This window comes from Rosa chinensis, chromosome 6, assembly GCF_002994745.2.
Source record: "Rosa chinensis cultivar Old Blush chromosome 6, RchiOBHm-V2, whole genome shotgun sequence".
In the NCBI taxonomy this organism is placed as follows: Eukaryota; Viridiplantae; Streptophyta; class Magnoliopsida; order Rosales; family Rosaceae; genus Rosa; species Rosa chinensis.
The window spans coordinates 26,285,241-26,426,194 of record NC_037093.1 but is presented as its reverse complement, the minus strand read 5'-3'; the positions used below and the strand labels follow the sequence as shown (position 1 = coordinate 26,426,194).

The following is a 140,954-nucleotide window of genomic DNA, read 5'->3' as shown; positions in this document are numbered from 1 at the left end:
GAATGATGCTAGGTTTAAGAGCATGAAATCGACTTTTCGTTTTGTGTAAACTTGAATCAAAGTAGTAAAGGTTTTGTACAAAGATCGAATTTAATTAAAGAGAATTGCAATTAGGTGGACTTTTCCATACTAAGTTGTACACTTGAGTTGATAGCCTTTCTCTATGTGTAATGCGTTAAACATGACATGATTGACTAGCTTTCTAGGGTTTGATTGCATGTTTGATAGGATTAATCTAGGTGCTTTCGCTTAGGTTAATTAGCATTGAAAAGTAAAAAATGGGAATTCATTTGCTTTCGAATGTTTCACATGATCAACTCCTTTCTCATGACTTAGATGAACAATATTAGGGTTTGAGTCAATTTTAATCATATGTTTCGATTTTGATCTTTGTTCTCTCATTCCATCTTTGTATTTACGTTTTTGCATTTTAATTGTTTTGTTTACTTAGGATAATTTTCGAAATCAAAATCCAAAACCCCCCTTTTTCGTAAATAATGTTTATACTTGTGAATATCTTTGTGAATATTATACTTTGTTTTAATTTTAATTGTTTAATTGTTTGCCAATGACAGGTGTACCCTCAATCCCCGGAATAGAACGATCCCTATTTATTACGTACTACTAATGACATTTCAGGGTTAAATTATGCGCTTGCTAAGGGTGTATCACAACCTGGTACACTATTCAAACGGTGTAGGGGTTAATCCTGCAGGTTAGGATAATCGGGGCTGAAGCTGAGGTAGCGCCTTTGCAGCTTTACGATAGGAAGCCATTTTTGTGACTTTACCGTTGATAAGGACTTCCGTTGTATAGTTAACTCTGAGCAGCATTTACGTTTTATTTTGTTGTTGACAATTTAATTCGTAAGCTTATGTAATATATGACTCTATGGAGCGAGTCAATATTGAGATAGTAGGTTCAGGGCATCAATATGTACTTGGGTAAAAAGAGAAAAAGTTTCTAGGTATTTTGTATTGATGGCTGAACGTTCACACATATGTAATTATGGGATTATATATCGATTTTCATGTGTAAAATCAGGGGCGTGACACAATGTCTCATTTTCCGTCCAAATTGGACGTTAAGTCTGATAATGGGGCCCACTTTGAGCGCTAAAATGGTCATTTCAAGACAAAAAAATATGATTAATTTTAGTCCATGCCCAATCTCTAATGCTCCGTCCAAATTAGTCGTTAAATCCAAACGTTGAGGGCTAAAATGGTCATTTATTCGTTTAAATCCGACGTTAAATCCCAAACCTGTACCATAGGGACGTCGGGGAGGACGGGACGAAACATTTGGCGCTGTGATAGAGAGATGGATTTAACGCAGAGAGAGAAGGGAGAAACCCCGAAAGTGAAAAAGAGAGGAAGCACAAAAGAGTTTTTTTTTTTTTTTTTCCTTTTTTTGTCATAAAATGACCATTTTAGCCCTCAAAGTGGGCCCCAGGGCTAAAATGGTCATTTCTTCGTCCAAATCCGACGTTAAATCCCAATGTCACCGGGCTTCAATTCTTTTTCCACAATCAGCCAAATCCGTACCATGGGGATGTCGGGGAGGACAGGACGAAACATTTGGCGCTGTGATAGAGAGATGGATTTAACACAGAGAGAGAAGGGAGAAACCCGAGTAAAAAAGTGAAATTGAGAGTCGGGGGGGGGGGGTGGTGAAATGATGACACCCCCAAACCTCAGGGGGGTAAACTGAAATTAATCATATTTTTTTTATCTTGAAATGACCATTTTAGCCCTCAAAGTGGGTGCCATTATCGGACTTAACATCTAATTTAGACAGAAATGAGACATTGGGCACGGAAGACAAAAATTGGAAAGTTCAGGGGGTAAAAAAGTGAAATTGAGAGTTAGGGGGGTGAAATGATGACACCCCCAAACCTCAGGGGGATAAACTGAAATTAATCCCAAATAATTTTTTAATGCGAGTTCATCACAAATGATTGCTATGTATGGAATAAAAAGTACCTTCCTGACTTCATTGGTCTTCCACTTGCATTGTTCAAAATTGTATAAACCATTGTTCGATTAAAAAAAAAAAGAAAAAAAAGGAAGGCTTGCATTTACACTATGAAATACTACTTCAGAACTCATATGCTCAGTTTCAGTTTCAAGAACATCAAAAGAACACAGATAAGAAATGAAGAATTTTGTAATTAACTCCAAGTAATAAATCACAATTCAATTCTGAAAGCCAAATCAATAAACCAAATTTCAAATTTTATATTCTGAAATCAAGATCATATTCTCAAATAAATAAATAAATAAATAAAACGATTATTATGGAACATTATTGGATGCATATTATTTAAAGATAAAGTGTCCACTCACAGTTACGGCTAACGTAGCTAACTATAAGGTTTCTCGTCAAGCGATGCGTCGGTATGTCGTCCTGTACACAATAATAATTCATAAACGACGATTCAAAAATTAAATACAATTCTAAAACAAAACCTGAAAACTCTTCGCACAAATAATTCGTCGCACATCCGAAATCACATCGAAACCAATCCAAACATCAATGGTTTTGCCAACTTAAATATTTTAACATCCTTATTATAAATGAAGACGATCGAACAGTCAGATCTCCTCGAATCACAACCTAAAATTCTGAAACTTCGGAAATTCCCACAACTCTACATACTAAACTAAACCCAACTAGCAAAAAATAGATAGCTGGAAACGGCCCCATGCGCCGCCGATTTTGACCCCGAATTGGGTCACAATACCTATGCCAAACTGTTCATCTCAACATCCCCAACAACATTTGTAACTACAACTAAGTCCTATTCAAAACATATAGGTCAGAATTTACCTCGAAAGAAAACGGGTCCGATTTTCTTCAAAAACTTCTTAAACTCGATTGTCCCTCCACACTTCGAATCGTCCCAAGCCGTTTTGAGAGTTTGATCAGCATCTCATGGGCTTTAAAACCCAACAAGGATCGTCCGAGGAGGTGGCCAGATTTGGGAGTTCAAGTCGGGTCACCAAAACAGGTCCACCGCCATGTTCTTCACCTTGCTACACATTCTACTGCTCAAATCGCACCATACCACCACCACATATCGAAAGAGGAAGGGAAGAGGGCTCGAACGGCACCTGTGTTGTCCGAATTGGTCGCCGGACAACAGAGTGCCGGCTGGAAATCTGATTCGGGTCGAGTTATAATAGTCGGCTGGAGAGAAAAAACGAATAGGGTTTTGGCCTAAAATGGAAGTTTTTCCTTTGGTCACGCTATTTATAGAAACTTTTAGAACTAGTAACTTTTAGTTTTATAGCCATAACTTTCTCATACGAACTCCGATTTAAGTATGCCACATGTTCATGAACTCGATTTAATGTGCTCTACAATTTCTGTGAAAAATATTTTTTGAAAAGGTGAACAAAATATAAAACCAACTTTTTGAAGCCCCTAAAGTACTGAAATGAAATTAAAAGGGAAAGAAATTGTCTTTTACCTTATGAATGATCAGTAAACTGGTAAAATTGAGGTAGGAACGTAATAGTTAACAATAACTTTGGATGTAATTTGTAAATAACATTGCACAAAAGTATTGGTCTAAGATGCGACATGTTCACAACTTCTTTAATAAGAACCACATAAGTAAAATTCAAATCCGGAGGCATTTCGTGGTTAGTTAACAAGGAAATAATAGCATTGCTAGCGTCTTAATGAACCAAGTCCTAATACTTTTGAAAGCAAAAAAGGTGATAGACCATCAGGGCCAAGTGCGGCCAAGTGCTTTTGACAGATGCATTTGAAAAAGTGCACCCCAAATCTCCTCCATATTATATGGCGCCCATAGGGTATCATTTATCTGAGCCATAACCCTAGGCTTAATGGTCTGCAACACCATGTCTTGAGCAACCAAATCTGGTGTTTGTGAACTAAAAAAAGACCAGAAGTAGTCCAAAACAACTCCCACTATTCATGCCGCCATACACCACTAACAACGAAATGCCCCTTGATTTTATTTTTTTGTCTTTTGTTAGAAGCTCTCTTACGAAAGAATTGAGAGTTTCTATCTACTTATTTGAGCCCATCAGACAAAATATGCGAGAAAGCTTGCATCTGGTTCTGGCTCTTTACTCTGCCGCCGGACTTTTTCCCCTAACTCCAAGATCTCATTAAAATCTCTGGCGACAACCTATTCTCCTCTGGATTCCACGCCAAAGAGCGTAGTAGATCCCACGAAAGATGGCACTGCTCGGTTTTCAAAGGCCATAAAATTCGGTGGATCTCCTTCCACATCATCCAGTCTCTTCACCTTCACATCAATATTCTAACGATCTACATCTTGAACACTAACTAAGATAAAGTCATCCCAAAGCAAGGCCAGGCCCCCAGAACAATTAACTTGATCGAAATGAGCGATATGAGAGAGGCCTTCATATCTTGGATTAGCATTTTGAGGGCATATCAAGTTCTCCCATTCACAATAGTACAATACTGTTGGTGACGAAAAATTCCGTAGAGGATTTTGACTCACCAATGAATGCGAACTGGAGCAAGAGCTGACCAGGAAAGATCGAGAAGCTTCCTTTGAGCGTTGACTCGAAGTTTGACCGCCTGCTCGAGGAGGAGGTGAATATCTACAGAAAACCCTCTAATACCTAAGTCAGCACGTTTCTTAGTAGTATAGTAAGAAGAGACGGAATCAGATGCTTTACCTTAATGGCAGGCGGCCTTTATATAGGCAGAGACTTACTTGGGGGACAAGATGCCATTATTCCCGCTTTTATGGTCGCATTAAATTTCTCATTTATGAAGATAATCATTGTTACATTAACAACGGTTAATCATGAGTCATTTATGACAGTCATTCACTGCGCATTCATAACCGTGATCATTGCGCGTAGTTATTATTGTGGTTAATACCATAATAATCACCGCATTCCTGACTGAAATTTATCGTCATACTAACTACGGAGTTAACCGCCTTAATCCCAACAAAAGTTGACCACTCCCACAAATACCTTGACAATTCCATATCAAAACATTCATGATGAGAGGACCAGAAGACATGATCACCTTCTGAAGCCGGACAGTGGCGCTGTAGAAAACTCGAAGCAACGAGGGCGGCAAAATCATAGTTTCAAAAGTTTTCCATGAGTTTCAGGTTTTAATATGTTATAAATTTAATTATGATAATACACTTCTTTGTGTAATTGGTTAGTTGTTTTTATTGCTATAACTTATTAGTCTATTGACATCTTGTTTTGTAGAATAATCTCTCAAACAGACAAGCACTCAACTAAAACAAACATGCTCTCTATGAATAGGCCTTATTTTGATATATCACCGTCTGGACAATCTGTGCAAAGCAGATGCGCACAATTTATGTTGGTATTTATGTTGGTCTTTTTTATAGTTCTACACTTGATTCTGTTGTTATTTGCAATGTAGTTATTATCTCATTGCTTGTTCAGGCAAAACTCTCCAGTAGTTATTAGCAATATTGTTGCATCTAGATATTTTGTTACTATGGCAAAGAAATGGATTATTTGTTTGGATATTTCACATGCTAGATATTTAGATTTCCACATGTTGCGTCTTTTCTTGCTATCACAACTGCATTCCATTGTTAGTGTGTGATTTTGTTTAGTTTGAGCAATGTAGGGGTGTGGAAGCTAGATTCATATTTTAATATGAGGTTTGTATATTTGTCTTTCTGTTATCATCACTTCAATATAATACTATTAAACTTTGGTACAGTGACAAGCTTGTGAATACTTGTCTATTTATTGTGGACATGAATACACTATGCCAACAAACCCATCAGACGACAGACTTTGACTGTCGTCTGATATGAAGAAAATCTGTCGTCTATTAAGCTGATATCTGATTGGTGTTCAGACGACAGTCAATGCCCGACGTCAGAAGATGACTCAGACGACAGTCACCAAAAATATATCTGTCGTCTGAATGTAGCTAAGATATACACAAAATGGTAGTATATGTGGTTAAATATGATATCAGACGACAGTCAAATGTTGTTGTTGTTTAACTTTAGCAACAGACTTTAATAATTTTTTATTGTCTTAAAAAATATGAGACAACAATAAAGTGTCTACTGAATGTGTAGAATTTAGAAGTTTATTTTCAAAATCTGTTGTGTGAACTTCATTGACACAACATTTTCTTTCATTTATCTATTGTGTCTCTTATTCTAAAAGGACTTTTAATTGTCCTTTGATTGTGTGGATGCTTGAAATCTCTTTGTTATTTCTGATGTGTGTACTCCTTTCAAACCACAGTTGTTGATAACATTCTATTGTTTGATATTGTTTAAAAAGACATTTATATGTCGTCTGAATATGGAGATAGTTGATGTTTCATTGTTACGTCTGTTGTGAGAAAGTATCATACATCACAATATTCTGTCGTGGGAATGAGACTAAGACTATAGAAATTTATTTTTGTCTGTTGAATCTTCTTGTTTCAGACAACAGCATTTTGCCTGAATTCTGTTGTTGGACGTTCAATTGTTCCACATTTTTATATTGTGTGATTTGGTTTAAAACCACAAAAGTTGGCTTCAATGTGCCATACCAGAACCTGGAAATAAACATAAACCACAGTATATACCAATACCATTCATTTAGAAAATGGTACCATATATTCATCAAATATCTGGAAATCACTAACATATCCACTGCAAATCATGTACTACCATTTCCATATTCCACCAATGTACATCAACTGTTGAAAATAATCAACAGATTAAAATCCATGGAGGCTAAAAGTGACTAATCAGCTGCTAAGGTTAAAATGATCGATAATAGCAAAAGTTGATCATTTGGTTAGGCAAAAACCCTCCAATATCTAGCTATATAGGCAAGCAGATGTCAATATGCACAAAAACAGACCCTAACTATTCATGTACGACAAACCTCCTAGCACGCACACTACATATCTGGAAACATGATAACATGCTTCGCCCATTCTGCCCGAACTTGATCAATGTCCTTTTCAGTGTAAACCAGATTTGTCCTTCTTTCCCACTGCAAAAAACAAAAACAAAAACCAAGACCCAAATCAAATCACTATCATATATCCCAATGATGAAAAAGTCATACTGAACACCATGAAATACAATCTGTTATGGTATCAAAAACACATACTTTAGCTGCAAACTCCAAATTCTTATCTTCCACTATCTCCTTCATGTAGCGCATGATCCAATACCCACAAGTCTTACTATCTTTCTGCTCCGGAATGCCCTAAAAAAAAAAACACCGTACCATATCAGAAGCACTTAAGAGTATAAAACCTTAGGTGATAAGACCCAAAAAACGCAATTAACTTACAGCAAGATTTTTCCATTGAATGGTTTTCTTCCCTTTCTTATTCTTCTGTGCATTGTAGATTTTAATGGAGCTTGCAAATCAATAGCAGACCATCAGCATATATAATGCACAAACAACTCCTAGTTATCGACTTATACAGTGAAAAATCAGTCAACTCACTTGTCCAGAATTGTTTTCCATTCACCAGCGATGAGTCGCCTCTTTAACGGATCCATGAAGTGAATGGTTTCTTCAGCTGGATTCACAGCAGACAATGTCCAATGACCACTATATGCAATAAACAAAACTCATTATAAGTTTAAACTAGTTTATATAAAGCATTCACCAAAACGTAATATAACACAACATACTGCATAGTAATTCAGTTTACACACCCTGAATTATATGGGACCAAATAAATTTGCCCAGACTTCCCATTTATGAACCGATTTGATACTAAGCGAGCTCGTTCGGTTGGATTTCCACAACCACTTGCACCCGTGTGAGCAGGGTCGACAAAAGCGACCATGTCATTCATCTTAGCCTTCTTCAACACACCTTGAAGGTAGCTACATCGACATTTCACAACATTTCAATTGATTTCAGAAATGAAAAATCACAAAACCTAACAAATTATAGGAAACTTTAACGTGTTGCATTACCTCATGTAAAAAACAATGCAGCTGCCTGAAATTTCCAATAAGTGTGTCATAGCATAGATGTCCTTTCTAAAGACAAAGGCTTTATGTGGATGACCAAAAAGTTCTGGTCCAAAAGTGGCGTGGATGGTTGCCCCATTCCGCAATCCAATGTTTGCCCAAATGCATAAGTCCTTTAAAGGTGCAGGGAGATTCGATGGCAGGATTTGCAAGTCTTCCTTATCATCAAACATATCTTTCTGTGGCCTATTAGGAATTTTACGCTTTGGTTTTTTCTAATGTTGTAAAAATGAAGTTAGATTATATTCCATAATCACATATGCAGAAGTAAACACAAAGAAATTGAGTTACCTTCCCACCAGGTGCAGGGGCAATAACAAGGTTCCTCGGCCAAGCGACACAAGTCCCAATGGCATCCTTGACCTTCACTATCTCATCTTTTATGGGAAATGGCAGCAAAGCTTCAGGAACAACAGTTTCTGTGATAGAGACACGCAAATTCTCCTCTCCAAGTGGAACACCATGGATTGTTTGCTGTTTGGTCTCAAGGTCGATACTGATGACAGTTCCAATAGCCACAATGTTTTCCACCGTGTCAATGGCCAGTTTATACTTGGTCTCACCTAATTGTTCCTATACATGAAACAAATTAAATCCATACAGTTCTATATCCAAAAATCCATATCAGCATACCTACAAAGTTCAAGTATTTAGGCAAGCACGATATTTACCTCTTCACCATGTACTGGTGCCTCTAGTACAATGACATCTTCTCTAACCTCCTCTTCTAATATCGGGTTTAACCGTACCCTCTCATCACTGGGCTGCACAATTTCCTCTTCAACCTCGATGCTCACTTCATCTCTTAAAACCAACTTCTTCTTCACACCCTTCACCTCAGCTTCAATATTATCATGTGCAGCCTTCTCCGCAGCCTTCTCCCCATGGCGAGAACAACTCCCTTGTCCTGAACCAAGCTCATTAACTGCTGTGACAGGTTTGGGGGACTCAACAGGCAGCTCCTTCCCATCGACCTTCGCTTCTAGCTTTGCAATCCTCTCAGTCCAATAAGCTCTCTCCTCAGCAAGTTTTGTATCCCTCTCCTCCTCCCATGCAGTTCTTTCCTTAGCTAACAAAACTTCCTTCTCCTCCTCTAGTATCTTCTTCAGCGATAACCTAGTCCTCTGTTCAAAAGTCATCTTTTGCCGTTTTGGCAAGTTGAAATATAAATCGGGCTTGACATTGCCACCAACACCTCTAACCCTACCTCTATGCTCCGGATTCCCCAATGCAAGAGTGAGCACATCATCAGACCCAGATGTGGCAATTTCCCCTTCAGCCTCCCTTTTCCTTAAATGTTCCTGATTCAAAATATCCGCGTTAAATGCTGCGATAGCATTACATCCATGCATATATAAATTAATATGAACTTGATGTCCATACTTACAATTTTTTCGGCTTTCTTCTCTACCTCAGGTTGTTTGAAGTTGCCATTCCTATCTTGCCGAGCCTTAATCCACATTGTTGCTCTATCAAGTTCTTGTAAAGGGACACTTTCAGACTTTGACAAATGAAAACACAATGAATTAGTTAATATTCTGTACATATCACCTCAGAATATGTTGACTCGTCTAAATATAAAACTAACCAGTTCTTCCATTAAATTTGCATAACCTTTGCGTGACATACGATGAGGATATTTATTCTCCTTTCGCTTTGCAATTTGGGCTTCACGTATTTCCTGCAAACCATAACATAAGTAAATTAGAAACTGCAATGAATATTCATAGAGAGAGCACCTTCTGAAACCAAAAAAGACAACAAATTTTATCAAATAAGTAACCTGGAAGGTAGCTGAAAGCCTATCAGCAACAAACTGGTGCCAAGTATCTTTCGTTATGCTTCGGTAATCATCTGGAGGATTTTCTAACAGTTCTGGTTCATCCATATAAGGGATGATGTACATGTTTGTTAACTTGCTCTTGAACTCTCTCCATTTAGTTGCAGCAGATGAAATCACCATTTTTTTAAGCTCTTTAGGCACCACAAATGCATCCTACATACATGTACAATAAACTAAGCTACTGTAATGCAAAGCTAATTAACATGTAGAATATATATAAACTAATCAAGCTGAAATATGGTCAGTAAGTACCTTTATAGATTCCCATATCTTTTCCTTTTCATCTAGATCCACTTCTCTCCAATCATTTATTGAGATAGGGATCTTCGTACGTGCCAACACCCCAATGTAAGACTGCATTTCTTTTGCAGCCTTACCAACAGGTTCTCCTTTTTCATTAAACTTCACAGTGAGCCTCTTTCCTCGGATAAGCCTGTTTGTAATGCGGCTCATCGTAACCATTCCTCGCTTCAGCAACTTCAATCCACCAGTTCTGTTTTCATCATCATCCTCCTCAGACTTCTTAGTCTTACTGGAAACAGACTTGTTCGTTGACTTGGTTGATGACACAACCCCGTTGGACTTAGCAGTTATAGTCATGCTAGTCCGAGACTTCTTGGGGGAGGTAGCCTTTTTGGTAGTCCGACCCTTCTGGGGAGAGGCAGCCTTTTTGGTAGTTCGACCCTTCTTGGGAGAGGCAGCTGTTGATGTAGTATTAGACTTCTTGGGAGAGGCAGCCTTTTTGGTAGTTCGACCCTTCTTAGGAGAGGCTGCTTTTTTGGTAGTTTTAGATATGGGATTGGCAGCCTTTTTGGTTGATGTCTCAGCCCCTTCAATTGCTAGAATTGGTGTTGCTGGTTTTGTCCTCGATCGTTTCATTGCCACAGCCTTAATCCTTAGAGCTATGGCTCTTGCAGAACTTGATGATCTAGTAGAAGGCGACATCATCTGAAACACATAACCCAAATGCATGTTGTTAGCTACATGTTAATACTATCATGATAAGATTCAGTTAATAGTTAAACAGAATATCAATAAAAATTAACTAAAGCAATAGTGTAACACGAAACAAATGGATGAAAGTGGTCTGTGTATATTATTCTTAAACTTGTAGCCTACTTAACAAAGCAAGAAATCAAAACAAAGAAAAGCAGCCTATACTAATATCAGCCTATATAATTAAACACGTCGACCATCCTCATTCTCAACCCATATTCCTTCATCGCCATCTCGAATATAGGAGCTAGGCAGATCACCAACTACATCATCAAAGGTCTCAATCGATGGCATTGTAGGAATGAATGGGTGTTGTTCCAGTTCAATATCTTCCATTTCTTCATCATTACACCCTCCTTGGTAGTCTCTTTCCGGGCACCGCACTACCACTGACCATTGATCATCAAGGGGGTCTTGTATGTAGAAAATCTGTTTCACATGGGTAGCTAAGACAAACGGATCATTTAAATGCCCTACCCTATCAAGTTTAACCAAAGTAAACCCAAGTTCGTCTACTTTAACCCCCCTAGCTGACTCCACCCAATCACACATGAAGACAGGTATCCTAAACTTGTAGTAGTCCACCTCCCAAATTTGTTGTATCCTGCCGTAAAAGTCCATATCATCAGTTTTAGGGTTTTTATCCCTTGCACTAGCAACTTGCATTGCATCAGCAACCAAAAAAACCCCGCTATTTTGAACTGATCGTACTTTGTCACGCTCCGAAGTGTTAAAATCAACCCCATTCACATGGTAACCACCAAATGTAGGGACCTCCATTTTTGGTCCACCAGCCAGCCACCTAATGGTTTCAGGAACATCATTATCGGCAAATCTCATTTCATTTGCAACCTACAAATAAATTGACATGTCAAAAGTATGGAACCACACAAGTTTATTGAACTCGAAACTCAAAATTAAATAGACATTATACTACTGCAATGAGGTCGAAGATAAGTTATGTACCCTCTCCTTGAACCAACCAGCAAAGGTAAGGTTCTGTTTGTCCTTCAACCACTTCTTATTTTTTTTGAACCTTGGAAAACTCAACTTTAGGAATTCCATATGCTCTCTGCAATGGAAGAAAACTAAGCAAATCAGCAACAAAACTGAACACGCATAAGGTGATATAGTACAAATGATCGAAAACAAAACATAAGTAAAATTATTACTTACTTGAAATAAGGGATTGCATCTTCAGTGTTCGTGCATACACATAGGTGGGCCATGTCAAGTTGCTTTCTGTCGACAATAATGATGGTGGCGCCTGATAAAGGCTTGCAGCCATTTAAGAGCCCAAGTTTGGTTCTCCAAGGGATCCCAATAGTGGTAGCCTCTCTAGGAAGCATACGTTCTGAGCAAAACTCAACTGCCTCTTCTACAATGTAACACTCTGCAATGCACCCTTCAGGAAATTGTCGATTTCTCACATATCCTTTGAACACTTTCATGTACCTCTCAAAAGGGTACATCCATCTAAAAAATACCGGACCACATAACTCGACTTCCCTAACAAGATGGACAGTTAGGTGAATCATTATGTCAAAAAATGATGGTGGAAAGAACTTCTCAAGCAAGCAAACTGTATCGACCAGGTCTGCTTGCATTTGTTGCAATTTTGAAACGTCGATCACTTTACTGCATATTGCTTTGAAGAATAGGCAAAACCGAATAATTGCGTACCTAACTGGTTTCTCCAAAACTGAACGTAATGCAACAGGGAGAAGAAGTTGCATTATAGTGTGGCAATCATGTGATTTAAGACCAGCAAGTCGTAAATCCTCCATTGACACCAGATTTCGTACATTGGATGAAAACCGAACTGGAACGGTCATATTGAAAAAGGAACTGCAAACAATCTTTCTCTCATCCAGGAACAAGTTCCAACTACCCAAAGGCAACTTGTCCCTTTTTGCAGCAGTTGTAGGCTTCAAATCAGTCCGTATACCCATTTCGACCATGTCCAAACGAGCAGCAGCCCCATCCTTAGTCTTCCCAGAAATGTTCAACAGCGTACCAAGAATAGCATCACAACAATTCTTCTCAATGTGCATCACATCAAGATTATGTCTTACCGGAAGATGTTCCCAGTAATCAAGTTCGAAGAAAACAGACTTTTTTTCCAGCAAGGTCTGTTTTCATCTTCAAGACCCTTATAAGGGGGAGGAGGGTTTTTCTTGCCAAATGGTCGATTTAGACCTTGAACTCTGGTCAACACCTCCTCTCCAGTTAATGGTGTAGGAGCTTCACCCTCCTCTATGGTGTTGTCGAAGGAAGCAGCTTGCTTTCTATAAGGATGATGTCGTGGCAGCCATCGTCGATGCCTCATGAATGCCATTTTTTTAGAGTGCTTCAACCTATAGGGTCTTGTCTGATCAACACATATTGGACAAGCATTGTATCCTTTCACAATGCTTCCCGATAAATTCCCATACGCGGGAAAATCGTTAATTGTCCATAATAGTATCGCCTTCAGTTTAAAATACTCTCCTCTTACAGCATCATATACTCTCTCAACCCCATCCCACAACACTTTCAAATCATCCACTAATGGCTGTAGATAGACGTCAATGTCATTTCCGGGTTGTTTGGGTCCAGAAATTAACATAGTCAACATCATGTACTTCCTCTTCATGCATAACCATGGAGGAAGGTTATAGGTGATAAGTATAACAGGCCAACATGAGTATTTGCTACTTAGAGAACTATGTGGATTAAACCCGTCTGATGAAAGCGCTAATCTAAGGTTCCTACTTTCTAGACCAAAGTCTGGCCATTTTGTGTCAATCATTTTCCAAGTTGGGGAATCGGCTGGATGCCTCATCATTCCATCTTTCTTTCGATCATTGGCATGCCAAGTTAGCTCCTTAGCTGACACTGTCGATTGGAACATCCGTTTGAACCTTGGGATCGGAGGGAAGTACCACAATACCTTCCCCGGAACCCCTTCTTTCTCAGATTTGTCCTTTCCAAGTTTCCACCTTGATTCACCACAAGTTGGACAACTGATCGCATCAGCATGGTGCAATCTGTACAAGATGCAGTCATTTGGACAAGCATGAATCTTTTCATACCCCATCCCCAATGCGGAAAGTGTTCTTTTAGCCTCATAAGTAGACCCTGGTAAGTCATTTCCTTCTGGAAGCAAGAGGCCAATCATAATTAACATATCTGAATAGCACGCATCAGTCATGCCGTGCTTTGCTTTCATATTGAATGTTTGTATCAAACCATTCAACTTGGTTGTCTTGGTACAACCAGGATATAGAGGCTTATCTCCATCTTCTACAAACTGCATAAACTCGTTCGAGTCTTCCGAAATCTCCTCATCCTCACTACCCTCTAACCCTACAGCTTCTACTTGTATGCCTAAATCAGGATTCATTTCGACTGTTTCAGAATCCCCTCTAAGAGCATGCAAGGCAGAAGCAGATGGTTCTCCATGCCACTTCCAATGCTTATAACTAACATCAATACCGTTAAAAAATATATGGTCCTTAATCAGCCCTATACCGCCGAAATCAGTGTTATGGCACTTCAAGCAAGGGCAACATATTTTATTTATGTCCCTTGCATTATCCGATGCAAATTTCAGAAATTCTTCAAGTCCTAACTGAAACTGTAGTGATCTTCTATCAGCCTTCATCCATGACTTATCCATCTTATATAGAGAAACAAATGTATCAATTACAATATTAACATTAGACCTAGCTAGGATCATGCTACATAAACTAGCTAGTGCACACAAACATGTACATTTATGCACATCTGAAATCAAGCAATACAATAAAGCAATTACCTACTTCATGTACATTTAGCACTTCATCAAGCGATACGATAACAGGGGCATTTCACATAGTATAAATCTTTCTAGTTTTACATCATCATATAATTCATACTTAATACTAGCCATGTAATAATTCGACATTGCTCATTTGTAGTCCAGCACAGGAAAAATGAAAAAAAAAAAAAAAACAAAACAAAAAAAAAACAAACTTGTAATGATCATGGAACTCACCAAAAATTGATTTAAGTCAAAGCCAATTCAAACACCACAACTTGTTTCCACCACTTCCAGACTTGTTTAATTCATAATGTCACTGATTTTTCAACTCTGCAAATCATAAGACAGTGTCAATTTGTTTGACGTGTTAAGAGTTTCATTATGTATCCAGCATCAGATCAATAGCAAAGGTGAAAAACCATAACCACAAGGTCCCTAATTTACACGTCCACATGGAAATGGCTACCATCAGATTTTGAGACAAAATACTTGCAGTTCACATGATTATGACAATCCAATACTTACAGTTCATACAAAATACACAAACCCATAGTTGACTTTTCAAAACTTCAATAGGGAATAGCCGAACATTAAGAATTGTTTTACTGTCCAACCATTGGATGGTGAGCAATCCACATAAGAGCCAATGTAAGAGCCAAGATGAAAAATAGAAATGTAAAGCATATTTCGAAAATGACATAACACAGTAAACAGCAAATGCCCACATGGAACCCAAACTATGATTGGGTCAATGCCCACATACAATCACAATTCTAGGTTTGGTTACAATTATGTCAAGAAAGAGACCAAATTCTATAACTTTAATTGGAGAAAGTGAAGGAGTAGTGAAGAAAAAGAGCAGAGCTTTACCTTCGGAATTCAATGACTGTCAATTCAGATTGGCAAATGCTTTCCAGTTAACCCAGGCCAGTACTGAAACAACAACATTATGCTATTTGTCATTCAACTTCAACAAATACCCTAACACTTATAACCTCGCATCCCCAATTCGATTAAAACCCAGAAAAAAAAATTCAAGATTCAAAGGAAATTTCATTTTCAAGCCTGTAAATCCCCAATCCAACAAAAACCCTAAATAGCTGAACAATGAATCTAAGGGCTTACCAGCATAGATAAAGAGCTACTGATTGAGACCCATGAAATTTGCAATGAGGTTTGGATGATTTCGCGATTTAGGTTTGAAACAAAGACTCAGATGTGGAATGAGGATTTCTTCATCTGTCGAAGAGAGATGGGGAATGGACGGAGTATGAGGTTCTTCGATCTGGGTTCTTAGTTATATGATTAGGGTGTTTCGATTTGGCAAGAAATTTGGATTTTCATCAGTTGGAAGGGGGTCTTGTCAGAGCGTTGCGAAGGAAAAGTTTGCTCTCTACCGCTTTAGGTTTTAGTTTTCATAAAGTCGGGGAGAGAATCTCATTAAGTGTTCCAAACTAAGCTACTGCTCGTTGTGCCAAAAAAAAAAAACAGGACAAAAAATCCAAAGCCAATTTACTCCTTTGACGACACAACATATATCTGTCGTCTGAATACAAACAAAAAAAAGAAGCTACGACCGAAAACGAAATCAATTTATCTCCTTTGACGAGACGACAGATAACTGTTGTTTGAAAACAAACTTAATTCTCAAGACCAACTTTGTATGGTATTGTTGATATTCAGACGACAGTTTTTACACTGTCTGTCGTTAAAATATATCAGACGACAGAAACCAACATGTCTGTCGTCTGAGCTCTGTCGTCTGATGAGGTTATTGACATAGTGATAGTTCTTGATTCTATACTTTGTAAATGATTTCTTCGATCGATCCATGAATTGACATCTGCTACTGGCTTGAATGAAGAAGATGATCTGTTGCATTATCATACGAGAGACCATTATTTGCTTAATTTAGTTTTTGTGGTAAGAAACTTTGTGCGCACACACATGCATCTACACAAATTATCTACAAGCTCTCAGCTTTGTTTTGCTTTAATTTTTTTTGCTCAAATGCTTCTACTTTGGGACCATTCACACCATGCACTTTGTTTCACAACTATTCCTTGCCTTAGAAACAGTCCTCTATTTTTAGGCTTCAGCCAAAGAATATAAAAGATGCAAATGAAGAAAATCGTTCATGTGACTGATTAAAGGATTACAAAAATGACATCCTTTTATGCATCAGGGTACTTATGGTATTGCTACTTCTCTCCTGTATTGCTACTTAAACTAGAAATACCAACATTCATCTAACTATGAATATGCCTTTTGCATCAAATTCATTTGCAAAGTATCGAGGGAACCTTTCTTTCCATTTAGCCCACAGACAAAACAAGTGCCCAATAAACATGAGGCATATGCCAGCAATGCTGCAACATTAAGAGTACACGGAACATTACTAGTAGAAATGAAAAAAAAAAATCCTAATTATGGTATCTGGTATAAAAAGATTTAAAAAAAAAACCCTAATTTAGTAGAATAAGAGAATCGATATTGGGGAATGCTTCAAAGTTTTATTCTTCTCTAATTGGAGGTATATATACTTATACAAGTCATTTTTAATAGGAAAAAATCTTCCTATAATTACAGGGTATAAATGACCATAACTATACAAAAGGTCAACTACGTATATAAGGAAACGATCTCTATATAAATAACCATAACTATACAATAGGTCAACTACATAAATAAGGAAAGGATCTCTACAGCAATTCAACACTCCCCCTCAAGCTGGAGCATAAGTTGGAGCATAGTCGATCATGCCCAACTTTGTCGATTGATTTGTCAAACACTGCCCTAGTAAGAACATCTACTAATTGTTCTTCTGAGTATACAAATGGAAAATGAATAATCCTCTTATCCAAATTCTCTTTAATGAAGTGGCGATCAACTTTTACATGCTCAGTCCTGTCATGCTGAACTGGATTATGAGCAATCTCAATAGTAGTTGTATTATCTAATGCAAGTCCATAGGCTTTTGGAGTTTAAAACCTAGTTTCTTTAGAACATTCCAGATCCATAAAATTTCACATACTCCATGCGCCATACCTCAAAATTCTGTTTGTGCACTTGACCTATATAGCAACAACCTTTTACTTCTTACTCCGCCAAGTAACAAGGTTCCCTCCAACAAAGATGAAATATCCAGATGTAGACCTCCGGTTAGTCTTATCACCCGCCCAATCTACATCAGTGTATCCTGAAACTCCTAGCTCATCCTTTTTGGCAAACAACAAGCCTTTACCTGGTGCCATCTTCAAATACCTTAGAATACAATACATTGCATCCATATGCTCTTCGCTAGGACAATGCATGAACTGACTGACCACACTAACAGCATAAGCAATATCAGGTCTAGTATGAGAGAGATAAATTAGTCTTCCTACTAAATGTCGGTACCTCCCTTTATCAGTAAAGACTTGATTAGGGTAAATCGCAAGCTTGTGGTTCATCTCAATTGGTGTCTTAATTGGTTTGCAGTCAAGCATCCCAGTCTCTGTTAATAAATCCAGAACATACTTCCTTTGTGACAACGAAATTTCCCTCTTTGATCTTGCTACTTCAATACCTAGAAAATACTTCAACTGTCCTAAATCCTTCATCTCAAATTCCTTTGAAAGATACCAATGTAGATCTTCCATCTCCTCATATCATCTCTTGTGACAAGTATATCATCAGCATATACTATCAAAGTTGTAAGCTTACCACTATTGCGCTTGATAAACAAGGTATTATCAGAGTTGCTTTGTTTGTATTCAATAAAGAATATTTTGCACCTACCAAATTTTCTTATTAATAAGATAAAGGAATCAGGGCCACACAATTATGATTGGTTGCTCAGCAAATCCACTTGTCAATCATAGTAAATAAAACTTAAATCTCCAGATGTTCATACCTCTATAACACAAATCTCCAGGTATAAATACCTCCCCTACCGACCACTAAAAACTCGACCCCAACCCAATCCACAAATCTCACTACCCATCTCTCCCTTCCATCAACGACGTTGCTTCTGCCGATGTCATCTTCGGCTCTCTGTTGCTTTCTGCTAATATTGCATCAAACAACTCCAAACAAATAAACTAGATCCGCGATATCAAATTAACTGAAAACCCACAAAAATTTTACAAAATCCATCTCAATTCATGCCAAAGGTTATCAACAAAACCAAGTCAAACATAGAAAGCATCAAAATTTAATCTTCTAGCAATCACAAACAATTGGTGTCGTCGACCATCGAGGATTGAGAGTCAAAGAAAGAAAGAGAGACGAAGTCGCAGATTGATTGAAACCTGTGTTGAGACAAGTCTTAGATCGACTTCTTATTTTGCGTTTTGACGCTGATTTAAGGAAAAGAAAAGAAAAAAAAAACAAGGGCAACAGCCCACCCCCGCTGCCCATCCGAGTATGCCTAAGCTGTCTAGCCTCTACCTAGGCTTGCGCCTAGGAGCCCAGCACCTAATAGCTTCGCCCAGGCTAAAATCGGAATGGTAAGCCAGCGCCTAGAGCCTAGGCACTGCCTGGATGGCCACCTAACCCTTTTTTTAGAACATTGTATACATCATATATTTCTTATTTACAATAATCAACTAATATATTAATAAATGAAAAATGTTCTAACCCAGAGACCTGACCTAACAAGTGAAAAGAATCATAATAAAACAGTGAACAGTGTTCTGACCCAGAGACCCATATACCCAATGTGTGAACTTGCTATAAGTGATATGCAACGAGTTTAAAACCATTCTATTCATGCAATCACATACAAGATACGCAAGTCAATCACATAGAAAGGATCTTTAAAAGCACTTAAAAGTATGATTATTAACTAAACTATTACAAGTATGGATACCCATCTGTCCTTAGCTTAGGTTTGTTTAACTCTCACTATTGTCCATAGTGGTTACTTTAAGAATAGAAAAATATTAGGTGAATTGATTCTTAAATCTAGCTCCAATTATATAACAGTATCCTATATATTTTGGCCACCATATAATGCAAACACATTAAAGATATCTATAAAACCATTAAACAAACCATTCATGCATCAAAGTAAAGAAATAAAGGAAGAATATCAATTTGAATTATACTAGACTAGCCTTCCTACAGGCGCGGAAGTGCAGTGCTCGCACACCTCTTCATTCTGATTTTTGAAAAATGGCTGAATGAACTTGCAGTTGTTCCATATATTTATGTAATGAAGCACAATATGCTTGTACTAATACAAATTTTTTTTAAATCAATAACGGCATACATGAACTTTATTTGAAAGAGCATTGATGTTCAACAATTTCTATAATCTAGCAGTTCTAGGAGCTTTGTATCGCAACTTCCTATTATGAACTTCTTGCAAAATACACAATTGACAATATGAAGCATTCAAAATGGAAAACACTGCCTTAACTAAACCCCATCAAATTTTACATATTATGTTCCAAAATAGTAACTACACTCTCATGATCACCATCCTCATTAATTAGTAATGCTTATCTACTCAAATTCAATAACTTAAAGAACCATGTTAGCAAACTCTAATGACCGTCTGTGTGTAGCATTGGATGCCTAGCTCAATGTTTTATGCTTTTCTGCTCAAATTATCCATTTTTACACACCATCCTATACCATTTGAAAATTCATAACTAATTCCAGAAAATTCCATTTTTGGTGATTCTAGTTCTACACGACTCTTTAAGATGTCTACTAAAACTCTTTAGAAGAAACCGACCTCAAAATCCCAGTAGATCAGTACAATTTTGCAAAAGTAAGTGACTGGGTCGAAATTCCAGAAAATCTGAAAATGGCTCAAATCCCTTTCCTTGGCCAAAACTTTTTCTCACCTAATGAAGTTGTGATAAAGTACTACATGAAAACAACAATCATCTTAGCAGCAGTTTCTTTTGTTCATAAAAAGACTCGATTCTTCAAAGCTGAAATAGTACTACATCATCTTAAATTCTCAAGGTCTTTGAAAGACCGATCACAAATAAACTTGTACCTCACACATCACATCACATCACATAAACATATCACGAAAACAACATTAGGGATTAGAAATCTAACCTGTTTTGGCTGAGATTCTACTACAAAACTCGTCTCTTCCACTGCCTGTAAAAACAAAATCATGAAAACCCTTTCAATGACCTACCCAAATCAACAAAATCTTAATCTCGATCAAAATCAAAATCAAAACCAAAACCAAAACCAAAAACAATTCCCTACTTCTTCATATCTCTATAATCCTAAACCAAAATTAATTCCAGAGCCTGCTTAAATCCAACTCTGAAACTCTAGAACAAAGAACCACGCAGGACCAAAATCAATTCCAGAGCCCACTCAAATCCAACTCCGAAATTCTAGAACAAAGAACCATGCAGGAATGAAAAGAAACAGAAATCAAAAGGAAGAAAATAAAACCTAGCCTTGATATCTTCGTCTCCTCTCGATTCCTCTTTCCTTTCTTCCCTCTTTTGTAGTATGTTCTCTTCAAACAGTACATGAACTAAGGTCACTGTGAATTAAGGTTTCTCACTTTACACTAATTACACTTCGGTACCTGGACTATAAAACTCGACACACTTTTGGTACACACTGTTAGTTGGCATGCCACATGGCATATTTTCAAGGGTAAAGTTGCCTCTTGACTATCCACCTTTGAAAAGTCTTTTTTTTTTTTAATAAAAAGAAGAAAAAAAAAGTGGGGGTGTGATCTTGACCATAGATCCACACTTGGGAAGTCTTTTTTTCTTTTAAATAAAAAAGAAAAGAAAACTTCTTGGGGTTGGTTTTCTATGTCGAGAAATCATGGATCGAAGATCTTTGGAATGACGGTCTCTGCCTTTTGGAGGAGGTCGGTGGGTGACTGAGCGGTGTTGCAGGGGTCGGCGACGTAGAAGCTAAGCCCCAACTTGGTCTGAAGGAAGAGAAATCTTTATCGATCGGGAGCACATTGAGGTCACGATCCATTGCATCAAAGATAAACCACTTTGTCGCATCTCCCTCATTGGTGAACACCCGAACGCATATGATCCCAAGATTAACCTTTATCTTATTTATCATCCTCAGTGATTTGAATGAATAATCCATGGCTTGGATCATGTAAAACTCACAAGCAATTTAGATTTGAAGTTACCGAGGATGGGGTAGTTAATGGTGTAAGTGAACAATATATATATATATATATATATATATATATAATTATATATATATATATATGGAAATACATGAAAGATGTCAGAGATTACAATATTACAAGGGGCCGGGAGCCTCAAATCTTAAGTACCCATAAGTCCACGACTATACATAACATCACCACAAACATAATTCTTTCAGTCTATTTTTATGCTATAAATTACTGTAATACCCAGGAAATTCGTTATTATTTTCTGAGGATTTTCTAGAATTAATTCAGTGGTTGTTGGTACGAGTGCGTGGTTCGGGAATGGAGTGGAATTAATTTCAGACGAATAATTATTCAGGAAACGTCAAAGTGCGCAAAGGTTGACTTTTTATACATTGGGTTTCTCCAAAAACTTCCTTCACAAAAGTCGTAGTGCGCGTCGATATGAGTTCGTGGATATGTGGAATGTGAAAATCGGAGTTCATATGAAGAAGTTATGGCCATTGGAAAAAGTTTCCTTTTTGGTTAAATAGGAAAAATTCCCAAAAAAAAATTAGAAAAACCCTAAAGCCGAGCTTTTCCGAGCAGCCGATTTCATCTGGTTATTTCTCTGTCGTCCGGCCACCGTTGGCCACGCCACAGATTGGGTTCGCTTCGTCTCTCCTCCCTCTACATGTCTGTGGTTGTATCATCGCTCGATTCGAGCTGTAGAAGGTGCAGCAAGGCGAGGAACATCTGTGGCGGCGCAGCATCTAAGGCTCATCGGAACTCACGTTTTCGGCCACCTCAAGCGACAATTCTTAGGGGTTTTTGGAGGCCAGAGGATGTAGAAGTTTTTCCCCAAGGTGGCTTGCAACGATTCAAAGTGTGGAGGTCGAATCTTGAAGATTGAGATTCTAGGGTTCATCGAGCTTAAGAGCTTTCGAGGTAAATTCCGGCCATATGGCTTCGATGCAGACTTTGTGCTAGTTATGAATGTTGATGTACATGTTGAGAGGAAGAGTTTTGCATAGGTCTTGCCGCCCAATTCAGAGTTAGGTGGCGGTGCTGCCACCACCTGTGGCGGCGTTTTCCAGGGCCAGTTTTTGTTCCTAATTTTGATATACTTGTCCATAAGAGTATTTCGATATACAACACTTAATTTTTGGAGATCGTATGAGCATGTTAGGGTTTTCGTGATTTCGAACGGTTCGGTTTTCGATCCGTGTGGATTCGATTGTTTGATCGACTTGTAGCTTTGGTATAGCAATCGTAGAAGTATTCCAAAGACTTTGGGTGGTCTCGGATGAGGTTTCCCTCAATTGGCGATACTTTTGAGAATTTTAGTTCAAAACGGGGGTTTCAGATTTTAATCACTTGTGATTTGTGTACTAAGTTGAGACCGTATGTGATTCGGTACTTGACAAAGTATTCTTGAATGGATATTTTGTGGTGTTGCTACTCTATTCTGCATAGATGATACGTTAAAAGTAAGCGCGCAATTTAACTCTGAAAATGTCATCGTTAGTATATGGTAAATAGGGATCGTTCTAACCGAGGATTGAGGGTACACCTGTAATTGCAAAAACAACTGAAGAATTAAAATAAGTATAAAGTATTATTTACAAAAATCAAACAAACACAAGGGGGTTTTAGGATTATTAAATTAAAAATTAAATAAAGAAAATAAAGAAAATGTAAAAACATATATACACGGGTGGAACGCAAGAAATAAAGATCAAAACCACAATCATATGCAAGAAATCCAATCACAATTCTTATAGTTGATTTTCTATGTCATGAGAAAGAAGTTGATCATGTGAAACGTTAGAAAGCAAACGATTTCCCATTTTTTACTTTCCTTGAATAATTGATCTAAGTGAAAGCACCTAAATCAATCCTATTGAACATGCAATCGTAGTCTAGAAAGCTAGCTACTCAAGAACACATTCAATGCATAAAGAACAAAGAAAGGATGTCAACCAAAGTGCACAACCTAGTTATGAATAAGTTCACCTATTTGCAATCCTCCTTAATTGATTTCGACTTTTGTTCAAAGCCTTTACTACTTAAATCTAGCTCCAATTACATGCATATATCCTAAGTTGGCCACCAAAGAACACATACATATAAAAGTTTTTTGTAATCCAAAATCAATCAAACAATCTCACATAAGCAACATATAAATCAACATAAAGAAATCACAACTTTATTTCAAAACATATAAACGGGCTTTAAACTTTGCCCTTAACGTCATGTTGACTAAAATTCATAACTCTACGAATCAAACAAAGGAAAACAAAAGAAAGTATGAAATACACTGTGAAAGATGGATGACATAGCCTTGAGACGAAGAACTCGAAGATCCTTGAAAGCAAGCAATCTTCTAGGGAAGACCCAAGGGTGGATGGCGGATAGGATCTTGATGTATTGCATGACTTCTTCTCCTCCTTGGTTGAGACGCAGAGCTTCTGAAGACTAGAGAATGGAGAGAATTTTTCTGATGTTTATTTTCTGAGTGAGAGAGGTGTGTTGTGGTGTGGTCTAAAATGTCTAGAGAGGAGGCTATATATAGGGGAAGGCAATACTTCATAAATTTAATTTCCAAAGAATTTTCTGGTTGCACCACACAGCTTTGACCAATCACGTAGCGCCACGTCAGCTCTGTTGTATCATCCAACCAATCAAAAAGCTCCAAAATCAATCCCTAATATTTTTTGGCTGATTTTCCCATGATTTAATCTGATTTTATTCATAATTTTCGGCCAAATATCTAGGCATGAACCTAGACAATGTATCCGGACACATTTTGGACATTTTCTCCCGTAAATCTTTCCATGGCTTTATCCTTAATATCCTCCCCTTGATTTTCTCTTCATTTTCACATTAAAATTGCAGATTTTATTCTCTAATTTCAGCCAACAAATCTTGAGGGAATTAAGGAACGAATCTGGACTTGTTTTGAGCCTTTTCCTGTTGCACAATCCCATGAAACTCTCCCAAGATTTTCTCAACGTAATCTCCTTGATTTTCACATTATCTCCATCATTTCCCATGCAAAAATCAGATTTAATCTCCCATAATATCTTCAAGCCATGTGGTCTCCTAATGCCTTTAGGTTTCCTAGCCTCATCAGGATTCCTGCGTTGACTGGGATTCCTAGTTAGACCAGGAAAACTCCATTTCTGCATTTCATCTCATTTCTTTGTCATTTATTCCAATGTACCTAGAAAATAAAAACTGAATTAAAATTTATTTATTTAAGGAAATAACTAAGTAAAGTATGAGGAAATAACTATTAAAACATCGCATTAAAATGCTCCTATCAATAGAAGACGCAACAGGATTCAGTAATCTCACAGTGTTCATTTACGAACGGAGCTACCTTTATCTTTTTGGGAGTTATTTAATTAACTGCAAACTATAGTTGGTATTAGTGGCATTCCTGAGTGAATGACTACATATATATATTTACGTGAAATATGTATATTCTTATGGGTTGATGGGTGATTTAAACAATATGTATGGAATGCCCTGGAAATTCGTATTTATTTTCTGAGGATTTTTTGGAATTAATTTTATGTTTATTGGACGGTTTCGTGGCTCGTGGACGGAGCAGAAGTGTTTCGGATGAATTTTTATTTGAAGTGCTCGTTTTAGGGGGGTTACGAAGTTTGACTTTTTATACGTTTAGATTCTGTGAGAATTTCCTTCACGAAAGTTGTAGAGCACGTCGATACGAGTTCGTGGACATGTGGAACGCGAAAATCGGAGTTCGTATGAAGAAGTTATGGCCGTTGGAAAAAGTTTTCATTTTGGTTAAATAGGAAAAAAAATCAGAAGTTTCCGAAAAGGGAAACTTTTTCTCTCTTCGGTCCCGAGCCCAGTTTCGCCCTCTCCCTTCGCCGGCCAATTTCTTCACCGTCCGGCCACCAATAGACGCGATTCCAAAGGGATTCCTGCTCGCCTCAGTCCCCTCTACACGTCTGTGGTGATGATTCGTCGTGGGAAGCACCGTGCACGACGCTACAAGGCCGAGAAGTCGCACGGTGGAGCTGCAGATCGGAGATCACGTTTCCGGCCACCATAGCCGGTGATCCTTGGGGGCTTTTGAAGCCCAAAGGACGTAGATACTCTCCATAAAACGGCTTGCAACGATTCAACCTGTGGAGCTCGAATTTGGAAGATTGGGAATCTAGGGTTCATCGGTTTTCAAAACTTGCGAGGTAAATTCATGCCAAATGGCTTTGATTCAAACTTTGTGCTAGTTATGAATGTTTCAATTGGAGTTGAGATGAAGAACTGTTATGTTGTGAGTTTTGCCAAATTCCGACTTTGGGCCGGTGGCGGTGCCGCCACTGTGGTGGTGTTTTCCGGCGGTTTCTAGCCACCTCAGGGACAGTTTCTATTCCTGATTGTGATCTACTCGTCGATACGAGCATTTCAATATATAGTTTGAAATTTTTGGAGATCGTATGAGCATGTTAGGGTTTTAGGGCTTTCGATTCGTTTCGGTTTTTGATTCATGAGGATTTGGCCGTTCGATCGACTTGTAGTTTTGATTTATTGATCGTAGAAGTGTTCCGAAGACGTTGGATGGTCTTGGATGAGGATCCGACTGTTGGATCGTCGTATAATTGTGTTTTGTGAATTGTGTGCTTTGTGTTGTATTGAGTGTGACCTTGATGTGATTAGGTGATTTACGGAATTGTGTGAGCGGAGTATGGATGATTTTTTGCTTGTCTTAGTTTTGTGTGAAGACGCAGCAGGATTTGGAGGTGAGTAAATCTCACGGTGTTTCGGTTGATAATTAGTTATGTTTTATTTTAGTAGATATAATTGTTAGCATGAGAAATCGTATCTATCAAATGAAATTATTTGTTTTAAAATATATGAACTTGATCGACAACGGTTCATGGGTAAGTTAAAACAATGTTTTGATATAAAATGATTTTTGAGAAGTATAATTTATGAACTATAGTTGGTAGTAGTGGTCATTCCTGCGTGAATGACTACGTGTGTGTATATATATATATATATATATATATATTTACGTGGAATATATATATTGGATGGTGTGGCATTGAGTGAAGAAATAATGGTGACTTTATTTGGATTATTATTTCGAGCATTGATTTATGTCGGAAATTGTTGTGATGCAAATAATATTTGTGAGTGAGTTCATATATTGTTTTGGGGTATGACTTTTCGGAAAACAATATGTTGTGGGAAATGGTATTTCTGTTGTTTTGAAAAGTGTTTGAAGATGTGGGAGTCACAGGTTGTGATTTCTCCTTTTGGTGATTTGAGTAACGTTTTGGGTCCAGTGTGACTCGTTTCAATGTTTTGATCTAAGGGTCAGGTTGACCTAAGGATCCGGGGTCGCAGGTTGTGACCTCACGCAAATCGTAAGATTGAACCTTGGCCAAGGTGACAGGTTACGATTCAGTTAGAGCTCTAGTCTGTCTGCCAACGTGTCCAGGTTGGACCGGATTTTCATATTGATTTGTTAGGTTAACATTTCTTATGATTTTGTCACGGGGTGACTTGTAATTGTCCTTTTGGTAAAAGGTGTTGAGTTTTGGAAGGATTCATTAGCGTGAGTTGTTGATTTCTTTAATTAATTTCATTTTTCATTTCTATGGTTTGGTTTCCTTATTTCTTTTTCTTTTTCATTTGAATTGTGTGATTTTAGGTGATCTCCTGAACTAAATTATATGCAGGGATTACCGCCTTTTGAATTGTTTGTTTGAGTGTAAATTCCTGAACTAAACTTTATGCAGGGATTTATATGATTTCTATTGTTTGTTTTTAATGTGATCTCCTGAACTAAGTTTCTATGCAGGAATTACTAATTTTACTTAATTCAATTGTCAGTGCGGTTGTGGTTTGAGATTTGTCGTTGAGATGGAAAATGATTTGAAACGTCACTAAGGTGACAATTACTTTTGTTGAGACAAATAAAGGTTGATTTTGTAGTTCGTTGTGTTTTAAAATGTTTAAAACATAATTGAGTTTACTTGTTTAGTTGAAATATTGTGAAATTGGATGCATGAGTCGAGAGTCAGAGCATGTTGATTTTGATATGAGTTAAATTATGTGAGCATGATATGATATGATATGAACTTGATGTTTGGTTGTGTTGTGGAGTTAAATGTTGTTGCTTTAATTTATCTCACGAGTTGAGAAATTATAAGCATGAATGACGTGAGTCATTTTAATTGAGTTTACTCATACGGGCTTAAAAAGCTTACCGAGATTGTTTTGTTCAACCCAGTGCACTATTCTATGGTGTAGGGTTTATTGTGCAGGTTAGAATATCGATTAATCGTCGTCGATGCTGAGGGGTACGTTCAGTAACGTGGACGTCGAAGGGTAATCTTAGTTTTAAGTCTTCCGCTGTGTAGTGAGTTGTGGTGGGTGTGTTTACTTATTGAATTGTCATTCAGTTTAATTTATAAACTATCTGTAATGTAATATGTGACTCTAAAGAACGAGTCGATATTAACATTGTGAGCTCAGTTCATTTAGTTGCTTAATTTAAATGAAAAATTTTCTATGTGTTTTTCTTGTGCTTGTTAAGTTATCGCGGTTCGGATTTCGAATATCTTTATTCAAAATTCGGGGCGTGACAATGTATGACGGGTTTCATTCTATAGTTTTAAGGCTTGACTTTTCGAGAGACAATGGGTTAGGAATTGGGAATTTCTATTGTTTTGAAAAGTATTAAGATTTTGTGTGAGTTACTTTAACGAGAGTTGAAATGTTTTGATCAGACGACCGGGGGTCTGAAGATCTGAGAGTCACGGGTTGTGATTTCTCCTTTTGAGTTGATTTAACATTTTGGGTCCAGAGTGACTTGCTTAATATTTTGAATCTGATGACCGGGGGTCTGAGGATTCGGAGGTCACAAGGTGACATCTCCTTTTGATTTGGTTTAACATTTTGGGTCCAGAGCGACTTGCTTAATGTTTTGATCTGACGACCGGGGAAGTCTGATGATTGGGGGTCACAGGTGGTGAAATCTCTTTTGAGGGTTGAGTAACATGTTGGCCCTCAGTGACTGCTTTTAAATGTTTTGATCTGAAGGTCGGGGACCTGAGGATCCGGGGTTGCTGCAAGTGACCTCAGGCATATATATCAGGAACTACGCCTTTGGCCGGGCGAGTGGTTACGATCAATTAGCTCTTTAGTCTATTGTCATTGTATTCATGGGGAGTAGCGGGGAGCTGCTTGATGCTCATGGGTACGCGTTTTAAAAGAGAGCTTCGGGGATTCTTTCTTTTAAATGTCCAGGGTGGATTTGTTTATATCATATATAATTGTCAGAGTTTCAATTAATATGATTTTGTCACCGGGTGACTTTTGTTGTTTCTTTGGGGGAAAGACATATTTAATTGTCAGAGTTTCAATCAATATGATTTTGTCACGGGGTAACTTTTGTTGTTTCTTTGGGAGAAAGAAATATTTAATTGTCAGAGTTTCAATTAATATGATTTTGTCATGGGTGACTTTTGTTGTTTCTTTGGGGAAAGACATATTTAATTGTCAAAGTTTCAACTAATATGATTTTGTCACGGGGTGACTTTTGATATTTTCTTTTGGGAAAAAAAATATTGTTTTGGGAAGCATGGTATGTGTTCCTTTTTCTCGAGTTGAAAGGCTTTCCTCGTTTTGGTGAGAGTTGGGTGGGTTATGTTTTGAGTTACTCATACGAGCTTTCATGAGCTTACCGAGTTTGTTGTGTGGCAACCCGGTGCACTATTCGATGGTGTAGGGGTTAATCCTGCAGGTCAGGGTAATCGTGGCTGAAGTTAGTTCTGATAGTTGCAGCTTTACGGTAGAAAGCCAATTTTGTGACTTTACCGTTATTAAGACTTCCGCTTGTAGTAAGCTCTGAGGAGCATTTACTTATTATTTTGTTGTGGCAATTTAATTCATAAACTTGTGTAATTTATGACTCTGCGGAGCGAGTATATATTGACATTGAGGGTTCAGGACATCAGTATGTACTTGGTTTAAAAGGAAAAAGTTTTCCAAGTACTTTGTATTGATGGTTGAACCATTACGGATGTATAATTATGAGATTATATATTGATTTTTAAGTGTGTTTAAAAATAGGGGCATGACAATTACCGAGCTCCAAAATTACCTTATCATAAGCATCTCCTCCAAATTTGTGCCTAAATGAGGATAGATCCGGCAGTGCCTAGCATTGAAGTTTAGCCCCATCATGAGTCACCACCGAATCGATGGCATATCTATTATCCTTGCTCGAGTTTATCGTTGTGACATTCCTAAAATTTAACAATTCGTAAGTTTCTGACTCAAAGTCAGAACCTTTAATCTCATTGACTCATCATCTTTCCCAGATTAGCCAGAATTCAAACCAAATCAAACAAGGTACACTTCGGCGCCGGTGCTGGTGCTGTCGAACTCTAGGAAGAGGATGGACCAGGCAGGGAAGAAGTATGTGAAGCAGGTGACTGGGCGGCACAACGACACCGAGAGAGAGAGAGTGAAAATACCATACTACCCTTTAAAAAATGAAAAATGACATAAGGTTAACGGTGTTATTCTGCAGGTACAATAATTGGGACGGGTTTTATAGTCTAGGTACCGAAGCATAATTAGTGTAAAGTGATGAACTTTAATTCCCAGTGACCTTTAGTTCATGCACAGTTCGAAAAATTAAGCCTTCTCTTCATTCACTTTCTCATTTCGATCTTCCCTTATAACTCTAGGAATCACAACTTTCCTTATTTGAACCCTCCTTCTCAATTCAGATTTCCTCTTCATTTTGTGAATGCTTTTCCTTTTCATTTTAGGGATCAATTCCTAAATTTTTTTGGATTCCATTTTGTCATCTTCATGTGTTGCGCAAGCTTGCTTTTCTAAATCAAATCAAGATTAATTTTACTAGTTATGCACTATTTTCTTTCCTTCCTTCCTTTGCCTCGTCAAAACCTACAAAAGATAAAAAGAAGAATAAATTTCAGTTTAGTACCCTGTGGTTTGGGGGTAACATCATGCCAGTCCTTGCTTTTTCAATTTGATCAGAAAGACCACTGTGCTTTCAATTTCAATCAGCCATGCCCAAATTTTACTATTCCCTCCAATTTGAACGTTAACTTTGACTGGATTGACAAAGTAAAATTTGGACGGAACAGTAAAATTTGGGCACGGCTGATTGAAATTAAAAGAGCAGGGACTGACATGATGTTACCCCCAAACCACAGAGTACTAAACTGAAATTAATCCTAAAAAGAAAGTAAATCCAACGAAATCAAGGAACTTACATGAAAAAATATAAGAAATAGATACTAAAATATACACATTTTATGCTCCTATCAAGCACCACCATAACTTAAAAATCATGAATTAACCTATAGGGAGACAAAAATAAAAATTGAGAAAAGTAATAAGTAGAGAAAGAGATAAGTAATTGAAGCTAAACAACAGATAATCTCTACCTAGGGTTGAAGGTAGAGCAAGAGCCAACTCTCAACATTTCAACGAAGTGGGCATGCTTAGCAGAGAAAAATAATTCTTATATATATAGTTTAATTTCTATAACATTTAGTTAATTAGTTAAATCTTATACTTACTTTGATAATAAAGAGAAACTCATTGATTAAGCATAAACTTAACTCATTCATAGACAAAATCTCGTTACTTAATCATACACTAGCACTTTTGGTCACTCGTCCACGATAATGTCAAGAAGCAAGGTTAGTCGATGAGACTCTAGTTTTGTTTCTTTAGTGAAGGATGGAGTTTCGCCACCTTCCCTATCTGATTTTTTTTGGTTACTAATTGGGATATATTTGTCATAGCCCTTATTTTTTACATGTTTGTTTCAAAAAGTTACAAATATTTATATTCTAATATTATCCTAAAAAATTACATGAGCTTTCCATAATTTTATTTTTGCATCAACAAGAAAACAATTCTATTATTCAATATATATGTACATGGATAGAACTCCAATTGTTGTATAGCAATGCTTGGAAGTAATGATCAAAATATACTAACTAATCATTAGTTTTAGTTTATTCAATATACTTTGTTGATGTGATCATGAAAGTGATCTTTCCATGTTGGTGATGGTGGAGGAGACCAAAATAAGTCACAAAGAAACGATTTTAAATGCTTTATAAACTCCTTGTGTTGTTCCAGGTTCACAGCATGTCCAGCCTTTTTAATAATCACTAGTTGACCGTGTTTCCCAATATGCCTATACATACATAGAAAGACCAAAAGAAACATGCATAACTAACATGATTTCAATAAAGAAATAACATTCCATGTATTTGGAAGAATGACTAATCATTTACATACCTTTTTAATCTGTAACCTAGTTCCAAAGGGAATATTTGATCTTGCTCTCCCCATATTATTAATGTGGGCTGTTGAATAACAAGTTAACAAAATATCCAATAATTACTTCATACACTAATGTACTAAAATATAGAGAAGAAAAAAAAAATTGGAGATCCATATATGTATGTTGTAAAGTTGACATAGATATCTTCAATATATGCAGAATGCACTAAAAAGAGTTAATTTCATTTTATCTCCTTGATTTACACGTACTTTACACCATTCGTGCCCATGCAATTTTAATTTCTTCATAGGTGTCCATATATTTACCAATTTTAATCATATTGTTTAGCCATCAACTTTTTTATCAATTACGTACTTTGTTAAATTCTAACATGACTCTAGTTGAGTGCTTTTATGAATACATGTGTTTGATAGGCATGCACAATTAGATTATAGTAGACTAGTATTTTTACAGAAGTACATAGACATATGGTTAAAAGATAGAGAAAATTGATTAAAATTGGTGATCATAGGAGTATCCTTGATGAAACTAAAAGTGCAGACACATAAATAATTTAAGGTCTAAAAGACAGAAAGGTAAACTGGAATTTACCTTCAAGGTAATTTATATAACTTTGATGAATGGCGAACTATATCATATTACACTCTAGTTGATTACGCAAGATAAAAAAAAATTTATGAGAAAAGGATGTATAACATACTTACCTGTGTGATCTTGGGTAAATTAGACAGTTTTCGGTTCGCTAATATTGCCCCAATCAACTCTCTCTTCTCGTCAACATAGTTCGTACACATTACCTGTCAAAAATTAATAATAAAATAAAATAATAAAGACACAAAAGATCATTAATATAACATGTCATAGTGTAGCTAGGTTAAGCATTTGTGTACCAAGATGTAGAGGAGATCATTGTGATCAAGGTTTTTTTTTTTCTTTTTCTTTTTTTAAAGAGGACCAAAGGATTTCAGTCCTACCCCCATGGTGACTCGAACCCAGGACCTTGATCTTAGTAGTGGGTGCTCTAACCACTGAGCTAACACCACATCTTAGGTAGTGGGTGATCAAGGTTCTTCTTAATCTCCAAATTATGAAGACTCAAATACTCTATCGTATTTAGAAAATTGCTTGCTTTATTTTCTTTTTTTTAAATAGAGGTTAATTGCATTAGATGACCAGCCAAAAAGTCAGAGTCTAACATACACTTAGAGACGGAAAAATGGCGGCGAAAAATAAAGGTTTTGTATGTTGACTGATTAAGAAGACATTATAAATTGATGATAATTTGAAGTTTTGTGTGAATCTATGAATTTTATAGCTATTGGTATGTGGAAATTTGTAAAAGTGAAACAATATCTTGACATTGTCTCTTAAGTAGGAAAGGGATGAAAGGGGAAGGACACGAAAAAAATTTATGGATGTGTATTAAACAATTGACATTGTGTATATATAATTGCTCTAGCATTATACACACACACACACATATATATATATATATACACACTAAAAATGTGGACACGTCAAATCTCCAATTAATTCAAAATTAAGACAGATTTCATGCTGACATTGATTAATTGCTTACTTACATTAATAAAATCGGTGAGGAAAAAAGAAGGGACGGCCTTAGCAGGCTTGAAGAATGAATATCGCATTAGTTCCTTCAATTTTTGAGGTGTTTGTGGTAACAAAATACTTGAAGCCTCCTCTAAATTAGAAACATTAAACAGTCCATTTTCCATATCTTTCTCCTCCATGCAAACTCCAGCACAACACAATACCAACTTTTCTACCATCTCCGGACATTGCACCGCTATACTATACCCCACAAATCCACCATAACTTATCCCAACAACGCTTGTCTTTTCAACCCTATGGGCCTGCATCAACTTAATTACACATGTAGCCTGGAACAAATCAGTTCGTTCTTGGCTGGACGTGTAAGAGTTTCCAAAGAAAACAAGATCGGGCACGTAGACGTTAAAATGAGAGGTGAAATGACGAATGTGCTCACCGTACTGCCACATTGCATTGGCTCCGAACCCATGAATCAAGATGATGTTGGGTTTGAATGGTTTATGAATCTTAGGCACCCAACAATGCATGTTCGTGTCATCACCATCACCTAGATCAGTTATCACAGACCGAAGACCAGCATTGACAAAATAATGGCGGTAAAACCAATCTATTGAAGCCGTCAAACTGAAGCATTTGGGAAACTTGAGATGATGAAACATATTAGTTTCTCAACAATATTGAGCCTTTCACGATTACAAGACCTTGATTGATAGATTGATCAATATTCTTCTCGAATCGATCACATTTATTAATTGATCTGCTAGAATTAACGGCATTGGTACTAAGACAAATTAAGTTAGGAAGGCAAGGACAAAGACTGGTATATAGGCACAAACTAGATACGCCTAACAGATATCAAAACAAGCTTAAATTTCGGCCTAACATATAGTAATATGTAATTTGTAAACACGAAAAAGAAAAGAAAAAAGATTAAAATTAGAAACTTTTGCTTGTTTGTCTAGTTAGTTGATCACCGATTTGTTCAAAATATCCAGAATAAGCTATAGCTATGTCTAATTTGGTTGATAACTTTTCTTTCTTGCGAAAAACTGTTATTTATATGTGTGTATGAAAATTCTTAAACGTAAATCACGATTCTCGCCATACAGGCGTGTATAATCCCTTAACTTGAATTAGAAGCAAAAGAACGAAAAAGAGAGCTTAAAATAACAAAGTTATGTTGCAAAAGAATAATGTGATGCCCCGAAAATTCGTAATTATTTTCTGAGGAATTTCCGGAATCTAAATTATGGTTGTTGGACGGTTTCGTGGCTCGTGGACGGAGTGGAAGTGTTCGGACGAATTAATTATTTGAAAAGTATGACTTTAGGGGGGGGGTTCAAGGTTGACTTTTGATACGTTGAGTTTCTCTGAAAACTTCCTTCATGAAAGTTATAGAGCGTGTCGATACGAGTTCGTGGATATGTGGAATGCGTAAATCAGAGTTTGTATGAGAAAGTTATGGCTAGCGGAAGAAGTTTCTGTTTTAGTATAAATAGAGGAAAATCAGAAATTAATTTCATTATTTCACTTTCCATTTCCGGAAAGGTTCTTTTCTCTCTCTTCTCTCTCAGTCGATACCTTCTGTATCGAAGATTTCAGACTGACCCGACCCAAACCCGGTATTCCGACCCGGTCAGAACTTGCATCTCTAGCGACCTCTTCCGGAGAAACCAGCCCAGAACGACTCGCCTCCTTGCTCTGGTTGTCTCTGTGGTGGCCTCTTACGGCGATTCTCCTTCGTGGTGGTGCTGCAAGGCGGCACAGGTTGTGGAAATCGGACCCGACCGGAAATCGTAGCTCCTGTGACGGCACGGCTTCAAGTTTCCTTCCTTGGCTTCATGGGGGTCGTCTGAGTCGATCTATGGTGTTTGTTTTGATCGGTTTACGTGGAAATCGGTTCAACTTAGTTGGGATTACTGTTCACGGCTTGTGAGGTAGTTTTCGATCCCTTAAGCTTCTTTTCTGACTTCGAGCCAGTTATGAAAGTTCACAAGCATGCTTAGATGAAGAACTTTGATGTTGGGAGTTTTGTGAAATATTGAGTTTTGGCCAGCGGCGGTGCGCCACCGTTTGTGGCGGCGTTCCGGCGGTGTTCCAGCCACTTAAGGAACTATTTTTGGTATTATATATGTTATACTCGTTGATACGAGCGTTTCGATATATAATATGCAAGTTTTGGAGTTCGTTTGGAATTGTTATGATTTTTGCAGTTTCATACCGATCGATTTATTCTATCCGTGAGGATTTGAGCGTCTGATCGACTTGTGGTTTGGTCACATCGATCGTGGACGTATTTCGGAGACTTTGGGTGGTCTCGGATGTGGTTTTACCTCGATTGGCACCACTTTGGGGATTTTAGTTCAAAACAGGGGTTTCGAACTTAAATCAAATGTGAATCATCACTAAGTTGGAACCGTATGTGATTAGGTACTTGACGAAGTTTTCTGGACGGTTATTTTGTGGATTGCAGCTTGGTGCTTTATTGAAGACGCAGCGGGATTTCGAGGTGAGTAATCTCACGAAGTTCATTCACGAACGGGTTGACCTTATTGTTTTGAGAGTTATTTAGTTAACTGCAAACTATAGTTGGTATTAGTGGCCTTCCTGAGTGAATGACCACTTATATATATATTTACGTGAAATATGTATATTCTTGTGGGTTGATGAGTGAATTGAAGCAATAGGTATTGATGGGTTTCATTCTATTGTTTTGGGGCTTGACTTTTCAGGAAACATTGTGCGGGAATTGGGAATTTCTATTGTTTTGAAAAGTGTCAAGATTTGGTGTGAGTTGCTTTGATGTGATTTGAACGTTTTGATCTAACGACCGGAGGTCGGAAGATCTGAGAGTCACAGGTTGTGATTTCTCCTTTTGGTTTGAGTTAATGTTTTGATCTGACGACCGGGGAGGTCTGATGATTGGAGGTCACGGGGTGACATCTCCTTTTATGTGAGTTGAGTAACTTTTGGGTCTTGAGTGACCATTTTGAAAGGTTTTGATCTGACGACCAGGGAGGTCTGAGGATTTGGGGTTGCTGGGTGTAACCTCAGGCATATATATCGGGACTTCACGCCTTTGGCCGGGTTTGTGGATACGATCAGTTAGAGCTCTAGTTTGTTGCCATAGTACATCATGGGGGTAGCAGGGAGCTATCTGATGCTCATGAGTACGTGTTTTTAAAAGGGAGTTTCGGGGATTCTTTCTTTTAAATGTCCTGGGAGGACTTGTTTATCATATTTAATTGTCAGAGTTTCAATTATTATGATTTTGTCACGGGGTGACTTGTGTTGATTTGAGAATGTGTTTTAAAAGGGAGTTTCAGGGATTCTTTCTTTTAAATGTCCTGGGAGGACTTGTTTATCATATTTAATTGTCAGAGTTTCAATTATTATGATTTTGTCACGGGGTGACTTGTGTTGATTTGAGAATGTGTTTTAAAAGGGAGTTTCGGGGATTCTTTCTTTTAAATATCCTGGGAGGACTTGTTTATCATATTTAATTGTTAGAGTTTCAATTATTATGATTTTGTCACGGGGTGACTTGTGTTGATTTGAGAATGTGTTTTAAAAGGGAGTTTCGGGGATTCTTTCTTTTAAATGTCTTGGGAGGACTTGTTTATCATATTTAATTGTTAGAGTTTCAATTTATATGATTTGGTCACGGTGTGACCTTTATTGTTTCTTTTGGGAAAAGAATGTACTGTTTTGGGAAAACATGGTGTGTGTCTCTTTTTACAAGTTGATGGGTTTCCTCGTTGGGCGAGTTGTGCATGTGTGGTTTTGAGTTACTCATACGGGCTTGCAAAAGCTTACCGGGTTTGTTGTGTGGCAACCCAGTACACCATTCAAACGGTGTAGGGGTTAATCCTGCAGGTCAGGGTAATCGTGGCTGAAACCGAGGCAGCGAGCTAGCAGCTTTACGGTAGGAAGCCAATTTTGTGACCTTACCATTATTTGGACTTCCGTTGTAGTGAGCTCTGAGGAGCATTTACGTTTTATCTTGTTGTTGACAATTTAATTCGTAAGCTTGTGTAATATATAACTCTTTGGAGTGAGTGTATATTAACTTTGAGGGTTCAGGGCATCAATATGTGTGTAAGTTTAAGGGAAAAAGATTCCAGGTATTTTGTATTGATGACTGGACGTTCACGCATATATAATTATGGGGTTATATATATATCGATTTTTACATGTGTGTAAAATCAGGGGCGTGACAAATAAGGAGTCTTGCTCACTTAAGAAACATATTTTGAGGGACTGTGAGAAACAAATGAATTTGAAGGCTGAAAATAAATTCATAATTTTAAGTTATTATAATTTTATTTTTTAAATTGCACATATATGTGGGATAACATTTTTCATATCTAGCTAGTTTTTGGTACTCTTTCATAAATTACATGAGTTATAATTTATCTGGAAAAGAAAAAGCCAAAAAATCAAAGGAATCTTAAAATCCTAAAGTTAATGCAAACTCTTAGAATCCTCCGGTTTTCCATGAACTTTTTTTTTGGTTGGAGATTCTAGTTACCAGAATTAAATTTTATTTTATCGTGTATGCATGTTTTATCATCGGTTAATTAGTGTGTATACTCATTGGGGCTCAACACTTATAAGGCTCAAGCATGTGCTCCAAATAAAGAAGATAAAGAACACAAACTCAACCATGAAAGTCATAAGCATAAAAAATAAAAAAATAATAAAAAAGTCTTTTTTTCTCATTTTTTCAACCTCTTATCATAATTAGGATAAACTCATAAACATATTATTAGGAAACATGTCACATGGTAGCTCAATTATTAAGGCCAATTACTACTTGGTAGCTTAAGTTACAAAACTATCATTTTAGTATATCATACATTTTGGTCCCTATCATCGAGACTTTCGTTAAAAGTGAAGGCTTTTAGCAATATAATAGATTTTTTCATGGTGATTTCGCCAAATGACATCACTTAGAATTCATCAGCATTCTTTACATCTCAATAGCACTAGCATCTCCCTCTAGCCAATTATTTAGCCAAGAAGGAACATTGTTACACCAAAAATCCTAAAAGCTTATGTCCTCTTACATCTCAATAGCACTAGCATCTCTCTATAGCCAATTATATAGCCAAGAATTTTTCAGGTCAAATCCTAAGAGTTTACATCCTCTTCTTCTCCAACTCTCAAAAATATTTTACTATCGGCTCATCTATCACACTCTATCATCGAAACAATCTCACTCTTTCAAAGTGCTAGAGTGGTGATCTAGACAAACACAAGAAAGGAAGATCACTAGCACCGCTCCCAGTGTCTTTAAGAGACGCAAGGCCTAGCTATTTTGTAATACCCTGAAAAATTGTTATTAATTTTCTGGAATTAATAAAGTTTTCATTAGTACGATTTCGTGGTTCGAGGGTGAAATGGAAGTATTTCGGATGAATAATCACTCGAAAAAGTATTTCGAGGGGTCAAGAAGTTGACTTTTTATTCGTTGGGTTTCTCCAAAAACTTCCTCACGAAAGTCGTAGAGCGCATCGATTCGAGTTCGTGGATATGTGAAATGCGGAAATCGGAGATCATATGAAGAAGTTATGAGCGACTGAAGTTATTTCCGTTTTTGGAAATTTGGCTATAAATAGAATTTTTGAGAAAATTAAATTAAGGGTTAAATACTGTTTACTTCGTGAACTTTCAGGGAAAAAACAGTTCAGTCCCTACCTTTTCAATTTCACATGTTTACTCCCTCATTTCTCAATTTTGGACCAATAGGTTCAATTTGTTATTCTCCGACCAAAAATGTCTATTCTACCCTCAAATTTTTTAATTATTTTTTTTTTTTTTTAAAATTTTTTTCTCTTTTGTTTTGTTTTGTTTTTTGTTTTCCTTTTTTTGATTGAGCAGATGAAGAGAGGTTTTGTGTTTTGATTTGGTCACTTTAGAAATTTTGATGTTGAAGGAGAAGAGAGGTGGAAGAAGAAGAGATAAATAGAAAAGGAAAAAAAAAGATAAATTAAGAAAAAGAAAAAAGATGAACTGAGGGTATAATAGACATTTTAATAGAGTTTTTTGACTGAATGAACCTATTGGTTCAAAATTAAGAGATGAGGGAGTAAACGTGTGAAATTGAAAAGGCATGGACTGAACTGTTTTTTCCCTGAAAGTTCAAGGAGTAAATAGTATTTAACCCTTAAATTAACTTTCCAAAATTTGAAAGTTTTCAGAAAATTTCGAAAGAATTCTCTCTCAAACAGCCGACCCGGCTAGCGAACCCAGCGATCCGATCCGGCCAGAACTCTGCCGTCTGGTGTCCTTCAGTGGTGAAACCAGCACCAACCGGCTCAAATTTTCCTCCCCTTCCTCCATGTGTTAGTAGCTTGCACCGAGTCAAGCCGCAAATGGTGGATCGAACAGCGGAAGAAAGAGGGGGCGCTGACCCAGAGCGATCTTCCTCCCCCGGCCACGGTGGCAATCGAAACAGGTCATGTTTTGACGCTCTTCTCCTCTAGATCACAACCATATCAGTCTTGAAGCCCGATTTGAAGTGTAGTGGCTGGAATGACGATTTGAAGTTCAACGGTAGAGATATTTCGAGCTTGTTCTAGGTCGTCGGCCTTAGCTCCAGGTATGAAAGTTGTTCCTCTCATCAAGTTCTTCATTTTGACTCCTTGGATCAACCTGGTTTGGAGGTTGATCCTGCGGCGCGTGGAGCCCCCTTACGGCTACTGGTGGCAACGCTTCCGGCCTCTTTTGGGGGGTAGTTGTTTGTCATTTTATCATCTATTCGTCGATATGAGCGTTTTAATATATGATATGTAGCAATTGGAAATCATTTTGAAATGTTTGGGTTTTTTGTAATTTCAATTATCTCGGTTTTCGATCAATGAGAATCCAACCGTCGAATCGACTTGTCATTTTGACATATTGACCGTAAGAGTGTTCCAAAGACTTTCGGTGGTCTTGGATGAATTTCCGCCTCGATTGGCTTTACTTTCGGGTTTTAGTTCAAACAGGGGTTTCGAACTTTAATCGTTTTGTGATTCGTGTATTAAAATGTGACCTTGATGTGACTGGGTACATGATGAAGGTGTTTTGGATGGATTGTTGTGCTTGTGTTATCTCATATGGCATGTGCAGACGTAGTGGAATTTAGAGGTGAGTAAATCTCACGAGCTTCATTTATGAACGGAGTTACTTTATTCTTCGGAATTATTTGATAAAGTGTGAAATCGTTTCCAAAAATAAATATTTATTTTAAATTATATGAACTTGATCGTCTACAGTTCATGGGTAAGTTAAAAATGAAGTTTTATTATAAAAATGATTTTTTACGGGTTTTGTATTTGTGAACTATACTTGGTATCAGCAGCATTCCTTAGCGGATGACTACGTATATATATTTACGTGAAATATATATATATATATATATATATATTGATGCAGTTGCATAGTAAGGTAGAATTAGTATGTTTTGTGATATCGATCATGTTATTGTTGTGATTTGATGTTCTATGGAAATAAATGAGTTTTGGGATGTTAATAATTGTTTTATTGACTTGTGCGAATTATATGTGTCAATTTGTGCTGGGTATTAAGGTGTGAAAACAATATTATGAAACTAATTTCTATGTTGTTTTTGAGAATGGATTTGAGTTATGAATTATATTATTTTGATTTGGTTTTAGATTGTGAACCGGTTATTATAAAGAGTACAATTTCGCTATGGTGTAGTATTGTGGTGAGTACAATATTTATGATTTATTCATGATAGTGCTGTGAGGTTTTACTCTTTACGGGAAAACAATGTATATTTAGAATGTTGATTTATATTGTTTTGAAAGACTATTTTGAGTTGATGTGTAACATTTTGAGTCATGTGAGACTTTTTAAATGTTTTTCTGGTTTGTGGAGACCTGGTGTCACATTTTAAAGTCATGTGAGACTTTTGAGTTGTGGTGTAACATTTTGAGTCATGTGGGATTTTTTAAATGTTTTCAGTCTATAGATCTGGTGTCATAGTAGTGACAGAGGCAAAAATAATCGGGAACCACACCTTTGGCCGGGTCAGTGGTTACGATCAGTTAGAGTTCTAGTGCGTCTACCATTGTATTGCATGGGGGTAACACGTGGGTTACTTGAGACCCATGTGTACACGTTTTTAAAAGAGAGTTCGGGTGGTTTCTTTCTTTTATTGTCCATGATGAGGGACATGGGTGTTGTATTTAAAAGGTGGAAGTTTTTACTTGAGTTGAAAGGGCGATTTCTTGGCTTTAGCGTGAGTTGTTTGATTTCCTTATTTATTTTCCTTTTTCATTTCTATTGTTTGATTTTAATGTAATCTCCTGAACTAAACTATATGTAGGGATTATTATGATTTCTATTGTTTGATTTTAATGTAATCTCTTGAACTAAACTATATGCATGGATTACTATGGTTTTGGATTGTGTGCTTTTTGGTGATCTTCTAAACTAATTTTCAATGCAGGGATTACTGGTTTTATTTAGTTTAACCTGTGAGAGCAATTGTGGTTGAGACTCGTAAGGAGTTAAGAAATGTTTGAGCATGTCATTGAGGTGATAATTATTCATGTCGAAAGGAAAGAAGAGTGATTTCTTGGTTGTGTTGTTGAGATTATAAATGATTTGGTTTTGTCACGGTGGTGACTTGTGTTTTCCTTAAAAAGAAAAGGATTTGATTTTGGAAATAATCATTGTGTTGATTTGTTTTCCTTGAGTCAAAAATGTGTGTTTGTGGTTCTTTGAGTTTACTTATACGAGTTTGCAAAATCTTACTGGGTTTGTTGTTTCAACACGGTGCACTATTCCATTATGTAGGAGTTATTTAATGAGTAACCGTCGTTGAATCGAGGCTTTGTTGCTGTCGTAACTTGGTTGTAGAAGTACTTTTGGTTATATTCTTCCGTTGTATAGTGAATGTGGTGGGTGTGTTTACTCATTGAATTGTTATTTAGTTTAATTTGTAAACTCTTTTGTAATGTAATATATGACTTTAAAGAACCAGTCGGTATTGACATTGTGAGCTCGGTTTGTTTTGTTGTTTAGTTTAAATGAAAAAATTTCTTAGTGTACTTGTCACACCCTAACAGCCTAACCCGAAAATCTTTTTTTTTTTTTCTAGTAAGGATGTGAATAGCTCTTAGTTGTCAAAGATAAGAAACACTTTGGCAAATACAAGCTATATAGAAAAATAAGAATCAGAGGTGACTTGGTTGTGAAACACTTTATTACATAGGTCTGTTCTTACAAGATAAACGAAAGCAAGCTTAGAGCATCTCCAACAATTGAGTCAAAAGCCAAAGCCATTCGCAAAATTTGACTCCCCTAAAGTCATCACTATTCATTTATATTTTGCATCTTCAACCATCTTTAGTCAACAAGTTCCGGATTTGCAATAGTAGCGGTTTATGTCGACGACATAAATATAATTGGCACCCTTAAAGAGTTAAGGGAAACCGCTGAACACTTGAAATTTGAGTTTGAGATGAAAGATCTTGGGAAAACACGGTTTTGCCTCGGTTTGGAACTTGAGCACCGTAGCGATGGTATCCTGATTCATCAATCAGCTTATACCCAAAAGATGCTTAGGCGTTTCAACACTGACAAGACTAAGCCTTCAAGCACCCCAATGGTCGTCCGTAGTCTTGATCCAAAGAAGGATCCATTTCATCCAAAAGATGATGATGAAGAAGTGTTAGAGGCAGAAGTGCCCTACCTAAGTGCAACAGGCGCATTATTATACTTAGCAGAATGCACAAGACCAGACATCTCATTCGCCGTGAACTTGCTAGCTAGATATAGCTTTGAGCCAACACGACGCCATTGGACTGGTGTTAAAGATATCTTTCGATACCTAAGTGGTACGATTGATATGGGCTTGTTCTATCCTTACAGAGAGATGATGGATTTGAACCCATCAAGTGCCAGGGACGCCACACATGGTAGAATGCGTTCCCTCTCCCCCTCCTAAAACTATATAAGTGTTTTGGAAGGTTTTGCTGATGCTGGGTACCTCTCTGACCCACATAAAGGTCGCTCCCAAACTGGTTATGTTTTCACCATGGGAAAAACCGCGATATCTTGGAGGTCTACAAAGCAGACCTTAGTCGCTACCTCTTCGAATCATGCAGAGATTATTGCTCTTCACGAAGCAGTTCGTGAATGTATATGGCTTCGATCCATAGTTACGTATGTTCAAAGTAATTGTGGTCTGAAGTCTACCACAGATGAGCCAACGAACATTTATGAGGATGATGCTGCTTGCATTGAGCAAATGAAGCAAGGCTATATCAAAGGCAACAACACCAAGAACATATCGCCCAAATTCTTCTACAATCAGCAACAATAGAAGCTCCTCAAGATCAAAGTAAACCAGGTTTGATCTGAGAACAATGTGGCAGACTTGTTTACTAAGTCATTGCCCAAATCCACGTTCGAGAGACATATGGCAAGAATTGGCTTGCGGAAATTATCTGAACTCCTATGATCGTAGTCATCAGGGGGAGGCGCAGACATCAGGGGGAGATGTCTACATGTTCGTCTCGAAGCGTGAAAGGTATGTTGTGCTCTTTTTCCCCTTCGACCAAGGTTATTTTTGTCCCACTAGGTTTTGTTACTCGGCAAGGTTTTTAGCGAAGCAACGAGAGAAGCACCGCGTTTGGGTAACACAAGGGGGAGTGTTCAAGCAAATCTCTATTTTGTGTTTGGCCCAAACTCTAGGTTACTTGACCTAGTGGTAATAGGGTTTAGAAGGATCTACATATTCCTATTCAATGTATGATTACCTTTCCTTGTATGATTCAGATTCTATGCATTGTAATCCTCTATATAAAGAGGCCCGTATTATCAAGGAGAATACACTGCAATTTTCTCTCAATTTCTGATTCCCTAAAACATATTCATTTTTCTATTGTTTTTTTATCATAGATTGTAAAGCTATCCATACATTTTTTAAGTACTATATCAGTTTGATATGAATTGTGATATTGCATGTTTTCAACCATATATATTTTAAAGTAATTAAAATATGATGATTAATTTTAGAGAGATTAGGAAGGAGCTAATGTCCAAGTTTTATTGATTTTATTGCCCTAATAAAACATTCATTGGAGGGCAATAGACGTCTATTGGAGGGATCTATTGAGGGGCAATAGATGTTTTGAATTGATATAATCTCTTCATTTTTTTTAATCAAAGTTTTATCTGTTTAATTTTATCAAGATTAGTTCACATTCGGACAATCAAAAGTTCTATTGGGGGCAATAGACGTCTATTGGGAGCAATAGAGGTTTTCAGAAAATTCCGGTGGGCGGCGGTTGGTAATCGGAATCCGGCGAAAGTTGGTCGGAATCCGGCGACCGGCTCCGGCGAAGCCTCCTATGGTTTCTCTCTCTTCCATTTTCTCTCTCTCTAAGTAACAAAAGGGTGAGGGTAAAATGGTATTAAAAAAAATTTTAAAAAAATAAATCTTAATGGGGTATTAGAGCATCTCCAACCATTTAGTCATAAGCCAAAGCCATATGCAAAATTTGACTCCCCTAGTGTCATCACTATTCATTCAATTTTTCCATCTCCAACCATGTTTAGTCAAAAGCCAAAGTCATTTATTAAATTAATCATTTTAGAGAATTAATTAACTACAATATGAATTTATATATCATACATAATTATGTTATATAATTTATCGTCATTAATTGATTAAAAAAATTACCTTCGTTTTTTTTATTTTTGGGAATCTATATATTCGTGTCATGTGTCAATGCTATTCGGATCCGATATCTTATCTCTATCTCGGTTGAGATTTTATTTACCACGTGATAAGATAAGATTTTCTATCTCAACTTTATTACCGATTTTAGTGCCACGTGTCAGTCGTTGAAAGGCTAGTTAGATTACGTTTTTGATTTTTATCTGCCACGTGTCATATCCTATCTTCAGATATCCTTTTCCAACCCTCCATAAATACGGAGTCATTCACTCCATCATAGCTCACCAATTCACAAACACATCTCTTCTCATTTCAGAAGCTTAGAAATTCTGAACTTCCTTTTCATTTTATATTTTTGGTTCCTTGTTGCAATGAATAGGTTCCGGAAATTACTGATGCAAGAGGAAGAAGATGCAATTACAAGAAATCGTCAAAGAGCCCTGGTGATGCAGGCAGCTTCCTCTCATATCTTGAGGATCCAAGAGGAAGAATCACAGTGGGGTGGTTCACAGCCTAGGCGCCAATACATCGCAAGAGATCGAGAAGCTATGGATCGACGACTGAAAGCTCTATACTTCACTTCGCTGTGTAGGTTCCAGGGCGGTGTATTTCGCAGAAGGTACAGAATGCGACCTCATGTGTTTGACCAAATGATGCATGATGTCGCCAACCACGATCCGTACTTCGTGCAAACTGATGATGCATCAGGCAGAGTTGATTTGTCTACCGAACAAAAGCTGACTTGTGTTATGAGGATGCTTGCTTACGGGCTTCCGGCCGACATGTGTGATGAGTTTCTAGACGTAGCTGAATCTATAGCTTTGGAGATCTTGTCGCACTTTACTAGAGCAATCTGGAATGTGTACCACGATCATTACCTTCGTTGACCAACTCCGGCAGATTTGCAGCGGTTGCTCGATGTTGTCGACAAAAGGGGGTTCCCCGAAATGGTGGGAAGTCTCGATTGTATGCATTGGCAGTGGAAAAACTGCCCAACCTCATGGCAAGGGCACTTCACTGGTTATAAGGGAAAACCCACAATCATTCTGGAGGCAGTCGCATCATACGATGCTTGGATTTGGCACGCCTATTTCGGACTTCCAGGTTCCCTTAATGATATTAATGTACTTGGAATGTCTCCATTATTCAATGAAATATGCACAGGTGAGACTCCTCGAGTTTCGTACCATGTAGGTGCTAGAGAATATGGCCAATGCTACTACCTAGTCGATGGGATCTACCCTAAATGGGGATCTTTTGTGAAAGCAATTAGAAATCCAATTACGCCAGAGCAAGCTCATTTTACAAAGATGCAGGAGTCATACAGAAAAGACGTGGAGAGGGCTTTTGGCATTCTGCAAGCTCGTTTTGCAATAGTAAGAGGACCCGCCCGTGGATGGGATAGAGAGGATCTCCAATACATCATGATGACCTACATTATTTTGCACAACATGATTATCGATGATGAGCGTGAAGAAGATGAAGATTCGTCTATTGACCTCGATGATATCCCCACCAGACCAAGGAAAGCACAAATATATGAGAGGTATGAGGATGATCATGAGGTTGAGCGCAACCGTCCTGAACTTGAGGAGTTCATGACCCGTTACCAAGGGGTTAGATGCCCAATTGTGCATAGAGTCCTTCAAGGATATTTGGTTAATCACCTCTGGAACATAAAGCTGCAAGCAAAGCGGAACCGCAGATGAAGAGATTGTATTTTCACGCTTTCAATAATTGGCAATGTGGCCATTGTGTGGTTTGATTGTTTGTGTGTTTATGCTTTATAATGTTGTGTGGTTTTATTTTATTGTTAGTGTGTTTATGCTTTTGTAATGCAGTGTGTTTTATTGTTATGAATAAAAGTGAGATAAAAACAAGTTTTTGTTTTTATTTGTTAACTATAAAATAAAGCAACAATTTTATTTCATAATTGAAAAACATAAGTGAAAAAGTACAACCAATAAAATATTTCTAATTTCTCCCCATCCATTGAGTCTCTTGAACTGGCACATAGAGGTCCAAGTTAGAGTCATCTTCACTATGTGGTGTATTTTCTTCAGGAGAAAAGGAGGGTTGACGAAATGCACCAGCACTAGAGCTTTGTTCCTCCCTCTCAATAATCTGTGCTTGCTTCCTCTCCCAATAACTCCTTTTTTTTTGTGTGAAAATTGACGGATCCACTGTCATTGTGCGAGCATCATCCGCATGCTGCTCAACTAATCTAGTCTCTTCCCTGAGTCGCAGCCTGTATTCGAAATCACACTCTCCTTGGTCTGCAATCCTTTGCATTTGCAATAAGAGTTCACCTATTTCGTCTTGCCTGGATTTTTTCTTAGCAGCCTTCTGAGCTTTTTGACCTGGGGGGCGTGCATGCACATTTGAAGAGCTTGGGCTGCTGTCGTCCTCTAAGTTGATAGAGGTAGGAAAACTTGAGCTACCAACATTCATGCCCGGAGGATTGCTAAACTTTTTTGTATCCTTTAATATTGGCCAACAATGTTGAAACGTAAACTCCTCTTCTTTAGTTAAGGTACGATATATTGACTTAGCTTGTAATTCCTATAAATAAGAAGATATTAATCATGTACTATATATATTTATACGAAAGTCAATATACATAATATGCTAAAATAACGGTAAAATTAAACGTCAAGAATAAGGATGATTACCTCGACGGTGGCATTATCACCACTTCCTCGAAGAAGTGCCGCTTTGTTAAGAGCTTGACGCCATCGAGCGCATGCCGGTCTAATCTTTTTCCAACGACCGTCACACCCTCCTCCCAATCTAACCACGCCTCTGGCAGGCTTGCAAGTCTTGTATACTTCATGTATACGCTCCCACAATTTTTTTTCTCTTGACTAGTACCCTTAGAGCCGTCTTCACCAACGGTAACTACAGCTATGCACAAGGCTATATCTTCGGCATCCTTCCAACACTCTTGTCTTGGGTTAGGCATCTTCTAAAAAAATTGAAAGCTAGCTAGATGAAGAACAATGAAAGCTAGCTAGATGAAGAACAATGGTGAAAAAGAATGAAGTTTGGATGAGATTGGAGATGTTTTGGAGTGAAAAATTATGAAGAAGAATGTTGGTATTTATAGAATTTGTTAAAGTTACTGTTCCAACGGGCAAAAAACTTTTTTCTGATTTTTTAGAAAATTTTCTTTTATTTTTTCAATTTTTTTTTGGGTTTAAAACACATTTACTTTATTATTAACCGTTGATTTTAATCCATACAATTTTTTGAACCGTCAGATTGGATATTCAGTGTATATATATATATATATATATATAAACTTTTTTATGTTTAGAAAGATTTAATCTGGGCCTTTAATTTTAAATAGAATTAATGAAGTTGAATCTGGGCCGTTAGATTTCTTACCGTTGGAAGACTTCCGCCCGTTCTGCACAGCCGGGCCCCATGTGTCGGCTACATCTCCAGCGCGTGTCTCGCGCGTCAGCCACTACTGTGCCGTTATTTTGTCGTCTTCCGCGAGTCCCTTCCGTCTTCTCCCTCTGGCGCGTCATCTTCTTCAGCTGCAATTGCAGCACATGCAGCCGGGGCCCGCCGTTTCTCTTCCCTCCCAGCTTTGGCTTTCGTTCTTCAAAGTTGAGTCATTTTGACTCAGCTTTTGGCTCAATCGCCAAAATGGCTCCACATCCTCAGCCGTTGGAGATGCCCTTAGGGAAGACCTCCTTAGAGTGTTTTGGGTAAGAGGGAATTAAAAAAACTTAATGGGGTAAGTGAAAAAAAAATCCCTAGAAATGGGGTAAATAGACAAAAACCCATGAAAATAAGTCACAGTATAAATTTGGTTAGGAGAAAAACCTAGAAAGGGTAGGTGTGGATTGCAATTGTGAAGCCAGAGAGACAATGAGGGTTTTAGTCAGTCTATTGTGAATTTGGGAAGATCGGGTCACATTGGGAAGATCTTCGAGCAACTCTCTCTGTTGCGAATTTGATTTCAACTCTAGATGAGTATGAAATTTCATGGATTTTTTTTTTTTGAAACAAAATTTCATGGATTTTTACCCGAATATAAAAAAGTTGAAGAATTTTTCAATTGTTTTATTATTATTATTTTTTTAATAAATTGATATAAGAAAACTATTTTATCCTTGAAAATTAAATCACATGCCTATCACGTGTTTCAGTTTAACGGATCACTAACGTAATTATTATGACGTTGACAAGAAAAATTGAGTTCATGTATCACATTTATAATTTTGAAAGTCCAGATACCATCTTAAAAATCCTCGATGTTCAAACACCGTTTGGTGAAAAATAATCCAATCAAATCATAGGCAAAAGAAAAATAACTCCCAAGACACCTACCATTCCAAATTGGGTAAAAATAATTTTTGACAATTTGTTAATTTTGTTTGAACTTTGAAGTAACACTAATAACAAGAGGAAGCAAAGACTTTCAGGAGCTAACTACCAATAAAGACCAGCGAAGAAGCCAAGCCTTTCTCTTTGGGCAGAGACAGTCATGATCGTTTCTTCAATCGCACCTCTTCAGCCTTCATGGTTTTCTCCCAAGAAGTAAGATTCCGACTTCGTTTTTGGGTCCGCCGCGTCTTTGATTCCTGACAAAGTTTTTGACTTTTCTCTTTTTGTTGCTTGGGTATGGAAAAAGACCCACAATTTGTACCGCGATTGGAGAGGAGTAGAGTAATTTGGCTTTCTTAGTTTGAATTCCCAGTGTTAGAGTTGAGCTTTCTGTTTTCCTCTACTTTTATCACAAACCAAATTAGCAAACTTTTTTTTTCTTTTTTTTCTGGTGGGCTCTATGTTGTTCTTTTGATTAGAAGATGCTAAATTAGTAGATGTATCATGTAAGTGAAGGCTATGGAGTTAGTTATGATTAATTTGTTTTAACTCTGAGCTTGGTTGAGTTGAGTTTCATTTGAATGATCGACTTCAAAGGCTTGTATTGAATGATCTTATATTGTCATTGCAGGTTACTTGTTGTATTTTGTGTGATTAACTTGATAAATTATGTGGACCGAGGAGCAATTGCAAGCAATGGTGTGAATGGGAGTCTGGGAACTTGTACAGAGGGTGGTACGTGCACATCTGGCACCGGCATACAGTAAGAATTATTTCCATGCTTCTCTGGCTTTTCAATTCGAGTGAGTCCGTGTGTAATTTGATTCCTTTTGCTGAATTCGTGTTTGCTAATACAATTACGCTGAGGTATCGCGCCATAGGAACGTCATGTGGTTTCATAAGAAATAGATATTGTGTCTGTCTTGGTATGTTGTTATTGATATAAAGAGTTCATCAGCTTCCTAAGTGGTACAATTGTTCTATGATTGATGCTCATGCACATTGATCTGGCATGTGTAAAGTATCCACTAACTGGACCCTTGTTTGGTACTTGGAGGGTGAGATGGCTATGTGGGAATGTTTTATTCATATTTGCACCGCTGTATGGTTTGTCTTCAGGGTTTACATGAAGCTTGCAACGTCTCAGAGATGAATCTCTTACTTCTGTATAATCTTGGCTTAAACTTCCCAACATTTCCTTGGGAATAAGATATTATATACAGATTATTAATATCTGTTCTTTTAGTTATTAGTTTTTGTTCTTTTTAGGCCCTTTTTTTTTGTGTGTACTTCATAGATATGATAAATGGATTCCTTACTTTCCTATTGTATGTAGGGGGGATTTTGACTTGAGCAATTTTGAAGATGGATGCCTATCATCCGCTTTTATGGTTGGACTTCTGGTGGCTTCTCCGATTTTTGCTTCATTAGCAAAGAGGTACTTAATCATCTAATGCATTAGCCTATATGGTGGTGCATAATTTTGAAGATGACATCTCAATGCAAAAATGTATTATTTATTTGTTTATTTATATATTTTTTGCAAGTGAACAATTGGATTGGACAATAGGTGCGCACCAAGTTAGAAGATAAAGTGTGTAAAAACAAAACTAGGAGGACAATAATAGAAATCCCTTTATATTCCAGTGAAATAAAGCCCATAATGATTTATCCTGTAGCACATGGCTTCCAAATGGAAGCTTTTCAGCTTCTCTCTAACCAGATACACCAAAATGGCCAGTGGAACTCTCTTCCAAAGGATCTGCATAAAATAATTTTTTACCAAAGTTACCCGACAAGAAAATTGGTGAAAAAAAAAAATTCTATATGTGTTCTCTTGCAGGTCATTAGCCTGCCATGCCAATGGGATTTTTTTTTTTTTTTTTGCCCTTTTCTTTTCAAGGAAACCCATGGAAGTTGGGTGCTTCCTAATATGTAAGTATACGGTTTAGGTTATAAAAAGAGGCGACTAAGCTAAAAGCTTTAGAGTTGCAGGCTAGTGTTTGATCTTTGGGTTATTGTGCCATGAATTAGCTTTAGGATCAAGTGATCAACTCAGTTCTTTCTCTCTTTTTTTGAGTGTTAGTTGCTGTAAAGGTTAGGCATATCAGCTTTACTATTAAGTTGGAAAGTTGCAGTGCATTGGTGAAGGGATATTATATTGGAAGTTTGTGTTATTTTTATTGTAATATCTCCCCTGTATGGTCTGGTTGCTTTAGCTTTTTGGAGAAGGATGATTAGGTAATCCAAAGTGAGCTGGGACATTCCAGCTGATTTTTACTTTATTGTTTTAAAGCTACAGTTGTTTTGGAGGGAAAGAATGGGTCTGTTCTAGAGAGATGTGCTGCAATGCCCGTGTTCGGGTCATTTGGATGGAGAGAACCAAAATAGTTTTTGAGAATTTGAGGGGGATGAGCTGGATCCCTGTGGGACAGTCCCCTTCTGGACAGTTTATGGGCTTCATTTTTTTTTTTTTTTTTACCTTTGCTGGCTTTTTGAGGAAATGCTATCAGCAGATTCTTGTCCACTGAGCTGTAGAGGTTCCTGTTTATTCCAATTTTTTTTGTCTCTTATCAATTCAAAGAAAGATATGGGCATAGAGTAATTTTTATTGCTGATTATTCTTTCAATGTGGATTCTATTTTCTTAATAAAATTTTCACTTTCTCTTGATAAAATAAAATAATTTTTTCTGTGATTTCTTATTTTATTTATGTATTATCAAATTTTGCAGTGTGAATCCATTTAGGCTCATTGGAGTTGGATTGTCAGTTTGGACTTTTGCTGTAGTTGGTTGTGGTCTTTCATTCAACTTCTGGTCCATTACCATCTGCCGCATGTAAGTGACTTTATCCTTGTTTTCTTGATCAACACCACCTGGAAATATCTTGCTCTTTTGATTTTGAATAATCTAGTTGTGGGAGGTAATGTTTGTAAGTATGTTGGTCAATCATGCTTGTTTTAATGCATATTCTTTCTCAAAAGGCTAGTTGGTGTTGGCGAGGCTTCATTTATTAGTCTTGCAGCTCCGTTCATTGATGATAATGCCCCAGCTGCTCAGGTACTATTTTTTTTCATTTCATATTATACCTATCCTTTAGATTTGTTTGATCTTAGGTAATCACGCTTCCACCAATTAATTTAAGTTATTAAAATCATTATTATTCTATTGTTTGGGGCCTTGGGCAATACGCGGCAGTGGAACAATGAGGCTAAGAGCTAGTATAGTTCTAGGTAACATAACATATCTTGCACTTTATTTGAAATATCTCAACACTTGTGGATTCTGTTCACTCCCTCCCTGATCATTGCTAGTTCTCTGTAATGCTTCGACATTCTCTGATGTGCTAAAATTCTTATATTTTCATTTTAGAATGACGTAGATAAACTCTAAAATGCTTGGTTTTATAGGTTTTTGAAGGTTTGTGCATGATTCTTAAGAATAATAAGGCAAATGATTTCTGAATAGGAATGGTTGATTTAAAATCTAAGATGGCTCATATAAAATTGTTAGTTCTGGAAAAGGAAAGGCATCCCTTGGTGATGTATTTTGCTTCAGGGAATCTCATTACTCCTCCATAATAAAGTGCTTTCATGCACTGTGCCAGCCAATGAGCATTTATATTTTAGATCAAGGATGGTTGGAGTCAATTCTTTGAGTTGGTATTATTACTGTGAAATTTTAAACTTAATTGAAGAAGAGGAAGGAACAAAAGTCAGGATATGAAGAGGAACACAATAAAATTCTATGTCGTAATATTGCAGCTTAAATTATTAGAATGTTACAACATATGATTGAGCTTGGATGAATGATGGGCTAAGCAACACTTGGCCAGAGCTCATAGCCTCGGAACAGAGCTGCAAGCTCCATTTCCAGTTGGATAGATATTTTACCAGTGATTGTTTTTGTTGTTCAGGACCTTGAACCATAATGATTTAGCAGGTTCATTATCATTTCTCATGCAAGCCAGGAAAATGTTTTGAGAAGATAACTAGATGCCTCATTTGCTTTCATAGTTCAGACTATACTGTTTTAAAGCAACACTGCAACTTTTAGAAATTGTTCACTGTATTTGCTCAGACATAGGAAGTTCCTTTTTAGTCATCTCCTACAGAAAGTTCTTCAAATCTTGTAGATGGAATTTTCCTGAAAGAAATCAGTAAAATGCAGACTAATATTGCACTCAGTTCAAAACTCTTTCAGTCCCAGCCCCTAATAATCTTACTTGATTCTTCAATTGCACTCCATCTATAAAACCCAAAAACCTGCCAGAGCAAAATAGTAAACATGTAATTTAACTAGTAATGAAGTACAATTTTGTGAGGATCGCCCTTTAAAGGAAAAGAGTAATGCTAGGTGAAAACATCTTCTTATCTATCACTAGAAACCAGCTGATATGGCATAGGCACATTAACAATCAGACAACTCAGAAACCTTAAGTGATGCAGCTATGCGACATCAGCTGCCACATAAGTTGGTTTGGTACCTAAAAAAATGGTTCACCTAGCAGTATTTTTAAGAAAATGGCTTCTCATTGTGTTAAAAATGCTCCAGGTAGTATTTTAATATCTAACTGTAATATGGAGTCTAAATGTAATCCCAAACTTTCATTCCTTCATCAATAGGTGGGTGCCTCACTTTTTAAGTGTGTGTTAATTTTTCTTAATTTTGGGTGTATTTGAGTTTTTCTTAATAAGTATGGTAGCTATGATTCTTGATGCCATACAAGTGTATTGTAGAGCATATTAGGATCAGGTGATCAGCTTCTAATCAAGTTGAAGTGCTAATTGATGGAGTCATCTTTGGTTCATTTGATAGGAGTAATGGCTTTGTTAAACTTTTAGTATATGTTCTTAGTCGTTGGTCTACTTTTCTTTACTTTCCCTTAACCCATCATTCAAATATTTTTGTACCCATCATTCAAATATTTTTGTTACTATAGCCACCTCATTGCTTTTCAACTGACTTATACTATGTCTTTTATCTCAGAAAACTGTGTGGCTTGCAATATTCTATATGTGCATACCATCTGGATATGCACTTGGTTATGTATATGGTGGGTTGGTAAGTGTTATACCCAATTGCTGTATAATTTATGTATAAGGATTAAGAGTCCCCTTAGGAATAAGTAGTCCCTTGGTCAGCTGAAAAATGCCTAGATCCCAAAAACCTAAATGTTTCAACTACAATTGAATTTTCTTTCTCTTTGATGTTCTTCACTGATTCCCATATTCATACTGTTTCCTAGCCCTGATAAGCTTACATTATCTGTCATTTTCTATATAGGTGGGAAGTTATACCAATTGGCGTTTTGCATTCTGGGGGGAGGCAATCCTGATGCTTCCGTTTGCTATTCTAGGGTTTGTCATGAAGCCTTTGCAGCTTAAAGGTGTACTTTTATTCATTGAATCAGTCTGATCCAGTAACTTTTTGACTGTCATTACTAAAGCAATTTGTGATTGCAGGTTTTATGCCTGCTGAATCAAAAGAAGTGCTGACAGGGATGGAGACGGGTGTCTCAGAAGTTCAAGGTGATATTTGCAGTATACGCAATATTTGCAGACTGTTTGTACCTTTCTGTTTAGGAAACCATTTTAATGCTTATTTTATGTGTTCAATTTTTTTTTTAGACCTTTTTGAGTAATAATTTTTTTATGATATATATTTGTTTCCGTGGACATTGCTAATCTTGTTTCAACATTCAATGCACAGATTCAGGCGTTTCGAATGGTAAAGATGGTTTGTTTCCAGTGGAGGGAGATGTCAAATATTCTACCATACATAAACAGAATGAGTGAGGTCACTTATCCCAAGGCATATACTTTTGTTTGTACATGTGTATATACGTGTATGTATAGTCGTTTGCTCACTTAGTAGGAACTGTATGGCTTACCGATGTATGGCTTCTACAGTTGATTATCATAGTTGTCAACACAGAATATTTCCATGGAAATTAGCCAAATGTAGTTTCTGAGAACTTGTCAATTGAATAGCTCTTCTTTTGCATCTTTGCACAAACAAAGAAGCACTGGAGACTTTATAGAACTGATGGATTGGATTCTATCTGTAGTCTAGTAAAGTCATCATACAGTCTACCCTGACTTGTGGGGTGATAAATGTTTTTGGATTCAGGTGAGAATAAACTTACAAGTTAATTAATTTAAGTTAGTTTTATTGAATGTCTAACTTGCTCGGGTTTTTTTTTTTTTTTGGCGCCGCTTGTTTCGTCAGAAGATATCCTCAAGAGAAAGCCAAGGTTCAAAATATCAGCCATGATAGATATATCCGGACTCAAATTTAAGTATATGTCGACTGAACATCAGTAATGAAAGAGTCTTTGTTGGGAAGATGGGGAATATCTAGGGCAAAATGGATAAGTAGGCAGATATTTCAAATCTTGGGGAGAGCTGAGGCTTTATTTATTTATTTATTTTTTTTGTAAGAAATGAAACTGAGTTGCTTGAGTGAAATGATATGTATGTTCAATATCATATTGACCCTTCCCAATGTAAAGTGCAATCAACCAAATAATTATAGATGCATGTGTCCTTAAAACATCAGTCCAATGAATCTGAGATGCATGTGACTGTTAGGGGTGCATGCGACCATCTGGCCAAACTGGTGGTTTTATATAATTTCTTCCGTGATTATTCTACACCCTCATATTTGGAAGTGCTAGCACTGTATCACAAACATGAACATGTATTTTGAATTTTGACACCTTGGATCTTATGTTATTACAGGGTGAACTTTGCAACAAAAATAAAGGGTCAAATTTCAAGGTTTACAAAAGATATGAAGGTGCTTTTGATTGAGAAGGTTTATGTTGTTAATGTTCTAGGTACTTTTTCTTTCCTCTTTTCCAGTTGCTTTACATTTCAACTTTTGTATCTGATATATTAGTTCATTGTGATTTTCTCATAGAATTTCTTTTATAGCTATGTATTCTGGAGAATACACTCAATGATTATTAATTTGAGTTCTTATGATTTCTTTTTCTTTTTTCTTCATATATATATACCAATTTGCTTAATACTCTGAATTTTCATTCTTAGGTTACATAGCGTACAACTTTGTAATTGGTGCGTACTCATATTGGGGGCCTAAGGCTGGTTATAATATATATCATATGGTAAGAAATTGTATTGGATTTGCTATTGAGATTTGTATTGTTCAATATAAGGATTTTTCTTTTCTTCCTTAATTCTTCATATAGTCGTGACGGATGTTAAGTGATTGGAAAATAGAACCACAATGAACTCAGTAATGCTGCTTTAAATTCATGCTCTTTTGGCAGACTGATGCAGATTTGATATTTGGAGGTATTACAATTGTGTGTGGAATATTGGGTACCGTAGCAGGAGGCTTTCTTTTGGATTTCATGACCAGCAGTATCCCTAATGCTTTCAAGGTAGGTATTCATGTGTGTTTATAAGGACAGATTTAATATTCTTGATGCTGTTGTTTACCAATTACTGCATGCATTATTTTCTTTTCTTTTCTTTTCTCTTCACTGCTGTGCATGTAAAACTGAGCTAGTCCATTGGCTTTTGAAATTTCTAGTTGGTCTTGGGGTTTTGTTCACGACTTTTGTTTTTGTTAAATTCAATCACCTTCTCAATAACGAAATGCTGAAGGAGTAGTGGTAGAAAATTAAAATAAAAAATAAAAAAATTTAAAAACCTCTTAACATTGTGTCAAAGTAGGTAATCGTGAAGTGGAACCTTGTAATTCAAACCTCTTAGCATAAGTTATATTCAACAGTAATCCCTCTAGTGGCAGTCCCCCACATATAAGGGGTGAATCCGGTTGTTTTAATTGTTTCTCCAATCTGATCAACTATATTTTTCTGAATAGTACTGAACCAAAAAAATTGTTTATCAGTTTTTAGGTTTTCTATTCATACAATAATATGCATCCATGCACACTCATGCAAGAGAAAAGATGCATATTAGAGGAAGTCAGTGTTTTAAGGAAAGAGGCATGAAAAAAAGTTTTCAGAGGAATAGTCTAAACAAAAATGAATATCACGACTTTGACAAGCACGGATGGTATACCATAATCTTCTTTAGCAAAAAGAGGAATACAAAGATAATATTGTTGTGATTTAGTAATGATGCTCTTCTGCCATTTGCTGGTTTAGAAACTTTGGTGATATTTTGCGGAAGATGATAATTGTTTCTTTGAAATGCATTCACTGCTTTAAGCATTTGAAAAACACACATATGTTTTGTTTTACCACTTTATGAGATAACAAGTTATAGGATATACATATCTTTCTTTTCCATAGTCTTTTTGGTTTTCTTTTTCTTTTTCCAGAATAGGAAGTTATGGGATATGAATAACTTCACGAAGCCATAGTATTCTTCAGCCATACACCAGTCTGAGACTAGGATACCATAAGATGGGCGGCGATGTGCAGCATATAGTTGTACTTTGTGGCATACATGATTGTTGATGCCTACCATTTTTTGTGCAATTTTTGCTGATGTTTTATATCCCATATTGTTTTCTTGTATCTTGCACATCTCAAAATGTATATTGGATGTTGTCGCAGCTTCTTTCAGCAGCTACGTTTTTTGGGGCAATATTTTGCTTCACTGCCTTTTGCTTCTCAAACATGTATGCTTTCCTAGCTCTATTTGCAGTTGGCGAACTACTTGTCTTTGCAACTCAGGTATGTAGCTGTCAAAATAAATTGTCTTGTATTTTTTGATTAATTGGTTGAATTTGCCTGCGCTGCTAGTGCATACTTTCATTTCCACTTGATGGTTTAATTTGTTAATATTTTTTGGGGTCAAATTAGTGGTTTAATCGGGAATACCTTATATGGTAGTTACCATTATGATTATTACTCTGTTATTGGCTCGATAATGCATTTATGGCCTGAACTATGGTATACTTACTCCGACTTTCCATGTTTCCCTTCGCAGGGTCCTGTAAATTACATTTGTCTGCACTGTGTTAAACCTAGTATGAGACCACTAGCTATGGCCATGTCTACTGTTTCTATTCATCTTTTTGGGGATGTGCCTTCCTCACCTCTTGTCGGAGTTCTCGAGGTTAGTCTCCCTATTTTCATTATCATGCATATAACACATTAATATGACTATTCTGTACTGTATTCAAAACTTGGCGAGAAGTAATAACTGAACTAAGAGATTCAAGGTTTATCTTTTCACCTGATTGCGAAGTATACATGGTAATTCTTTGATTTTCATTTTTGGTTGTAGTTAAGCAGTGATTTAAAGTGAAATACTGAAACGCATTTGTATGGTGAAAATCAAAACTACCATTCCTTATGATGAAACTGAATTCTATTGAATTCCAACTGAATTCTATTGAATTCCTGCTCACATATTTGAGTAGAATTGTGGCCGTTGTTAATGTGGATATATTATCCAAATCTGTCTTTGCATTTGATGGCAGATCATAACTGTAATAAATGAGTGAACTCTTATTTTTATATCTTGGTTTGAGAAAAATATTCTCTGATTATAAGCAGTGCTGATACTCACCTGCCTTATACACTATGGACCAACCACTAATATGTACCGTGAGTTTCACTGTATGGCTGAGTATGTTTTGATTTATTTTGTTTCTGATGTAGGATTGCATCAACAATTGGAGGGTGACTGCTCTTATTCTAACATCTATATTCATTCCAGCGGCTGGTATATGGTTTATAGGTAAGTTTTTGTTAGTATTTTGTTACATTCTAGGGGAGTCATTCATGTGACAATAGCATGTTACTAATGGCAATGACGTTTCAGTAATTGTAGAGACATCATTTTAGTACCAGTAAGACACTTGATATCAATACGTGCCCACATCCGGGTCACTAGAAAAGAGCCAAAACAAATTATTTGCTTTCTTTCTGTTACCTTTGGCAACTCCCATCATGTTGATGGAATCATCCAAGATTTTACCCTCTTGAAATCTGTATCTCACTAACTATAGGCTCAAGAACACTCATTTGACCTTTGATTAAGTTGCTTATTATTGAATGGACACTCTCATCACTACCACTAAAGTGACCATACTGGCTGAAATAGTTTGTGTAATCATTGTTTGTATACCATCACAGGAATTTTTCTGCCTAGTGTGGATAGATTTAATGAAGAAAGCGAGAATCAGATATCCACAACTGAAAGGTCAAGCATAACTCCTTTGCTTGAAGGGACGAAGACAGAAACGACTGAATCCGCTGCTGAACCATAATACAAAACTTTGTAAGGCGTTTTCTTGTCCAGTAGATCCCTTAAATTATGTAAATATAGTCCATGTCCAAGGGCAATTCTCACTCTTTTATTCTTTTTCTTTTTTCCTTTCTACAATGACAGTGTACACTGTATTTTTTTAATTCTTGCAATGCTTGTAAAAAGAGAGATTATCCATAAGGTCCAAAGTTCAATTTCAAAGCTTTGTCTCCATCCATTGTACTTCCCAACTCTCTGAATAAGTACTGTTTTTTAATTAAATATAACTATTATAAAAAAAAAAAAAGACATAAAACGAAAACAAAAACCAAAACAAAAGATCATACCGACCTCAGCTGGTTATGCTAATCGATACTATGACATGATGGACATTGCAAATAAAGCAACCTTCCTAGCCATATGGTTACCAAGAGCAGCGATCGCTCAAATCCAATAACTTTGATGGTCTTCAACTCATTTAACACCCTTCAATTATTTATATAATTCTAAGGCCTGAAGCCTCGGTACTGTATCGCAGGGGACTGGATCGCGCAAATCATTATTCCTTGCAGATGACATAATATTGTTGTTCACTGACTAGTACAATAATTTCATCCAGTAGACAAGACAATACAGATGCAGCACACAAGTTAAAACGAAGTTGGTCACCTACAAAGAATCATATCCAATTAAAGGTTGTTATGGATCACACAGCCTTCCGATGCTCAAACATTTATTATTCAAAGTCCTAAGCATGTCTCCTCTTCTCCTTGTCTTTCCTATGTTTTCTCTCATCTGAGGAATGCCGTTTTTCATGCTTATCGCGTTTCTCACGCCTCTCATGTTTCTCGTGCTTCCTCTCCTCACGCCTCCTTTTCCTTCGACTGCTTTCATCCTCGGACTCCTCTTCAACTTTTTCTTTTGGTGGAAGCTTAGGCAAAGGAATATCCCCCATTTCAGGTGCACCCCCCTTGACTGTAGGTTGAAGAGAAGTTGAATCATCCCAAGGGGCAGGTGCTCTACATACAAAAATAACATGGTGAAAAATGAAGGAAACAAAAATGTATCAAAACAGATCGCTCAATGAACACTGAAGGGAATACAAACATGACTGCAAAAAAGATTACACCCCAGAGAATGCAACAAAGCAGGCAGCAGGGTATATCAAATATAGAGTTTGAACCTCCTAAACTTCAGTTGCACGACAGAGTGGCACATGTCACTTCAAACGTTGACATTGTTTATTCCCCCCATAGTTATTATTAAAAGGGGCATACTTGACCTTTTCCAGTTTTTCATAGTATAGATTATCTAATTTGATAAAGCAAAGCTTTTGAGCTAGTACACATAAAACATAAAGTAAATTAAGATCAATTCTTGCCACTTAAGTCTGAGATTGATTCATATTTTATGCTTGATCCTGCATCCTATTCCTATTTCTTCCTCCCAAGTCCAAACTTCAACCCATGTCAACTTTTCCATTTAGCATTTCTAGCAAACTAAGTTTACATAATGCTAATAGATATTATATATGCCCATCTAACCTCATGATTTGATGTATATATTCTCTTTCTGTTTCATCTATTTTCACAGTCTATCATCTAATATTCTAATTATTGACAGTCAACTTTCATTATGGCTTAATTTTCTGAAGAAATTAAGACAGATGTGGTTCTGCAATGCTGTAAAGCTACGAATGCAAGTCAACATTACTTCTTTTTATTTTTAGTTACCAACCTTGAAAAACCAAGACCATGTACGTGTGCTGCTTCAGCATGCCCTTCACCCAAGTCCTCTGCCGTAGAACCTCGCTTCACAAGTTCTGAGAACTCATGCTTATCAAGCCGATTACCTTGAGCTCGGTTTGCACGCTTAGGAGCTAAGCCAAGAGCCTCCCTCATAGCCTGATCCTCTTCCTCCTTGATTCTTTTAATCTCATCTTTTGCAGCATCCATTTCGGCACTCCATGTTTTTTTGTCTTTGTTATACCAGTGAAGATCCTTACCTATTGAAGCAGTATAATGAACAATGGTCAACACTCCCTTTTGATCTTTAAGCAAAAAATACAAAGAAGTTTCATCATCCAGAAAAAAAAAATTTAATAATTTTTTTTAAATGAAAAAAAGGAAAAAAAAAGGCCTCTCTGGAATCTAACTTGTTTGAAATAAAGAGCTGAAAATGGTCTTTCCAAAATCATAGAATGTACAATAATTTGAAATGACTGAACTTTTTCACATTTGGCTAGGATTTTGAAGGATGAAGAATATAGAGCCTACAAACAAATAAATCCTTTTTGGCATCCAACCATTATGAAATAACGAGATGAATAAAGTCTTTCAAATAACTAAACTTTCTCTGATTTGGGGCTAGTATATTGAAAGGGGTGAAGAATATAGGGTCTACAATGAATGTTTTAGACTCTTGGACACCTTGAGAGTTGGAACCCATAAGGAGGCCAACTAATCTCCTGTAAGGTCAGATGCGACATTTCACAACGACATGAAAAGGCAAAAATGAATTAGTGATACATTCAACAAGACATCTTGACATTGGAAGGCAATAACTTTATTGACAAAATTAGTCACAAAATTCAAAATGTATATCAAAGAGCTTTTCCAACAAAAACAAATAAATAAATGAAGAGGGGCATCAATTGATTTCCCAAAAAACTTGACAGTTTATCCTTCCAACAAAAAATTAAATTAAATACGTCATGTGGAATGGTTAAAATGAAAGAACAGAACTATAACAATTCAAATAACATCAAGATCCCACCTTTTTGCCATCGACCAACAGGGGCCTTGATACTGTGACCAAGATAATTCTCACGATGCTTGTCGACCTTAACATCGTCCCAACTAAACTCTGTAGAGCCAAAAGAAGCAGCAAATCAGTTAAAACATAAAAAAGTCGCACAGCCTCCAAACAGTACACACCTAAATTGCAAGAGATGCATGTTTATTCATCATGTCAATGAGTATGCACATAAAAATGCAACAGAGTATCATTATAGAAACTCTAGTATGGTTCATTCATGTTCATTTAGGATTCTACTACTTGGGGCATTACATTTGTGATTCCTTAACTAAATCTCTATTAAGGTTTACTCCTAATGTAGAGCATGACTTTCTTTGCTGCTTGTATTCACTTGTTGGGATTTGACTGCCTATTATATACCAGGCTTAGTTTAATCCTTTAATGTAAATGAGTAGACTTGAATACTGAATATTCACATCATAACATCTCCCTCTTATTCTTCATTATTCTATTATCACCCCTCTCTCTTTCTCAATTCTTCTAGTTCCTCGTTTGTATGTATTCCACATATTTATGTTCTGTATAAGTAATGAATGACTTAAAAAAACATGTCACAAACCTAAAAAGAAGCTCATATCTCTTGGACTCTACAAACTGATGCATAATAAACATCTCTCCATATGCATATTTTAGAAACAACTGTATAATCATTAAAAAAGGAAAAGTATGAATAACTAAAAACGAAAAGTATGAATAACTAAAATCTGGGATAACAAACACAATCAACAAAAATACTTGAGCACAAAAGAAAGAGAAAGACCCAGTAGAGAAGAAAATGTGTAATGACTGTAGAAATAAAGCAAGGGAGGGAGGACTTACGATCTCGACCACCACGAACTCCACCTCTAGTAGGATGATACATATTGTATTTCTAAACTCGTGAGCAGAGAACTCCCTTTCTGTGTTTGGATCTGCCAACATTGTAATATTTTGTGAGAATATTTTCTCAACCAGAAGCAACAGCATATATGAATTGCAAAGGACACCAAGAAAGAAACTAACCCAATGCATTCAGTAGATATATACAAATATATATATATATATATATATATGAATGCGCACACACACACACACACACATATATCTGTGTGTGTGAGAGGAGTATCAGTGAATTTACACAAGACACACAGAAAGTAACCCTAAAACATCTCCCAGAGATCACATACCCAATCAGGAATAGCATACCCAACCTAGAAATTAACAAGTCAAAGATTGAACCATAAAAACCTACCCAAACTTGAACAACTGTTGAAAAGAGAGAGATTATGAATAAACCAAAGATGTCCAACAGATGTATATCCCAAGTTGCTGCACAGATTTTCGGGATGATCAAGTGATGGCTCCTTCACCCGAGAGAGAGAGAGAGAGAGAGAGAGAGAGAGAGAGAGAACGAGCTTCTTCATGATGGGATTAGATTTAGGTTTATACTATTGGCTTTTTTTGGCTGAGAAAGTCCAATATAACCCCACGTATCCTGACTATTTATAAAACAAAACGTATCTAGACAGATACATGCGTTTCCAAACCGTATCCATACTGGGTTTCTGGTATGGGTACGGGATACGCGTCCAAAATCATGTATCTGTCCATCATACTTAGAATATATGAATTAACAGTCAAAGTCTGCCAAAAGAATTATAAAGTTATGCTTACCAAAAAAAAAAAAAAACAAACAAAAAAAAAGAAGAAGAATTATAAAGTTAAATAAAAGCTGAAGATGGTTTCAAAAAAGTGCTATCGAAAAAAAAAAAGTGATAATGAACAAGTTTCTTCATGATATTTTTCTTTCAAAGAATCTTAATTCCAAAAGCTTTACAGTATTTCAAATTATTTTACCTAAATAACTTTAATAAACCACAAAGCAACTATGTTTGGACCTGACTTTTCAATGATTACAATTGTGGCAGCCAATGTAATTTGCGCACAAAACTTTACACAGAGACTTTGGTCTTAATCATTACTAATAAGTAATAACCAACACCGATAAATTAATCAAAATATTCTTTCTCAGTAAATTTTGTTACCAGACCTCACAAAAATAATTAAAGTAAAACAAATCCTCATTAGCCATCCTATCAAAGACCTTGGGAAACTTCAAGGCAGCATTTAACAATTTTGTGCCATCAAACTCATTTCCTCAGCCTTCTTAGATAAGTAGCAAGTCCCACACTTTTTTCCTACTTGGGATCCTGTACCTGTCCCCGGGCTGAAGCCTGGAACCCTACCGCCCTCTACATGCCTGAATGACAGCTAGTCGTTAATTATCATCTCCGTACACAATAATTACAAATGGCCATAGTAAAAAAGTTAGGATCATTAGTTTCATCATTAAGTTTTTTTCCCATGGTTGCAGACATGGGAATGTTTTCTGGATTCTTTCCTTATACTCTCAACACTGGGTGGTGGTACTAGAATGGGAGGGGGGTGGTATGGTCAATCGGCACAAATGAGGGGTTGGGTGGGGCTGTGTTGGTAATGCTGAAACCAGTCAGACTCCCTAATGCCAACAATCACAAACAGATATGAGAAAGCAGTAGCTTAGGTTGATTCAAGTGATCAATCCAATTTGGGATCATACAACAACATATCATCATAATTCTTAGTTTCATATATATAATTTTAGGGTTTTCAGGATACATAAAAATACAATTTCATCATCAACAATGCTATCTTAGTCCTCAACATATACATCCTCAAGTCGGCCTTGAACTTAAAAATAAAGATCAATATTATCTGAACACAAAGCGTAATTTGATCATATAAAAGCAGAGTCGTACCTTTATTGCCCGAGTCGAATTGAAGCGGGAAGCCGGAATCGATTGGGTTGGAGGGTTAGGGTTTCGAACTGGGGGGTTTTGATTTGTGAGCAACGATTTCGGTGGCTCAGAGTTTCCGGTTTAATTCTGTGGGTATCGATTTTCGCATCTGAGGTGGGTGCTGTGATGGATTAAGGTGCTCCGATGGGGGTTAAAACTTAAAAGCCATAATGTGCAAATTGGCACACGTGTACATATCACTATTAATTTAGTCAATTAAATTTTTTTTTTTGAACAAAGTCAATTAAATTTTTAAAAGCATTTAAAATGATCCTAAAAACAGAGAGCTCTAAAAACTGAGGGGAAAAATTATCACTTTGGTCATTTATAAAGAGTGTTTATTGCGACCTCCAAATCGGCTCACTTGACCTCGTTACATTATGAATTATTAAATGACGTTACATTATGAATTATTAAATGACGTATATAACCTACTATAAAATAACTATTAAAGACAATAATTATACCAAAAAATATTATATTTATTTTATGTAGACTTTCCAATTCAATAATATTAGATTGTATTTCTTATTATTTTCATTTTCTAATTTCACTACATACTCATTAAAGCATTCATATATATTTAATAAGAATTAAAAATATGATTATATTTAAATAATTAATCATGTGGTACAAACAATATAGAAAAAAAATAAACATTGAAAAACAAATGATTTCTTCATTTTTTTTTGCACAGCTAAAATAGAAATTTTTTTTTATTATTTTTAAAAACATAATAGTTCATGACATTTTCTTATTGATTAGACATTAATTTTTGAAACTCAAGTTTGATTAAGAAATGTATATTTAGTTAAGATTTATAGAGTGATTAAATCATTGAAATAATTAAATTTTTTATTTTAAAGATAATAATTTGTTTGCAAATCTTATGAGTGAGGTTATTTGAGGAAGTTTAGTGAGTAAATTTAGTATTTGAAAATTTGATAAGAAGTGTAAAAAGTATAGAGGTCAAGTGAGTAAATTTGGAGGTTCCAATAGAAAAACTCTTCAAAAATAACTTAATCAATATTCAAGGAAAACCTAATTTGTGTTTAGCCCAAACTCTAGGTTACTTGACCTAGTGGTAATAGGATTTAATTAGAAGGATCTAGAATCCTATTCAATGTAGAATTACTTTCCTTGTATGATTGAGATTCTATGCATTGTAATCCTCTATATAAAGAGGCCCCTATTATCAATGAGAATACACAGCGATTATCTCTCAATTTCTCGTTTCCCTAAAACACGTTATTAGCACGAGCCCTAACCCTGAAACCCTATATTCGTAGCCTTCAAATCCCAGAAACCTCCGCCGCCCACCTTCAAGATCTCAACTCCAGGAGTCCAGAACCGGCGGCCCCTCCCCCAGAATCGGCCGGCAAACCACCGAACCGGCCACCAGAAATAGCAAAAGTCCCTCTGCCCGGTTCAAAGCTTTCCTCACCACCTCCTGCAGCCATACTCGACCACCTGCAACATCTCCACCCCAGAAACCCGGAATCGGAAATTTCATCACCAGAACCGGCAAAAATTCCACCGAACCGGCCACCGGAATCCTCCTAACCTAAACCGGCAGAAGAAGAAGGAAAAAAAAAAAAAAAGGGGGGAGGAGATCCTGTGCAGCCCACCTGCTGCAGGCCCAAGCCCAAAACTTGAGCCCACGTGCAGCAGGCCAAGCCACCTAGCCGCCAAACCGATCTGCCACGTCAGCACATCCGGTCAACCCTTCGGTCAACCCTTCGGTCAACGGCCGGTCAACACTTTTCCGGCGACTTTTCCGGTCACTTTCCAGTGACTTTTCCTGTCAGCTACAGTGACTTTTTCCGGTAAGCTACAGTCACTTCCTGCAGCTACAGTAATTTCCGGCGACGACTTTTTCCGGCCATCTTTTTAAGGTAAACTTTTCTAAAAGTTCCCGTTTTTGAAGTTTTTTTTTTTTTTTTTTTTTTTCAATTTCTTCTTCTTTTCTCGGGGACTTCCAACATTCATTCTTCTACCCCCCTTTCTTCTTCATAGGGGAGACCAATAGCCGAACTGTGGGGGTTCGTGCTCACTCCAAGCTTGGAGCTTGTAGAGTCCTCCAAACTTAGAGTTTGTTGAGAAGAAAACGATCGACCACATATATCGTTGTTTCGATCTAATCCAAAACCCCTCTTGGAATCGGATTTTCCTGGAAGCGACTACGCTCGGAAAAATCCCTAATTTCTTGGAAACGACTACGCTCAGAAATTTAATAAGTTTTTCGTGGTAGCCCTTTTCGCTCCGAAACTAACCCTAATTTCTTGTTTTCTTTCAGGATGAGTAACCTGAACAAATTGGACTTTGCTCCATTGGGAACAACTGGCTCTGGATATCACAGGTGGGTTCGTGATATCCGCCAGTATCTCAAGGCTGTAGGAATCTTGGATATGATTCTCGAGCCTAGCCAGGACGTGATAACTGTTGAGCAAGCTCAAAGCTTTGGAAGCAAATAGAGCAGCCTTAGAGGCAAATAAGGCGAAAGCCATCATCCTAATGACTCGCCATATGGATGATTCGCTCAAGTACGAGTATATGAATGAAGAAGACCCCAGAAGGCTGTGGGTCTCACTCGAAGAAAGATTTGGCAACGTCCGTGACTCCTTGCTTCCTGACTTAGAAGTGAGATGGCATAGCCTCCGCTTCTGTGATTTCAAGTCAGTTCTTGACTATAACTCGGAAGCACTTCGCATTAAATCCTTAATGGAATTCTGTGGTAAAGAGATCACAGATGTGATGTTGATTGAGAAGACTCTCTCTACCTTCCCCGTCTCTGCATTGATGGTTGCTAAGAACTATCGAATCAATGTATATGCAAGACGGATCACAAGGTTTCATGAGCTCATTGGAGCTATGAATGTCGCTGAAAAGCATGACAATATCCTTGTGAAGAACTATAATTCGAGATCCGTGGAAACAGAGCATATTCCGGAATCCAATTATAGTCGCACCTCTAAGAGAGGGCGCCAAGAGCGAAACCCTAATCTTAGGTATACTTATGGACATTCTGATCCATATAATCGCTCTACTTGGGAAGGTAACCGCCAAAATAGGCGAACACGGAACTGAAGAGGTAAACGTGGAAAGAGAGAGGGAGGCAACGCCTCTGGCCATGTTGGTGGCGCCACCAACACTAAGAGCCATCTAAATGACGCTTTCAAAGCGCCTCAATCAATGGAGTTCAAGCAAAGAGATGTATGTTCTCGATGTGGATTGTCTGAGCATTGGGCACACATTTGTAGAGCTCGTGAAGAACTTGTCACCGCCTACAAAGCATATTGTGAAGCAAGAGAAACTCAATGTGTGGAACAAGAAGATCAAGAAAATGATCTAGAGTGAAGGGTTGCAGACTACAAATCTGGCTGGAATCAATAGATCGCCAATTCTGTTTAAGTCTTTATTTTCCAAGAGATGTAGGCAATTGCCATATTACCTTTATTGGATTAGATTTTCTTTGATCATAGAAACAATGATGTATTCTGTTGGCTTATGAATAAAATTTCGAGTTCTTTTCATTATGACTCAATTTTGATTCTGAGCATATGACTTTGTGACTACGATGGCTGGGCCATCAGTATTAATTCAAGGACATGGAATAGCCCAAGTTCCACTTGCCAAATGGCACCTTGATTATAGTTGTCGCAAAAGCTCTCTACGCTCATAGGGAAAATCACACCTATGAATAGCCAACGAATTCCATGCGAAAATGCATGTAGAGAACGGAAATGAGTTCCTTTGCATTACCTCTAATGATTGCGAACAAAGACGCATCTTAGAGAAGTTTATGTGTCTCTCTAGTGGACTTTATGTCACTATTCGAGCTATTAAATCCAATAAAGTTATGAGAGAAGATCTCTCGGATTTAGACACATATTGGCTTTGTCATGACAGGATCGATCATCCTAGTCATGATATGATGATCCGTCTACAAAGACTTCACACGGACATCTTTACAAAGCCCGTTCCTTAGGGAAATTAGGACTGAGACCGTCCTCTGCAAAGGATATGACAATACTCATTCTGTTCTTACAAAGAATCCGTAGGGATTGTGTGGATTGATTCAACCAACTGGCGGACGCTTACATATTTCATGATGTTGGTTGACACGCAAACACGCTGGTCACGTGTTGTGCCATTGTCCACCTATTGATACTGCTTACGCTACACTCCTAGCACATATCATATGACAATGGGCTCACTCCCCAAATCATCCTACTCAGTCAATTGGATTTGACTATGCTAGTGAATTTACATCGAAGACTTTCGATGGTTATTGCATTTGGGACTGATGTTGGACATCATATTCCCATGAGCACACCCAAATGGTCTCGCGGACGACTACGATGGTAGTCCGAACATTGGTAATGCGCACCAATCTTCTTACATCCGCTTGGGGTGATGCAATATAGCATGCAGCTATGCTAATTCGTCTATGACCTACCGCCACTTAATGGTACCTCTGCGTTATAGCTAGTGACTGGGTACACGTATTTTGTACTTACGCACATTTGAGTGAGCCATTTATGTGCCAATTGCACCGCCACAGCGCTCTATGATGGGTCCTTACAGACGAATGGGCAACTACGTTGGATTTGAGCTTCCAACAATCGTCCGCCACTTAAATGCCCTTGCAAGGCGATCTCCTTACCGCTAGATTTGCGGATGTCACTTTGATGAGACAGTCTTCCCGTCGTTAAGGGGAGATAAGAACACGAATGTTCAACAGGAACGACAGGAATTGTCGTAGTCTGTCCCCACTATGTCTCATCTTGATCCCTATTAAAGTGACGAGATCACACAAATATGCTGCAAACATGCCTGCAAGGAAGGACGTCCCTACGAGAGGACGTAGCACCACCCTACACGGAGGTAGGCATGGCGCCAACGCCAAAGAGAGTGACACTCTGGCGTTACAGGCCATGGCCCCAGCTAGGATGCGTGGGAGGCCCGTGGGTTCGAAGGATACTTTGATCATCAAGACTCAAAATCCGTCTCATGAGTATCTTCCAGGTTATGGTTATCGTTGGGGGACGCCTCAACGTTAGAACCTATTCGTGAGAATATAGAGCTCTATGAAACTTACACTAGTGTACATGAGATGTGGGATAGAAACTCCATCATAATTGGTGATGTAGTTGCGTATTTTGTTGCGCATGAGTTTGTTGAGTCAGATGATATCGAACCACGCTCCGTTGATGAATGAATACCAACGTAGAGAGTTTTTGGCCTAAATGGAAAGATGCGATCCAGGTTAAGATGGATTCTCTAACGAAGAGGAAGGTTTTCGAGCTAGAGATGCCAACACCTCCTAACATAAAACCTGTTGACTAATGGGTCTTCGTTAGAAAGCGTGATGAGAAAAATAGATGGCAATCTCGCCTTATGGCACAAGGCTTCTCACAAAACGCCCTGGAATCGACTACGATGAGACATATTCTCTCGTAATGGATGTCATTGCACTCCACTACCCTGTCAGTTTGGTAGTTTCCGAATAACTGAACATGCAGCTTACAAATATGGTCACTACATATCTCTATAGGGATCTAGATACGGAATATACATGAAGGTTCATTGTGAACTTCATTTACCCAAGTCAAGTAGCTCTAGACCATGGAGCGCGTTTACAAAGAGGTTGAAACGCTCACTAAAGTGACTACTTGATTGGGAAGGGATATGCCCATGCGTTTCTATGACAAGTTTTGGATTCTATCGCGGTTCATGTTGGACATGATCTTCATTAGAAGCCCTTAAAGAGTTAAGGGAAACCGCTGAACACTTGAAATCCGTAGTTTGAGATGAAGGATTTTGGGAGAACACGATTATGGCTCGGTTTGGAACTTGAGCATCGTGTCGATAGATGCTTAGGCATTTTGACAAGGTCAAGCCTTCGAGCACCCCCATGATCATCCGTAGTCTTGATCCTGAAAAGGATCATCTTCGTCGAAAGGATGATGACGAAGATGTACTAGAGGCAGAAGTGCCTTACTTAGTACAATAGGTGCATTATTGTACTTATCCTAATGCACAAGACCGGACATCTCATATGTTGTGAACTTGTTAGCTAGATATAGCTCTGCGCCAACGCGATGCCATTGGATTGGTGTAAAAGATATCTTTCGATACTTGAGATGTATGAGTGATATGGGCTTGTTCTATCCCTACGAAGAGATGATGGATTCGGACCCATCACACACCAGGTACGCCGCCATCACTGGCCTGCGTCCATTATCCCCATCTCAAAACGACATGTGTTTTGGAAGGTTTTGCTGATGTTGGGTATCTCTCTAACCCACACAATGGTCATTCCCAATCCGGTTAAGTGTTCACCATGGGAAAAGACCGTGACATCTTGGAGGTCTACATAATAGACTCTAGTCGCTATATCTTCGAACAATGCAGAGATCATTGCTCTTCACGAAGTGGTTCGTGAATGTATTGGATCCATAATTTCGCATGTTCGAACAATTGTGGTTTGAAGTCTACCACAGATGAGCCTACGAGCATTTAGGATAATGTTACTTGTTTTGAACAAATGAGGCAAGGCTACATCAAAAGCGATAACACCAAGCATAATCAGCAACAACAGACACTCCTCGAGATCAAAGTGAACTAGATTCAATCTGAGGACAGTGAGGCAGACTTGTTTACTAAGTCATTGCCCAAATCCACGTTCGAGAAACATGTGGCAAGAATTGGCTTGCAGAAATTATCTGAACTCCCATGATCATAGTCATCAGGGGGAGGCGCAGACATCAGGGGGAGATGTCTACATGTTCACCTCAAAACGTGAAGGGTGTGTTGTGCTCTTTTTCCCCTTCGACCGAGGTTATTTTTGTCCCATTGGGTTTTTATTACTCGGCAAGGTTTTTAATGAGGCAACGAGAGAAGCACCGCGTTTGGGCAACACAAGGGGGAGTGTTCAAGGAAAACCTAATTTGTGTTTAGCCCAAACTCTAGGTTACTTGACCTAGTGGTAATAGGATTTAATTAGAAGGATCTAGAATCCTATTCAATGTAGAATTACTTTCCTTGTATGATTGAGATTCTATGCATTGTAATCCTCTATATAAACCCCTATTATCAATGAGAATACACAGCGATTATCTCTCAATTTCTCGTTTCCCTAAAACAATCAACACTTTAGTCATTCTATTTTCAAAAATATCATTTTAGTTATTTAAGGTTAGATTTATTTTTCACTTTAGTAACTGTCGTTAAATACTTCGTTACACACTGTTAAAACTAAGGATATTTTGATCCAATTGCTAAAAAAATATTAAAATTTTAAAAAGAAAAAAAAATACACCGTTAAATTTGGTTATATTTGATTATGCAACTTGTTGGTGAGAGGTGTGGGCTAAAGTCAAAGCAGATAAAAAGGGAGAGTCTGAGAGTGCTTTTCATGGCTCTACTGCTTTATGTGGTCAGCATCAGTTTACGTGGAAGTGCAATTAAACTGAACATCGATGGCACTGTGAAGGATGGGGAGGGAGTATTTGGGACGGGGGCAGTATGCAGGGATGATAGAGGCGTGTGTATTGGCGTGTTAGCTGTGCCCAAAGTGGGTTTTTTGAGTCCTCAGATTTGTGAGTTCCTGGCTCTGGTCAATGGGTTACACTTTTGTATCTAAGCTGGGTTCACAAGGCTGGAGATAGAAGGAGATGCCCATAACATCTTTATGGCACTCAACTCTAATATGGAGGATCTCAGCATTGATGGGGCGCTTATTGACAAAGCCAAAGCATTATTAAGTCATTTTCATTCTTGCAGTTGGGGCTATGTCCCTAGGGATTGCAATATTATAAGGCAGCTCACAGAGTAGCTAAAGTTGCTCGTTCTCTTCCTTTCCCAAAAAATTATACAACAAAATGATTCTCTAACACAAATAGACATACCAAATAAAGCACCAAATACACTAGTCATGGTACAAACCGTTAAATATAGTCATAATTCAAACCATTAAGTAGTCATAATACAAACCAAAATACATTGTTTAATAGAAAGTTGCCTAGTCATTACTACTAATAATTTTAATATCAAAAATGCCCAAGGCATAGCCATTATGCTCCTGCAAAAATATCACCTTCATTACATATATGTGGCAGACTCCAATATGGGACTCAAAAAGCATCAAATTTTGATGTTTGGCTAGCCTGTGTTGGTTGTGAACCACAAGCTTGAATAGGTGGGGGTGTAGGACCTTGCACAGACTGTGCAGTTGTAGGTTTTGACCTTCTTCTGGTGGACACAGGTTTTGGGAATTTTCCTTCATTCTGAAGCTTCTTTAATTTTTCCTTGGAGGTCACTTGCAGTTGTTTCGATGTTTTTGGTCTTTTTGGCGCTGCTGCCCTTTTCAGCTGCATATTATGACACAGTTCATCATCAAAGTAGAAACTTCAAAGTAGATATATGCATGTCATGTCCAACAATCCTTCTGTATGATTAAGTGATTAATATCAAAAATAAACATATCATATTCAAATTGTGATTAATATCAAATGTATTTATATGATTAAAGTGATTAATATCAAACCTCTTTATCTGTTAGATGTATCTCTAATTAAGTGAAGGGCATCTCTTAGGGCATATCAAATGTAGACTAGGAATGTTCCTGCTTCTAGTCTTGAGGAGTGCGTGTTAAATGCCATGGATGTATTGCACGAAGTGGACAGGTGCTCTTTCTTCATAGGGTTGTGGGTCTTCTCGACAGAACGCAATAATGTTGTGCGAAAATGAGTTCTTTTTGTGCCTACAATGCAACACTATGGACTGCTAGTTTTTTAGAAAATTACCAACATTGTCATCCTAGTAGCAAGTAAAGATGCCAAAAGCTAAGCAGCAAACCCCTCCCCCCCATGTGGCAGATTGAAAGTTAATATTGATGGAAGTTTTCGTCCAGAAATAAATAATGGAGGTATTAGTGTTGTTATCCGGGATGAAGATGGTATTTGTGTTGCAGCAATGGCGCGTTATTTTTCTCATGTTCTCTCTTCTTTACACATGGAGGCGGAGGCTTGTAGAGCAAGTTTCTTTTATCAATCATCAAGATTTTGATGCGTTTGACCTTGAGAGTGATTGCTCACTCGTGCTAGCTGCTTTGCAACAAAATGTGGAGGGCAGATCTGAAGTAGGGCGCATTATCGATGATTGTAAGTCACATTTGACATCTTTACACTCTATTCAGGTTAAGCATGTCTTTCGAGAAGCTAATGGTGTGGCAAATAGATTAGCACACCTAGCTAGTTCTAATTACCTTGATAATGTTTGGTTTGATGAGACACTTGTGATTCTCCAGAATGTACCCTATGAGGATATTTGTAATGATGTTAGAGGTCAAGGTTTTACATCCCCCCTCTATGCATGCTTTATTATCTAAAAAAATAAGTCGGATGTGGGGATGAGCCTTCCATCTTGTCTGGGTTACAAACCTGTTCAAAAAAAAACTATTTTAGCGAAATATACAAAAACTTTCGAATTTAAATGTAATCAAATCTTATCTAAAAATAAATTCAATTAAATCAAATAAGATTTTGACAACTTGTTCTTGAAAATTAGAGAAAAAGAATGTATTTTCTAAATTTTGTTTTGTCTTGAAATAAACGTTGGGGTAATGATAGAAAATCAGTCCATCCCACTTTCAAAATACCAAGCTGACACAAAAAATGATGTTGTATCTCTCAAAGTGGTGCAACACTTTTCTTCTCCCTCGCACATGTTTTGAATATTTTAATTTTTTTTTCAATGACTAAAACAAAAGGGAGAACTAATTAAAAAACAAAGCCAACCACGACTAACGCTCCCTCCCAGCGGAACGCTGAGGACACAGAAATGGGCAAACAGAAGGATTATGGTTATTATGCGCAAGCTCTGCTAGTTGATCAGCTAAAAAGTTTGTCTCGTGATAGATATGTCTAAATATTTGTGACGCCAATGATTGTATATCATTCATAAGAGTCTGGATCCTCAATGGGGTTCAGCATCTGATCAATAAGAAGCTTGGAGTCTCCTTCCATAATTACATTCGAACATTGTTGTATCCGAGCTGTATGAAGGGCATCTCTTAGAGCTGTTGACTCTGCCACTAGTACATTAGAAGTACCAAGTTTTCTACTTGCAGCAAAAAGAGGATTGCCAGCCTCATTTCAGAACACAAAACTAATAGTAGTTATTCCCTGCCTAACGGAGCCATCAAAGTTTAATTTAACTGGATTAGCATTAGGAGGTTGCCACTTAATTATATGTAAATACTTGGAGACTTTTGGAGTAGAATGTCACGGCCCGAATTTCAATCACAAATAATAATACAAAATAATCAATCAAACACAAGAACCCTGGGTGTGATGATTCAGACATCAACACTAAATTCCACTTAGAAATTTTCCTTTAAACAAGGCAACCAACGATGTCCCGAACCCGCAATATCAATATAGACTCATTCTTTAGAGTCACATATTACATTACACAAAGTTTACAAATTAAGTTGCGATAACGAAATAATAAGTAAACGCTCCTCAAAGCCTACTACACAGCGGAAGTCTTACTAACAGTAAAGCCACAAAATTAGTTTCCTACCCGAACAGCTGCTACAAGATCTTAGCTTCAGCCACGATTTTCTTGACCTGCAGGATTAACCTCTATACCATTGAATAGTATACTGGGTTGCCATACAATAAACCCGGTAAGCTTACGAAAGCTTATATGAGTAAACTCAAAACCACAAAGCAGAAACGCATTCTTAAGTCACCTCAACCTAAACAATGATAAACACATAATTCACAACTATAACCATCAGTTTCATAACCTTCCATATCATGCTTATGTAGGTCAACTCGTGACTAAAACCACATGCTCAGCTTCTCAACCTAGCATCTAATTACACAAATTCTAGTAAAACAGAACCTCCTCGAGTAATGTTTGACAATCATTTTAAACGCACAATGGCGAATCACAAAAATCACACTCCTTTCCTTCCCACTGGAAGCCTTTGTCATCAACGTGACATCAAAGGTGAAAATCAATGAAACCACCTTCCTATCCTCCCCACAGGAACAATCCTCACCACAATGGCCCTTCAAAACATTCAAAGCCTCAACAGTAAAACCAAGAAGAAAGCAAGGCAATCACAAATCAAACAAAGGTAAAACAAATCATAGTAGCCCTTGCGTATAGTTTAGTTCAGGAGGCTACATTATACAATCAATTCAAATAGTACAAATCATCACAACTCCAACTCTCACGTCTATCGGTAGCCCCAACCTTCACACATAGTTACCATCCCATTAGTTGTTAACTTAATAACAACATACCTACTTCACAAAGAAATCATCACACTGATAGACTTTACCAGTCATCACACAAATATTCTCTCATCTTTCACTCAACAATCATCACACAGATTTCACCGATCATCACACAAATATTCCTACACATGCTTACATGGCAATCATCAGAAAGATCATTACACAGATATTTCTACACAAGCTTTACATGAAAATCATCACAAAGATCAATCACACTGATTTCACCTATCATTACACAGATACTCCTACACAAACTTTATATGGCAATCATCAATTAAGATGGTCATACTAGACCCATGGTATCTCAATAAATGAATTTCTACAATCACAACTCAATACACAATTTCACTATTCTCAACAATAATGAACTCATTTCAAAATATTGTTTGCAACACAACGAAACCACCAATACAAATATATTTCACGTACACACACACACACACACGTAGTCATCCACTCAGGAATGCCACTAATACCAACTATAGTCATGGTTAAACTAATAACTCCAAGACAATATGGTAACTACACTACTAGAATAATGTCATTAGACATCGCCACTATTAAATCGGTCAGGATTGCACCTGATGTTAAAAAACGTAGTAACATCAGTTTGTGAAATAACCGATTTCTATTATTATTATAGACATCAGTCACCAAATTAAACGATGTGAAAAGTTTCGTTCGAAAAATTTTCAAAAACACGGAGGGACTAAGTTTGAAACTTTTGAGAAACGCGGGGACCAATTATTTCATTTCCCCACTTGGTATTTTTTCCCTCTTTGTCTGAAACTATCGAACCCTATTAACTCTCACTTTGTCTGAAAAATCTCGAACCTTGTCAACCTCATTCTCTCTCCAACCTAACCTGCCCCGATTCCCCGACCTCGTTCTCCAACCTGGCCTGAGCTCGTTGTCTGATCCGAGCTGCTCGAGCTCATTCTCCGACCCGAGCCGCTCGAGCTCCTTCTCCGACTCGAGCCACCTCGAGCTTGTTCTCCGATCTGACCTCGAGCACCTTCTTCGACCTTACCTCGAGCTCATTCTCCGACATGAGCTCGTCAATCTCCGACCTGAGCCGGCTCGAGCTTTTTCTCCGACCACCACCAACGTAGGTCCTCTCTCTTCTCTTCACCACCAATACTGATTTTTTTGTCCGGTTTTGATTTAAAGCTTCAGTCTTTTTTGTTTAATTCTTGTGTATTTGAGTTGGGTTTGTTTTTGAAAGGCTTAAAGCTTTGATCTTTTGAGCTGGTTCATGTTGATTCTATTTGATTTTTGAAACTGGATGTGCTTGGTTTGGGAATCGATGAATTTGGGTTTTCTGTTGGAACTATGGTGCTTAGAATAGATTCGTTGGAAATTAGCTTTTTTGTCAGCTTAATCTGGATTAAGATAAGTTTGAATGCTGATAAACATATAGAAATGAAGGGATTTAGATTAATCTTAGTTAATCAGTTTAGTAAAGGGCTTTGCTTTTGCTAGACCCAGAATTGTCATTGATTGTTCAGTTTTGGCTGTTTTCTTTGTACTTGTTTCATTATCCAAGCTAGTGTCCTTAATTGTGTTATATATTCTGCTAGCTGACTTGAGATGTAAATGTGTTATAAGGTTTGATTGACTTTGTTTTTGTCCTTAATTTTTTTTCCATACTTCATTTGTTAATAAGTCAATATCAGAAGCGTTGATGAAGCAATAGTGATTGGTGCTGCTCTATCTTTATCTTCCTCAGCTTTTGTACTGTAGGTGTTTGAAATTTTAAATAAGAAAAGGCATATACTAATTTTTCATTCAAGAAGTATTGTTGAATAGCTGCTATTATTTCTACAGATACAGTGATTAACTGGTGCCATATACTAATTTTTCATTCAAGAAGTATTGTTGAATAGCTGCTATTATTTCTACAGATACAGTGATTAACTGGTGCCATGTATGGTTAAAGTGACCATTTACTTCTTCCTTTTTTTTTTTGCTAAGCTACAGTCAGTGTATTGGATAAGTATTTCATACATCTGTTAATATTTTATCTAGTCTTTTTTGTTCTGAAATACTAATCAAGCTCTACTAAGTAAATGATGATGGGGTTGTTCTTTCTGAGATAAAGGCTGTGTCTTTTGGTGGTGTAGAGAAGGGTGAGGATAGTTTGGGAAACGATCAGAAGGAAGAAGTTGTTGTGAGTGTGAAGAAGAAGAAGAAGAAGCCTGGGAGGAAGAGTAAGAAGGGTTTGGTGGGAAATGGTGATGGAGGTCTAAAGGAGGTTACTTTTGGTGGTGATGAGATTGCTATGATGACTTTGAGGAAGAGGCCTGAACGGAACAAGAGAGTTAGAGTTATGGAGGTAGAGGGAAATGGTGAGAAAGGTGAAGAGAATGGTGCTTCTGTGAACAAGAAAGGTAGGAAAAAGGTGAAATTTGCAAAGGAAGGGGGAGCGAAAGGTGTTTTAGAAGTGGATAATGACAAGAAGCGCGATAGGAAGCGTGCGAAAACTGAGGAGGAAGATGGGAATGAGGTAGGCTATTCGTTTAGGCCTCTGAGGGAGCAGGGACATCTATCAACGGAGGAGCGTAGAAAGGTGAGGGTTATTATGATTCTCTGGTTATGTTATGTTGCTACCATTGTGTTTTTTATATGTAGTTTCTGATTTTGGATTTAACAGTGAATTGAGGAGGTACCCCTAATGTGCCACCAATGTCAGAGGAATGATAAGGGAAGGGTTGTTCGGTGCAAAAAGTGCAGGACAAAGTGATATTGTGTTCCTTGCATAGAGAATTGGTATGTATATATTTACACCATCTTATTTATTTCTGATTACTAACCTGCAAAAGATGTTGGATTGATTGATTTGTGAGTTTACTATTAGTTGAAGTACGTCTTAGTGTTGTGCAAACACTACTAGCATTTGAGCTATAGTGGCTTCAAATCTCAATCCCTTTTTCATGGTTTAAGGATCTGAACTTAAACCTGAGTTTTTGTCGTCAAGCTTTTGTAGCATGCTGCTTTTGATATAGTTTTGTAGAGCTAACATAGCATAATATATAGCTACTTGCAGAGAAGGTGAACTCCCTACAAGATTTGGTTCTGCAACTCTTATGATACTTCTTTTACAGGTTCAATTCCAAAACTTGACTTAGAGTTGTCTATTTATGTTTGTTCTTTGTTTTTATGATTTCAATTATCCAAATATGTTTAGTGGAATAATCAGTGGTATTGCATTTTCTTTTCCTTACCATTCTTGATTCTCCATCTGAAGTGTACAACGAGAATATAATGTCAATAACTTTTAGATTCCCCACTGTTTGATATTTGCAGGATATAGCAGTCGTACCTCTCTTAGTCATACTTCTGGTGCTGGAAAGCCAGGTACATGAAACAATCAACTAGTCTCTTAAGCTTCACTTGAAGTTATAAGTCAATTATTTTTGAGTATTCAATCTTGTAAATGTCATTAGTTCTGATTGTTGAGCACCTTTCTGAGGGTGGAAAATCGTCTTTGATTTCATCAAACTCTTGTTGAAGCAGTTTGCCTTTCAGAAGGCAATGGTTTTATTGAAATATGGTGTTACTGCAAGTTTTTGCATGTTATGATAAGAAAGGAATACTAGACTTTTTGAAGGAAAGCTAGGAGAAGAGTTGACATCTCTAATGATAGAGTAACATTGTGAATTTCTTTGTAGCAGTTGCTGTAGAGTGCAGAGGTAGAATTGATGTTTTTTTATTTTATTTTGGTCAAAATTGATTAACTACACTATATATTTCGTGTCTATGCCTTCAAATTCCTTAAAAGTTGCATGAAGACATTATTTGTCCAAGAAGTTTTAATGTCTCTATCGCTTTTCTGCAGAACATAGCGGAGGACAGTATATGGCCAATGCTTTAGAAGGAGGGTTTAAAAGCTCTAGGTGGGCTGGGGCTTCTTTCTCTTGGAGGAAAATTAGTTCTTAGGCGAATTTTTGAGGTGTGTGCTATGAATAATAGGGTTTAAGTTCATTAATATTTGTTTAATTTTGTTGGCCCAAAAATTTAGATTGTAAAATCAGTTTGTGGCAGAAGCAAGGAGCTCAGAGGCATTTGTTGCCCTTTGCTTGCTGACGGTGGCGGGGACTTCACTTCTCACCCAGAAGTTGGGGTTCAGTGATACGGTTTATACGCAGATACTGTAAGGTGTTATGTGGTGCAGTATTTTTTTGTTACAACATTATTTGATGTTTCAATTTTAGGCAAATTGTTCATAAACAAGTTTTTGAAATTGATTGTTGCATTTTTTCGGGTTCTCTGTTTTCATTATTTCATTGACAGAATTGTTTATCTGTAAACGAGGAGGGGAGTTTGGCTTTGTAGTTTTTTCTCTGGCAAACATGTGGGTCCTACTCATAACTCTCTTTTTTTTTTACACCAAATGCAAAAGTATGGTGTGACCAAGTATTTGTGGTTTTTTATTTGTCGTATTAATATGCAAATTTGTCGAAAACAGGCTTGGTGTGCTACCACTTGAGCTTAACAAGTTGCTCATAATTGTTGTTGTTCTGTCATGGCATTAACCCCATTGCTTAACGAAGCTGGAAGAAGAGCTGCTGCATTTATTGATGACAATTTTGAAGCAGAGGATGTAAGTTTTTTTTATAATTGATATACATTAGGAGAGTTGTATACTAAATGGCTGCAGGCAACATAGGTAGCCCATATTATTGAGGGAAATTCTACGGTACATTCCTTCATGCCATACGTACACTTGATGCATACCGATTGAATAACATGTATAAACTCTTCTGTACAACTCAGAGGCCGTAAATGTAAACATTTGAACTTCTATCAGAACCTGAACTGTTGACACCCTTGCATGCTTTCATAACTCAATCTTTCTTCATATTAGTCCACTTTTTTCTTACTTCTTTTTGTTGTTTTTATGAAAAAAAAAATAGTACAACCTCCAAGCTCTGTTGATATAGTTATTGAGTTATTATATTCCCATATCTTCAGCTCAATTTAGTGCTTGAATCAATTCTGAAAAAATCGTTACAGGAAGCTCCTGATGTGGTGAATTTCAATTCAAGTGACACTCTATATGCATGGAATGCATGGCGTCAAGTGCATTGGTATGAGGTGCGCGTTGAAGTGGCCGACTACTTACAGACTTTGCTATAGATTCTGACTAGTTTCTTGATTTTGAGTAAGGCTAGCTAGCTTTTGTTTAAACCTTTTTATAGTAGATGAAGTGAATGTAGCAATTATGAACAAAAATGCAATAATAATTGGTAGGCTAGCCTTGTAGTAGGTGAATTGGGGATTTATTTTGCCCATTTTGTAAATTGTTAAGGATGATGATTTTAGATAAAATACCCCAATATTCAAATCACTCTTGTCAACTGTCGAAATTGCAATTTATAGCAGCAGTTACATATTTTGTGGACATCATTCTCTATAGAATCTGATGTCTAGATATAAAGTTGAAATCAGTTTTAACCATAAAAACTGATGTCCAGTAATATAGATACATCAGTTCCAAAATGAAAATCGATGTTATTAAAATATACAGACATCGATTTTTTGTCGAAAACGATATATTACTGAGTACCAGACATCAGTTCCAAAATGGAAATCGATGTTACTAAAATATACAGACATCGATTTTTTGTCGAAGACGATATGTTACTGAGTACCAGACATCAGTTTCAAAATGGAAATCGATGATACTAAAATATACAGACATCTATTTTTTGTCGAAAACGATATGTTACTGAGTACCAGACATCAGTTCCAAAATGGGAACCGATGTCTGTAATAGTATCAGTCATCGGTTCTTAAATCAATAACGATGTTAAAACGCAAATTTGTGTTGTGTAATCTATATTTCTTTAAGCATTAAATACAATAAAATGTGGGTTTAACAATAGTAAAACATGTAAGTTTGTTATCATTTAAACCTATTTACATCGATTTATAATTAGGAACCGATGTCTACACGAATGCTAGACATCGGCTAAAAACCGATGTCTGCATTTTTCGGATCTTTCTCATCACCCACAAAGACATCGGTCGGGTTTTTGTTTCTCATCGGTTTTTGGTCGATGTTTGGGGCCATAATTCTAGTAGTGCTATACTCATAACGAATATCGTGAGATTTACTCATTTCTGAATCCCGCTGCGTCTTCACACACTAATCAAGACAAGCACAAATAACCACAATCCGCTCAACAGAACTCTGTCAAGTACCTAAACACATACGGTCTCAATTCAGTGCTCGAAACTCAAAGTGATTAAAGTTCGAATCCCCCATTTGAACTAAAATTCGAAAGTAACGCCAATTGAGGCAAAACTTCATCTGAGACGACCCAAAGTCTCCGGAACACTCCTACGATGGATATGTCACAACGACAAGTCGATCCCACAGTCGGATCCTCACGGATCAAAAATCGAACGATTTGAAACACTAAAAATCCTAACATGCATGCTCATCTGATCTCCAAAATTACAAATCATATATCAAAATGCTCGTATAGACGAGTAGATGATAAATGAAGCAAGAAACTGCCCCATACCTAGCCGGAAATGCCGCCAAGCACTGCCACCGGCCAAACTAAAAACCACCACAATCTAACCGTCCAAAATGTCAACAATACCAAGTATAGCAACTTAGATACCTATAGCTTGAACCAACTCGGCCTAGATCGTCGCCAATCGCTATCACAAGGCAAATACCATTGTTCACCGTGAGTTGACTATGCTTCAGTGTAAATCGTCCAAAACCATCACCAAGGGTCGAAGGAGGAAGCTCCCACAAACCTATCAAATCCAGTTTGAGCCGCTGTCGTCGCCGGAGGAGGAAAATCGGGTTTGGTCTGCCTTCGCCTCCACGATCTGCCGTGTACGCTTTGAATCGCCACAAGCCACCACCGTAGAGAGGACCACATAGAGGAGGCAAGCCTGTCTGTGTTGGTCTCGTGGCCTGGGGCCGCGGGAACTCGACGGAAAAGTTGGGCTTTCCAATGGGGTTCAGGTCTGGTCACCCTGAAAATTGGGAGAGTTTGGTTATGGAAATTTCTGGAAAAAGGGATTGAAATGGAAAGTGATTTCCATTTTCGGAAATCTTCTATTTATAGTAATTTTCCGGAAATCTTCTATTTATAGTAATTTTCCGAAAATAGTAGAAACCTCCACTGACCATAACTTCCTCGTACAAACTCCGATTTTGGCGTTCCACATATCCACGAACTCGGTATGGCACTACTCGAGACCTTTTTGTTCTAGCCGACGGTGGCTCTGTGGAACTGCTTGGGCGGCGGCTGTGTTAGTATTGTAGGAGACGATGTATTTGTTAATCCTCTTTAAAGAAAAAGAAAAAGAAAAAGAAATGTATTTGTTAATTTTTTAGAGTTATACTCTTTTACTCTATCCATGTGAATTTAAATTAAGCTGTAATTTTTCTTATTGGGTTTATCTGTAATTGAGCCTTGTTTTGAGTAGGGCTGTCAATTCCGACACGACCCGATAACACGACTCGAAACCCGCAAGAAATAAAGCGGGTTGAACCCGCACGATTAAAAAGCGGGTCAGCCACGGGTCAACCCGCCATGACCCATTTAATAAATGGGTCGGCCACGGGTCAACCCTCCAACACGAAGTGAACCCGTATAACCCGATTATGCTATATTTTATCCTGAAATTTTAGACGTTGGGAGTATTTGATCATAAGATTAGACAATTTGAAATATTTTTCTTTATAATTATTGGATTTAATTATTTATGAATTATATATAATTATTTATATTCTTCGTCTTGTGGAGTTTTTAGCAAATTTAATCAATTTATGCATTTTTTTAGTTAAATGGGTCGCATTGTTAACCCTTAAATGAGTCATTTTGTCAAACACAACACAACCTATTTATTAAATGGGTTAAGCGGGTTGGAAACGGGTAACCCGTTTAATAAATGGGTTGGGTTTGGGTTTAAATTTTTGACACGATTATTAAATGGGTTGGGTTTGGGTTTGTATCTTGTAACACGATAAATACCTTGACCCGACACGAACCCAACCCGACACGACCCATTGACAGCCCTAGTTTTGAGCTCTCCCTCTACTTATCATTACCGAAGTTTCATTAATTACCAAAAAAAAAAAAAATATTTGTATAGTGGCGAACTGACGTAGGTGGGCCGTGGGCGAATGAAGAAGAGGTTCACAGCTTAAGCATGAAACAACCCGCAGAGAATCGAAACCCCGCGCACTACGGAAAAGCTGAATCTAAAATCGAATCATTCCAACAGACATTAGTTGGTTTTGACTTGATAGCTGGAATTTTGTGAAAACCTTGGAAAAAAAAGCCAAAACTGGTAGAGGATGGTCGAGACCAAATTCCTAGTCCCTCCATATTTGAACGACACTTGTTCTGTTTGTTTCGATGGTCAGCAGTTGTTGTTGTTCTGTTCCCATTTGGTCTTAGAAAAGTAAAACAAACGCTGACCCCTAAATCATTGTCTCCCCAGAGATAGAGAGAGAGAGAGATATAGAGACCCAAGTCAGTGACTTTGATTTGGTTCTCTTCATTGAAATTTGAGATTGGCCCTATATTTCTATGGCCAATCCTCAACATGAAGAAGAAGAATCAAAGTCAGTCGTCTCCATTGCCTCAACCTCATTAAGGAAATCAAGGAAATCAAAGCGTCCTTCCTGGTTCACACCCAAGAGGTAATCTTTCTCTCTTTTTCTTTCTGACATTACAGAAAGTTTTGAATTTTATTCTTGGGTTTTCTTTGCTTGTTTGTTTAGTTTCATGGGTCGAAGAAAGAAACAGAATTTCTGCAGAATTGAAATGTAGCCAAGTATTGGGTTTTTCATTTTTTTTTTCACGAGGAAACAGTTTTGATAATGAAGGGAGGTGCGCTACGGTAGTTACGGTTTAGTTAATGCATTGGACTTTTGGAGATTGGGTGAGTTAAGTATCATATGAGGGTCATGCAATAATTGTGAGTGACGTTAGAGTCATTAATGTCTTGGTTTCTATTTGGGTTTGTAATCATGTGTTTACCGACCTTGTCATTGCAGGTTACTTCTCATATTCTGTGTGATCAACTTGGTAAATTATGTGGACCGAGGAGCAATATCAAGCAACGGCGTGAATGGGAACCTTCCAATTTGCAGGAATGGGAAATGCAAACCTGCTACCGGCATACAGTAAGACTCATTTGCATGACTCCTTCCTTTGGCTTTTCACATTTGGGTGTCATCCATGCGTTATTGGATCCTATTTATTTGAATGTGCTGAATTTTGATGTTGGTTGACACAATCATGTTTAAGTGCCGTCATTTTGAAACATAATAGTTCCTTCAGAGCTAAGAAACAAATGTTCTCAATACCAAAGTTAAGAAACCAATCTTGTCTCCATATGAAAGAGATCATCTGTTTTCTAGGAGCACCTGACCGTAGAAGTAACTGGAATTGTTCTCTAATTAGTGTTGGTGCACAGCCAATAGGATTTGTTAAAAATTTCCACACTGCAGCTGTAGTTATGGTTTCGTTGTGAATGCGGTAATTCAAAATTAGTTTCAAGAATTTTTTGAAGGGAAAAGAAAAAAAAATAGAGGAAATTTTGTGTCCTTTTATACTCTATTCCTTAGATTTTTTCATTACGCTTCTGGCTTTTTCTTGTATTCTTCTTACACATGCTAAATGTGATTCCTTTTTGCCATTTAATAACCATTGTCTACTTACCATAAAAAATGTTCATTATTTGTCTTCTTAATTTCTTTTCTTTGTAGGGGGCATTTTTTACTGAACAATTTTTCAGTTGGATGTCTATCGTCAGCTTTTATGGTTGGACTTCTGGTGGCTTCTCCAATTTTTGCAGCACTAGCAAAGAGGTAACAGTGACGTGTTGCATTGAACTGCCATGGTAGTGCATAATTTTAAAGATGAGATCTCAGTGTATTGAACGGAAGTATTAGTTGTAGACAAGTATTGCAAATTCATCGAAAAATATGCATGAAATTCTTTCTTTAAAGAACGGGAGCTTAATGTATTCATATAAAAGTACGTAATGAACTAGAGAATGAAGATTTTCTTTTTTATTTCTTATATATATTATCAAATTTTGCAGTGTAAATCCATTTAAGCTCATTGGAGTTGGATTGTCAATTTGGACTTTTGCTGTAACTGGTTGTGGTTTTTCATTCAACTTCTTGTCTATCTTAATCTGCCGCATGTAAGTGACTTGATCCTTCTTGTTTTCTCAATACACCCCTGGCCTAGCTTCTTCTTGTTGATGTGGGATATTTTTATGCTATTTTGGTTGGTTTTGCCTCTATTAATCCAAGTTATGTTCTTTAAAGGCTAGTTGGTGTTGGTGAGGCTTCGTTTATTAGTCTTGCAGCTCCGTTCATTGATGATAATGCCCCAGCTGCTCAGGTATTGGATCTTTTGTTTCTGTTTATACCTATTCTTTTGCATTTGTTTGACCTGAGGTAATTACAGTATTACTATTTAGACCATCATTTCTGTCAAAAATATGATGACGCTAAGGCAGTGAGTATATGCTCTAGGATTCGCAACTTCTCTATTTTATTTGGATATCTTGACATCTGTGGCTTTTGCTCCCTCTCTGATGAGAACAAGTTTTGTCTATTGTGTTGCGCTTGGCTTCATTTGCTAAAATTTTTAACTTTTTGTCTTTTAGAATGCTATAAATAAGCCTTAAAGTTCTGCAGCATATTAGTTGTCTTTCTGTAACAAAGATGGTGGGATATAGTTATGAAGACTAAAATAGAATCTCATCGGTCATAAGCTACAGATATTCTGAACAAAACAGTCTCATAATCAGTTTCATGTCAGCAACAATTAATTGGACAATGCTTGACCTTACAATTTTCACGTGAGCTCTTCTTTTACTATTCTGTTAAGCTGAGAATCTGCCGTGCCTTATAGTCTCTTGTGATGCTGTTTTGGTTTTGTTCTTGTTGGGCTTCTCTGCTTGTAATGGTGTCTCACTGGTGTTGACAATTACTGCTCCTCATTGCTTCTGAATAGAGGAGGGCTTTGGAGATGGGGTTAGATGTGTATCTTAGATCTAGGCTGATGGGCAGTTTCCATTCTTTAAGTCGGTACCATAACTGTCAGTTATTTTAATTATGGAGGATTACCAGCCAGAGTATGAAGCAATCTAAAGGTACAAGATAAAAGTTTGTAATAAAGCTAACTTTTCAGAATGTTCTTACAACATTTGAATGAGGTCTGGATGGAGTATGGCTGAGCTATAGAAAATAGCAATCTATAAGATTCCAACAAATGGCTAAATTTAGCTCTGCATAAAGCTGCAAGCTCAGTTGCCATTTCGGCCTAGAGAATGGAGGGCTTATGAGTGATTTTTGTATTGTTCAGTTCCCTGTATTGTGATGCTCCAGTAATCATTATCTTTTCCCATTGAAGCAGGGTAAACCTTTGTAGGGAAAATAAACTAGGTGCATCAGTTGCAAAAATGGAAAGAGAATAGGTTCATCACTAGCTTGCAATTACACATTTTTTTGTTAAAATGCCATGCTATGTACCACACAGTTTTTGAGCAAGTTCTCAACTTTTAATTTTTGAATTTTTTTTTATGATTTTATGATTTTTTTTTTTTTTGGAGAATGGGTGCTAAGTGTTCTAGAAATGCTACAAGAGAAGTTTCATAAACAGCTGGATAAGCTCCAATGTTGGTGAAAAGGTTAAACTTTGAAATTCTTCAACTTGAGGCCCCGGTGTCGTGTCAGATCAGGTCCCATAATATGGCTTTTCAAAGGTTTTTGTTGAAACAGAAAGATCGGTGGTTTCAGCCTTGAATCTGGGATATTCTTGGCACACAAAAATTGCTCAGGGCACTGTAATTTACTTGGTGGCTGCTTGTGTGTCAGTTTGTTTTAGATATTTTAGATATATTCTCAACTTGATGTTCTTATAGTATGGTAGTGGCATATCCAATGACTCTTAATTCCATTAGAAGTATATTATAGAACATACTTGGATTAAATTAGTAGTTGTACTGCTAATTGTTGCAGTCATCTTGGGTTCATTTGGTAAGATTGTTTGCTTTTTCTGAACTATTATTAGATTTTGGATATATGTTTAAGTTGTAGATTTTATTTACTACCTGCCATGCCTCCCCCCTCTCCCCTTTCCCCTCCTTCCCTCTTCTTATCATGTATGTTCTCTTAGATATATTGATAATGTAGCCTCTTTGTTTTTGTCTTATTTATTCTTCTTGAAGTTTTCTGTTAACTGATTGTGTCTTTTATCTCAGAAAACTCTATGGCTTTCAACATTCTACATGTGCATACCATCTGGATATGCACTTGGTTATGTTTACGGAGGCTTGGTACGTTTATATATCCAATTGCTTCATGATTTATGAACTGAAAATTGTTAGATTACGAAAGCATGCACGTTTGAAAATATTCTTGTACAATTGTATCTGCTCTGTATAAAGTTCCTCAATTGTTTCCCATTTTTATTACATTTTTCAACCTCTAATTAATTTGTGGTTGTCTGTTATTTTAATGTATAGGTGGGAACTACTCTCAGTTGGCGTGCTGCATTTTGGGGGGAGGGAATTCTGATGCTTCCATTTGCTATTCTAGGATTTGTTATGAAGCCTTTGCGGATGAAAGGTGTACTTTTATGCGTTGATTCATTATGATCAGCAACTTTTTGGCGATCATCACTAACCAATTTTTTCTTACAGGTTTTAAGCATGATGAATCAATTGAAGCATTGACTGTGCAGGAGACGGCTGTCTCAGAAGTTCAAGGTACTGATACGAGTTGTGATTTATCTGCACATAACACGATTTACCTTGTCTGAAGAGCTTATAATTAGTAGGATTATCTCGAAGAAACTATGTAATATGTGAAGCATTTGTCAATAATTCCGTAGGATTTCGTAAGATCTTTTATTCTTGGGAAAAAAATACAAACAGTACCCAAACTATGGTCGACTCCGAATTTATGTACCCAAGTTTCCAAAACTATCACTTTGGTACCTAAAGTTCGGACCCCGACCCAACTTTAGTACCTAGAACACTGTTGGCCGTTACGGAATTAGTCAATTGTCAAATTTTGAGGGGTATTCTCGTCCTTTCACCAGATTTCTTCTTCTTCCTCAAACTCTCTTCATTTTCTTCTTCCTCCCAACTCTCCCATCATCTTGGGCACGGGTGAGCTGTGCAGGCGCAGGGTGCTGGGTGGGCTGCGCAAGCGTGGGACGCGGGTACATATGTTGGGTCGGGCTAGATAACCTGGGTACCATTGTGATAGTTTTTGAAAATTTGGGTACAGAAATTCAGAGTCGGTCATAGGTTGGGTACTATTTGTATATTTTTCCCTGGAGGTAAAGACATATGGTCTGTTTTACCCCTAAGAAAATGCCACGTGGCATGATAGTTAACGCCGTCCGTGAAGGCAGGTACGAATGTTGGGTCGGGTGGGATATTTGGGGTACCATTGTGATAGTTTCGGAAGCTTGGGTATAGAAATTCGGAGTGACCCATAAGTTGGGTACTGTTTATAGTTTTTTCCCTTTATTCTTATATGACATCTTTCATCATTCATCATTCATCATTCATCGATTCTCTTGATACTGTGATTTGAATCGGTCCATCTAATATGTTCTCCATGATACAGCTCAATGTTGTTGATTGTGTAAGAATATTGCTTCATGATTAAAATCTTTTCACATTCCTTGAGTTTTTGGGTAGCAGTTTGAAGGTCAATTGGCTGACTAAACTCTAGTACCATGATATGGAAAGAAATGAAAGATGCTATTCTCAAGTCATTGGACAATGCTGTAAGGAATATAAATGATTACCAGCATAAACTTGTATGATTGAAAGGGTGGAAAACATTTATCTTTAATGTTCGAATCTTTCATTAATTTCTTCGTCTTTGATTCTCTTCCTTGACCAATAACTATTGACTATACTTTTTGTAGCTCCTATTGTTCTTATCAAGATAGTGAAGCGTTCTGTTCTGTTGGTTATATTTCCTTAGATAGATTCTTCTCAATGCTTTAAGGAATATAAATGATTACCAGCATAAACTTGTATGATTGAAAGGGTGGAAAACATTTATCTTTAATGTTCGAATCTTTCATTAATTTCTTCGTCTTTGATTCTCTTCCTTGACCAATAACTATTGACTATACTTTTTGTAGCTCCTATTGTTCTTATCAGGATAGTGAAGCGTTCTGTTCTGTTGGTTATATTTCCTTAGATAGATTCTTCTTTGGCTATTGCTAATTTTGTTTTGAAACCCAATCTACGGATTCAGGTGCTTTGGACCCCAAGGATAGGGCAGTTTCAATGAAGGAAGATGTAACAAATTCTACCATACACAGACCTTCCAAGTGAGTCATTCATCCTTAAGCTTATATATATGCAGAAAATTATTGTATATCCATGTGTATTAATAGAAACTTTTTTCTTTTACCAATACATGGCTGTCAGAATTAATTACCTTTGAACATAATATCTGTGAACCAAATGTAGGTTTCCAACACTATTAATCTTCTGTGTTGTGTTTCTGTTTCTGAACAAGACAATTTCTTTTCTTTGCTTTATGTTTGTTTACAAATGAGCAACCGTTGTTGACATTATAGATTTGATTGGTCTCCTTTTACAAGTAAAACATTGAACAGCCTACGCCCTTTTGTTTGGAGACAAGTGTTTTTAATTCATATATATATATATATATATATATATATATATATTTTTGGGTGGGGGAGGAGAAAGAAGATTTTAAAAAACAACAAACTATGTAAAATGAGTGGGTAAGGAATCCACAACCTGAAAACTAGAAGCTCAAATAAAACATCTCTCTATACGACCACATGAGTACAGGACACAAATTCTTAAAGAAGCACTTTTACCAAGGGAGACAGAACCAATGTTTTAAAAGTGTGTTTCTGAGGCCCGCTTCCATGCAAGACGGTCGGGAAAGGACCGAGGCTTTAGTCTCGGAAGGTGACGCCTCTGTCATTGTATCATTCTTGTTTCTGAATTGTAAAAGGCTTTAGTCTTCCTTATCAGAAAGTTCTGTTTATATTATTTCTTTTTCCTTTATGTTTAAGTAACCCATGCTCAAATGAAAGAACTGAAGAATTTAGAACAAAGCCTTCAGACTCCTATCCCTTCACGTTACAAACAAAACAGGCCAAACTGTTGTTTTCTTATAGCTTCCTTCCCATGTTATATTTATTCCTCCATGTTGCAGTTTGCTTTGTATAAATCCCTTTTATAATTCTCTAGCAGTAATTACAATCATAAACATTTATTTATTGTTTTTAGTAACATGACATCCATTTGATGCTTATATTCTTATTTTATGGCAGGCCAAAAATTGCAACAAAAATAAAGAATCATCTTTCAAGGTTTATGAAAGATATGAAGGATCTTTTGGTCGATAAGGTTTATGTTGTTAATGTTCTTGGTACGTTTACTTTCCTCTCCTTCCCTTGCTTTACGTACCATCTTTCGTATGTGGTTTCTTTGGTTCATTGTGGTTTCTCTGTAAACTAGCTATTTTTCTTGGCAACTCATGCAATGTTTGTTTGAGAAGACGTGATATAATAATTTAGTGATCTTTCTCTACTACTAATTTTCTCCTGTACTGTTAATTTTCATTCTTAGGTTATGTAGCATACAACTTTGTAATTGGTTCGTACTCATATTGGGGGCCTAAGGCTGGTTATAATATCTATCATATGGTAAGAAACTGCATTTTATTTAATAACTCATTCAATATTTTCCTGTTCTTTTCATAATCATGGTTTGTTTTTCATGGTGTTTGACAGACTAATGCAGATATGATTTTTGGAGGTATTACAATTGTGTGTGGAATAGTGGGAACACTAGCAGGAGGCTTTCTTCTGGATTTCATGTCTAACACTATGTCCAATGCTTTCAAGGTAGGTATTCTTGTACTTTGATTAGGAAGGATCTAGAATGCCTTCCAAGCTCCATGCATTATTTCTTTTTCTCTTCACGACCGTACATGGAAGACTGAGTTACTTCATTGTGTGCTTTTGGATTTTGTTAATTTGCATTCTTTTTTCTTGTGTTCTGATGCCGTCTATTAGTTTAGAAACATTAATAGTCCTTTTGGGAAGCACGTTTAGAGATGCAATACAATCTTTTAGGAGTGGAAAACAAATTCTGTTTTCTATTTTTTTTTCGGGTGCTAGGAATTTTATTGGATATGAATTAGAAACTCATCAGATGCCTCAGAATTTCACAGGTTTTGAACTAGATATCAACAAATGTGGTTGGCATGCGATTGTATTTTAATAGGAAAAATGATCATTGGTGCCTTTCTTCATGTTATGCACTTCTCAGCAAGAGTAGCAGTGCAGCTTTCATCAGGAAGTTGGGATGAGGTCCTTAGATTTTGATGGAAATAATGTTTTTCTCTGATGTCAATCCAGAGGACACTGTCATGCATTATTTGCTTTAATAATTAAATTAACTATTTATTTTCTTATTATTTTTCTTTTCTCTTTTCACACTCTAAATACTAGACTTCTATTTTGTTGCAGCTTCTTTCAACAGCAACGCTTTTTGGGGCAATATTATGCTTTGGTGCCTTTTGCTTGAAGAACATGTATGGTTTCCTAGCTCTTTTTGCAGTTGGGCAACTACTTCTCTTTGCAACTCAGGTACAAATCCAATCAAATAAGTGACCCACTTCTTATTTGGTGGGTTTGTTCAATTCACCTATCTTGCTAGTGCATGCATTTCAAATTTCTCTTATGGTTTAAATCTGAAAATAGCTAGTTACCATTAATACACTGTGCTTAGCAGTAAAAAACATCTTTGGAATGCTTACTCTTGCAATTTCCATGTTTCCCTTCGCAGGGTCCTGTAAATTTTGTTTGTCTCCATTGTGTTAAACCTAGTTTGAGGCCACTATCTATGGCCATTTCTACTGTTGCAATTCACATATTTGGAGATGTGCCTTCCTCACCTCTTGTTGGAGTTGTCCAGGTTTGCATTACTATTTTCATTATCATGCTTTTGAAAATTTGAATATAATTTGTTATTGTCCATGCCTTACAATTGGACCAATTCCAGTTGACATATTTGAGGAGAAGTGTGGGCGTTGTTAATGCTAAATCATAAGTAACTTGCCATGAGGGTATTTATAGTTCTCTATATTCCATTTCCTGGTTTGAGCAGTGTTCTATAATTGACTTTTGGGCCAGAAGTCAAATGGGATAATCCTTTATTTATTTTTTTTTTTTTGGCAACCGCCAAATGTGATATCCTAAAGTGTATTCTTCAGTGCTCCTATAAAACCCCTATTCCAATGAAAGTTAAAATTTTTGTAAGGAAATTCACCTGCCTTACATAGAAAAGACCCATTTTTTGCCTTCAAATGGTACAATGAAAGCAATCATGAGCTTCACATTCTAGTCAAGTGTGTGTATAGTTGCTTAGATTTGGTTTTGACTATGCAGGATCACATCCAGAATTGGAGGTCAACTGCTCTTATTCTAACATCCGTTTTGATTCCTGCAGCGGCCATATGGTTTACAGGTAACTTCTTGTTAGTTACTCTGTTAATAATTAAGGAACATAATTTAAATTCTATGATTTCTGAGAAACTAGCAATTTAGTTTGAGCAAGGACATCTGAGTAATTCCCAAAAAAATATAGCACTTTACAGAGGGTAGAGGTATTGTTACGACTACTCTTGCTTTCTTTTCCTTGCCCAAGAGGGGATTATGCTGATCAGCTTCTCTGAGTTTAATGAAGTTGACAATTTTGGACCCTTCCCTGTTGATATAAATACCTTTGAAATCTTTGTTTCTACACCATTGCAGCAATTTTCATGGACAGCGTGGATAGATATGACGAAGAAAGTGATGATGAAGAAAGTGATGATGAGATAGAAACAACTGAAATGCCGTCGCTTGAAGAGAAGAAGACAGAGAAAACAACTGAATCTGCTGCTCAACCTGTCACATATTCAACTGTTGTCTAGTAGGTCCTTTTAATTTATGTAAATATGCTCCCAATTGCAATTTTCTCTCTGTTTTTTTTTATGAGGGCTTTGTTAATAACAATTTTTTTTGCAAGGGTTTGTAGGAAATTAGTTTTGCTACAGTGATACTTCATGTCATCTTACATTTGGATTCCGTTGGTTTCTAAGCCTTCACCAACGGGAACTCATCAATATATCAATTATTGATATTTACTGATAATTTCTTTATAAATTGAAATGGTGCTCTGCTTCAAAATGTGAAATGAAGTTGGATTGAAATTCAAAACATAGAATATTATTCAGAAGACAGCAATAAGAAACTCTGAAACTTAATAGTTTAAAAGACGGTCTGGAAATTTAGATACATCTTGGGCTTGATATCAGATCTGGTATTTTTTGTTTTTTGTTTTGTTGTTTTTTTTTTAGCTATAAAGCTAAACATAATGACTACATTTTCCCCAACCACAGAAGGATAAAGATAAACTAAAATGTTTTCAATCCAAAATGCTACAACTGGAAATGTAAAAAAGATCCTGAACATGGATTTATAAAAGTGGAGTTCAGCAGGTGCTGAGATTACATGTGCCCAGTTCACCACTTGGTGCTTTGCCAGTCTCCATCTAATCATCATATGGAAATGGGCGATCCTTTAGTCTTTCATGCTCTTTCAAAAACTCCTTGGCCAGGCTTTCAAAATCACCACAGCACTTAATGAATTCCCACAAGAATTCTCCCTATAGAAAAATTAATAGTTTACTTGCCACAAGATAAATATCAGGTTCCTGCTCATTAGAAATCCAGTTTAAAGTCATAATTCAAAAGTAGGAAGATGAGAAAAACAAAGGTGGAATAATAGCAACAACAATAAGATTACTTACATCATAAAACCTAATAAAAACAGGGCAACGCCTGAAGCTCCTGCATGCCCATTAAGTTGTGAAAAATTAGAACTGCTAACAGTACTTGCCAAGATATATATATATATATATATATATATATATATATATATATATATATATATATATATGCCAGCAATATCAGAAAGCAAGATTACTAACAGGATGATGTTGATATAGGCCTTTAAAAATGGTGTACCGTTCAACGAATTGTTCCTGCACAGAAAGGAAAAATTAGAAGAGTGAGCTCCTGCATAAAATAATAATAATAAAAAATAAAATAAAATAAAACACTATTGCTTGTCTAGGTTCGAACAGAAGCATTACAAACAACACTACATTCCTAAAATCAAACTGCCTCTCAACATAAAATATATGAGAAGCCTTTGAATATGAGTTCAATAAATTTGATTTTTTTAAATAAAATTCCACAAAGAAACTAGAAAAGTATTATGCAATGCCGACCTCAGTCATCCCACCCGTGGGTGTCAGCATGTAGGAATCGAACTCCATATCGCCCGACAGTGGTTTCAGTGCCTGCAATCATCAAAAGAAAAAGAAGAAAGAAAAAAGTGAAGCCATAAACTGATTAAGCTTTCCACTAATGTAATTGTTTGACATAAAATTATGTGCATGTGCGCTTAATGTTTGTCCTAGGACAAGTATTTATTTACATGCTGTTGCAGTGAAGGAGAGAAATAAGTGTGCGGAAAGAACAAAGGAAAAAGAAAACAACGCAAAAGATCTGCTGTCATTACCCAATGTGCAGGTAAACCAGATGCAAAAGCATTTAAAGCATTCACAGCCCTGAAGAAGACACTCGTGTCCTCAAGCGGTCCTAGTTTTGGATAGATCGAAAATCCCATCTTATTATCCTGCCCCAAAATAAGAAGAGAGAGTCATGTTCATAGTCCCAACCCCCCACACACACACACAAAGTCCTTTTGGTTGTTGGTGTAAGAACACACACGCTGGTCCATGTGCATATAAAGCCAAGTTCAGCAAAAGCTGGTACCACCTCTTTTTCCCAAGCAGCATCATCTGCACAAAGAGCAAACAATGCAACGGATGCCGATCAATGTTTTCGTTTTTGGCACAGGGCCCGGCTTCTAAAGTTACAGCCATCAGGGTGTGCTAAAGATAGGATGTTAATTGCTAATGCAGCTCATTCCTTCAAACAAAATACACAAGTGCTATATTTTTGCATCCGGTCTCATATCTATGCTCATCAGCATGGACCAGACGTTTAATAAACAATTGCAATTATAATAAGCCATAAATTTTCACCGAAAATATCGACACAAATAGGAAGAATAAGATCACTAGAGCACGGATCAAAAGGCATAAATTATATAAGAGTATATATAACTTCTGGATTGATGTCCACATGATACGAATCGGACGCTTGCAGCGAGGTGTCAACGCAGTAGATATCTGAATCGTAACCGAAGTCCTCGTTGAGGCCGTCGTCCATCACGATTCGAAACCATACTTTAGACAGATTCAGAGAGATCTGGTATTTTTTGTTGTTGAAATTAGGGTTTAGAGAAAAATCGACTATATGACCATGCAGAAATGGTTGAGAGGGCCAGATCGAGCCCACCCGTATTATGACTGATTTGGTTAAGGCTTTGGTTAAAGCATAAGGAAAAAAAATACACTTTTAGACATTCTACTTTCGCTTGATTGACACTTTGGTCACTCCATGTTTATAAAATTTCACTTTAGTCACTCAATTTTAACTCTAATTATCACTTTAGTCCGCCGGTGAATTTTTCCGATAAAAAAGATCACGTGACTAGCATGTTTTTAAGGGTTATTTTTGTCCTTCAAATTCAGAAAATTTCAACCTATATTCAAACCAAAAGTCTCATGCAAGTCCCTTCAACATCCTAAAAAAAAAATCTCACGCTTTAGAATCTTAGAAAGGGAGAGGTTAGAATGCAAATCTCTGAAGGTGGTATGAGTTAGTGATGGTAACCTATTGGAGCTATTTCAGAATCGATGGAGAGGCAGAACCAAATAATGGAAAGCATATTTAAACATGTTCCCTTCACAGAATGAGTTTTCTCACTATTAACGGATTAAGTAAATGAGTGGTTCAGAAATTAATTAGGTCTAAGTTTGTTATTGACATTTGATTTAAGGTTTCGTAATTAAGAAATTGAGTTTAGGTTTGATTATTGATATTGGATTTAGGATTTTCTTTCGTATCTACTAAACTGGAACTTACAGACCATATAAAAGTACATGGTTACCTCTTTCTGCGTTTTATTAAGTAACTGCATTGTATTAAGTACAAGGTTACCTCTTTTTGTTTACTAGGCTTTACATTAAGTAACTGCGGTTTTAGTCGAGCATTGAATCATCATAAGTCAGATTACCTCTTTCTGCGTTTTATTTCAGAACTGGTCTAATGAGCACATAGTTCCATGAACATAAGTGTTTTAGATATATGTTGATGTCATAATTTGGTTCGACAAAGACTTTTTACTGTTCAACCCATTCCACGTAGGACGCGTTGAAATGTCAAAGAGTCCACGTAAGACCCTGACCTTTCAACGCACTTAAACCCTTCATCGAGAAAGAAAAGATAATCCTAAGATGAAAATAACCATGACTAGTGAGATGCCTCACTTTGGTACTCCAAGTCTTCAACCTTGGATCTCCACCTCTTAGATCTTGGACAGTCACCATGTGATTGACTCACCACCTTGGATGGCAAGGCAAAAGCATATCACGACCTCATTACTAGAAAAGCATAGTCCAAAGGAATGAAGAGCCTCAAACCCCAAGACCAATAGTTCGACCCCCAAGCTTAAAAGTCTCGACCTCTAAGAATCATGGTCATGAGCTCCAAAGCTAAAGCCTGGACTATCAACTAACTCTCAGACAAAGTCATTGCAATGGGACATAGTTAGCGGAAATCAAGGGCTAACTCTCACCTACTAGGCCAGGTGTCATGCTCTGATGATGAATATGGTCTGTGGGCATCGCCCAAGAGTGACGTGAAAGGAAGAGACCACAGAGTTATGACACCTGTCACCAACTCTGTCTGATGGAGTGTCAGGAAGCAGAAATTACGGGCTGACACCCCGATTTTAGGGAAGAGCCCATACCGTCCCTTTCCACCTCAACTACTCCTTCTCCTATAAATACCACTCTTTCACAAGCAGAGAGGGGGACTTCAGCTCTCTCTTTTCTCCCAACACTATGCTAAAATATCTATGCTATGAAGCTCTTTCAACTAGAGGCTATGGACGCCCAACAAAGGAGCGTGGATGCCCAACGCCAGGTGAAGGAAGTCTGAGGCGAGGCTACCAGTTTCACCCAACCAAGGAGCGTAGATGCCCAACGCCAGGTGAAGGAAGTCCGAGACGAGACTATCAGTTTCACCCAACGAGGAGCCAAGAAGCCCAACATCAGGTGAAGGAAGCCCAAGGCAAGACTATTTGTTTCACCCAACAAAGCTGCTTGGAGGCCCAGCATCAGGTGAAGGAAGTCCGAGACGAGACTATCAGTTTCACCCAACAAGGTTGCTTGGAGGCCCAGCATTAGGTGAAGGAAGTTTGAGACGAGACTATCAGTTTCACCCAACGAGGAGCCAGGACGCCCAACATCAGCCGAAGGAAGTCCAAAGCGAGACTATCAGTTTCACCCATCAAAGGAGCTTGGAAGCCCAATATCAGGTGAAGGAAGCCCGAGGCGAAACTATCAGTTTCACCCAACAAAAGAGCTTGGACGCCCAACACTAGGTGAAGGAAGCCCGAGGCCATACCTTCAGTCACAAGAGGTGGACGACCAAGGCCACACATATAATCAAACTAATCGAAGGAAGAGATAGGCCCACTTCAAGAAAGCAAGCCCACCACTTTACACTTGGATTTCAACGGAACTTCTGTTGACTCGTTGATGCTGAAATCGGCACCAACAATATATAAACCTCTGGTTGCCTTGAATTTTTTGACTATTACATTGGGATCTATTGCTTTTTAGGACGTTTATCTCGTATTGATTCGACTTCCCTTAGAAAAGTATGAGTGTTTATAGGGTTGACAGCTTTCCATGATGGTCAATTTTTTTTATATAATACTTACTACCATGCAATAAACACGGAGAATTTAAAATTTATTGAATTTAACTTCTCCTTTTATTTGGATTGAACAAAATATGAAAAAATATTCCTAAAACTTTCATCGCGATTTTGTCGGATTGCACAAAATCCCAATAGGGTGGAGCACCATTGGATCCCTATCCTCCCCTAATTTTGGGAGGAAGGGGGGGGGGGGGTTATGGGAATAGGATCTCTAATCTGTGAGCCCCAAAAAATTTATCGAGCTTAAGTGAGATCGTGCAAAGATTATTTATTGATCTCAGAAAAAGTATAGGCACTCGAAAATATTTTTCAAAAATTTTTAGGCTGTGAATTCCCTGATTTAAGGGTTTAATAACAAAGTACACGACGTCACAAGTCCGTCGATATTTTCAGAATTTTTTTTGGACACCCCAACTATTTATTGTGTGTGTGTGTGTGTTTTTTTTTTTTTTTTTTTTTTAAATAATAGGGTTTGGAACCCAGTCAAGCTGGGAGGCTCAGCCCCACACCCATATTATTAATAGATAGATTAAAATGCTGCACCAGGGGGACGTAATACCTAAACCCCGAGCAAGCATAGTTGCATTACAATTATCCTCGTAGAGGACATCCGCTAAAAAAGCAGGAGTCTCATCTAAACAAAGATCCACAACATGATCTAAACTAGCAAAGTGAGCCAACCTATGTGCTACATTATTTGCTTCACGAAACACATGTCGAATTCTAACCCAATCAAATGTCTGCAAGTAGTCTTTACAATCATCTAGAATTCGACTAACCTTAGAATTCTCCTCCACATAATGATTGAGAGCAGCCACTAGAATGCAGCAATCACTTTCAATTTCCAGCTCCTTCCATCCTTGATGTATTGCTAGAAGCAAGCCCTGACGACAGGCCTCTGCTTCAGCATGAAATGCCGAGCACAGAAAAGGAAATGATCTAGACCATGCACGCACCTCGACAATTCCCTACATCATCCCGTACAATAACTCCAATTGCACCTCTTCCATTGCTTCTGTAGGCACCATCAATATTCATTTTAAGTCTCCCACGTGGAGGGAATTCCCATTTTTCTGCCTCACTATTACGCTGAACAGAAGTCTTTTTCGGGTGCAAACGGTGGTATTCAGAAAGTAAATGCATGGACCAACCCACAGTGTACATAGGATTGAAAATTTTTGCTTTCCAAACAAGGTTTTTGCGTTCTGACCAAATAGCCCAGAGTAAGATAAAGAATACTTCAATATGTGTCTTGGTTAGAATGCCCAACATTTGCATGACCCATTCTTTAATAGACATAGCATCATGGTTTCTGGTACGCAACCCAAGGCAGCTAACAAGCCACATGCATGCAATAACGTTGCAATCCTTAAATACATGCAACGTACGTTGTTTCTTCCTCACACCTACAAAAAGGACAGAGTTGCTCATCCAATCTTACCTTGTTATGCAGAGCATCCTTCGTCGGCAATATATTTTTCACAAGTCGCCAGACAAATGATCTCACCTTAGGTTGAACGTTGGCTTGCCAAATGAGCTTCCAAAAACCCTTATTAAGCTGTGTGTTGGACGTAGAAACTTGGTGAGCCAATGAAGCTGTAGATCTAGCCAACTGATAGCCGCTCTTAACCGAGTAGAGGCCATGTCTATCAAAATGCCAAACTAGTCTGTCTTCCGGACTGCGTATAATCAGAGGGATTTTACGAATTAATTCAACCTCATCTGCATAGAATAAGTCTTCCAACCAAACATTCGTCCCAGGGTCGATTAAATCAGCAACTTTTAAATCTTCCAGGCCTTCCATTACTACCGAATAAGGTCTGAATGTGTGAGGTCTGGGTATCCACGGATCATTCCAGACAGAAACAGACGAACCCGTGCCAACCTGATAACGAATCCCTTTTGCCAAGAGCTCCTTTCCTTTCATTAAACTCCTCCAAGTGTAGGAGTCTCCCGGGTGGACACTAGCATGCATAAAATCACCGTTAGGGTAGTACAATTCTATCGATATATATGCGATGGTGTTGAGACTTGAGACCGTAGCAAAATGCTATTAGAATTCCATTTGCGTTTAGATTAAACAAGACTTTCTCCTAATGCTATTAGAATCCCATTTACGTTTTTGGTTTTATATATAATCCCATCTCTTTTCTCTGAACAATCTCCGTACCCTCTTGAATTTAATTGAGCGCTGAAAAAGGTGAATGTTTTATCTTCCTTCATGCATGCATTATCAGGTGGTTTTGTTTGGGCCTGTGTTTTGTCTAACAAAGCGAATTAGACTTTGTTGCAATCGTTGCGTTGCATTGCTTTAATTCTACCAACTTACTACAGCGGACCTTGAAGTTTTTCAACTTTGTTTCTGCTTGTTTGCCAGGAAGTCAATCGAAGAGAAGATAAGCCGCAATGGATCATAGTGGAATATTAGCCCAGGTAAGCTTCTTTTGTTTCATCTGTACATAAGGCAAGATCGATTTTACATTATCTATATAATCTGTTTGTTAGTGCCCGTATTTGATCAAGACTAGTATTGGTTTACTGGATTCTTCTTATGTTTTTCAGACTGAGGGTGAGAGTAATGATGGGATTAATGGGCTGCCGAATTGCATTCTCTCATCCATACTTTCATTATTAACCATAAAAGATGCAGTAGATACTAGCATGATCTCCCGTCAGTGGAAGCACCGGTGGTTGGATCCTGTACTTACAAGGCCCAATCTTGAATTGGACATTCCAAACATTTTCGGAAGCAGATATGCTGGACCTTACTGTAAATATGACCCTGGCCATCATCTTACGTTGTTGAAGCAATTTAACAGACTAGTCTTTGTAAGGCGTGTGAATACAGTTTTGGATCTTTACCGTGGTAGGAAGATAGACTCCTTCAAAGTCTCCTTCCTTTTGGATGGACAATCTACTAAAATCCTTGATGGCTGGATTGGTTTTGCAATTAGAAAAGGGAGTTGAAGTGCTTGATATTGAATTATTTCTGGATACAGACAATCGCTACGTTTTCCTCCTGTACCTCTCGGAACTGGACTCATCAGCTCTGAAGCATTTGTCATTAAGTGTCTGTGCTCTAAGGCCTCCTCCTGATTTTGACGGTTTTAATCAGCTGACAAGTCTTTGTCTAGACAGCGTGACTGTGGATGAAGGATTTATGTCACGCCTGTTCTCTGTTTGTTTGTTCCTTGAAAGCTTGACCTTAAGTGAGTGCATCGTGGACAAGTATCTGATTGTTGCTGGTCCATTGCTTCGCCTAAAGGATTTGAAAGTTCTCGCATGTCCTAAGCTGTGTAAAATAGAGATCTCTGCAGCAAAATCTCGCGTCATTTGAGTACGCCGGAAATGCGAATCTGTCTTTCATAAAAACTCTACACATAGCAAGAGCTTATTTGGGGGCGAGACAGAATCATACATTAACTTACGCACTAACCCATTTCGCATTGTCTCCTCGGCTTGATACCCTTCATCTCCACATTGGTCCGACTGTGGTGAGTGAATATTTATGTCTAAAGCATGTCAAGTTTTGTTTGCACAAGCCTTAACCTATGTATTGATTTTGTTTATTTTCTGTGCGTGGGAAATACCCGAAACGGTATCAACATTTAGACACCTCAAGAAGCTGGACTTAGATGTCTACTTGAAAGGAAGAGTGGCGGACATAGACCTCACGTGCGTTTTGCATCTTCTCAAGGCTCTTCTGGAAGAACTTGTAATAACGGTTAGTAGTTAAAGACTTGCTTGCCCAACAATATGAAGTTTTGTGGTTCAGGATAGATAGATCAATCAGAATATTTGACACTAAAATTAAATAAATCACTAGAATATGGGAATATATTGAGAATACACACAGATATACGACAATAAAGTAATCAACCGTAAACCGTAAAAGACAACACTTTCCCTCTCAGAAAGTTGATTTTCTGTGACTGTCAAGCAATCACACAGGTTCCATAAACCGTGATTGTCATGCAGGCAGAGGGATTGAAAGCCCTTAAGGGCCAACTGTCAAGTAGCACACTTGCCCTTATAAGTAGTCCTATCCCGTTGATCATATGTCAATTTCAATTTGGGTTTTGAGTTTTGCCAATTTTACTAAAATTATTACAGGCATCTTCAACATTCACTAATATGGCTACATGTGATCTTTGATGTTATTGAAGGTATGGGGAGCAGTATTGCATCAGAATCAACAAGAGGTGAGGAACCTTTCTGGATTCACACATGATCATTTGAAAAAAGTTAGGATTCAGGGATGTCAAGGTAATTGGTACGAGATTGAGTTTGTCATGTGTATTATGAAAAATACAATGAAGCTGGAGATGGTAATTATCGACCCATTTGGAAAATTGTGCCTGAGTGTTGAGACTAATTTCTACTACATTTCTCTTTACGTTTTGCTTAGTTATTTCCTTAACAATGTCATTTCTAACTTGTTTTGTGTTTTTAGGTAGTTTTGAGGATGGAAATGGAAGGCAAGGAGTTATATGTGCATAAATGAGAAGAAATGAAGAAATAAAGTTTTCTCAGTTCTATCAGGAGAAGGAATCTTAGTTGAAGTAGGAATCCTAATGCAACTACGAGTGAGCTCGGGAAAATGCGCTTGGAAATGAAGAAGTATATAACAGAGTCCTAGTTAGACTAGGAAACCTGATGACACTAGGAGTCCTGATACTGCTCGGAGACCTGGTGAGACTAGGAGATGTTGTGAGATGACTCAAGATTGTTCAAAATTGTTATAGAATAATGAAGGAATTTCGGCAATATGAAGTGAACTTTTGAATTGGCCCATTTTGGGAGAGTTTGGCCCGAAGTTTGAAGCATGTGACTTGCACATGAGTTTCTAGATCCTTCTTGACGTCTTGAAGGAGTCCATGGCCCATTCTAATTGCTTTTGCCGTGAGAAATGAAGGGGAATACCAAGGATTTTCGGCAAATATCTAAATGGGATATTTTCAGATTTCTAGGAAATTTTTGAGAAGAAAATAGAGGAATAAGTATTGAAATATGATTCCTAATTCCAAGTAGGCCGACATATAGTCTAGATACAAGGAAGAATTCGGCAAATTTAAGGTTACTTGCTCTCCAATTCTTGTGCAATTTTCTTATTGGCCGAAGTGATGCAACTCAAGAGAAATTCAAGGGAACCCTAGCCCTTGCCGTTCACTGTATAAAGGAGGTTTGTGACGCTCTTCTACACACCACAAAATTCATAATCAAAAGCCACAAACACTTCCCCTTCTCTTCCAAGTTTCGGCAATTTCAAGAAATCCAAAGTTCAAGGCCGTGAAGCATCCTCCTCTCCATTCAAGCATCATTGCCGTGATCCTCATCCACTCCACCAATTTTTGAAGCTTTTTACATCATTGAAGCTCAAAAAGTGTAACCATGAACACCATACTTTGTTTTTGGTTTTTTGGATGTAAAACTATTCTGGATTCTATGTGATTTGCAATTTGGTTTTCTTTCTTGGTTTTATGATTTGCGATTTCTATAGTTGATGAACTGTTGATTTTAGTTATGTGATTTTCGAATACTATGAAGCATGTTTTAGGTTTAGGTTTTTGAATTGAAAAATTGCGATTTGATATATGTTAAGCATGATTGTTAATTTCGGACTTCAATACCATCTTTTATGTGTTAGTGGTGCTTGTGTCTCAGCCTTAGAAGTTGCAGGGTGCTTCTCAAGTGCCCTTTTAAAGTACTCAATGTCCTCTTCTTCCTTAGCGACGTCATGGGCTTTCTTACGTTTCTTTGGAGGATCAACAAGTGGATGCCCACCCCTTATTGTGACAGCCTTAGCAGATTGAAATTCTAGGTCTGAAATCTTACTTACAAAGTCCAAAACTTGACCCATTTTGTTTTTCAGCTCTGAGATATCTTCACTGTGACTCTGCTGACTTTCCACAAGTGTTTGTGTGGATGTTACTAGAATTTCAAACATCTTATCATAGTTAGGGTTAGAAATCGAACCATAATTAGAAGAAACAAAATTTTGAGAAACCTAAGGCTTCAGATATAAGTGTTGTTGAGCATAGCTTCCAATGGGGTTGCAAATTTCCCAAATACCATTTTGGGACATTGGTTGTGATGAGCTCAAATTGAGTCAACTACCAGTGAGCTTGACGACTACACCTGGGCAGAGGATGACAAGAGTCATAGGAATCTCTTGGCAGGTTACTTACCACAGGGTGAGGCTCTTGGTGCTGGATTTCCATTCTTAGAAGGTGGTGCATTATATGCTCTGGGCCTTATTCAAGGCAACAATAACGAGAGAATCAAGCGATTGCTTCGTGACAGCCTAGCTACTGCTAATTTGGAGGTGTGCAGCAGACATGCTATTTATGACATCTATTTTATCGAATCAGTTTATCTTTAAAATTGTAATGGGGATCTTTTAATGCAGGCTGTTCAACACGGGGCCTGCTTAGGTATTGGCTTATTTGCTTTAGGAACTACAGATAAGGAGATTTACGAAGACCTTAAAAGTGTGCTCTGTACCGAAGATGCCATTGCATGTTCAACTGCTGGTATTAGTAGGGGTCTGCTCTTGGTTGGAACTGGCAATGAACATGCCATCGAGATGCTTGCTTATGCACATAAAATAGAGAATGAAAAGATCATCAGGTATTGATAAACCAACTGAACTAGTTTTCCACTTGTGCCTTGTTGCAGTCTTAACACTTTCCAGCTATGTATTTGTAATTGTGTTTTGTACATACATCGTAAGGGGTTGGCAATGGGGATTGCCCTTACAGTTTATGGAAAATAAGATGATGCAGGTGCTCTAATTCAACAAATGACAAGTGATAGGGATGCCATAACTCGGTGGTGGCATGTATGCATTGGGATTGGCGTACAAGGGAACATCAAACAATAAAGTGATTCAGCAGTTGCTTCATTTTGCCGTGTCAGATGTCAGTGATGATGTTAGAAGAACTGATGTACTAGCACTCGGCTTTGTCATGTACTCCGAGCCAGAGGTGGTTGGTTCTTTTCTCGATTTCTTCCTTCCTTACTTTTCCATTTATATGCTCTCCCTTTCATCTTATCAATGCCTTTGTATCCCTAAATTTGTATGTGTGAACTGCAGACCCCTGACATTGTCTCCATGCTTTCTGTATCGTATAATCCACATGTTAGATATGGCGCTGCTCTTGCAGTAGGCATTTCCTGCGCTGGTACAGGCTTGAGTGAGGCCATATCTTTGTTAGAGCCATTAACTTTGGATTCAGATGATTTTGTACGCCAAGGTGCACTGATTGCATCGGCCATGGTCATGGTCCAGATCAGTGAAGCTAGTGATTCTCGTGTAGGATCATTCAGGTACTATGTCATGTTTTAATTGCCACCATTCTCTTCTCTTCTCTGCTATGCTCTGCTCTCTGCTCTCTCTCTCTCTCTCTCTGATATATACAGTTGCAGTTTTAATAAACATTTTCATTAAGTTCTTACTCACTTTTCCCTGTTTTATTTATTTATTTTCCCCCCAAAATATAGGCGGTTTTTGGAGCGAATATTCTCAGACAAGCGGGAGAAGAGACAAACACAAATGGGGGCAATCCTGGCTGCCGGAATACTTAATTCTGGTGGCAGGAATGTCACCATAAAACTTGTGTCTGAGACGAAACATGACAGAGTCTGTGCTGTTGTTGGCCCACCCAGTATTGGTACTGGCACCCGCTCATATACTTTTTGACCTTTATAGGACCGAACATTAACCTGAAGATTCCTAGGTTTGAGTTCATGTCGCTTGCAAAACCATCTCTGTTTGACTATCCTAAACCTTGTCCTGTGCCAGTGGAGTCTGAGCCTTCTTTTGCTATTTTAACCAACCCATCTAGGGTGCTGCCAGCCCAAGAAAAATACATCTGGTTTTTGGAAGGAAGTAGATATCTTCCTATCAGGCCGTCGTCTACGGATTTTGTATTACTGAGGGACTAGAATTCCAGTGAAGTTGAGGAGAATTCCAGTGAAGTTGAGGAGTTAGCGTGTTTGGATGTACTAGATGATAACAATGATGGTTATTATGCTGAAGAGATAACTAGTCCACGTCAATCAAAAGTGGTGAGAGTATTGGTTTGGAGTCACATACTTTTGAGAGACAAACTTAGGTTTATTGATTGGAACTATGTTCTTGGAGAGGATACCGAAGTTGTGGTCAACCATGTGCAGCATCATAATGAAGCACAGGGATGTATTAACACATTCTTGTTGATCGAGCTAATATTTTTTATGTTTTTAGTGTCATCTCTCCTGCATTTTACTAACTTATTCTTTTAACAATATCATTTCTAACTTACTTTGTTGTAATTAGGTACAAATGAGCTCCAACCGCAAGAAATGAGCTAAGAAGAGGTGGAAATGAAAGAAATGAAGGCCAGGAGGAAATGTGGCGCATAAATGATCAAGAAATAGAGAAATGAAGCTTTCCTAATCCTACCAGGAAAAGGAATCTCAGTTTAAGTAGGAATCCTAATGCAACTAGGAGTGAGCTCGGAAAAATGGTGTTCAGAAATGAGAAATGACAAAGTCCCAATTAGACTATGAAACCTGATGACACTAGGAGTCCTGGTGGTGTTAGGAGATGTTGTGGCTTCAAGATGACTCAAGATTGTTCAAGAAGGTTCTAGAATGCACAAGGAATTTCGGCAGCAAATGAATGGGCTTTGAAATTGTCCAATTGAGAAGCCTAACCGAAAGTTTGAAGCATGTGACTTGCACATGAGTCTCTAGATCCTTCCATGACGTTTTGAGGAGTCCATGGCCCATTCTAATTGCTTTTTTCTGTGAGAAATACAAGGAGTACCAAGAAGATTTCGGCAATTACATTAAGGAATTATTTTCGGAATTCTTTGGATTTTATGAGAGAAAATAGAGGAATAAGTATTGAATTATGACTCTACATACAAGGAAGCCGAAATATGGACTAGATACATGGAGAATTCTGCCAAGACTAAGGTGACTTGCTCTCTAATTCAAATGGAATTTTCTTATTGGTCAGATGATGCAAACTTAGAGAATTCTTAGGGAATTAAACCCTAGGTCGTGCACTATATAAGGAGCCATACAATGCCGTGAAAATCATCATGAAACCCTGAATCAAAATCGCAATCTCTCCCCTTTATTCTCTTAAAGTTTCGGCCTCTCCAAGTTTTCAAGATTTTGAAGCCGTGAAGCAAGTTCATCCTCCATTCATTCATTCTTGCCTTGAGCCTCATCAACATTCACCACCTTTGAAGATCTTCTTGCGTTCTTGAAGCTCCTTTAAAAGTGTAACTATAAACCTTAATTCTTGTTTTCGGTTTTCTTTATCTTGTAACTTAAAAATCAAATTCTTTAGTGTTGTTTGTTTTTGGTTTTCATGGATGTTGCAATTTCATGTTAGATTAAAGTATATAATTTGATGTTTAATTTCCAATAGCCTTGAAGCATGAATTCGTTTTAGGATTTTCAGATTTATAGTTTTCGAAATCTTTATATGTTCTTGAATGTTTGTTGGTTTTGTTCTTCAATCCCATCTATCATGTTTTCAATTTCTTTAGTGGCCACTTTAGGTTTCGAATTGCATGATTGAATCCATAATAAGATGCTAGCATCCTAGATCTTGTTAATTAAAGTGGAAAACCTATAATTCCTTAGGTAAATCAACAAAGAGAATTGCATGCTTGATTAGCGTTTTAACTTGTGTGTTTTTCTTAAATCAATCAAACTTTCAAAGTGCTTCTTGCATTAATTGTGTATTGTTATTGGATTGATCACTCACTAGCTTTGCATGATTAATAGGGTTAACTATGGTGCGTTCATCTAGTTAATTTCACTAAGGAAAATAAAAAGAACTTATGCATGCGTTCATGGTTTGTTCTTGATTGATTTCGTTCAAGTTGATATTTTGATTCGAAAATTATGATTTGTAGTCTTGAATTCGTGTTAAAGGTTGTTAATTTCATCAATGCATCTCATCCGTTCATCTCATCTTGATTCTTGGTTGATTGGTCATTGTAATTAGTTAGTAAATAAAACAAATTTTGAAACCCCTTTTAATTCTTTGTAAATTTCATAAATATTGTATACTTGTGATTAATATTCTTTCTTTGATGCTTAAATGATAGGAGCACCCTCAATCCCTGGATAGAACGATCCCTACTTGCTATATACTAACAATTGTCAACAGGGTTAATTTTGAGACTCATTTTGAGCCCATCACCTGTATCACCTGATTCTAGTCCCGATGGACATTCTGAACTTGCTTGGGGAAATTGAAGTAAAAGAGATGGTGTTGGGGGTCCCGGAGGTTGAGATTTAGAGGGCATATAATTGGCGTAGCTGAGAAGGATATGGAGCCAGTTATACCCATGCTAGGAATTGCTGCGTCATTACTGATTGATAATTCTATTGACTTGGCGTACTTGTTGGAGCCCTATTTGAGAGATGCTATTACTGTGATTCAGATATGGTAGCAGTACAGGAGCTGATCCAAACTTCCAGCACCGTGACTCCAATTGTAAACCAGACTTAATATTATTTTTGTTCCATTTCTATGTTGTTATCTAGTCATGTCGAGTTTATTCTTTCCGTTGGACTGATCATTCTTGCTACTTGTCATTGCTTGGAAACTATTCTCAAAGTGTACTGTTGGAATTCTCAAATTTTTTACTCTCCTTGACGATTAATAGTTGTTCAATATTTTGGTCTTATTCAACATCAGACCATCCTTGCTGAAGTTGGTTTTACACTTGATTACTATTCTTTCACTTGATTACACTTGATTACACTTGCTGAAGTTGGTTCTATCCACGTACTTGTCTTATCAGGGAATCGATGCTTTATTACATTCCTTTTTATGAGATGACTCATATCTTTATTTCAACTATTAAATTGTGTTGACAGTATTTTAGGGTTTTGCCTTGAAACAAATACTCGATTCGGCTTTGGTCCTTTTTATTTAATTTAATTTTTTTTTTAATATTTGGATGACCGAAAAGAAAATGTTTACGAGGTAAAGAAAAAGCGATGTGAAACATCCCCTCCCGGCTGATCCAAATGGAATGTTGGCCACATAGAAAGGGGTAAGCAGTAGAACCAAACCTTCAGATTACCACAATTATAGGCTAAAGAAGCTAGATGAACAGTTACAAAATTTACTTCACGATAAATGTCTAAAGATGATATGATGAACATTGTCTGCCATATCTCTAATATCTTGAATCAAAGTCTTGAGATACCAAGGAATAGTCACAGAACAAAGAACATAGTCAATGACAAGCTTAGAATCCGCCTCCACGATTATATGGTTGAAACCTTGAAGATAAGCAGTATGCAATTTTTCATGTAAAGCTATGGCTTCTGCTACTAAAACGTTAGCAGATCCCAGCATCCTGCAAGCTACTATAATACTATTAAGGCATTACCATGAATTACGAATAAAAAGCCAATATATAGCTGCCTTACCATTCTTAATAGAGCTATCGAAATTAATTTTGACAAATTGGTTCTCTGTAGAAGCTTTGAATTTTTTTTTTAGTAGTTCAGCTTGGATTTTTATAATGCGGAGAACGAGAATCAGCTAGTGTCTATTTTTAATCTCCAGAGTTCAATTGGTTACTTTTCTCATCCTACTTCTCTCATTTAGACGGTATATTCTAGGCCAGGACGGGTAAGATTTTATGTGTAACCGAATCAGGGCCCGTAAACTAGTTACACGCTGGGCCGGTATTGGACATGCTTAGATTTAATACCGACAATGCCGAACCCAATCGGGTTTCGAGTCAGACCCCGGCCCAAATCTAGGATTGAACAGAAAATAAAAACCCAAAAAAACAACCCTTCAGAGTTTGCAAACTGACAGCTTTCAAGTCTCAATACTGTGTGGGGTGGGCAAAGGTTTGTTTGTTTTTTTTTCTGTTTTTTTTTTTTAAAACAATTCCATCGTTCCAACCCTGTGACTCAAATTAGTATTTCAAAGAGAATAAGCAAGAAATACAGAAACATATAACATTACAACATTCCATCATTCCATAATCCGTCAAGGTTGATCTGATTCAATAAATCAAGCAAGAAAAGAACAACACTAACAAGCAACTGAAGACAACGAAAAAAGTCGTCTGTATTAAAACTAAAATAGTAAAAGGCATTAGGTAGTTTGCAATTCTGCATTAAGTCATCAACAACAATACACAAGCACAAGCAGTCTGCAACCCTACATTACAGTTCACACATCAACTAAACTACTTAAAACTTAAAAATGCAATACAAGAATACAAGTTGCTCCAATGGGCACACTTCAATCATTATAGTTCATTATTAAATAATATAAACTCATAAAGTCTTTTCAACATTAAAAATTGAAAAAAATTGAAATGAAACAATTTGAAGGACAATTACATTACCAGCTGCAAAACACTTTACCTTCCCTACAAACATTCTTTCTAGATGCAGTGCTTTCATATCATCTGCAAATATAAAAATTATAACTTAGTTAATGTCTCAAATCTTAGGCCTCGTTTAGTTCACGGAAAGGAAAGTAATTCTTTTGTCCTTTCCATGGGAAGGGTAATGAAATTTTCCAACAACTTTCCATCCTAAAATTTGGTAACGTAAGGAAAGTTATCAAGAAAGTTGTTAAAAAGTTTGTAAATAATGTACTAAAAAAATATGTTGTGAGTAATAAATGCAAGAAGAGAAGCCGCACTTCCTTGTGGGACTTGCGGCCATAGATGCAACATCACTATCAATATGGATAGTGGCACCATCTCCTAGTGCCTCAAGAGCGGCATTACGTCCAGTATTTGGGACATCAATTCTTGCAGGCACAATTTGCAGCAGGTATATGAGATCTCGTCAGTTTAGCAACATCAAAAAATGCATCAGGCAGAGTATATGCAATGTTTTGGAGCTTGATTATTCTTCACACTTTGAGTTCGGACTGTGCGGTATAGGGATCGAGAGGAGACATAGTGGGGATAGACCACGACAATTCTTGTCATTCCTACTAAACATCTGTGTTCTTATCTCTCCCTAACGACAGGAAAATTATCTCATTAAAGTGACAATCTGTAAATCTAGCGGTAAAGAGATCGCCTGTTAAGGATTCCAGGTAGCGGACGATAGCTGGGGCCTCATATGCAACATACATTCCTATTTGTCTCTGTGGACCATCTTACTACGCTGTGGCGGCATGATAGGCACATAAATGGCAACATAAAAAAATGAATAAGTGCAAGATATCACGCTCGTATCCAGTCACTAGATGTAATGCATAATAAGGTTAGGTGGCAATGGATCATAGACGAATTAGCATCGATGTGTACAATATTGCATATCCCCAAGCGGAAATAGGGAGATTAGTGCTCATAACCAATGTCCGTGCTATCATTTGTAGAAGCTTAATGGTGGCTTTCGTAGACCATTTTGGGTATGAATTTGAGGAATTGGATGCTATACATCAATCCCCAGTGACATGCAATAGTGATCAAACATTTTTGATGTAAACTCCTCAGCATTATCAAGTCAATTTGACTTAATAGGGCGGTCCAGGTAGTGAGGCCATAGACGGAATGAGTATCTAAAAGGTTTGCAAGATGGTTGAATCTGTCCATAGATATCCCCTTGGATTCTCTATATGAACCGAATAAGTATTTTTCAATCCTTTGGGTAGGACTGTCTCGATCCTAATTTCCCTAAGGAACAGGCTTTGCAAAATGAGCGAGGTGACTTAGAAGCAACCAATGAGGATTTTGGTTGGGCTTGAGCATCTAAAGCGCTATTAGAAGCAAAATTTGTGATTGTATCACTTTAGGGCAGTGGGAAGTGGCATCCATGGAACCATGGCCATGGGCATTGACATTCATGGCATCATGGCCATGGGTGACGCCATCTATGGCTTTTTCAAGGGGGATAGTGGTGGCCCTAGGCCGACCGTAGATGGTGGCGACGGCGGCGATCACACTTAGTCCGGGAATCAATCTTTGATTCTTGCTTCATTTTGCTCGAAAAAATGAGTGTTTAATATACGGATCATCATATCACGACCAGCATGCCCCGGTCGATCATGCCAAAGCCAATATGTGTCAGAATCTAAGAGATCTTCTCTTATCACATTATTGGATTCAATAGGTTGAATAGTAGTGATGTAGAGTCTACTAGATTGATACATAAGCTTATTTAAGATGCGCTTTCATCCGCAATCATTAGAGGTAATGCAAAGGAACTTTTTTCCGTTCTCTGTATGCCTTTCCGAATGGAATCCGTTGGTTCTAATATCTCTAAAGCTCAATAAGGTTTGATTTGCCTTAGGAGCATAAAGAGCTTTTGCGATGTTAATCAAGATGCCATTTGGCTAGAGGAATTGGGCCATTCCATGTCCTTGAACTAAATCTGAATGCCCAGCCATTGTAGTCACAGAGGAATATGTAGGCAACATCTCCAAGAATAATTGCATATGACGGAGAATGGTGTGCTTAGTTGTACCATCTGCAAGACATTGTAGTTCTCCAGAATCTATTCCTAAAAGAAAAGCTCATAATTAAAAAGGAGTCATAATGAAAAGAACTTAACTTTTATTAATAAGCTAAACGGAATTACATCATTATCTCTTTAACCAAAGCAAATCTAATCCAATGAACGAGCTAATGAAAAACAATGGTAGAGACTGGCCATTTTGTTTAAGTTTTTTCTTTTCAAAGAGATGTAGGCAATTGCCATATTATTTTTGTAGTAAATGTCAATGGTTTAGTCTTCCTTCAAACTAGGCTCATCCATAATAAGTGTGATGTCTAGAAACGTTTTAAAACTAGTGGTACTTAAGTGAGCCTCGCTCTATCGACATCTCTCTACTCATCTGGTCACATTTTCTTTCGAGTTACAGAAAGAATCTTAACCTTTGAAGTCTTCAATTCTCCTTGCAAGATCGCTATCTTGAACTTCTTGCTCCATTTAATTTTCTTCCTTTGCTTCATGATACATCTAGTATGAGTCTACAACATTCTGGGATGCCTTGCTTGCTTTTCCCAATGTCTGGACGCTCCATACCTAAGACAAGCATCATTATGGTCAGGCTCCCTTGATTGAAGCACTTTAGGGGCGCGCTCAGGATTGTTTTTACTCTTGGTGGCGTCACCACCACTGTAATACCCTGAAAATTCAAATTTCTAATGACCTTTCAGAAATGATTTCGTGGTCGTGGGCACAAATGCCAAACCCGGAGATGATGTGGAATTATTTTCAGACGAATTTTATTCAAAATGCAACATTTTTGGGGGGTCACGAAGTTGACTTTTTATACATTAGGATTTTGGGAAAACTTCTATCATGGAAGTTATAGAGCGCGTAGATACAAGTTCGTGCATATGCGGAACGCAAAAATCGGAGTTTGTATGAAGAAGTTAAGGCTTTCGGAAAAAGTTTCTATTTTTGTATAAAGGACAGAATTGTGCAAAAATTGCAAAGAAGGACAGATTTCCAAAATTGGAAACATGTCCCTCTTTCTCTATCCCCAAGCCTGGTAACTCTCTTCTCCTTCGACCGGCGATTTCTCCACTGTTCGGCCACCGTTGGCCATGCCACAACCTGCAATAGCTTCGCCTCATCCTCCCCTTGAAGTTTGTGGTGGCAATCGAGCACGAAACGAGCCGTGGACGATGCAACAAGGGCGGAAAGAAGTGGCGATACTACTTCGGAGGTCACTCTTGGAACTTCCGATTCTGGCCACCTCAGGAAAAGTTTCTTGAGGGCATTTGAAGCCGAGGGCATAGAAGCTTTCTGCTAAGGTGGCTTGCAATGATTCGACTTATGAAGATCGAATTTTGGAGATTGAGATTCTAGGGTTCATCAGATTTCAATGCTTTCGAGGCAAATTCCGGCCAAATGGCTTTGATTCAGATTTTGTGCTAGTTATGAATGTTGTTGTACATGTTGAGAGTAAGATTTTGGCATAGGTCTTGCCACCCAATTCAGAGGTTGACGGCAGCGCTGCCACCATTTGTGGCGGCGTTTTCCTGTGGCTTCTGGCCATTCCAAGGACAGTTTATGTTCCTCTTTTCGATGTACACATTGAAACGAACATTTCAATGTACAATACGTAATTTTTGGAGATTGCATGAATTTGTTAGGAATTTTACGGTTTAGATCATTTCGGTTTTTGATCCGTGAGGTTCAGACAATCCGATTGACTTGTAGTTTTAATATATTTACTGTAGAAGTGTTATGTAGACTTTGGGTGGTCTCAGATGAAGTTTTGCTTCGATTGGCGTTACTTTCAGAATTTTGGATTAATTCGGGAATTTTAATTATTGTTGTGATTCGTGTACTGAATTGAGGCTATATTTTCGATAGGTGCTTGATAGAGTATGTTTTGGAATTACCTAATTTTTTGTGAAGACGCAGCGGGAATTTAGAGGTGAGTGATTCTCACGTGGTTTATTTACGAACAGAATTTCATTATCATATATTAAACGCTGATTTGTGAAAATTATTTTATGGAAATAAATATTTCTTTTAAATTATATAAACTTGTTCAACTACGGTTCGTGGGCAAGTAGAATGAGATTTTAATTATAAAAATAAATTTCTCGATTTTCGTGATTGTGAATTATAGTTTATATTAGTAGTCATTCCTAAGTGGACGACTACGTATATATATTTACGTGAAATATATATCTGGATGGTGTGGCATTGGGTGAAGAAATAATGGTGACTTTATTTGGATTATTACTTCGAGCATTTATGTATTGGTGATTTTGGGGTGAATTGTATGTGTTGCGATGTAATTTTCCAAGGAAATAAATGTGATGAGATGGAAATATTTATAATGTTGACTTTGCATATTTGAGGGTTATAGCAAATTATGCTTGTAGTTTAAAATGTGGAAACAATAATTTGAATGAGGATTTCTGTACTGTTTTCGGAGATTAGAAATGAGATTCCAAATCAATATCTTGTTGTAGTCAAATATGTGGTTTTGAAGAGTATGTGAGGTTGTCTAACATTTTGAGTCTTGAGTGACATTTAAATGTTTGGGTCTATGCCTCTATGGATCAAGGATCACAGTAGTGATCGAGGGGAAGGACTTGATTTCATATTAAATTGTGAGTTGAAAATAATATGATTTTGTCACTTTAGTGATGTATGTTACCTTAGGAGATAAGGTTGTCGAGTTGGAAGACGAGTCGTTTTGTGGTCTTTTATTGGAGTAGAAAGGGTGGATTTTGGACTTTAGCGGAAATTGTTTGACTTTATTATTAATTTCTGTTTTATTTGTATTGTGTGATTTTAATGTAATCTCCTACACTAAATTATATGCAGTTATTACTGTTTTCTAAATTGATTGGTTTTAGTGTAATTCCTGAACTAAAACTCTATGCAGGGATTACTATGATTGATTTTAATGTAATTCCCTAAACTAAACTCTATGCAGGGATTACTATGATTTTATTGATTGTTTTAATGTAATTTTCTGAACTAAACACTATGCAGGGACTACTATGATTTTTATATTGATTGTTTTTAATGTAATCTCCTTAACTAAGTTTCTATGCAGGGATCACTGATTTTGCTTCTTATTTTGAGTACAGTTGTGGTTCAAGATTTGTAGTGAGTGAGAAATAACATGTGATGTCATAATTTTGGCAATTGCTTTATGTTGAGAGCCAATGACTGAGATTCATAGTTAGGTCGTTGAGACAAATGGAGGATGATCTGGTAGATTATGGTGATTTAAAATGTTATTAGAATTTAATTGTTCAATTGAAGTAGTGCGAAATTATATGCATGAGTCAAGAGTCAAAGCATGTGGGCTTTAGTTGGGTCAACTTACATGAGCATGATATTGAGGGATATGAACTTGATGTTTTATTGTGATCATTCATATTGATTTGGTTAGATTAAGATAGTTTAAGCATATGTTATGTGGTTATTTAGGTTTACTCATACGAGTTTGCAAAAGCTTACTGGGTTTGTTGTTTCAACGCGGTGCACTATTCCATGATGTAGGGATTATTGTGCAGGCCGAAGTTACAATCATCGAAGGAGAAGTTTTATAGCTGTGATAGCTTGGACATAGAGGTGTATTTGATTTTAGTCTTCTGCTGTGTAAAGAGTTGGTGTCCGTGTTTACTTATTGAATTGTTAATCAGTTTAATTTGCAAACTCTTTGTAATGTAGTAATATGTGACTCTAAAGAACGAGTCTATATTGCTGTTGGTGAGCTCGGTTGTTTTATGGCTTAGTTTAAAATGAAAATTTTCTATGTGTTTTCTTGTGCTTGTTATGTTTTTCGCGTTTCAAATTTGAATTTAATTATTCAAAATTCGGGGTGTGACAACCATAACCAGAGGCTCTGCCTTCCTCTCTCTTCACACGTTGGCCTCCACTGTTTTGTGTACGCCTATTTGGCGGTTTTCTTCCTCTTTAGGGCGAGAATATGGACCAGCTAGAATCTCCAGAATTGTCCTACCTTTAGGGTTTCACTCCTAGCGCCCTCCTGTAGGGGTGTGACTATATTTAGACTCCGGAATAGATTTGGTTCCCACGGGTCTAGAGTTATAGTTCTTTACAAGGATGTTGTCGTGCTTTTTAGCGCCCTCCTGTAGGGGTGTGACTATAATTAGACTCCGGAATAGACTTGGTTCCCACGGGTCTAGAGTTATAGTTCTTTACAAGGATGTTGTCGTGCTTTTTAGCTACATTCAAGGCTCCAGTAAGCTCATGAAACCTTGTGATACGTCCTACATTGACATCAAGTCAATAATTCTTTACAATCATCAATGCAGAGATGGGAAAGGTAGAGAAAGTTTTCTCGATCAACACCGTATTGGTGATGTTCTTTCCATAGAACTCCATCAAAGACTTGATATAAAGGGATTCCGAGTTGTACTCAAGTACGGACTTGAAATCACAGAAGCGGAGGTTATGCCATCTCACTTTTAAATTAGGAAGCAGGGAGTCACGAACGTTGCCAAATCGCTCTTCGAGTTCTGACCATAGCTTTTAGGGTCCTCTTTATTACGGAACTCATTTTGGAGCGTGTCATTCATGTGACGTGTCATGAGAATAATGTCCTTTGCTTGGATTGGCTCCAAAGTAGCTCTATTCACTTTCAAAGCAGCAGCTTGTGCAGGAGTAAGCACTTTTTGACTTGGCTCAAGGATCGTACTTTGGATCCTTTCAGCCTTAAGATGCTGGCGCACATCACGATCCCATTTGTGCTATCCTGCACCTGTTGCCTCCTGTGGAGCAAAGTTCAACTTGTTCAGGTTACTCATCCTGAAAAACAACTGGAAAATAAGGTTAATTTCAGAGTAAAAAAGTCTACCACGAAAACAATAAATTTTTTTAGCATAGTCGCTCCAAGAAATTAGGAATTTCTGAGCGTAGTCATTCCCAATAAATCTGATTCCAAGAGATATTGGATTAGATCGAAAAAATTATGTGTTTATGGTCGATCATAACTTCTCAGCAAACTCTAAGTTTGGAGAACTCTACAAGCTTCAAGCTTGGAGTGAGCATGCACCCCCACAGTTCGGCTTTTGATCTCCCCTATGAAGAAGAAAGGGAGGTTGCAAGTCCCCAAGAAAGAAAGAAAAATTCAAAAAAGGGGACTTTTAGTAAAAATTACCTCGAAATAGGTTGCCGAAAAATTTGGCCTGGATTTGGTCGCCGGAGGTGGCCGGAAAAAGTCACTGGTGGTCGGAGCTTGGCCGGAAGCAAGGCTAACCGCGTAGGTAGGGGTTGCGGGGGGATGCTGCAGGGGCTACGCTGGTGAGGCTATCCTGGGTGCTGGGTGCTGGGGCTGTCGACAAAAGAGATCAGGTTTGCGCACTGATGTGCGTGTAGTGGGGAGTCAGCGAAGGGCGTGCAGGCAAGAGAGGCTAGCAGGGTTGGTCTAGGAACTTCCAATGACTGGTTTTGGGCTCTTAGGATTAGGGGCTTCAAGGTGTGTGGCCGTGGTTGCTCAGATTTGAGGGCTACAAAACTAGTGTTTCAGGGTTAACTTCGTGCTGATAACGCGTTCAAAGGAATCGATACTTGGGAGAGAAATTGTTGTTTTTTCATTAACAATAGGAGTCTCTTTATATAGAGAATTACAAGCATAAAATCAGAGTTGTACATGGAAACATAATCGTATAATGAATGGATATCTACTAAGATTGTCCAAGATTATCTCTAAGAGTAACCTTATTACAACTTGCACAAGTAACCTAGAGTTTAGGTCAGATACATATTCTAAATATACTTGACCACATCTCATATATTTGCTATTTGTACACAAATTAAATAAACACAAATAATAATGATAAGAAAAAAAAAAAAAATATATATATATATAAGTAGCTTATATAATGTTGCCAACACAAAAAGATTAAAAAAGAATATAAAAAGTATTATTATCACCCTAACATGAAGACCAGCTTCTACACACTTGCATTCACGGATTCCTTTTCCTTTGAAAATTTAAGACCAGCTTCTACACACTTGCATTCACTGATTCCTTTTCCTTTGAAAATATCTTCCTTGCGGCTCTTAAGATTTGCAATCTCATGAAAATGTCTTAAATATGTAGCTTTATGAACTCAATAAAAATTTCTTTATAAATAAAAAATCAAACGTCTTAGGTACCTTCTAAAATTGCATTATGTGGAAGGAAGCAAAATTTCTTTATACACAACGTTTGCTGTGAGTACCCCTTCCTCACCCTATAATGAACTTTTTTTTTTTTAACTAAAACTTTGGTGCTTGCCTCTGACACTCCTCTCGATAAAGCCACGTACAGCTGTCCATGTGAACACATAATCAGGAAGGTAAATACCAACATTTGGTATTGTCTGCCCTTGTGATTTATTTATGGTAAGTGCGAAACTCAACTTTACAGGAAAATGCTTTCTTGTCATCTCAAAAGGGAATCCAGAACTTTCGGCACTCTTAAGAGTGATTCTTGGCAAGAAAGCTCCAGTTCCTGAAAATTGTCCAATTAAAATCTCTATCAATTATATTGTTATATGCTCTGTGGCAAGTCAATCTCGTACCGTTGCACAACCCCATCTTCTGGTCAATATTTCTCAAAAGCAAGATTTCTCACATCTCGTACTCTTATGTATAACAGGAAAAACTTGTCGGAAATCGCTCCCAAAGATTGTCACCTTTCCTCCAAATGACAAATCGACACTTGTTAGGCCTCTAAATGTTCGATCAAGAGCTTCATATCAATTCATCATTAGTGCTTCATCCCAAACAGTTTCCAATGACTTTCTTATCAACTCTGCTAAATCAGATTGTTTACTAATAGAGCATGTCGAAGATGCATCAAGATCCTCTTAACCTAGAGTGTGATGTCCTCCCACCAGGTAGTATTGTTGCTGCTATGCCAGAAGTTGCTATTACATAAACTGCATTATTGTGCTCAAAAAATGTGTTTATGGCTTTTGTACTCAAGGTACTTTACTGATATAATATAGTACAATTGCTAAACTAAGCTCTGATACCAAATATGAGGTGGGTTGTTATGGTTCAATGTGTGGCCAGATTAACTATTAAAGATCGAGTCTTAAACATGGACAAAAGCTTAAAACTGCATACACAGCCAACTCACCAGACTAAACTAGAGCAGAAATAAAGGTTTTTACACTTGGAGGTATCCTGACTAGTTTTTAGTAGTTATCTTGACATGCATTTAATTATAACAAATTCCTCAAAGATAATATGATTGTCAGTTTAGCAGTATAAGAGCAACTCCAACAGATTCCCTATATTTTGATTTTTCTCTATTTTAGGGAAAAATAAGCCTCTTTTGCTCCAACAGATTTCCTATAACTATCTTTATTTTAGGGAAAGTGAGGAGAGAGAAAACCAAATTCCCTATATTAACAACAAACTCCAAAATTTTAAAGAAGAATATGGAGATTTATAGATTACTGTAAACTAGGGAATCTGTTGGAGTTGGAGAAGAAAAATAGGCTAAAGATTTGACTTTTGCTTCTCTATAATACAAAAATTATAGAGAAAAATTATAGAGAAGCTGTTGGAGTTGCTCTAATAACATAATTATTCCAGTGTTTCCCTATTTTGGACTAGAAGTCGACTAAGAAAATATAAAAAAAATAAAAAAATAAAAAGTGGAAGAGACCTACTTGATGGTGCTAGTACAGTCTTTCTTGAAACTTCAATAGAAAATTTAAAAATCGACAAGCTAGTGATGAGATGCTTCACAGGAACATGCTTTGAACTCAAGAAATCACCAACATCTACTGCAGTTCGTACTCTTGATTATTATTCTAAATTACAGATTTACAGCTACAATTATTATGGGCTATGCACTCATGGTTGTTGTGTTTGAAAATTGAAATATAGTAAAGGGTGCATGAACAGAAGGTTTTATTGATACTAGAATAGTTTTACGAGGGTCAGCAATGGGGACTGAGATGTATTTTTTTCTAACGTACCTCTTCTTTTTGATACAATTGCTATATATTGACTTTCTCTAACTTTGGTACAAAACCCACCTTAAGGTGGTGAGGACTCAACAGCTAAAACAAACAAGTGTACTAAGCATGCAAGTATGGACAACTTGACACGCACAAATGGCCAAAATAACATGCAAAGAAAGCAAAGTTCTTGCAGCTCTATTTACAACGAGCTAGCAGACAAACCTACATACAAAATCCAACAAAATTCAAAAGCAAAGGTGCAGCAGATTTGAAAATGTTAAAAAAAAAAAAAAAAACACTCATGTGATGGGTGAAGACGAGAAGAGCTGCAGCAGTATTTTGGAAGGGAATTGCAATTATGATGCCCTGTTTTTGGCGTTTTGAAAGTATATGGGCTGGAAGAGAGTTACCCCATTTCTAAATGACTTACTGGGCATTTTTCCCTTCTTTTTTCCTGAACAACGATAAGTGATGACAAACCAATAATAAGAATGATGAAAACAGTCTCAACCGAAATATATCTAACCAATCTGTCACTAAACCCCAAATACCATTTCCCGCACATTAGAGTGACAGACAGGGCCTATTCAACTCATATTATAATTTTTTTCTCATGTATGTTTTGGCACACCGCCCATCCATATACACAGTACAAGAATGCTTACCGATTAATGCAAAACAGGGATTCGTGCAGTAGTTCATTATTGAAACAAAATTATTGATTTAATTACAATCATATGACCTATTACTGCAGACACTAGGGGATTATTCCAGCTCAATGGCGAAAAAAATTGGCATTGATGTAACATTCATATAAAATAACATGACTCCTCAGAGTGCTCGCCAAAGGAAAATCTCTAATGGATCAAAGAGGCTATAAACAATAACACCTGAATCTAGACAAGGGACAGATCTCCAGCAGGAATTGATCTCTTGACGAGTTTAGCCCATGATTCATTGGTTTCAGTTATGACCTTGAGAGCATAATCCTGTCAATGAAATGAATGAGTTATGGGAGTAGATAGAACGCAGTTACACACCCCTCCTACACACAAAACCATATCCAAATCTACTATTTGCAGTAGTGTCATTGTCAAATTTATTAAGTTGAGGAAAGCAAGTACAGAAAAATTAAACCCCTAACGATGGATTGAGGCAGATCTGGTTGAACAACTGGTGGTACATGTATAATACATATTCACATAATATGTGCAGGAATGGAAAGCTTCCTTTTCAAAAGAGAACATAACAACAAAAGAAAACAAATCAGAGATTCTAATCAGATGTCCCGATGAGACCATTTGGCTTTAAAATAATTTAAGAACTATCAACTGCCTTAATGTGGAATTGTGTTTGAAGTACGAATATCTCAAAACCTCCTATGTCAATACACATGAGTGCAAAGATATGAGTAGCTCTCCACTTCCGCTAATCCTTTCCCACACCGCACCTGACCCACTGCCTAGGTTTGTCAAATCTTGAAGCACTCAAGTCCAATGAAAATAAAACAACATAGTGACATGCATTATGCATTTATATCTGCACAATGGCACTTGCCAAATAGTTAAGCACCATAACCCTCCTCCTCAAGATAACCCAAAAATCAGATCCAACTCGGCCAAATGCTCCTAGCCACCACTATGTATAATGCAACAAATATATATTAAATGAGCTGCACAACAGGAGCAGCTTCTTAATATTGAACGTAAATCATGGTATGCGTCCTTGCAACATCTCCTTGCATTTTTCAAGTATGGAATTTACTAGCTACTACTAGGCCATAGGATTAGCAGCTTCTCATTAGATTATAATAAATAAAATACACAAAGATAAAGAATAAAAGAAACCAATCTTGATGATATAAACTTTTCAACCTAAGGAAACATAGAAATAGCAACAAGCAAAAGAAAGAACACCAAACTATTTAAAACAGAAATGTCAAATAAAATTACCTTGTTGGCTGGCTTGTTTCCAAGACCAAACTTGTTAGCAGGCTTTCCATCAGGGATCTTGTAGTCTCTAAACCAGTCCCTTATTGCAGTGAGAGTCCCCTGAAAAACCACACAGTTAATCTCACAGGTTTTGGCACTTTTGACAGCAATTATTTATTTGTTCTTTAACCCCTTTCACACCTATGAAGTCTACAACATCGATTAGCAATTTATTAATAGTGCAAATACAAATGTCCACTGTGGCTAAAGGATTTATCATATACGAAAGGTCTGTTACAGGAGAATGAGATCTCATGCACAACAGAGCCTTTAGTTGTGTGACTGTTACAAGAATTTTATTTCATTTTCACTTAAACATGTTCCTAACTGGCACAGGGCACATGCCAAATTCAATACCAATCCTTCTAGCTAGTCTATCTAGTTTATGATAGAAGGTAACAGTGAGTAAATAGTAATATGCCTATCATAAAGATTGACTCAGCTCAAAAGAGAGGGCAGACATAATCCATTTCACATACATTAACCATATAATGAAACAACAAAAAATTAATTTCCCAAAATATCATATGATATATGCACATCAATTAAAATATCTCTGCTTGGTTGTGCTTGTGAAATTTGGGAAACATAATAGCAATTGGTTATAAAGCTGCCAAAGGATTTACTGTAAACTGAAAACATCTAAATAATAAATACACACATACCGGGAAATGCTTCTCGACGTCATCAATGTCATTAACCAGAGAAGCTTTTGGATCATCCAATGAAATTGCAACTATTTTCCAGTCAAGTTCCCCTTCATCAATCATAGCTAAAGCAGCCAAGGGTTTTACTTTGAGAATTTCGCCAACCTTTCTCCGACTTTCGCCAATCTCAACAACATCAACTACAAAGTGTAGCAAAAATGAAAGTCTTTATTTTACCTTTTTCCGGTGACACATAAACAAAAGAAAATAGAAAAGTCAACATACCTGGATCATTATCACCAAATGCTCCATCCACTTCGGAGTTGGCAAGGGATGGGTCTTCCCATGTTTGTGGAAGCAATCCATAATTCCAGTTTATATTGTAGCTAGGAAAAATTTTATAAAACTATCAATAGGAGATCATTTTAAGGAATTTAATTTAATGATACTAGATAGATCACAGACATATGATACATGTACAAATGTGATAGTTGCAATAGAAAGGAACAGTGTGATACGTATAATCCTAATGTGGAAGTAAGCTATTATTACTAGAAAATCGTGCATGCCGGATTGTGCAGTTGACATTGACAGATGGCGTTCTCTTAACATATTACTAGAAAGTGCATGCCGGATGATTGTGTAGTTGACATTTCTACATGATTGACAGACGGCGTTCTCTTAACATAGTACTAGAAAATCGATCACATATGATGTAAGCTTACAGTATCATGGATGAGATGGATATTTTGGAAGTGGGGTAATGAGAAACCCCTATAGTATGTTTAGATTAAAATTTAGTATCAAAATTGTTTAAAGTAGCGTCTGTAAGAGTGCTTCCTATATGCTTATTCACAAAAAAGGTTCTCTTACTGTAGATATTAGTATCTGAAGGCGCAAAATGAGGGAGGTGGAGCCGGCAAGTTAAACTTATAAGTAGTACTACTACAGGTATCCATTTTGTCTCATTTTGTATTGGTAGAGTAATACTTGGAGAGATATCTATAATAACTAAGCCAGAAAGCCTAGAGGTTAGCTTTTTAAAACCAAGGATTACCTTTGGTTGATTAAAATATGTAAAGATGATGAGTTTATACAATAAAGATATAATAGGGATAAGTTTTTCAAAACCAACAAAAAAATAATAATAATAATTCAATCAGCAAAATTGCAGCACAAATAAACAGTTGGAATAGGGATGCACAGATAGCCAAAAGTTGTTGATAAAAGTAGCAAGGGAAAAGAGGAGAAGAGAGGAAATCTTACGGGTAGTAACGAAGTTTTCCTTTCTTTGTATCCTGCTTAATGGGAGTGTTTGGCTCATCAGTAGCAACCTCCATCTTTGCACTCGATTCTTTGGGTATCTCAACAATAAAGTGGAATGCACCATCGCCCGAGCGCAGAGGTACATCATGCCAAGGTGAAACCTAAATATAACCAGCAAGTTGTTTCAGAAAGTCCAGTAATTATGAATCAGACTCCCAACCCCATCAAGCAGTTAAACTCGATTTTCGCCGCAATTTCATATACACAGTCACTCCAACAAAAATGAAATCAAAAACCAACTCGGACACAATCAAAACAATAATCACAAAACAAACCAGTGCAATGCACTACATATCAGTTCAATCCTTTTCTTAGCTTCCATTAACCTAACAAAACGCACAATCCGGAAACACCGAAAGTTGAAATTCCAATTGAAATCTTAAAAGAGAGTAACGAAATTGAAACAAAAATTGAAACGGCTGAATCGAAACGCAAAGTACCTTCTGGCCGGAGCGGTCAACGAGGAAGACGCGGTAGTCTAGGGTTTCGGGGAGGCCTTCCTCCTTGATCTGAACCTCGGGGTTGTAGATAGCCCTGCAAGTTAAGGACCTCCTCCGCGACGACAATGACGGCGCTGCCGCGGCTCTTCTAGTAGTGAAGCAGAGATTGTTCCTGTACGGCCTCTGCTTCGCCAAGAACGACGTCGTCTTGGTCAGCAGGCACGAACTGTTGGAGACGGCGAGCACTCTCGCGGTGGCCATCGCTTCTTTCTTCTTCTTCTTCTTCTTCAGAGAGAGAGAGAGAGTGAAGTGATACTGTGATTCTGAGCCCAAGAGTAGAGGGAGGGTCGCGAGCACGTGGCGGTCTTTTATTGGTTTGTTTATTATTTTCTGTGTTAGCCACGGAACACGTGGGCGTATCTTATTGGCTTGTCTTATTCACTGACACAAGGGGGATGTATTGGGACACCATTACGACCAAAAGGACAAAATACAAATCATGGTGCGCTGGGTTAACCCGCCGAAATCGAATTACCCGGCCCATCTCACTTTGCTCTGCTGCTCCGTTTATCTCTGAGAATCCAAACAAACGGCGGGAAGAGAAGACTGGTCGGTCTAGGGTTTCAGACTTTCAGTGTGGCATGTGAATCAGGTTGAATTATCAGTCACTCAGTGCAAATGAAGGTGAGGGTGGTGTGTAGGAAAGTGCGTGATTACATTCGATATGATCTGAAAGAGATCGCGTTTCCGTCATCACTGCCAGACCCTCCTCATATCAAGAAGCGGCGCAAGCTCACCTGGCACGAGCGCTTCTTGGTACGCCTTTCTTTCATTCTCATTCTCATTCTCATTATTCATACTCATGCCCACTTGATTTAATTCTCTATTCTATGATTCATATATACCTTCGGCCTTCAGGTGTTGAAGGAGGCTTCTAGGCTTTATGCTGCCAGCTGGGTGCGGGATATTGGTCCTGAACTGCGGCCTAATGATTATAAGAAGGATGAAGAAAGTGAGAGTGAACCTGGTGGATCAAAGAGCACAACTAAAGACAAAGAGCCCTCAACATTAGAGGATCTTGGTAAGTAATCCCCACATATGGTGCTGTGTATCAAACACAGTCATAAGATTATAGTTGACAGCAATTTAAAAAGCTTCAGATATTACCTGATCTGTAAAAACCTACACTAGTTTCCTTCTTGTTTTATTTTTCTCGAATCTATATCATGCCTGCATTCATATGACTACTGATGCCTGAGATATCTCATTTGCCTTTTCTGTTTTTGATTTGAAATGTATTGACTCAAGTTAGCACAAATAGTAGTCATTTAATCCTACTTCTTCATCAATCTAGCCTGTCAAATATATTGTTGTGCCAATTCTGCTTCCAAGTACTCGAGCACAATAGATTAGAAAGGTACTGTTGATACTTTGGGCAGTCAGAGATCCAAGCAACTTTAAATCATTTCTGTTTGTGTTTGCCTCACCCTGATTGAACGAGAGATAAAAAAAAATGGAGGATGAAGTAAAACTAGTATGGGCAAGAATGAAGACATAAAGGAGAGGTGCTTATGTTGCAGTCCAGTTCTATCTGGCTGGAACTTTTTGTATATGGACTTTGCTTTAATATGTCTATTGCCTGTATCTGTATTAGAAATCATGTGCTGCAAACTACTCTTTTGTGATAAAAACTCGTTGGCTTTTCGGATTCATCTTTTGTTAACAAAGTATATGTATATGGTTCTGCATGTTTACCAGTTCTTTGTATCTAATCTTTGAACTTTGTTTAGTTGAATGGTTTAAAATCTGACTATGTTTTATGTTTTGATGTTTATCTGGAATTATAATCAACAGCTGTCGCTGCTAGAGGAGGAATGGAGACATTAAAGCCCGCTCTGCAACGGATCTACATGACAAGAGCTTCTGCATATAGGGATGCTCTTAAAAGTTTTATCCATGGGTACCAAGAAGGCATTCAGCAAGTCGTGGAGAAAAAGGAAGATTCTAAATCCGACCAGGAAAGTGATGTACAAAATAAATCTACTTGACATCGTTTCAAAAGGCGGTATCACTAGGGTTCCTCAGCACACCAACTTTTTGCGGAAGTTGTTGACGCGGCTACTAAATAAGTTCTTGAGCTTCACTGTATCTCATTTGCTTTTCATTTTCGCTTTTTTGAACATCAGTCATGATAGTTCATTCGAGTGTTGAGTACTATGGAGCACATTCGAGAAAGAGAAATGTAAATATAATGGAATATACTTCAGTTTGTAGACTACTCAAGTACTGGTGTGAAATTTAATTTGCCAATTCGATATAGAAATACATCTTTGTACATATTCAATGCAGGCACTCGTTGTGCAGCTTCATAGTTACCTATCTTTAGCCAGAATGACATTAGATACTGAAAAACTGTAGAAAGGAAAAATAATTAAAAAAGAATGACATTAGGTACTAAAAAATTATTGAAGGGGGGAAAAAAATGTTTAAGAAAAAAAAAATTGGGTATAAGATCCACCACAAGGGTGGGTAGCCTTAACCAGATGTGTGGTAACAGGTAAGTCCGAAGACTGTTCCCGTCCCTGTCAGGGGAGATGCCAACCATCTCTCCTTTCTACGAACACGTACTGTGCTTAAATACAAGCATATATAAAGATAGGCACGGCATGTCTACTGTCGATGTGGGAAACCTTTTGAAAGTTTAACAACGTAAACTGCAGCATTCCAGTCAACTGATTTAGAGGTCAGATTTCTTTAAGAAAAGTGAACATCTGTTCTATTTAACTATAATATTTGATGCATTATTATTTTGAATTTGGTATTAAGGCCACGATTATACAAATTTATAGGGTAAAAGTCCCAAGATAATTTCATGGCATAGGACTAGACAATACCTCCACTCTTACAATCATACAAGCTCTCTATTTCAATTCATAATGGAGTTAATAGCTTTTGGATTCCGTGAAAGGAAAACTTCAAACCTCTCCCTTACTCTTAGACACCATGCAGAACTCTGGAAGTGTGAGATAGATTTACAAAGTAACAAGCACCCAGGGGAAGACAAGAAGGAAAACTTAATTATTTATTTACTTTCCAGAACTGTCGAGCAAAACAGAGTACAAGTAATTAGCAAAGGAAAAACACAGCACAAGTAAAAAGTTGCACGTCCCCATAAGAATTTTAACTTTGCTTGGTAAACAATTGGAGTATCAAGCTTTCCACAATTTCATACCACACCAAAATTTGTTTGAGTTTGAGTGACAATTACATTTTATGTAACCAATGACCTATTATATCCCAATTATGAGGATCCTTCCAACAATTCTTTAATTTGACTCTCTACCTTCGTCTTTATCCAAGGATAAGGTAATCCTTCAATCACCTCAGCGCCAAAGGAATAGACAAGAGCCCTTCTTGCTGCCTCTAAACTGATCCCGCGTGCCAGGAAATAAAAGAGCTGGGTTTCTTCTAGGTCACTAATTGCAGCTCCATGGGAACACTTGACATCATCAGCAATGATCTGAAGATTTGGTTTAACATTTACGGTGGCACGGGGTGCAAGAAGAAGACTTCTTGTTAGTTGCCCACCATCTGTCTGTTGTGCATATCTGAAAAAATATAAAAGTGAAGATCTATAAGGGACAAACACAATGCCAAACTGCACTGGTGAGCAGCAAATGTGAACAATCTGTACAGTGATACAAGAGGTTGCCTCAGAAATTAAGAAAAGCTATTATCGAGGTGGCAAAACTTATTAACAGGAAACCCTTCTTCTTCTTTTTTTTCTTTCTTTTTGAAAATGACTTTAGTTGCATTAAAATTCTATATGCATTTAGCTCCAGTGGTGAAGAAATGCATAAATATATATACTGAGAATTTTCAAGAAGACAAAAAGTGATGTGAGACAAAGCTAATAAGCCAATAATAAATCTTGACATTGGATGAAAAAGAACTACCTGTTGACCTTTACGTTCCCATCAAAAACGGCTTTTCCTTCAGAATGAGACACAATGCACTTATGAAGTTGTCTGGAATAACCTCGTGGATGGTCAAGGACTATGCTACTATGTAGATCTTGTGTTTGATCCCCGGCAGACAAGTGCAGGGTTGATAACTCGGTGATTGTGTCAGGTCCCAGTTGCTGAACATGGAGATTGTGCCTGCTCAACCTTCCACCAGTGCTAATCTCGACAAGCTCATATGTACTGGCTGATTCCTGGTTAAAAGTTAAATAAAAAAATGACTAATGCTTGTAAAGATTAAGAAATCCTCCATATGGGGACCAAGATAAAAAATCATTGCCTTAAAACGAATGGTATTCATACACCTTACTAAGAATGATTAAAGTGCATAAAGCATATAGAGCTTAACAGAAAATGAAAATTTATCAATATATATGAATTCTAGGGACCAACTTCTTTGATGAAAAAGTTTTAATCTCATTTCTAACACTAAAATTCATGATATGCTTGCTCAAATATCTGCTAAAAGTGGCGGTCATAAATTTCGTCATGAATGGATAAACTGACTACTTTAAATAAATTTCCTTAATTCTTTTATCACATAAACCAGAGGATCCAGGAAGATAATCCAGCAGAAACACAACCAGCAGGATTTTTTTTTTCTCCCTTCTCTGATTAGAAACGAAGTTTTACTGAAAGAGGAAACCAGAAACAAGAAGCAAAACTGCAAAAGCGATGAACAAAAAGATTACAGTTTCAAGAAAGCAAACATAAACAAATAAGCCAACAACATTACTATCCTAGAAAAAGAGATAAAGCCTAGGCCAAAAACATGAAAATTCAAACCACTGCAGCCTTCCAGCCTAGATTATAAAGGACGAGTATAGTTTTAAATTCAACCGAAACTGAAGCTCACGGCTACAAGAAAGAAAACATAAACAAAGAAGCCTACAACATGACAACTTGTCATTGACAAGCATAGAAAAAGACATAAAGCCTAAGCCAAAAACATAAAAACTTAAACCACTGCAGCCTTCAATCTAGTTTAATGAAGGAACAGTACAGTTTTTAAACTGAAACTGAAGCCTACAAGGCTGACAAGAACCTAACTTTCTCCCTAGGGCTTAAGCCTTCTTCCCCCAACCCCAAATTACAGCCAAAACACTGCAACCCAGAAGAGCTTTAGACTTGTTCCTTTTAGCCAAAGATTTCACTTGACAGAGCAAAGCACCCTGCTGGCGCAGCTAACAACAATTTCTGCCATAAATTTGATGCCACGCACATAAGGAAAAAAACACGATCAGCACTGTCTCCTTGAAGCTTACACATGACGTACCAATTTAGAAACACAATCAATTGGCTTTTTTGAAGTGAATCACTCTGATGTGCCAGAAGCCAGCTAAGAAATGTGAGTTTGTGGTGTGTGCTTTTTTTTTCTTTTTCTTTTGTGTGTGTGTGTGTGTGTGTTGGGGGGGGGGGGGGGGGTTGGGGGGGTTTAGAGCTTTCCAAATTGACATTGGACGAGAAACAATAGGGCAGAGCTGTTATCTGTGAAAGGACTTACATAAGAATCCTCCAAAAGACTCGAGGTTCCACCTCCTAACATCTAAATTGATTTCCACCCAATCTGACTCCAGCTATGAATTCCGGCATTGAAGATACCTCCCCCAAATTCTTCATCAAATTTCATCTAAAACCAAAGACCGAGCTCACAGGATAAGAGAGCTCACTGGTAAACTGGTTAATTGTTGTAATTTGAAATATTGATAATCTGAATAGTTTTGGATGACCTACCAATTATATGCTAATCTACATCAATGAATTATTTGTTTCTTCTCATTGTTCCATTTCTAATGCTATAGCAGAAAGAACCAATGTCCATTACTAAAGTCTCCTCCAAATTATCGATATCTAAGCTACGTAAAGAAAACTTTGACAACCAATGCACCAAGTAACAAAAAAGAAGAGAAAATAGAGCACAAAGAAATTACCTGGCGAACCGAAGTCCACTTGATGTGGGCAGCATTTACAGACTGGTTCTGAACATAAGAATGCCTAACTTTCCCTCCTTCTCCAACCACAACCTCCAAAACAGAGTTAACCCAATAAGCCTTATCCCCATCCCCACCCAAAAACTCCTCAATCACACCAATCTCCCCTCCCTTCTCCACCAACACAAGCACCCTCGGATTCGATAAAGGCAGCTTAGGTGACCCAATGTCACCTCCTTCATTGGCAAAGTAGCGCAAGTAAATAGGACTCTCTACCCGGCACCCTGCCGGAACATAAACCACAGTCAAATCCGGCGCCCCAATTCCATTAATGGACCAAAACAAGTCTCCCTGAGAACTAGTGGACAAAAACTCAGACACCCTTTTCAGGATTGTCTCGTCTGAAAGCTCCAGCAAGCTACCCACAAAAACCCCATTGGGCAATTCACCCAAATTTGACAAATTCACAAGGAAACCATCGACAATATCCAAACTTGGGAACTGGGTATCGTCCGGCGTGGTTGGAAAGCTTGGTGGGCGAGAGATTGGCGTGATTTGAGAGTTCTTGATGAAGGAGGTGTCGGTGAATCGAAAGGGCTCGTCTTTGCGCGTAGGCCATGGGGTTGAGAGGACGGTTTGAACGGAAGAGTCTCTGAGGCTTTGGAGAGATGAGGAAGAAGAAGAGGAGGAGGAGGGGAGTGAGTCGTCGAGAGACTCGGCGAGTTGGTGAACGAAGGGGTCGTAGGACAGCTGTGAAGTTGAAGAAGAAGAAGAAGAAGGTTGGAGAGAAACTCTGGTTTTAGGTTTTGGGGTTTTGGGTGTGGAAAATAAGGATAGGGGAGGTCTTTGAACCTGGGGTGTAAATGCAATGGCAGCCATTTGCTTTCTATTTGCTCTGCAGTGGAAGTCTTCTCTTTGCCGTCTCACACCTCTGGTATGCTATTGCTTTTGAGGGGCCTGTGGTAATATTTATTTTTACCAAGTGTGAAATTGAAACTAAATCAAATGTACCACATTTTTGTTTGTAAAAAATGCTCGAGGAGAGGAGGACTCTTTACATAGTGATTGCCGCCATCGGACCATATCGACTCTCCGGTGGTGCCTTGACGTGGCACATTGTGCCCCAGTGAACCAACATTGTAACTTGTAACTTCTCTTCTAGTTATGGTCACTAGCTTTGCACTGACAATCAGAACTACAATTGGATAGTAATTATGATCTAATTTAGAATAGTTTAACTTAAATGATATGCAACTGTAGTTTTTAGCGCTTATAAAACAGCATCGTACCAACATGATTTCTCAATGCTCCTAATGCTCATCTCGGGAGTTTGGAAGGAACGAAACCGACGAGTTTTGTCCAGTAAGTTTCATTCACTTTATCAAGTTTACTTTCAAGTCTGGTCACTATTTCCTGGTTTCAAGTCAATGAGGCTTGCCTCCAAAACAACATATGATCGTCCAATCAAGCGCTGGAGCCCACCTCCGGCTAGTTGGCTCAAAGCTAACATTGATGGAGCCTTTGATTTGATTTGGTATCACATAAGGAAGGAACAGGAGTGGTGATCCGAGACTCTTTGGGATCGGTTGTGGCTGTTGCCTACTACAGGCTTGATAACGTTCTCTGGATGTAGGATGGCTTTCAAATTGGTAGAGGAACTTCATTTGGCTACTGTTGTTTTTAAGTCAAACTACTTGCAAGTTGTGCAAGCTATTCAAGCCGAAGGAGATGATACTTCGGTGCTAGGAAGGATTATTGATAAAATTTTCTTGACCTTTGTTGAATAATAAAAATATTTCCACTATGAATAATGCTAGCCAGGTGAACCACCTTTTGGGGAACCACCTAGAGCCCACCTTACGTGGCAGCTTATGTGGCGTATCCATATCATCAAAGCATAATTTCTGATTTTTATATTTTTCATAATTACGAAAATTTCTTTTTTCTTTTTTTTTTCTTCCTTGATTTTATTTTTAAACCCTATTTTTTTATGTGCGATCTGATATGCAAGACGTCTTCTTAGATGTTGTTTTCTCCTCAACTCCTCTCACCCCACCTTCACCCTCTCACCTCCTCTTCAATTGATCAACATCTTCTCAATTTGATTTCGGTTTCCTCACAAACATCGTCAACAAAAGCTCTACCTAAACGTGGTCAGTTTTTTTTTTTTTCCCTGAGTATGAAACCCGAATAGCATAGCATGTTTGGAATTAGGGTTTAGGGTTTAGCATGTTTGGAAGTGGATTTGAATTAGGGTTTAGCATGTTTCTTGTGTTCTTTTTTTATCCTGAATTATTTCTAGCTAGTTTGCTGCACTGGAGGCCTTTTCTCTTTGTTTACTGTTGTCGTGTTTCTTAATATGTAGAAATTAATATGTGCTATTCATTCTGTGCTTCAACGTGTTTATAAAAATCTCTTAAAGCCGTCCGTAATTATAATGAATTCAGCTATTGGATGTCAATTCAAATACCTCATTGTCTACATAATCCCAGGGCATAATAATTCAATCAGATATACAGGCTTATTGATATGATGTTCGTATGTAGTAGCCTATGAATATTTCGATTTTGCTTCTCTCTTCCCCTAGCCTGATTGTGGATATCAAACTTAGTATTAGTAGATTATATTGGCTACGAACTCAGTAGCCTTCTCTACTGCTTTGGTTTTTTTTTTTTTTGGGGAAAGGGACTGCTTTGGTTCTATATGCGCATTTTATTTACTCATCTGCATCTGTTCAATAGCCTACATGTATTTTATTAAACTTCTCCTTTGCCTTGTTTCCCTGATGGTTAATTGTTTTCTGCAACTTTTTTCTTGCCACAATATCGTATGAAATATTGTTGACATCCAAATTTGGTTATTGGATTTATTTGTGTCACTATACAAATACCTACTATTACCTCACTTTCAGAAATTAATAACAAAATATAACTGAAAAATCTTACCTGGAATGTCAACATGGTAAGAAATAAAATATGTAGTTCGAATCCAAATGTATGCATGCTAGTGTGTGAATAGACCGTCACAAATATTAAATTTTAACCCAGCTAGTACATGTAACCAAAGCAAACAGACATAGTAAAGCCTTGAATGCATATTCCCTTGTCACAGACAGTTCTTACTTCGGAAAAATCCTATGTGGATAAATTATTTAGATATATTCAGGTGCTTAAGGAATGGAACAATCGTCCAACGATTCGGAGGACATTATTCTCACTAATGATGAAGGTATGTTGTTTATATTAAAATTTTCTTGAGATAATTAAGAGTTTTGTTTTGCTGGCACATATGTGAATAGACAAAATTACTTAAATTGTCTAGGAACAGTGGATGATTCATTAAAGAGCTTAGAGGATGATCAAAAAAATGAGGAGGAAGAAATTATTCTCACTAATGACCAAGGTATGTTGTTTATATTAAAATTTTCTTGAGATAATGAAGAGTTTTTTTTTTTGCTGGCACATATGTGAACAGACAAAATTACGTAAATTGTCTAGGAACAGTGGATGATTCATCAAAGAGCTTAGAGAATGATCAAGAAAATGAGGTGGAAGAAATAATGCAAGTGCCCAGTGTTGAGATGAGTTTTGATTCTATTGATGAGGCATATGACTATTATAGAAAATATGGGAAGCAATTAGGATTCCCAGTGAGAAAGAGAACATCAAGAAAGGGTGATGATGGGATCACAAAATATATAACTATTTCATGTGGTCGAGCAGGAAAATTTAAAAGTAAGTCAAGTAACTCTCTAAAGCCGCATCCAAGTGTGAAGACTGATTGCAAGACACTTATTAGACTTGGTAAATCCCTTGATGGAAAGTGGAAAATCAATTCTACAAAGCTTGAGCATAACCATGGTTTGAGTCTAAGAAAATCTCGTTATTTCCCAGTCAATCGTGAATTAAGTTCATCAATAAAAAGGAGGCTTGAACTAAATGATGTTGCTAGAATAGGGTTAAACAAGAGTTTTAACTCAATTGTTGTTGAAGCTCAGGGATATGAGAATGTACCATTTTTAGAAAAGGATGCTCGAAATCACATTGAAAAATTTAGGCGATTGCAGCTCAAGAAAGGTGATGCTATTGCAATCCAGACTTACTTTTTGGATTTGCAAGCTAAGAATGCTAGTTTCTTCTATGCCATTGATATAAATGAAAAGAGTCGATTGAGAAATTTGTTTTGGGCATATGCAAGGAGTAGGGCGGCATACCAAGAATTTGGCAATGTTGTTACATTTGACACTACTTACCTGACGAATAAGTATGAAATACCCTTTGCTCCATTTGTAGGGGTCAAGCTAAGAATGCTAGTTTCTTCTATGCCATTGATATAAATGAAAAGAGTCGATTGAGAAATTTGTTTTGGGCATATGCAAGGAGTAGGGCGGCATACCAAGAATTTGGCAATGTTGTTACATTTGACACTACTTACCTGACGAATAAGTATGAAATACCCTTTGCTCCATTTGTAGGGGTCAATCATCATGGGCAATCTATATTGCTTGGATGTGGTTTGATTTCAAGTGAAGATACTGAGTCATTTGTTTGGTTGTTCAAGTCTTGGCTAGCATGCATGTCTGAGAATGCTCCTAATGGAATAATTACTGACCAAGATAGAGCCATGAAAAATGTCATTGAGATTGTCTTTCCAAATACTAGGCACCGTTGGTGCTTGTGGCATATATTGAAGAAGATTCCTGAAAAGTTGAGAGGATATACAAAATATGAATCTATCTCGATGACCTTGCTAAATATTGTTTATGATTCATTGTCTCGAGTAGAGTTTGAAGAACGTTGGGACGAGATGATTAAGAAATATGAGTTGCATGAAAATAATTGTTGAATGTCATGTATGAGGAGAGAAATCGCAGGGTTCCAAGCTTCGTTAAAGATTGTTTTTGGGCAGGAATGTCTACCACACAACGAAGTGAAAGTATGAATTGATTTTTTGATGGCCATGTCAATTCCAAGACTACCTTGAAACAGTTTGTGGAACAATATGAAAAAGCATTCAGAAGTAAGGTGGAGAAAGAGAACTACTAAGATTTCAAGTGTTTCTCATATAGTCTTCCTGGTGCAACTCATTATGACATGGAAAAACAAGTACATGATATCTACACAACTTCAAAGTTCAAAGAGTTTCGAGATGAATTAACAAGTAAAATGTATTGTGACTTTATTTCAGTTGAAGTGGATAATTCAATTTTATAGTACATAGTTTCTGAAGATATCAAGATTGGGGAGATGAAGAAAACTATTCATTTTCATGTTTCATTCAATGAAGAGAAGGATGAAGTTGACTGCAATTGTTGCCTCTTTCAGTTTAGAGGTATATTATGCAGGCATGCAATATATGTTTTGATTTGTCATAAAAAAAAAAAAAAAACATGATTCCAGATAAATATATCATGAGAAGATGGAGGAAGGATGTGAAGAGATGCCACACAAGGGTTAAAATCAGTTATGGCGGATGGGATGCTAGACCTGAATCATAAAGACTTGACCAGATGCAGAAGAATTTTGATGACATTAAGGAGCTAGCATACGATTCTGAAGATAAGTGCATGATTGTTATGACTTGTTTGCATAACTTAAAGGATGAACTATCCAAACATGAGTCCAAGAACACTGGTACTAGTGGTGGTGCTAAACCAATTCCTGGCTCACCTATCAATAGAAATGGGACTGTCGACTTTGATGGTATTTCAAATCCAAGTCAACATATTACTTACTCCATTGGTAAATAAGAGAAAAGGTCGCCCACCATCTAAAAGAAAGGTATCTAAGGTAGAGGAAGAGGTAAAAAAAAGAACAAAAGAACAAATGTGGTGGGAACAGTACTAATGAAGAAGTAGGAGTGAAGGTATGCAACATAATAGTGTAAAGTCTTTTTTTTTTTTTAACAGATATTAATTTTTCATTTTGTCTAAGAATAATACCATATTATGTATTGTTATGTTGTTTCTGTAGGGTCAAAATCAAGAGGTCGCCCGCCATTGAAAAAGACTGAATCTAAGAAAGAGCAAGAGGTCAAAAACAAACAAATTAGAAGAAATAATGTTTCATCCAATAAAAAGCCTAATCATGAAGGAGAATGATTGAAGGTAAAGTGACTTTTTCTATTGTGTTATGTAGGATCATAATTCTGAGCCTAGAGATTCTTCTAATACATTGTGTGCTTGCATTTTAAAGGATTTATCACCCTCACAAAGTGATGTTAATCCAAAAAGAGTTTGTATACCATCCAAAATATTGTTGGAAACAATTTAATGAAAAAAATGATTGAAGGTATGTATTCGAACTTTGTGTATTAAGTTATTTTTTATACATTTTTTTTTTGATACTATAAAATTGATGTGATACAGGTAAAGTATATAATCCAGTTCGAGTGCAAATGGTGACCAGTGACTTGATTTCAACTTACTAGGACTGCGATTTTTTTTTTTGGGCATTTTCGTGTGTAACCCATATTTCAGTTGAAGGATTTTTAAGTCACATTTTAATAGAAAACAATCATTCAATACAAGCAGGGTCAATTATATCAACATTTTGTTTAATGTTTTGCTTAGCACTCCATTAAATTCCATTCTACTTTGCTGAAGGAATAATCCTCTAATAATTTGTAATTTTGACTCATCTTCTAGTTAACATGAAAGTATTCTTATAAATTTGACACATGCTTAGAACAAAAAAAAAATATCAGGTTACAAGCTAGAAGAATTGTGATATCACAATAAACAACAGTATCGTTTCACTTGACAGCTCAAGACAAACATGACATTAAGTTAGAAACGCCTTCCAATGAGCTGTAAGGCAAAGAAGCCATATAGGTAACTATAAGATTTAACAAGGCCCCTTCAGAACCTTAGTGTCTATGTCATATGAACTTCCAACACCCGATCATTTGTAGAATTTAAAGTCAATATCAGGCTTGAGGCTTCTAATAACACTTTCCAAAGTCCTTTGGGAGTATGACATATCGGTTCTTGTGAACTGCGTGCATTCCGGCTTCTTGACTTATAATTTTAATCTATATAACATTCTGTAACAAGAAACCAGTAGTAACATATTATAATCTTGTTAAAGATTGACATGAAAAGCAAATCTATGTAAGATTGAATATGGCTAGTTGAAATTGCATTATGTTTCTAGGTTGTTCAGTTGTGATATTTTATGGCTATATGTTGTAAGCTCCAAAACAAGGTCTGGGAGCTTTAACTCTTGTGCTTATAACATAGAACCATAAATCAAATCCACTCCCCCCGCTGATCAGACTAATATTTTCTATGTTTTTAGTATCATTTTCTCTATATTTTACTTAGTTATTCCCTTAACAATATCATTTCTGACTTACTTTTGTGTTTTTAGGTACATTTGAGCTTCAAACGCAGGAAATGAGCTAAGAAGAACTGGAAATGAAGGAAATGAAGGTAAGGAGGAAATGTGACGCAGAAATGAGAAGAAATGGAGAAATGAAGCTTTCCCAGTTCTACCAGGAAAAGGAATCAGAGTTGAAGTAGGAATCCTAATGCAACTAGGAGTGAGCTCGGAAAATTGATGTTCGGAAATGAGAAATGACAGAGTCCTAGTTGGACTAGGAAACCTGATGATACTAGGAGTCCTGGTGGTGCTAGAAGATACTGTGGCTTCAAGATGACTCAAGATAGTTCAAGAATGTTCTAGAATGCACAAGAAATTTCGGCAATTGAAGGAATAGGCTTTGAAATTGTCCAATTAAGAAGCCTGGCCCAAAAATTGAACCATGTGACTTGCACATGAGTTTCTAGACCCTTCTTGACATCTTGAAGAAGTCCTAAATCGATTTTATTTGGTTTTTTCAGTTAATTACATAGAAGATTCAAGAAGATTTCGGAAATACCAAAAAAAGAGAGTTTTTAGGAATCTGCCTGTGCAGATCAGTCAACTTCGATAGAGCCCTGAGGACAGCTCAGAATTAACTAAATTGAGCTCAATATATGGTTGGAAATCTACGGAGGTCTAGTTTCCAGAGCTTTTTACGGTTCATCAATATCAATTTTCTAGAAGAAGTTATGGCCGATTTAGTGCACGAAGGTCAGCTGCCTGGAAATCGGCTTTGTGCAAATAAAGAGAGTTTCGGATGTGAATATCTTTTTGTACGAATTTGGGAAGGTCTCTACTCCATATTTGATCTGATTTTGAGGATATATTGCAGCCATGATGATGTAGACCAATGAGAAAATTCAAAAAGAAGTCGACATCAACACAAAGAAGGAAGGAGAATCAGAATTGAAGATGGAGAGCTAGGGTTTGACGTCTAAAGCTTCCTCTATATATACATACTATGTTGG

At 37.4% G+C, this 140,954-nt stretch overlaps 13 protein-coding genes, 2 long non-coding RNA genes, 1 other non-coding gene and 1 pseudogene across 27 annotated transcripts; 8 read left to right on the top strand and 9 right to left on the bottom strand.

The window, feature by feature from the left end:
- Positions 1 to 6,900: 6,900 nt before the first annotated feature.
- LOC121049990 lies at positions 6,901 to 10,811 on the bottom strand. Its single transcript, XM_040508502.1, has 12 exons — positions 10,119 to 10,811; positions 9,807 to 10,019; positions 9,612 to 9,704; positions 9,411 to 9,524; positions 8,695 to 9,324; positions 8,315 to 8,596; positions 7,967 to 8,238; positions 7,700 to 7,873; positions 7,485 to 7,592; positions 7,326 to 7,395; positions 7,140 to 7,238; positions 6,901 to 7,019 (listed from the first exon to the last, which is right to left on the bottom strand). The coding sequence occupies exons 1-12, from the start codon at positions 10,809 to 10,811 to the stop codon at positions 6,924 to 6,926; spliced, it is 2,844 nt and encodes a 947-aa protein (XP_040364436.1). The 3' UTR covers positions 6,901 to 6,923.
- A 234-nt stretch (positions 10,812 to 11,045) lies between these two features.
- On the bottom strand, positions 11,046 to 12,916 carry LOC112171133. Its single transcript, XM_024308362.1, has 3 exons — positions 12,039 to 12,916; positions 11,829 to 11,934; positions 11,046 to 11,714 (listed from the first exon to the last, which is right to left on the bottom strand). Exons 1-3 carry the CDS (start codon positions 12,914 to 12,916, stop codon positions 11,046 to 11,048), a joined length of 1,653 nt encoding a protein of 550 aa, XP_024164130.1.
- A 17-nt stretch (positions 12,917 to 12,933) lies between these two features.
- LOC112171132 lies at positions 12,934 to 14,523 on the bottom strand. Its single transcript, XM_024308361.1, has one exon. It carries the CDS (start codon positions 14,521 to 14,523, stop codon positions 12,934 to 12,936), a length of 1,590 nt encoding a protein of 529 aa, XP_024164129.1.
- Positions 14,524 to 14,881: 358 nt separating this feature from the next.
- On the bottom strand, positions 14,882 to 15,890 carry LOC121049828. The gene is made up of 3 exons (XR_005801424.1): positions 15,772 to 15,890; positions 15,517 to 15,579; positions 14,882 to 14,976 (listed from the first exon to the last, which is right to left on the bottom strand). It is a non-coding gene; the product is annotated as an uncharacterized LOC121049828 (long non-coding RNA).
- A 15,758-nt stretch (positions 15,891 to 31,648) lies between these two features.
- Positions 31,649 to 34,436, bottom strand: LOC112169345 (monoacylglycerol lipase ABHD6). Its single transcript, XM_024306359.2, has 4 exons — positions 33,674 to 34,436; positions 32,795 to 32,887; positions 32,084 to 32,151; positions 31,649 to 31,979 (listed from the first exon to the last, which is right to left on the bottom strand). Exons 1-4 carry the CDS (start codon positions 34,319 to 34,321, stop codon positions 31,799 to 31,801), a joined length of 990 nt encoding a protein of 329 aa, XP_024162127.1. The 5' UTR covers positions 34,322 to 34,436; the 3' UTR covers positions 31,649 to 31,798.
- An 11,301-nt stretch (positions 34,437 to 45,737) lies between these two features.
- LOC112171131 lies at positions 45,738 to 46,253 on the top strand. The gene has a single exon (XM_024308360.1). The coding sequence runs from the start codon at positions 45,738 to 45,740 to the stop codon at positions 46,251 to 46,253; it is 516 nt and encodes a 171-aa protein (XP_024164128.1).
- Positions 46,254 to 46,313: 60 nt separating this feature from the next.
- Positions 46,314 to 47,075, top strand: LOC112171130. The gene has a single exon (XM_024308359.1). The coding sequence runs from the start codon at positions 46,314 to 46,316 to the stop codon at positions 47,073 to 47,075; it is 762 nt and encodes a 253-aa protein (XP_024164127.1).
- A 2,686-nt stretch (positions 47,076 to 49,761) lies between these two features.
- Positions 49,762 to 60,137, top strand: LOC112169930 (probable sphingolipid transporter spinster homolog 2). 2 transcript variants are annotated; one of them, XM_024307038.2, is made up of 16 exons: positions 49,762 to 49,917; positions 50,336 to 50,467; positions 51,041 to 51,142; positions 52,438 to 52,542; positions 52,689 to 52,764; positions 54,694 to 54,768; positions 54,991 to 55,093; positions 55,170 to 55,235; positions 55,417 to 55,498; positions 56,448 to 56,545; positions 56,760 to 56,836; positions 57,002 to 57,115; positions 58,262 to 58,381; positions 58,638 to 58,766; positions 59,315 to 59,393; positions 59,792 to 60,137. In XM_024307038.2, exons 1-16 carry the CDS (start codon positions 49,865 to 49,867, stop codon positions 59,923 to 59,925), a joined length of 1,545 nt encoding a protein of 514 aa, XP_024162806.1. In that variant the 5' UTR covers positions 49,762 to 49,864; the 3' UTR covers positions 59,926 to 60,137. The 2 variants fall into 2 exon arrangements, with proteins under 2 accessions (XP_024162806.1, XP_024162807.1); XM_024307039.2 differs by lacking the exon at positions 54,694 to 54,768.
- Positions 60,138 to 60,327: 190 nt separating this feature from the next.
- Positions 60,328 to 65,682, bottom strand: LOC112169931 (multiple myeloma tumor-associated protein 2 homolog). 3 transcript variants are annotated; one of them, XM_040508204.1, is made up of 6 exons: positions 65,498 to 65,682; positions 64,804 to 64,959; positions 63,540 to 63,631; positions 62,679 to 62,768; positions 61,641 to 61,908; positions 60,328 to 60,922 (listed from the first exon to the last, which is right to left on the bottom strand). In XM_040508204.1, exons 3-6 carry the CDS (start codon positions 63,580 to 63,582, stop codon positions 60,652 to 60,654), a joined length of 672 nt encoding a protein of 223 aa, XP_040364138.1. In that variant the 5' UTR covers positions 63,583 to 63,631; positions 64,804 to 64,959; positions 65,498 to 65,682; the 3' UTR covers positions 60,328 to 60,651. The 3 variants fall into 3 exon arrangements, with proteins under 3 accessions (XP_040364138.1, XP_024162808.1, XP_040364139.1); XM_024307040.2 differs by lacking the exon at positions 64,804 to 64,959 and having other exon boundaries at positions 65,498 to 65,681; XM_040508205.1 differs by lacking the exons at positions 64,804 to 64,959; positions 65,498 to 65,682 and adding an exon at positions 63,952 to 64,093.
- A 12,837-nt stretch (positions 65,683 to 78,519) lies between these two features.
- On the top strand, positions 78,520 to 82,204 carry LOC112174264. Of its 7 annotated transcripts, none has more exons than XR_002925950.2 (8): positions 78,520 to 78,556; positions 78,978 to 79,623; positions 79,891 to 79,958; positions 80,161 to 80,211; positions 80,693 to 80,806; positions 80,889 to 81,012; positions 81,323 to 81,457; positions 81,871 to 82,204. It is a non-coding gene; the product is annotated as an uncharacterized LOC112174264 (long non-coding RNA). The 7 variants fall into 7 exon arrangements; XR_002925946.2 differs by lacking the exon at positions 78,520 to 78,556 and adding an exon at positions 81,148 to 81,208 and having other exon boundaries at positions 79,489 to 79,623; positions 80,889 to 81,007; positions 81,871 to 82,128; XR_002925947.2 differs by lacking the exon at positions 78,520 to 78,556 and adding an exon at positions 81,148 to 81,208 and having other exon boundaries at positions 79,489 to 79,623; positions 81,871 to 82,128.
- Positions 82,205 to 85,115: 2,911 nt separating this feature from the next.
- Positions 85,116 to 95,072, top strand: LOC112173589 (probable sphingolipid transporter spinster homolog 2). 3 transcript variants are annotated; one of them, XM_024311252.2, is made up of 17 exons: positions 85,116 to 85,534; positions 85,892 to 86,020; positions 86,606 to 86,707; positions 86,944 to 87,048; positions 87,176 to 87,251; positions 89,119 to 89,193; positions 89,383 to 89,485; positions 89,560 to 89,625; positions 91,142 to 91,217; positions 92,202 to 92,299; positions 92,500 to 92,576; positions 92,664 to 92,777; positions 93,405 to 93,524; positions 93,724 to 93,852; positions 94,326 to 94,404; positions 94,692 to 94,851; positions 94,957 to 95,072. In XM_024311252.2, coding segments are annotated over exons 1-17 (1,623 nt in total). In that variant the 5' UTR covers positions 85,116 to 85,421; the 3' UTR covers positions 94,958 to 95,072. The 3 variants fall into 3 exon arrangements, with proteins under 3 accessions (XP_024167020.1, XP_024167019.1, XP_024167018.1); XM_024311251.2 differs by having other exon boundaries at positions 94,948 to 95,072; XM_024311250.2 differs by having other exon boundaries at positions 85,117 to 85,534; positions 94,692 to 95,072.
- Positions 95,073 to 102,250: 7,178 nt separating this feature from the next.
- LOC112171129 lies at positions 102,251 to 108,238 on the top strand (annotated as a pseudogene).
- Positions 108,239 to 122,908: 14,670 nt separating this feature from the next.
- LOC112173311 (soluble inorganic pyrophosphatase 6, chloroplastic) lies at positions 122,909 to 127,007 on the bottom strand. Its single transcript, XM_024310924.2, has 6 exons — positions 126,670 to 127,007; positions 126,170 to 126,330; positions 125,189 to 125,289; positions 124,922 to 125,103; positions 124,218 to 124,316; positions 122,909 to 123,254 (listed from the first exon to the last, which is right to left on the bottom strand). The coding sequence occupies exons 1-6, from the start codon at positions 126,928 to 126,930 to the stop codon at positions 123,162 to 123,164; spliced, it is 897 nt and encodes a 298-aa protein (XP_024166692.1). The 5' UTR covers positions 126,931 to 127,007; the 3' UTR covers positions 122,909 to 123,161.
- A 157-nt stretch (positions 127,008 to 127,164) lies between these two features.
- Positions 127,165 to 128,986, top strand: LOC112173312. Its single transcript, XM_024310925.2, has 3 exons — positions 127,165 to 127,485; positions 127,588 to 127,750; positions 128,524 to 128,986. Exons 1-3 carry the CDS (start codon positions 127,348 to 127,350, stop codon positions 128,715 to 128,717), a joined length of 495 nt encoding a protein of 164 aa, XP_024166693.1. The 5' UTR covers positions 127,165 to 127,347; the 3' UTR covers positions 128,718 to 128,986.
- Positions 128,987 to 129,163: 177 nt separating this feature from the next.
- LOC112174919 lies at positions 129,164 to 129,293 on the bottom strand. Its single transcript, XR_002926230.1, has one exon. It is a non-coding gene; the product is annotated as a U6atac minor spliceosomal RNA (small nuclear RNA).
- A 528-nt stretch (positions 129,294 to 129,821) lies between these two features.
- LOC112173001 (protein ABCI7, chloroplastic) lies at positions 129,822 to 133,557 on the bottom strand. Its single transcript, XM_024310545.2, has 3 exons — positions 132,623 to 133,557; positions 130,626 to 130,885; positions 129,822 to 130,277 (listed from the first exon to the last, which is right to left on the bottom strand). The coding sequence occupies exons 1-3, from the start codon at positions 133,499 to 133,501 to the stop codon at positions 129,971 to 129,973; spliced, it is 1,446 nt and encodes a 481-aa protein (XP_024166313.1). The 5' UTR covers positions 133,502 to 133,557; the 3' UTR covers positions 129,822 to 129,970.
- A 2,241-nt stretch (positions 133,558 to 135,798) lies between these two features.
- Positions 135,799 to 136,958, top strand: LOC112171128 (protein FAR-RED IMPAIRED RESPONSE 1-like). Its single transcript, XM_024308357.1, has 3 exons — positions 135,799 to 135,850; positions 135,944 to 136,024; positions 136,120 to 136,958. The coding sequence occupies exons 1-3, from the start codon at positions 135,799 to 135,801 to the stop codon at positions 136,956 to 136,958; spliced, it is 972 nt and encodes a 323-aa protein (XP_024164125.1).
- Positions 136,959 to 140,954: the final 3,996 nt, after the last annotated feature.

Excerpts from the sequence above, each read along its gene's own strand:
- LOC121049990 (XM_040508502.1), bottom strand. The coding sequence starts at position 10,811 with ATGTCGCCTTCTACTAGATCATCAAGTTCTGCAAGAGCCATAGCTCTA. Across the intron at positions 10,020-10,118 it reads AGATATGGGAATCTATAAAG|GATGCATTTGTGGTGCCTAA; the intron begins GTACTTACTGAC and ends ACATGTATGTAG. Across the intron at positions 7,239-7,325 it reads TTCAATGGAAAAATCTTGCT|GGCATTCCGGAGCAGAAAGA; the intron begins GTAAGTTAATTG and ends TTTTTTTTTTAG.
- LOC112171133 (XM_024308362.1), bottom strand. The coding sequence starts at position 12,916 with ATGCACATTGAGAAGAATTGTTGTGATGCTATTCTTGGTACGCTGTTG. Across the intron at positions 11,935-12,038 it reads GATGCAATCCCTTATTTCAA|AGAGCATATGGAATTCCTAA; the intron begins GTAAGTAATAAT and ends CTTCCATTGCAG. Across the intron at positions 11,715-11,828 it reads CTGGTTGGTTCAAGGAGAGG|GTTGCAAATGAAATGAGATT; the intron begins GTACATAACTTA and ends ATTTATTTGTAG.
- LOC112171132 (XM_024308361.1), bottom strand. The coding sequence starts at position 14,523 with ATGGATAAGTCATGGATGAAGGCTGATAGAAGATCACTACAGTTTCAG.
- LOC112169345 (XM_024306359.2), bottom strand. The coding sequence starts at position 34,321 with ATGTTTCATCATCTCAAGTTTCCCAAATGCTTCAGTTTGACGGCTTCA. Across the intron at positions 32,152-32,794 it reads ATTTACCCAAGATCACACAG|CCCACATTAATAATATGGGG; the intron begins GTAAGTATGTTA and ends GTTATTCAACAG. Across the intron at positions 31,980-32,083 it reads CTAGGTTACAGATTAAAAAG|GCATATTGGGAAACACGGTC; the intron begins GTATGTAAATGA and ends ATGTATGTATAG.
- LOC112171131 (XM_024308360.1), top strand. The coding sequence starts at position 45,738 with ATGAATAGGTTCCGGAAATTACTGATGCAAGAGGAAGAAGATGCAATT.
- LOC112171130 (XM_024308359.1), top strand. The coding sequence starts at position 46,314 with ATGGTGGGAAGTCTCGATTGTATGCATTGGCAGTGGAAAAACTGCCCA.
- LOC112169930 (XM_024307038.2), top strand. The coding sequence starts at position 49,865 with ATGATCGTTTCTTCAATCGCACCTCTTCAGCCTTCATGGTTTTCTCCC. Across the intron at positions 54,769-54,990 it reads GTTATGTATATGGTGGGTTG|GTGGGAAGTTATACCAATTG; the intron begins GTAAGTGTTATA and ends TTTTCTATATAG. Across the intron at positions 56,837-57,001 it reads GTTATAATATATATCATATG|ACTGATGCAGATTTGATATT; the intron begins GTAAGAAATTGT and ends CTCTTTTGGCAG.
- LOC112169931 (XM_040508204.1), bottom strand. The coding sequence starts at position 63,582 with ATGTATCATCCTACTAGAGGTGGAGTTCGTGGTGGTCGAGATC. Across the intron at positions 61,909-62,678 it reads TGTTGGTCGATGGCAAAAAG|GTAAGGATCTTCACTGGTAT; the intron begins GTGGGATCTTGA and ends CTGCTTCAATAG. Across the intron at positions 60,923-61,640 it reads CATGGTCTTGGTTTTTCAAG|AGCACCTGCCCCTTGGGATG; the intron begins GTTGGTAACTAA and ends TTTTGTATGTAG.
- LOC112173589 (XM_024311252.2), top strand. The coding sequence starts at position 85,422 with ATGGCCAATCCTCAACATGAAGAAGAAGAATCAAAGTCAGTCGTCTCC. Across the intron at positions 87,049-87,175 it reads TCTATCTTAATCTGCCGCAT|GCTAGTTGGTGTTGGTGAGG; the intron begins GTAAGTGACTTG and ends TGTTCTTTAAAG. Across the intron at positions 89,194-89,382 it reads GTTATGTTTACGGAGGCTTG|GTGGGAACTACTCTCAGTTG; the intron begins GTACGTTTATAT and ends TTTAATGTATAG.
- LOC112173311 (XM_024310924.2), bottom strand. The coding sequence starts at position 126,930 with ATGGCCACCGCGAGAGTGCTCGCCGTCTCCAACAGTTCGTGCCTGCTG. Across the intron at positions 125,290-126,169 it reads GGAAAACTTCGTTACTACCC|CTACAATATAAACTGGAATT; the intron begins GTAAGATTTCCT and ends AATTTTTCCTAG. Across the intron at positions 125,104-125,188 it reads ATTTGGTGATAATGATCCAG|TTGATGTTGTTGAGATTGGC; the intron begins GTATGTTGACTT and ends TACACTTTGTAG.
- LOC112173312 (XM_024310925.2), top strand. The coding sequence starts at position 127,348 with ATGAAGGTGAGGGTGGTGTGTAGGAAAGTGCGTGATTACATTCGATAT. Across the intron at positions 127,486-127,587 it reads CCTGGCACGAGCGCTTCTTG|GTGTTGAAGGAGGCTTCTAG; the intron begins GTACGCCTTTCT and ends TTCGGCCTTCAG. Across the intron at positions 127,751-128,523 it reads CTCAACATTAGAGGATCTTG|CTGTCGCTGCTAGAGGAGGA; the intron begins GTAAGTAATCCC and ends TATAATCAACAG.
- LOC112173001 (XM_024310545.2), bottom strand. The coding sequence starts at position 133,501 with ATGGCTGCCATTGCATTTACACCCCAGGTTCAAAGACCTCCCCTATCC. Across the intron at positions 130,886-132,622 it reads AGTGGACTTCGGTTCGCCAG|GAATCAGCCAGTACATATGA; the intron begins GTAATTTCTTTG and ends ACTTTTAACCAG. Across the intron at positions 130,278-130,625 it reads GGGAACGTAAAGGTCAACAG|ATATGCACAACAGACAGATG; the intron begins GTAGTTCTTTTT and ends ATATTTTTTCAG.
- LOC112171128 (XM_024308357.1), top strand. The coding sequence starts at position 135,799 with ATGGAACAATCGTCCAACGATTCGGAGGACATTATTCTCACTAATGAT. Across the intron at positions 135,851-135,943 it reads TATTCTCACTAATGATGAAG|GAACAGTGGATGATTCATTA; the intron begins GTATGTTGTTTA and ends TAAATTGTCTAG. Across the intron at positions 136,025-136,119 it reads TATTCTCACTAATGACCAAG|GAACAGTGGATGATTCATCA; the intron begins GTATGTTGTTTA and ends TAAATTGTCTAG.